Source organism: Rhinoderma darwinii, chromosome 7 (assembly GCF_050947455.1).
Source record: "Rhinoderma darwinii isolate aRhiDar2 chromosome 7, aRhiDar2.hap1, whole genome shotgun sequence".
NCBI classification, from domain to species: domain Eukaryota; kingdom Metazoa; phylum Chordata; class Amphibia; order Anura; family Rhinodermatidae; genus Rhinoderma; species Rhinoderma darwinii.
Genome location: NC_134693.1, coordinates 48,264,281 through 48,408,459, shown reverse-complemented (window position 1 = coordinate 48,408,459; position 144,179 = coordinate 48,264,281). Strand labels below are relative to the sequence as shown.

The 144,179-nt window shown below is 42.1% G+C and overlaps 3 protein-coding genes across 5 annotated transcripts in view; all 3 read right to left on the bottom strand.

The window, feature by feature from the left end:
* SLC71A1 (solute carrier family 71 member 1) overlaps nt 1-2,523 on the bottom strand; it is a 13,442-nt gene extending 10,919 nt beyond the window's left edge. Inside the window, exon 1 of the mRNA XM_075832481.1 lies at nt 2,427-2,523. The gene's annotated coding sequence lies outside the window, so the exon portion shown is untranslated. The remainder of the gene's footprint in view (nt 1-2,426) is intronic.
* A 29,727-nt stretch (nt 2,524-32,250) lies between these two features.
* Nucleotides 32,251-103,107, bottom strand: SLC35A3 (solute carrier family 35 member A3). 3 transcript variants are annotated; one of them, XM_075832219.1, is made up of 9 exons: nt 103,007-103,094; nt 101,355-101,415; nt 58,592-58,796; nt 55,596-55,750; nt 54,545-54,667; nt 47,064-47,235; nt 36,065-36,183; nt 35,585-35,718; nt 32,251-32,845 (listed from the first exon to the last, which is right to left on the bottom strand). In XM_075832219.1, the coding sequence occupies exons 2-9, from the start codon at nt 101,403-101,405 to the stop codon at nt 32,755-32,757; spliced, it is 1,050 nt and encodes a 349-aa protein (XP_075688334.1). In that variant the 5' UTR covers nt 101,406-101,415; nt 103,007-103,094; the 3' UTR covers nt 32,251-32,754. The 3 variants fall into 3 exon arrangements, with proteins under 3 accessions (XP_075688334.1, XP_075688336.1, XP_075688335.1); XM_075832221.1 differs by lacking the exon at nt 101,355-101,415 and having other exon boundaries at nt 103,007-103,107; XM_075832220.1 differs by lacking the exons at nt 101,355-101,415; nt 103,007-103,094 and adding an exon at nt 86,024-86,155.
* A 9,848-nt stretch (nt 103,108-112,955) lies between these two features.
* Nucleotides 112,956-140,372, bottom strand: LOC142657168 (putative ferric-chelate reductase 1). Its single transcript, XM_075832218.1, has 15 exons — nt 140,168-140,372; nt 137,556-137,692; nt 136,881-136,972; nt 133,255-133,315; nt 126,696-127,022; nt 126,102-126,203; nt 125,357-125,519; nt 121,573-121,689; nt 119,911-120,023; nt 118,835-118,921; nt 117,407-117,504; nt 117,276-117,334; nt 117,019-117,153; nt 116,255-116,295; nt 112,956-113,045 (listed from the first exon to the last, which is right to left on the bottom strand). The coding sequence occupies exons 1-15, from the start codon at nt 140,370-140,372 to the stop codon at nt 112,956-112,958; spliced, it is 1,827 nt and encodes a 608-aa protein (XP_075688333.1).
* Nucleotides 140,373-144,179: the final 3,807 nt, after the last annotated feature.

The following is a 144,179-nucleotide window of genomic DNA, read 5'->3' as shown; positions in this document are numbered from 1 at the left end:
TTACTTGAAATCTCATTTACTTTGCTGGTACTGTATTAAGCTGCGGATTTGCAGCAGGCACATTCGCATGTAAATCGCATCGTGTGCATGTGGCATTAAGAAAACAAGGGGGGGGGGGCCTGATAAGCAGAGAAAAAGGCATTTTCCGCTAGTAAGATTCATTACGTTTCTTATAGTCGATTTTACTTTTGATTTATCCAAAGCGGTTTTATAACTGGAGATACGCTTTAAAGGATCTGATCCAGTTCTTGGAACAAAATATAGGGAGGGCTCTGTGAAGGAGGCGTATGTCTTTACCAGTTAACCTCTGGATGAATGTGTTCATCCATTGACCAACAAACAGAAGTAAAAATTGTGTCTCCCGCTCTAACCTCCACTTTCCTAACATAGCACAGCAGAACATCCTTAAAAACTCGCCAGTAGACACTGCACCCCCAATTGCCCAGTGAACATGGCAGACCATCATCCATAGCTTCCGGAGCATTAGCAGCAGGTCCTCCCTCCATAACTTGCTCAGTAGTCACAGCAAGAGTCCTCCTCCTGTGCTTATCACGCTCACATGCTCCTGAGATGTATCCTCTGCTGGAAAGAAGTTACCTGCCGGCTGTTAAACGTAGGTCCCTAGAATCAGTCCAATGCAGGAGAACCACACAGCCCTGCATTATATATAATAGCAGCTGTGTGCTTCCTCTGCCTGATATGTGACCACTTCTGCAGGGCAAGATTGCCCTATATACGGTCAGTAACAGCGACCAGCTCCATGCATTCAGCACTGGGTGGAACTCATCATATCAACCAGCTTTTGTCGAGCTGATCAGCATTTTTCTAAGAAGCACCAAATCTCTGTGACCTGAACAGCCAAGATCTTTACCATTAATGTTTCCACTCAATGACAGCAAGCAGAGAATTTAAATGAGGAATTGATATAAAGAGTACAGAATTACTCATCACATATGATTAAGTTTCATTTACATAAAACTGGAAAATCTGTTTAATTAGAAGATCTAAGTCACAACCAGAAAAGTGGGATCCAGTGCACCAATAACAGACATGATAGGGCAATGGAGATAAAGGAACATGAACCTAGGCCAGAATGCAACTTTCAGAGAAAGCATCATAATCCTGAGATTCTGTACAATGAAAGAGGATTGTCAGGTTTCAGTAAATTAAAGGGGTTGTCCACTACCGGACAACTGATGTCAGTATATCATCGGTGCGGGTCCGACAAGCGGACCCCGCACCGATCAGCCGCTCCGGTGTCCTGCGGGCACTGGATGTTATTGCCCATTATGCGATGTACATAGCATAGCGGCTATGCTGCAGTACTGCAGCTCTGCTCCTATTAATTTGAATAGGAGCAGAGCTGCAGCTCGGCCGCTATTCTGTGGCCGGAACCAACTACTTCCGGAATGTACGTTCGGAGGGAGCCGGAGCGGCTTAACGGTGCGGGGTCCGGGTGTCAGACCCCCACAGATCATGCACTGATGACCTATCCGGTGGATAGGTCATCAGTTGTTCAGTAGTGGACAACCCCTTTAATGTTATTTTTGTATAATTAAAAGTTACATTTCTGTATTGGTTCCGCACAGTTTTCAAGATCTCTGCTTGTTATGTAGTAGGAACATTGTTTACTTCCAGTGGAAAATATTCTGTCCGTGGTCATGTGATGAACACACAGGTGCACAGCTCCTTAGAGGACACAGCTCTGATGCGCATACTGTAACAAGCCGTGCACCTGTGTGTCCATTACATGAACATGGACAATATTTTATCCACTGGAAGTAAACAATGAAGGTTCCTAATAAAAGGACAAGAAGCAGAGATCTTGAAAACCATTAGGAATTATTACAGAAAGTATATTGGATATTAGAGCTTTTAAATTATACAAAAAAATATATAATTACTTTGCTAAAACTGGACAACCCCATTAAGACCCCTATTACATTCCTTGTATAAATGAACAGTGTGTGTGTGTGTGTGTGTGTGTGTGTGTGATATACACACACACACCCACACTACTCCTTTATCAACAGTAGCATCTTAGCAGAATTGGAGCTGTTTTACGGCAGACTGTCTGCCCACAGATTGCAGAGTAACAGCTGGAAAATCTCTCACTAGATAGTTAGCTAGTACCATACCCACGTTGGCACGGGTATGCATGTAAACAGCATGGTGACTGGGAATCCTCCAGGGTGAGGCTGGCAGTGTTATTGTACCCGTCTGATACAGACACAAGCAGAAATACAATATAAGCGCACTACTGGTCTTCTCATAACAACCTGTCATTTCCTCGCGTCATCGTCCCATGTACCTACCTGTCACCCACTCCCCTGCTGCCCACCCTATCCCACATCCTCTCACAGCTCTCCCTCCTTATTTCCCACCAAGTCTACAGTTCCCCAACTCATCCTCTCCTCATAGCTTACCTGTCTTTCCCTTTCTCGCCGTATCTCTCACTCAGCCGCCATGTTGCGCACGCCCCACCTTCTCACGTCAAATCGCGCGACCCGCCCATTGGCTGACCCGACAACCACGTGTGCTTCGCGTCGGCATCCGGCCTCGAGTCGGCGCACGTGAGGGGGCGGGGCTGCGCAGGCAGTCATGTTATGGAAAGGGGCGGGGTGTACATGTCACTACCGTGATCCGACCGCGGGAAGAATGATGTACTGTATATCAGGAGCCTTCATTATTGTAAATAACGTAGATGCTGCAAATTGTTCTCATTATCCAGAGAGTCAAACAAATATTATATTTCTGCTTTTTGAGGGACAGGTCTATAACTTTGTATTATACCTTAAAGCGTAACTAAATAACGTGTCATAAGTTTTGATTGGTGGGGGTCCGAGCACTGAGAACCCCACCAATCGCTAAAACGAAGCAGCTGAATGAGCGCTCAGCCGCTTCGATACATTGATTTCCGGAAAAAGCCAAACAGACACGGAGTATGGGCTCATAAGCTTTCTACTGAGTCCGTACACCGATACATTCACTTCTGGAAAAATCCGAACAGACACGAAGCGGCTCAGCGCTTCAGCTGCTGCGTTTTAGCAATTGGTGGGGGTCTCAGTGCTCGGACCCCCACCAATCAAAACTTCTGACATGTTTTTGCGATGTTTTTTCCGTACACAATGCAGGCTTCTTTTTTATATTGTTTTTATACACATCCTTATTGCTATTTTAGAATTTGTATTCTTAAAATTTGAAAATAATAGTAAGAAAATAAGCTTTTTTACGTTTCAGCTATTTTTTTTTGGGTAATAACATAGTTTTACCCTAAAATAGACCTTTTATTTATGATCGTCATTGTCTACCGTAAATTTTAATATATTACATGTTTATATTAGGGTAATTGGGTCAGCGCTAGCGTTACAACAATGATTGGCGGGGCGTAACGTTTTTTTTTGGGGTGGGTATTTTATGTGTATTTATTATTAATTTTTTTTGCACTTTACTATTTTTTTATTATTATGGTCTGTCCCTCAAAGGTCAAAAAAGACCTTTGGGGAACTTTATATATTTTTTCTTTCTTTTACACCTTCTTTTCCACTGTAACTGGGGCTGCACAGCGGCCCCAGTTACAGGGGAAATCAGCCCTCTCATAGTGACAATTGTCACTAACTGGGCTGTGCTGGGTCTAGTAAGACCCAGCAGCAGTCTGTCAGTAACGGCACCCGGCGATCATGTGACCAGTCACATGAACACCGGTGGCAATAGAGACAGCGGCGCGGCCGCTGCCTCTATTCCTATACACAGCGGGCATTGAGCGCTGTGTAAAAAGACATCGGAGAAGACAGAAACAGCGAAAGCTGCTTCTATCCTCTCCTCAGGGTCACTGACAGCCGGAGACCCGACATTCAGCTGCCCGATTGCGCGGGCAGCAAGTTAAAACCTGAGCCGTAAAAAGTCTATGGCTCGGGTTTTAAGCACCCTGACCGCTGGCCGTAAAAACACAGCCAGCGTTCGGGAACCAGTTAAAACTAATCTGGGTGGAATGCAAGGGGACGATAGGGTAAAGGGCCAAACTATTAAAGGGGGCATCTCAAGTAGACAGACCCTTTTCCAAAAAAAAAAAAAATAATAGCTCTCCATAGAAAGGAGTCCCAAGAGGGAGACCTCCCTCTAAAAGGTCCATATGCCCTAATAGGACACCCAACTTAAGCCATAAAGGATTTGCAGCTGTTTGCAAGAAAATAAATTTTTTTAAACAGATTTTTCAGGATCTTATGGAGGAGCAGACTCTGAAACCTAGGGGTAAGTTTCCTTCTATAGTTTTACCTAAATCTTAAAAATTCCCTGCATTGTCTCCCTACCCTCTTATTAAACTGGTTAGTGAGGAATTTAAACGTATTCCAAGAGCAGTCAGACATGATAATTGCACCCATCAGCAAAATACTGCCATTAACCCCTACCCGCACGAGTAAGTAACTATACGTTGTTGCGGGAGGTTACTTCCCACACGAGGACATATAGTTACTGAGATGTTCTCGGTGTACACAGCCGGTGGCTGTGTGCGCCGGGAGAGAAGCTGTCCCTGACAGCTAACACTCCCGAGTCACCGGCAACGGACGTCAATTAGCAGTCCGATGCCGGTGATCAATGTGATCGGTGGATTTGTACAGATCCACCGATCACATTGTTTTTACTGTTAAAGTTTTAAAAACTGTTTACGAGACTTGTTAAGTCCGGTTACAAAGTTCCCCTCCCTGCCCCATGTGCACCATGTGACCGGCAATGGACCAATAGCGGCGGTCCATTGCCAGAGATTGCTGTGATTGTTGGGTCTGTTCAGACCCACCAATCGCAGTGCACTTTTAGCCAGGGGCGGGTAAAAGATGCCCCCCCTTGACAGCTTACACATCTCAGTCACCGGCAACGGACCCGTAAAAGTGGTCCAATGCCGGTGATCGGTGGATCTGTACAGATGCACCGATCCTCCCTAAAAGTTATGAAAAGCATCAGAAAATTTGTAAAAACTCTTCCTCTCTTCCCCCCACCCTCCCCCATGTGACCGGCAATGGACTGCTGCTATTGGTCAATTGCCGGAGAAAGCTGTTATTGGTGGGTCTGTTCAGACCCACAAATCACAGTGCGTTTTCTTGCAGGGCGGGTGAAAAATACAGGATACAGGCTCTGTTCTCTTAGTTGGTGTTTAGTAGTTGGAGAGATCAGAGCCTGTATCGTGTTGTCAGTGAAAATAGTGAATAGCCCCTAATTTTCACTTCCCCTGTTCCCCACCGCCTCCCAGTGTATAAAGGAGATATTTTCAAATGGTTCTCCTTCCTTTCTGAGCCCTGCCGTGGGTCCAAACAGCAGTTTATTACCACATGGGTTTTTGCCGTAATCAGGAGAAATTGCTTTACAAATGTTGGGGTGCTTTTTCTCCTTTGTTCCTTGTAAAAAGTTAAAATTTGTACGTTCTTTAAAATCACACATTCCACTGGATGCAACACAATTGGTGTATTATATTATGCAACGTGCCTGTGTGATAAAGGTTATGTCGGACTAACATTGCTTGAACTAAGATGTTGTGTAAGGGAACATGTTTTGGATATTGAAGCAGCAGAAAATGAAACGGATTTATCGAAGTTGAAGACTCTACCTAGGCATTTCAAGATACATCATAACTGCAACAGTAAATATTTACAGCTAAAGGGATTGATCGTGTGCTGATCAATGGTAGGGGAGGAGAATGGAAGAGAATTCTGTCCCAGAAAGAAGCTAGATGGATTTATATACTTGACACTGCTTCCCCTAAAGTACTAAATGAGAAAATTAGTTTGTCACCGTTATAGCTTTAGAATACCCCTTTTGGTTAAGATCTTTTAATATTGGAATTATCTGTTACTGATAGTGGTTTATTGCTCTACAGTTCCCTTTATCTCCTATACTCATAACCACCCTTTATGTCCCTGTTTAATTGATAAAACCTATGATATTGGTGCTTCATATCACCATTACCAAGGACTGTGGAAATGGCGTTTTAAGTTGGTTTTATATGTTTTAATTTTACTAATCTTTGTGTTTTGTATCTATTATTTATGTCCTACAGATTTATTGAAGACTAATATGGCTCCTCCTCCTCTGTGTTGCCCCATTTTACCTCTATACGTGTATGATGGATATGGTGCAGGATCTTTGATATCTGACATTTATGTTACCATTCTCTATTGGGCTCACTTTAATACCCGTTTAGCATTGGTATATTGGATCTTAATTTTATGCTGATACCTGGGTTTGGATGACTCTCACTAAGATTATTATAAATATATATTTTTATATAACATTGTACACTATATATTGACTGGACCTGATCTATAATATGACATTGTATTGCATGTACCTATTCACACACTAAGGCCTAATTCACACGAGCGTGTCCGTTTTTCCTGCGTTGCAGTTCTGTGTGGCATCCATGTATGGTGCACGTCTGCATTTTTTACACGCGTATGTCATCCGTATGTCACACGTTTTTTACGTCAGCAAAAAAAACTTAAGGAGGTGTTTTATTTTTTCCTAATTTCTTTAGCAACATGTCCATTTTTTTCACACACCTATTGACTTCAATTGGTGTGTGATGCGCAAAAAACGCACTAGAATAGGACATGCAGCGGACACGCTGCGTGAAAAACATGTACATTTTGTTTTCCTGCACCATGCCAGGTTTTCAGAGGCTCATAGGTCTCGGAATGATGGAAACCCCCACAAATGACCCCATTTAGGAAACTAGACCCCTTAAGGTATTTATCTAGGGGTATAGTAAGTATTTTTACCCCACAGTTTTTTGCTGAATTTAATAGAGAGAAGGTGAGAAAAAAAATGTATCAGTTTGAAGACCGATTTCTTTGTAAAGCCACCATGAGAATGAAGAAACACACCACAAAATCTATCACCCTGTTTCTCCTGTTTTCAAAAATACCCACATTGTGGCCTTAAGGCTTTGTTTGGACACACGGCAGGGCCCCAAAGGAATGGAGCACCCGGAGGCTTTTAGGACTCATATTTTGCTTGAAAATGTTTTAGGCCCCACTGTACATTTGGAGAGGCTTTGAGCTACCAGAACGATAGAAACTTCCCATAAACGACCCCATTTCGAAAACTAGACCCCTTAAGTTATTTATCTAGGGGTATAGTTAGCATTTTGACCACACAGGTTTTTTCACTAAATATATTGGAATTAGTCTGTAAAAATTAAAATCTACTTTTTTTCTGAAACGTAGACATTTTTAATATTTACAAGGAATAACAAAGAAAATGCACCCCAACATTTGTAAAGCAATGTCTCCCGATTACGACAATACCCCATATGTGGTAATAAACTGCTGTTTGGACCCACAGCAGAGCTCAGAAGGGAAAGAGCGCCATTTGGATTTCTGATTTTGCTGGAATGGTTTTTGGTGCAATGTCGCATTTGCAATGCACTGGAGGGACCAAAACAGTGCAAACCCACCAAAAGTGACCCCATTTTGGAAAAACCTTCAAGGAATTTTTCTAGGGGTATAGTGAGCATTTAGACCCCACGGGTCTTTTGCAGAGTTTATTAGAATTAGGGCGCGAAAATTAATATCAAAATTTTTTCCACTAAAATGTTGAATTTTCTCATTTTCACAAGGGATAAAGGAGGAAAATAACCAACCATTTTTTATAAAGCAATTTCTGCCGAGTACGGAAAGACCCTACATGGGGTCATATGGTTTTTTCAGTCTAAATTAATTAACCCCTTCAGGGCTGATCCATTTTTTGCTTTCTTATTTTAGATTTTCACTCCCCACATTCCAAGAGCCATAACTTTTTTATTTTTCCATCAATAGAGTGGTGTGAGGGCTTATTTCTTGCGGGAGGAGCTGCAGTTCTTATTGGTACCATTTTTTGGTACATAAAACGTGATTAAAAAGCTGTATTACAAAACAGCGATTTTGGCGGTTTCAACTATAAATTTTTTTTAAGGTGTTCACTGTACGAATTAAATAATGGTATATTGTAATAGTTCTGACTTTTACGGACGTAGCGATACCAATTTTGTTCATTTTTTTTACATTACTTTAGAAGAAAAATGGGAAAAGGTGTTTTTTTTTTAACTTTAAAAAAAATAATATTCTCACTACTAATAACTTTAATTCTTCTACACATTTTATTAATCCCCTTAGGGGACCTGATCCAGCGATCATTGGATCGCTGGTACAATACACTGCATTACTAATGTATTGCAGTGTATTGTTATTCTTACAGGCTTCTGTAACAGAGCGATCGCTGTACCTGTCCGTTAGTCTCGTGTGTCAGCTGTAATACACAGCTGACACCCGCAGCGTATGGAGCGGGCTCGGCACGTGAGCCGGCTCCATACATCAACCCCCGCACCAAAACGTGCAATTAAGTCATGGTGCGCAAAGGGGTTAGTGCACAGCGGATGGTTCAAAGTGAAAATTTCAATTTTCCACTGATATGCCATTTTAGTGCATAATATGTTGTGCCCAGTTTGTGCCACAGAAGACAAATACCTCATAAAACGTTAAGCGGGTTCTCTCGGGTATGGCGATGCCATATGTGTGGGCGCAAACTGCTGTTTGGGCACGCTGCAGGGCTCAGAAGGGAGGGAGCGCCATTTTGCTTTTGGAGCGCAGATTTTGCTTGGTAATAGTTCTGTTTGGGGTATTGCTGGTATTTCAGTTTATAATGAGGAGGCATATGTAATCTGTGCGGAGAACATCAGGGCATAATAAGAGGGTATAATAATGCGGTAAATAAATAATAATTCATAGATGTGTGGCCGGTGTCGCACTAATAAATGGCGTCCGATCTTATCCGCTTTTGGAACACTCTGCACATTTTACATCGCCATATTCTGAAAGCCAGAACTTTTTTATTTTTTCACCACCGGAGCTGTGTGAGGCCTTTTTTGTTGCGGGACAATCTTCAGTTTTCATTGGTACCATTTTGGGGTACATGCGATTTTTTTTTTTATCACTTTTTATTCTATTTTTTTGCCATCCTGACCAAAAAACAGGAATTCTGACACAGTTTTTTAGTTGTTGTTTTTGCGGCGTTCACCGTACACTATGAATGACATTTTTACTTTATTCTGCGAGTTGGTACGATTATGGCGATACCATATGCATATAAGTTTTTTTTCCCTTTTTTTAGCGTTTGCACAATAAAATCACTTATTTATAAAAAAAATCATTTTCTGTGTCCCCATATTCTGAGAGCCATAATTTTTTTATTTTTTAATCAAAAAAGCTGTGTAAGGGCTTGTTTTTTGCGGGACAGATTGAAGTTTTTATTGGTATTATTTTTGGGTACATGCGACTTTTTGATCACTTTTTATTCTTTATTTTGGGTGGAGTGGTGACCAAAAAAAATTGCGATTCTTTCGTAGTTTTTTGATTTTTTTTGGGATGTTCATCGTGCGGGAAAAATAACATTATTGTTTTATAATTGGGGTCGTTACGAACGCGGTGATACCAATTATGTGTACTTTAACGTGTTCATTTTTCTATAATAAAAGACTTATAGGAAAAAAAATGCATTTTGTTTTTATATAACTTATAACTTTTATTTTTACACTTTTTTGAAAACATTTTTATTCCTTTTTTTTTTACTTGTCCCACTAGGGGACATTGAGACTTGTAGCTTTGATCGCTGCTAGAGTACATTACACTACACACGTAGTGTAATGTACTCTAAGGGCATGGCCCCACGTGGCGTATTTCTTCCGCAATTGTCCGCATCAATGGCGCACAGAATCTGCGTTGCAGATTCTGTTGCGGATCTGCCCAAAATGTGCAGTAAATTGATGCGGACTGGCCGTTGCGTATTGAGGTGAAAGTACTTCCCTTCTCTCTATCAGTGCAGGATAGAGAGAAGGGACAGCACTTTCCCTAGTGAAAGTAAAAGAAATTCATACTTACAGGCCGTTGTCTTGGTGACGCGTCCCTCTTTCGGCATCCAGCCCGACCTCCCTGGATGACGCGGCAGTCCATGTGACCCCTGCAGCCTGTGATTGGCTGCAGCCGTCACTTAGACTGAAACGTCATCCTGAGAAGCCGGACTGGAGGAAGAAGCAGGGAGTTCTCGGTAAGTATGAACTTGTATTTTTTTTACAGGTTGCTGTATATTGTTATCGGTAGTCACTGTCCAGGGTGCTGAAACAGTTACTGCCGATCGCTTAACTCTTGCAGCACCATGGACAGTGACTATTTACTGACGTCGGTAAACAAATTAGTGCTGTATGCTATGCTATTTTGTCCAGAATACATTACGGAATTTGCAGAAACCTACTCCAGCCTTTCTTGCTGTGATATTTCTCTCGCTGAAGGAGGTAAAATCTACGGTAGTAAATAAAGATGCATTATCTGAGATCAACTCCTCAGGATTACCTCCTCTCCAAAAACTGTGGAAAGAAATGTTATCATAGTAGCAGAAGTGACTTGTGCAGTGAAAGCAGCCACTGGCCATTGAGGCTGAATTCACACACAGCGTTTACTTGCATTTATGGTAGAGTTATTCTCAGGGAATTTTTTTGCCCAAAAACACTGTGACCAGATGGTACTTTAAAGTCTATAGTGAAATATGAGAAAGCCTACATCCATAGCGTTTTGGTTTGCCACATTTTGTACTATTGTTGGGTGTCGGTGGCATTTTTATTTCAAAATGCAGCATGCTCTAGGTATAGCGTTTTTTCTGTCTACCTCTTCATAGGACTTCAAAAACACCAGTAAAATGCTCGCCTAGAATATAAATGCCATCAAAATGCATGTAACAAAAAACACCATTAAAAATGCATTAAAAAGGCCCTGTTCACATCACTTTTGCGATGTCCGTTTAGTGTGCAGATCGGGAGAGCTCGCGACATACATTCTGAACATATCAACCGGGCTCCATTAGTCTGATGGAGGCCAAAAGAGAGTCCTTTTGGCTGCTGCCGGGCTGGTATACGTCAGTATACCTTTTCTGACTGAAGGACAACGTAGTAGATTACACTTTTCATCCCGAAGATTCCTGTAAAAATTGCATACCGCGTGGTATATGTTATTTAAAGGGACAGTGTCAAGATAATTTTTTTTCAATTCATTTGTGTTTTTATTTAATAAAATATTATACTGACTTTATTTAATTTTTCACACAGTTTTTTTTTATTAACACTTTCTTACTTTACTGGGGGCTGCCATGTTTTATTTCATCTGTGTATGTGTCTCTTAACGGATGTTTTTTGGGCACGGATTCAGACACGGCTTCTACGTCAAAATCAGCATCAACAAACTGGGCCTGAAGGACATGGTCAATCTTCGTTTTTTTCCTCCCCACATTCCACAACTTTTTTATTTTTTCGTCGATATAGCCATATGAGGGATTTTTTTTGCGTGACAAGTTGTCGTTTTTCATGGCACCATTTATTGTACTGCATAATGTACTGGGAAGCTGAAAAAAATATATAAAATGTGTTGAGTGAAATGGCCAAAAAAACACGATTACCCATTTTTTGGGTGGGTTTGTTTTCACAACGTCCATTAGGTGGTAAAAAATATATGCTCACCTTAGGGTATGTGCACACGAAAATTGCGGGCCATGCACATGGCCGCGGCCATTATTTTCAATGAGCCTGGACCGCAGAAGACGGCCGTAATAAGACATGTCCGTTCTTTCTGCGGTGCGGGCTCCCGGGCCATGCACGGACTGTAAAAATTACGGTCGTGTGCATGGCCCCATAGAAATGAATGGGGCCGCAATTCTCCCATGGATTTTCAGGGGAATTGCGGCCGCAAAAGCAAGTTCGTGTGCATGGGGCCTAACTGTTTTACTTTTTTTTTTTTATTAGTCCCCCTAGGGGACTTGAACCAGCAATCATTGGATCGCTTGTATGTTAGGGTATGTTCACACGCAGTGTTTTCAGGTGTATTTCAGGGCGTTTACACATCGAAAAACACCTGAAAAAACGGACGATGAACGCCTTCAAACATCTTCCCATTTAAATCAATTGGAAAAACAGCATTTAGTTCATGCGGGGCTGTTTTAAAAAACGGAGTGCATGTCACTTCTTGAGGCTTTTTTTTGGAGCTGATTTTCTATTGAACACTATGAAAACCGCCTCAAAAGAAGCCTGAAAAGAATCTCCAAATTAAAAGAAGCTTCATTTTCAAAAACGCCTCCGTATTTTCAGACGATTTTTGTTAAGCGTGTGAACATATCCTTATACTGTATTGCAGTATATCACCATACTGACATTCTCCTTTGAAGCCCTTCAAAGGAATACAAAGATGGCAGTCCTGGGGGCCTTCTTTAGGCCCCCCCCAGGCTGCCATGACTACCATCGGCACACCTGATCACGTTGTTGGGGGGGTGGGGCGATGGCGCGTCGGAGGGAGCCGCCCCCCTCATTCTAACAATTTAACTGCTGCAGTCGCGATTGACGACGGCATTTAAGGTGTTAAACTGGCGGAATCAAAGTGATCTTTAAGGCTGGGTTCACATGAGCATGTTACGTCCGTAATGGACGGAACGTATTTCGGCCGCAAATCCCGGACCGAACACACTGCAGGGAGCCGGGCTCCTAGCATCATAGTTATGTACGATGCTAGGAGTCCCTGCCTCTCCGTGGAACTGCTGTCCCGTACTGAAAACATGATTACAGTACGGGACAGTTGTCCTGCAGCGAGGCAGGGACTCCTGACATAACTATGATGCTAGGAGCCTGGCTCCCTGCAGTGTGTTCGGTCCGGGACTTGCGGCCGAAATACGTTCCGTCCATTACGGACGTAACATGCTCGTGTAAACCCAGCTTAATTCCGCTCATTGCAGTGAGGGGTCGGCTGTATTACACAGCCGTCAACCGCTGAGTGCACTCCATACCACCCCTTAACGGCTACCACCTACATGTCCTTGTTATGTTGTTAAGGGATTAATAGCCCTTCATGACGTATACGTTAAACGGTTACCATTATACTCTATAGGTGACGGACACAGTACACAGATGCCTAATAGTGGCATCTGTAACTCAGACTATAATGGTATATCTGTTTAACGGATACGTCATAAACTCTCATAACATATCTGTTTAACGGATACCATTATAATAGGCCCTGAAAAATGGCTGAAAATATGGAGGCCGAACGCCTCCAAAGATCTGCCCATTGATTTCATTGGGAAAAACGGCGTTTGGTTCCGACGGGGCACCTTTTTCATGGTGCATGTCACTTCTTGAGCCGTTTTTGGAGCAGTTTTTCATTGTCTCAACAGAAAAAGAGCTCCAAAAACGGCCGTAAAAAACGCATCAGAAATGCCCGATGCATAAAAAACTACTGTAAATCAGAGGCGGTTTTCCCTTGAAAACAGCTCCGTATTTTACAGCCGTTTTTTGTTAAGCGTGTGAACATACCCTTACAGTCTGTTGATGGATGCCACTGTTTGGACATCAGTCAAATCCTACTATTAACGTATATGGCGGGGATTTTTCTAACGGTTTTAGATCAAATGTAGGTCATTTAAAATGATGTGCAATAGGCCTAACGCATTCAGTTACCTGGACAGTTTTTGCTTTAAAGAAGACCTCCAGTGGTAACACAACTTTCCATGTCTGCATTCCCCACCTGACTGTATAACACAGGAACTGTTGAAGCCTGTGATGGGTGACACATAGATCTCCATTGACTCAGGTAGGGAACTCGTGTCACAAGCCTGAATCACACTGCTGCTAAGCAAACATCCCAGTCTGATATATAGAGATAGAAGCCGCGAGAAAAATAACAGGTGAGAGACTGATACACGGAATACCAAAATGGTACAAAGGAAAAGTTTAGTTTTGGCCGGAGTGTCCTTTTAAGGACGCAAATAATTTTTTCTATTTTTACCTTCCCACATTTTGATGGCCAAAACGTTTTTATTTTTACACCGACATGGCAGTACGAAGCCCTGTTTTTTTGTGGTATACGTTGTGCTTTATTAGGGCACAATTTTGGGGTACACACATTTTAGCGGTCAATTTTTATGAATTTACAATATGGGGGAATTATATATATTTTTTTTTTTTTTTAAACCCTTTTCACCATCCATCTTAAACACTGTTATAGATTTATTGTACAGGTCAGTACAGTTCTGGGGGACACCAACTTTGTCTGTTATTTTGTGTCTTTGAATATTCGATAAAATTTATTTATTGTAAAAAGAAAAACAGTAGTGATTTGAGAGATATTTTTTTTTTTATCCCTTAATTGCTCTTTTTCCCCCCTTTTGTAATATGCAAGAGGTTAAAGGTATGTTCCAGTTTCAGAAAATAATCTGAGCCCAAGGCTGAACCATGCTATGGAGCTCACATGTGGAGAGCAAGCTAGGACTCTGTATAATCTACAGAGGTGGTTTATAGAGCAATCTGGGACTACCCACGGTCCCCATAAAATGTAGTGCTCATTGTAATCTGCCCCATGCTGACTGCTGTGAAGAACAAAACCTGACACCCAAGCCTCCAATCGGTTACTGTTACTTACCATATTTTAACGCATGCTCTAAGTACAGAGCGGTGAAAAAGTATTTGCTCCCTTCCCAAAATATTTTTTTTTTGCATATTTGCCACACTTGAATGTTTCAGATTAAACGGCTTTTAATATTAGACAAAGATAATTCAAGTAAACACAAAATGCTGTTTGAAAATATTATTTATTGAAGGAAAAATGCTGTTTAGCCTTACCTGACCCTATGTGAAGCAGATTAGAGGGTCCCAAAAAGCAGCACATGATGCCACGTTCTAAAGAGATTCAAATACAGATGCCAAACAAAATCAATGAACTGTAACTGGAAAGTGTTACAAGGGACTCCAGAGAAAACTTGTAACAGGAGAAAACTCGTAACAGGAGAAAACTCGTAACAGTGGTGAACCTTTCCAGGAGTGGCGGCGTACCAGAAGTGCATTTACGACTCATCCAGGGGGGTCACAGAACAACCAAGAAGTACATCTAAAGAACTGCAGGCCTCACTTGCTTCAGTTAAGGCCAATATACACGATTCCACAATAACAAACAAACTGGGCAAAAATGGCGTCCTTGGGAGAGTTGCAAGGCTACTGCTGACCTAAAGAACACAAAGGCTCGTCTCACATTTGCAAAAAAACATCTAGCTGACCCACAAAACTTTTGGGACAACAGGCTTGGGGGTCTGATGAGTCATAAGCGGAACTTTTTGGAAGACATGGGTTTTGTTATACCGGTCGTAAAGCTAATACCGCATTCTAACATAAGTCACATAACATATACTAAGGGTATGTGCACACGTAAACTGCATTTACTCAAATTATGGAGCTGTTTTCAGGAGAAAACAGCTCTGTCATTTCAGACGTAATTGCTCGTATTCGCATTTTGCGAGGCGTCTCTGACGGCCGTAATTGTGAGCTGTTCTTCATTGGAATCAATGAAAAACGGCTCAAATTACGTCCAAAGAAGTGTCCTACACTTCTTTGACGAGGCTGATATTTTATGCGTCGTCGTTTGACAGCTGTCGAACGACAAAGCTTAAATTACAGGTCGTCGGCACAGTACGTTGGCAAACCCATTCAAATGAATGGGCAGATGTTTGCCGACGTATTGGAGCCTTATTTTCAGGCGTAAATCGAGGCATAATACGCCTCGTTTACGCCTGAAAATAGGTCGTGTGAACCCAGCCTAACAGTCAAACGTGGTGGTTGTATGTTGGGGCTGGTTTGCCTCCGCAGGACCTGGACAATTTATCACAACAGATGGAACCTTGAATTCTGCTCTATTAAAAAATCCTGAACGAGAATATCCACCCATCAGTTCATGACCTAAAGCTTAAAGAGGCTCTGTCACCACATTATAAGTGGCCTATATTGTACATGATGTGATCGGCGCTGTAATGTAGATGACAGCAGTGTTTTTTATTTAGAAAAACGATCATTTTTGACGGAGTTATGACCTATTTTAGCTTTATGCTAATGAGTTTCTTAATGGACAACTGGGCGTGTTTTACTTTTTGACTAAGTGGGCATTGTGGAGAGAAGTGTATGGCGCTGACCAATCAGTGACCAAGTTTCCACAAGGACTAAAAGGGAAAATGAACCGCAAAATGTGTAAAGCAATTTCTCCCCACATGTGGCAATAAACGGCTGTTTGGACACACAGCAGGGCTTAGGAGGGAAAGAGTGCTATTTGGCTTTTGGAGATCACATGTAGCAGGAATGGTTTGCGGATGCCATGTCACATTTGCAAAGCCTCTGAGTGGACAAAACAATGAAAATGCCCAAAAAAATTTACTCTAGGAAACTACACCCGTTGAGGAATTCATCTAGGGGTGTAGTGAGCATTTTGATCCGACAAGTTTTTTATAGAATTAGAATTGGGCAGTAAAAATAAAAACAATCGCTTTTCTTCAATAAGATGTAGCTTTAGCTCAAAATTTTTAATTTTCTCATCAAATAAAGGAAAAAAATGAACATCAACATTTGTAAAGTTATTTCTCCCGAGTACAGCAATACCCCATATGTGGTCATAAACTGCTGTTTGGGCACACGGCAGGGTTCAGAAGGGATGGAGCGCCATTTGGCTTTTGGAGTGCAGATTTTGCTGGATTGGTTTCTGGTTGCTATGTCGCATTTGCAAAGCCCCTGTGGGACCAAAAAACAGTGGAAACCCCCCGGAAGTGACCACATTTTGTAAACTACACCCCTCAAGGTATTCACCTAGGGGTGTAGAGAGCATGTTAACCCTGCAGGTGTTTTGCAGTAGTTAGTGTGCACTCGATGTTGCAGAGTGAAAATGGGATTTTTTCCATAGATATGCCAAGATGTGGTGCCCAACTTGTGCCACCATAACAAGAGAGCTTATTATGCTGTGTTTTCCGGTTTTAGAAACACCCTACAAGTGGCCCTAATCTTTTGCCTGGACATTTGACAGGGCTCAGGAGTGAAGGCGTACCATGTAAAATTGAGGTCTAATTTGGTGATTTACAAAGTATTAATTCACAATTGCAGGGCTCTGAGAAAGAAACCCCTGAGAAGTGACCGCATTTTGGAAACTGCACCCCTCAAGGCATTTATTAAGGGGTGTAGTGAGCATTATCACCCTACAGGACTTTTCCATATATCATTACGCTGCGGATGCTATTTCAGTGGCAAATATGTCGTGCTCAGCTTGTGCCACACATCCCAAAAATTGTTAAAAGGGTTCTCTGGGTATGGCAATGCAATATATATGGAAGTAAACAGCTGTTTGGGCATGCTGTAGGGTTCAGAGGCGAGGGAGCACCATTTGGCTTTTGGAGCGTGGATTTTGCTTGGTAGTAGTTTTGTTTGAGTATTGCTGGTGTTTCCGTTTATAATGTGGGGCAATATGTAAGCTGGGCAAAGTACATCAGGGGCATAGTCAGGTCGTATAATAATTGGGTTAAATAAAACAAAACAGTAAAATAATCCATACATGTGTGCTACACGGAGAAGCAATTATTTCTGCACAGGACTGTGTCGCACCGATAAATGTCCTTCCTTATCCCCCTTTTGGTCCACACTCCGCACCTTTGCAGTTTGGAGAATTTTGCTGGGAAGTGTTGTCCTGGTATAATACGGGCGCCCTCGCTTCCAGAAGATATGTTTGGGCCCTCTCCTTCTTGGTTCCCTAATTTTAGGGCCTTGATAAATCGCCTCTTGAAACAGATTTAATGTTCCCCTCGGCCCTGCACAACTGCATATTTTTTATTTCCTGACTTATGGAAGCCTTAACTAATTTAATTTTTTCATAGATGTAGCGGTATGAGGGCTGTTTTTTGCAGGACTAGCTATAGTTTTTATTGGTACCATTTTGGAGTACATGTGACTTTTTGCTCACTTTTTATCCTATTTTTTGGGAGGCAAGGTGACCAAAAAAACTGCAATTCTGGCTAAGTTTTTTTTATACAGTGTTCACCATGCGTTATAAACTACATGTTGACTTTATTCTGCGGGTCAGTCCGATTCCGGCAATACCTAATTTATAGGACTTTTTGCACAATAAAATTACTTTTGTAAAAAGAATGTATTTTTTCTGTCTCCATGTTTGGAGAACCATAACATTTTAACTTTTTTGTCGACGGAGCTGTATGAGGGCTTGTTTTTTGTGAGACGAGCCACAGTTTATATAAGCACCTTTTTTGGATACATGCAACTTTTTGATCACTTTTTATTACAATATTTGTAGGGCAAAGTGACAAAAAAACAACTAAATTCTGGTATTGTTTTTTACGTTTTTTTTTTTTACACTTCACCGCATGGAATAAATAACATTATATTTTTATAGTTTAGGCCGTTATGGTCGCGGCGATACCAAATATGTATGGTTTATTATTTTTTTTCCAATAATCAAGGACTTGATACGGGAAAAGGGCGATTGTGTTTCATTTTATTACTTGAGACTTTTATTACATGTTTTAAAACTTTTTTTTTTACACTTTATTTCCCAAGTCCCACTCGGGGACTTGAAGGTCCAACTGTCAGATTTTTTTTTTCTAATACATTGCACTGCCTATGTAGTACAATGTATTAGATCTGTTAGTCATTCACTGACAGAGAGCCGATTAGGCTTCGCCTCCCGACAGGGCCTAATCGGCTTCCGTAATGGAAGAGCAGGAGGCCGTTTTTAGGCCTCCTGTTGCCATAGCAGCAGTTGGCAGCCCTGATTGCATGGGATCTGCTAGCAACCTCTAAGATTCTGTGATCGCTTTCGATCGCTGCATCTAAGGGGTTAATGGCAGGAATCGGAGCTAGCTCCAATTTCTGCCATTACAGGTGGATGTCTGCTGTAAAATACAGCGGACATCCACCACTAATGACGCCGGCACAGCTCCTGAGCAGGTGCCCTCGGCTACGGAAGCCTTTCAGGCTCCGCCTATGGGTGGGGCCTGAACGGCTTCCATGCTAGGCATACCGGGGGGCCAGTATTAGGTAATTTGATTGCTGGGGTGCCGATGAGCTGAAAACTTAAATGCAGCGATCGCTTTTGACCGCTGCATTTAAAGGGTTAATGGCAGGGATCGAAGCTAATTTCGGTCCCCGCCATTACAGCTGGATGTCAGCTGTAATACACCGCTGACATCCGGCGATGATGGCACCGACTCAGCTTCTGAGCCGGTGTCCACCATTTGTCGTATGGAGACAGTAAAATGCAGGAAGCACTGGCTTTCCATGACGTATCCATAAGGCAACTGTCGGAAGGGGTTAAGCAGACATGTTAAAAAGAAACATTAAAAATATTAACCAGCTCATGCTATTTTTCTTTTTATTATTTTAAATAATTTTACAGAATTTTGGTATGCTGAATTAACAGCAACTTTTGGGTCTTCATTTTACTGACAAATGGGTCTTTGGCGGTTCGTGTGTGTGTGTGTGTGTGTGTGTGTGTGTTCCATGATGCACCAAAATTATTAATAACTATTATTTGTGCTGCATCTCTAGTTCCCGTCTCAGGACATTGCCTCTACCTTCTTTTGCGGCGGGGGAAGAAAGAAGTCTACTGCGAGAAGTAACTTAATTTTTTTTTTGTGCAGGTTCCGGTGGACCTATTGGACTACATCGTAGATTCGGTGGACTACTGTGATGATCTACGATTTTTTTTATTTTTATTTGTTTTTTTTAAAAAAATAAAATGGTTAACGAAGGTCTTCTGGGGGAGATTTTATTTAAATAAAAATATATTTTCTTATGCCTTTGTTTTTTGTTAATACTTTATCAGCGCCTTAGTAATCACAGTTGTCTGTTTGACAATGTCCATTCCTAAGGCGGGGCTTAGTGTTAGCTTGTAAAAAGTCCAGTAGTTACCCCTCAAGGCGGTGGGTATTGGGGTAATAATGGGGGGGTATCGGGAAGAGCTGGGTACAATCCAGTACCCGACCATCTGTAGTGATGGTCGGGCACTGGGGCAGCCGCAGGCTGGTATTATGAGGCTAGGAAGGAACAGAAACAGTGGCCCTTCCCACCCTGGTAATGCTAGGCTTCGGCTGCTTTATTGTATCTGGCTGGTTATGAAAAATGAGGGGGAAGCCCACGTCATTTAAAAAAAAAATAAACCATTAATCGTTGACGAAAATGACGTGGTCTCCCCCTTATTTTCATAGCCAGCCAGATACAAAACAGCAGCAGGCTAGCATTACAAGGGTGGGAAGGGACACTGTTTTTGGCCCTTCCCAGCCTAATAATACCAGCCTACGGCCACCCCGGTAGCAGACCTTCGCTACAGATGGTCGGGTACCGGATTAAACCCAGCTCTTCCCGATACCCCTGGTGACGGTGGGTACCGGAGTAATAATGAGGAGGGGGGGGTTAGTGCTAGCCTTTTCACTGGTTAGCACTAAGCTCATTATTAAGGTGCTAATAAACTATTAAAAAACAGACATAACTCCCTGTTCACTTGACGCGGAAACCACATTGGAATCAGCGCAATAAAACCACCGAAATTGTTCCGCATTGATTTCAATGTGATGCAGAGGAGTCTTCTTCCCGGGCAGATTTGGCCGCTCACAGGAAAAAAAAAAAAAAAAAAAAAAAGCAGCATGTCCTTTCTTGGTGCAGCTTTCACCTCCGACCTCCTATTGAAATTAATGGGAGGCAGAAAAAACCTTTGGTGCTCGTTTCCTAGCGTTCTTTGCCCGCGGTCCTTGCATTAGATTTAATAGTTGCAGGCAAAAACCGCACCAAAAAAAGGGCAGGCAGTTCAAAATCTACCTCAAAATTCCTGAAGGAATTTTGAGGTCGATTTTTTTTTTTTTTGCCTGCAAAAAACTGTGTGAACACGGCCTAAGGCTGGATTCACAGGAGGCTGTAGGCACTTAACAGCTCCATGTGTCAGCCCCGTATGATGCGCGGCTGCGTGATTTTCGCTCAGCCGCCATCATTATGACACTCCATTTGGATGTTTGTAAACAGAAAAGCACGTGGTGCTTTTCTGTTTACATTCATAGTTCTACTGCTGTTGCGCGAATCACATGCGTCCCATGGAAGTGCTTCCGTGTGGTGCACGTGATTTTCACGCACCCATTGACTTCAATGGGGGCGTGATGCGCGAAATACGCACAAAGAACGGACATGTCGTGAGTTTTACACAGCGGACTCACGCTGCGCAAAAATCACTGACAGTCTGCACTGCCCCATAGACTAATATAGGTCCGTGCGAGGCGCGTGAAAATCACGCGCGTTGCACGGACGTATATCACGTTCGTCTGAATAAGCCCTAAGAGTGTATGCACACAGTGCGGTTTTGCCACGTTATTCCCACATGAATGAAAAGCACATTGAAAAATGCATGCTTTTATAGCCGAAAACCACGTCAAAACCGCACTGTGTGAATTGAAATAAAAACTCCCCCACACAACACTCGGTTATTAAGAAAAAAAAAACAAAAAACGTAGATCGACGTAGTCCAAACCGTCCAGCGGAACCTGCACAAAAAATAGGAATTAGACCTACCGGTAATTGTATTTCCAGGAATCCATCATGACAGCACTACAGGAGGTTGCCCTATTGACCTCTGTAGGGACAGGAAGACAGAGAGGTTAAAAGGCCCCTCCCACCACCCACTTGCCAGTGTTTTTCAATTACTACACCAGGATGGATGCAACCCTATTTTATTTCTAGGGATAATAACTGACATGTTCATTGCACAAATTAGAATTCAATAAGGGAGGGAATGTAAGGGTGCTGTCATGATGGATTCCTGGAAATACAATTACCGGTAGGTCTAATTCCTATTTTCCAGTACATCCCTCATGACAGCACTACAGGAGCAATACCAGATTAGAATGCTCAGGGCGGGACTACGGATTGAAGGACTTTCCGTCCAAAACTTAAATCCGTATCGGACAGAACATCGAGCCTATAATGTTTGCAAAACGTATGATGGTTTGACCAAGTGGCAGCTCTGCAGATTTGGTCCATAGAGGCTTCTCTTCTTTCTGCCCAGGATGCCGAAACTGCCCTCGTTGAATGGGCTCTGATGCCTTGTGGGGCACATAGTCCTTGGGACTTGTAGGCTTCTTGTATGGTAGTTTTTACCCATCTCGCTAGAGAGCCTTTTGAGGCTTTCTTTCCTCTATTCTTTCCCCCAAACAGGACAAATAGATTTTTATCTCGTCTCCAGGAGGAGGTTCTATCCAGATACTGAAGAATGGTTCGCCTGACATCCAGGCAATGGAATTTTTCTTCTTGTTGGTTTTTTGGATCTGGATAAAAGGAAGGTAGATTTATTTATTGTTCCCTATGGAAAGCAGTAGATACCTTTGGAATAAAGGAGGGATCCAGCTTTAGGATGATCTTATCCTCTTGTACTTTTAGGTACGGTTCTATGACTGACAGAGATTGGATTTCTCCAATCCTTCTGCCTGAAGTAATAGCGACTAAGAATGCAGCTTTTAGAGTTAAAAAGTGCATACTAATTGTGTCGAGCGGCTCAAAGGGGGGCTCACAAAGAGTCGTTAACACCACATTCAGATCCCAGGTAGGAACTGATTTCTTTAGGGCAGGTTTCAGTTTAGAGACCGCTTGAGTGAATCTTCTGATCCACCGATGTTCAGCCAGGGGAGTATTAAATTTTTTTTCCTAAGGCTGAAATCTGTACTTTTAAAAAGGTACTGGGGCTAAGCCCTTTTTTGAATCCCGATTGTAAAAAATCTAGGATTTTCGCGATGTCGGGAGAAAAGGGGTCTGGTCCTGGGTCTCCATACCAGGAACAGAATTTCTTCCAAATTTTTTGATAGATTTTTGAGGTAACTTCTTTATGACTTGATAAGATAGTTGAAATTACCTCATCTGACAGACCGTGGTTCCTCAAGATCTGCCTTTCATGATCCAGGCTGACAACTTCAGAGTTTCTATTCCCTGAAAGAATAAGGGACCCTGGGAGAGAAGATTCTCCCTGACTGGGAGCATGATAGGGTCTTCCAACGCTAGGTATTTTACAATTGGAAACCAACTTCTTTTTGGCCAATAGGGAAGAATAATGATGAGCTTTATCAAACCTTCCTGGATTTTTCTTAATACCATTGGTATTAGAGGAAACGGAGGAAAGGCATAGGCCAGATCCATGCCCCAGGGTTGGGACAATGCATCTACTCCCAATGGGTTGTCTCTGAGATTTAGGGAGAAGAATGTCTCTACTTGGGAGTTTTTCCTCGTGGCAAACAGGTCTATTTGTGGATAACCCCACCTTCGGGTTAAGGACAGAAAGACTTCCCTGTTTAGGGACCATTCTCCAGGGACTCCCTTGTCTATGTTGTTTGTGCAGAGCCACCACAGGAGGGATGATTTCACAGTCTCGGAGATTTGAATTCTTGAATTCAGGGAGCTCTGTTTTCGATCCCACTGGGACAAGATCAGATTCTGTAAGGGTCTGGAGTGAAATTGACTCCATGGAATAGATTGGATGCAAGACGTCATCATTCCCAACATCTGCATACATTCCATTATGGAACAGGCGTCTTTCCCCCAAAATTTCCTTACTTCTGCCAGTAGGAGTATTTGTTTCTCTCTTGGGAGGAAGGAATGTTGAAGGGAGGAGTCTAGCAGTACTCCTAAGAAGACCTTCTGTTTTTGGGGAGGAAGACTCGACTTCTGAAAGTTGATTATCCATCCCAATTCCTGTAGTAGGGAAAGAACCTGTGACCGATGACTGTCTAAGATAGACGGAGTATCTGCCGTCAACAAGAAGTCGTCTAGATATGGTATAATTACTATACCCTGACTTCTTATGAATGCCATGATCTCTGCCATAATTTTTGTAAAAATTCTGGGGGCGGAGGAAATGCCGAAGGGGAGGCAGACGAACTGGAAGTGGAGAATGGAAGGACCGTCCTGAATTGCGAATCTGAGGAATCTCTGGTACGCGGGGTGGATAGGAACGTGATAATCGTACACATTGATGCCTCTTCCCTTATTAGAGGAATAGTCGATCTGATAGACTCCATCTTGAATTTTCGATATTTCACCCATTTGTTTAGGACCTTCAGGTTGATTATTGTCCTGTAGGAACCGTTTGGTGTTTTGACTAAGAAGATTTTTGAATAGTGGCCTTTGCAGATTTCGTTGTGGGGAACTGGAGAAATGGCTCTCAATTTGAGTAGTTTCTGGACGTCCTGGATAAGGATCTGATGAAGGTCTTTTGTTTGGTACTGGGTTATTAGAAATTTCTCTGGAGGAATGGAGGAAAATTCTATTTTGTACCCTTCTTCTATGATCTTTAGAACCCAGGGGTTCTGGGTTATTCTCGACCATTTGGGATAAAATTGTAGGAGTCTTCCTCCTATGCTCTTGGCGTCATTGCTTTGAGGGCTGGAATGAATTATTTGGGTTAAGGAGATATCCTCGACCCCTTTTTCCTTTGGGGTAACTCCAGCGACCGGACTTCCCTTTCCCGCTGTAGTTCTGTAAGGTAGGATCCCTCTGTTGGCGAAACCTCCCAAACTGAGGGGGTTTTTTGGGTTTCTCTTCAGGAAACCCCTTTTTCCTATCTGCTGCATTCTCCAGCATGTTATCGAGGAGAGGACCGAACATCAGAGACCCTGTAAACGGGATAGAACACAATTTGTTCTTGGACTTCGTATCTCCTGACCACATTTTGAGCCATAATGCTCTTCTAGCAGCATTTGAGAGAGCCCCATTCCTGGCAGCAAATCTAATAGATTCCGCTGAAATGTCTACCAAGAATCCGGTTGCCATTTTTAGTAAGGGTAGAGATTCTAATAGATCTTGTCGTGATGCCTTCATCATCAAATGGGTCTCCAGCTGGTTTAACCATATAAACATTGCTCTTGCTACTGATGTGGCCGCGATATTAGTCGAGATCAAAGCAGAGGAAGATTCCCACGCTCTTTTCAGTAGTCCGTCTGCCTTTCGGTCCATGGCGTCCTTTAACTGCGAGGAATCTTCAAATGGGATTGCGTTTTTTTTTTTTTTTTAGCAACCCTGGCTACTGGGACATCTACTTTTGGGATCTCATCCCAAGGTTTAGTGTCTTCTGGATCAAAGAGAAGTCGGTTTTTAAAATCTCTTGAAATGAAGAGCCTTTTTTCTGAATCTTCCCATTCAGTTGTCACCATTCTTTTGAGATTTTCATTTACCGGAAAAACCTTTGTTTTCTTTTCCGTTAGACCTCCAAACATCTCATCCTGGATGGTATGTGGTTGGTCTTCTTCGGGAATATCCATGGTTTCCCGTATTGCCTGAATTAAGGTATCAGACATCTCGTAAGAGAAGAAATTTTTTTTCTCTTGAGTGGAAGAAGTTGAAGGCAAGAGTTCCTCTCCTTCTTCTAACTCACCCTCCGATAGGTAATAACACTCCTGCTCCGAGTCAGACCCCTGGGAGGGAGGACAATATTTTTGATCCACTTCCACCCGTGGTCTTTTTGCCCGGGAGTGGGAGGGAGTTTCTTGAGGAGGGGCGAGGGAGGCTACTGACTGACCCACTTCTTCACGAATCATAGCCCTAAGTTCAGACCTGAACGTTGGTTGTTCCTCCTTTAGTATTTTTGCAATACAATCCTGACACAATTGTTTCCTATGTGAGTCTGGCAATTTTTTTGCACAAGTCACACATTTTTTAACCTTCTTTTTATCAGTTTGTCTCTGAGAGGAATCTTTATCCTAGAGAAAACAGAAGGTAGGTAAAAGTATGGTGTACATACATAAGGAGTCATAACCCTTACCCCAAGGGTGAGACTCTGGGACATATCTGGAGTTCCTTCAGGACGAGGAAGTTCCATACCGCGACAGGCAATGCAATATGCAATCCACAGAAATAATCCAAGTTAGAGTTATCAGCTCTAACTACATAGCTGTGCGTGTCCCTTTAAATGCGGGCGTTTTGAATTTCCCGCCTTCCAAGATGGCCGCGGACCGGAAGTAGCCCGACGTCATTTCCGGTCGGCTATTCGTCCTTTCCTTGGAGTGCAGCCGCCATAGCCGGCGACTGAGGCTTGCTATGCGGCACAGCGAGGATCCCTGCCGGTGCGTCCACGTCTATGGAGCTGCCGGTCCACGCCTGGTCCGCGGCCAGGCCGAAGCCTGCTTGGGAATCCCCAGCCCACACACTACCCGAACCCTGCCTAGGATTCCTCCGGTAGGTGTCTCAGGGTGGGAGCTAAGGGACCCCTCGTTCGAGGGGTGTTAGCCTGGGCTTTAGGGGGAAGAGAAGGGGGAGTGCACGGACCACCCGATCTTGCCCCCTGCCCTAGTTTCTTTCCTGCATAATACAGGAGCGACGTCTCTCTGCTCCTGACCCTGTGGGGACAGGAAGAACACTGGCAAGTGGGTGGTGGGAGGGGCCTTTTAACCCCTCTGTCTTCCTGTCCCTACAGAGGTCAATAGGGCAACCTCCTGTAGTGCTGTCATGAGGGATGTACTGGAAAAGTTAGTAATATGAAAAATAAAAATTTACCTACAGCAGTCTTATGTCCTCTCCTTTTTAAAAATGCAGGCGTTTTTCGTGTGTTTTGTGCCCACTTTTTGCATGTTTTTTGGCACATAATTAGGACTCCCACTGACTATGGGAACATTTGGAGCGTTTTACGCACCAAAGAATTGACCCGACGCCTCTTTTTTATGCAATGCGCTTTTTAACAACGCCAGCGTAAAATAGCGTATTGTATGCACTAACAGCGCGCTTTAGCATTGAAGTAAATGGGATGCTTAATAGAGTGTTTTTCGGAGCATAAAATGCGCCAAAAACTGCATAAAATACGCGCCGTGTGAACCTGTCAACTGATAAGTCATTCACCACAGGGTCTTCCCTCTTAACTTTCATCATTCTCAGCCTTTTGGTATGTTCTATAGCTTCTGCCAGCTGCATTGTACAATCCCTTGAAAAATGGAGCTGGACAATGCTTAGTAATTTGATGACCCCTTTTCCTGGCTTGTAGACAAAATATAGGGAGGGTGGGTGAGTTTCCCTCCCACATTTACAGCAGCTGTGAGTCAGGTTGCTTCTGCCGGATTCACCTTGCTGTAATTCTTGGAAGTGCTCCCTTTGATGGCTAACATAGGAAAACATGTCAAATTATTATTTAATTTTTATTACAAACAATACACCAAAAAAAATTAAAAAATAAGTAACTTGTTTGAAGTTTTTTTTAATGCGCGACACATTCCCTTTAATCCCTTACATTCACATCAGTTTTTCAGATTTTCATTTTCAAATTTTCCTCCCCACCTTCCAAAAGCCATAACTTTTATTTTTCCTTCAAGGGCTTGTTTTTTTGCAGGACGTGTTGTAGTATTTATTGTACTATATTATGTGCTGGGAAACTAGAAAAAAAAATATTTGTGGGTGGAATTGGGAAAAAACAGTGATTCCTACATTTTTTTTGGGGTGGGGGGGGGGGGGGTCTGATTTTTTGGCATGTTAACTTTATTCTGCAGGCCAATAAGTTTATGGTGATATCAAATATACTGTATCGTTTTTTCTATGTTTTATTACCTTTACAAGGAAAAAACGAATTGTTAAAAATAAAATTAGTTTTGTGTCGTCGAGAGCCATAACTTTATTTTTCCCTCGATTGAGCGATGCGAAAGCTTATTTTTTTGCGGGGCGAGCTGTAGTTTTTGGCACCATTTTGTGGTACACGTGACTTTTTGATCAGTTTTTTTTTTCACGGCATTCACCGTGCGGGTTAAATAATGTTATATTGTAATAGGGATGCACGATGCATCGAAACTTCGATACCGTTTCGATACTCTGCATCCCCAAACGGTTCGATACCGCTATTTCCTGTATTTCGATACTTAGCCGCACAGCTGCACAGCTAAGTATAGTAATACATGAATGTATGAGAACGGGGCTGCGGCTATGTAATTCAGCCATTGCCCCGCTCCCGAGTCCTGATAAAAAGTGTGCGCTGTCAGGATGATGTGATGCGGCCGACGCTGCACTAATGAGCGGCGGCAGTGAAGACAGAACATGGCGGGCACACTGCAAAACACCCCCATGTTCTGTCTTCAGTGCCTGAACCGCCGCTCATTAGTACAGCGCCGTCAACATCGCCTCATGCTAACCGCGCACCCACTTCCTGTCAGGAGCGGGGAAATGGCTGTATTACACAGCTGCAGCCCCGCTCTATAACGGCGGAGATCAGAGAAACCTCTCATCTCTGCCGTTATTCCCCTGAATGCTGCGATCAAAGCAGACTGCAGCATTCAGGGGAAAATGAGAAGGGGGGATGCCCATGGATCGCATCACAGGGAATTCCTGTGATGCGATTGAGGGCCATACCATATATGGCCAGACAGTTCAGGGTCTATTGACGGACCCCAGGACTGTCTTACCATATTTCCTGTTGTTAGGGCATACTGAGGTATGTCCTAACAATTGCCTGTGTACTATCCGTACACAGGCTAATGTACTGGCACATATCTGCTATATGTCAGTACAATAAAGTTTAAAAATAAAGTAAAAACATAGTAATGTTAAATTTTTAAAAAAATACACATACACCTTTTTTACAATAAACATTAAAATAAGTCTCAATACATAAAATATTCACACATTCAGTATTGGCGTGGCCGTAATAACCTGCACAACAATTTTTTTGCATCATTTATGATGTGTACGCTGTAAAAAAAATAAAATAAACACTGCCTTCTTTCACTTATTAATGTGAGGCGCGAGGTGCGATGAATTTAACCTCCATGTTCTTCACATTAATAGTAATTAACCCCATCATGTACCTCACACAGTAACCCATTATGACTGAGAAACATGATGGGATTAATTACTATTAATGTGAGGCACATTCAAAATTCATCATCACACCTCGTGCCTCACATCAGAAAACGAAGAACTTTTTTTTTTTATTACTGTTGGCAAAGTATCGAAATCGCAATACTAAACGAAGTATCGGTATCGAAGTCCAAATTCTGGTATCGTGACGTCCCTATATTGTAATAGTTCAGACTTTTATGGACACGACGACACCAGTTAAGTTATTTCTTTTCTTTTCAACGCTTTTGGGTGAAAATTCTAAAAAGTTTTTTGTTTTAAACTTTTAATATATATATTTTTCTTTAATAATAAAATAACTTTATATAACAGTGTTTTGTTTTTATTAGTCCCCCTAAGGGGACTTGAACCAGTGATAGTTGGATGGCTTGCATGGTATACTGTATATATATATATATATATATATATATATATATATATATATATATATATATATCAGTGTGTTATCAAACTTAGGGATTTTGACATAATGGATAACAAATTACATATCTTTCCATTTCCCAATGAGTCATAGTCTGTTTTTAATCCTTTCATGACCAAGGGTCATTGATGCCCGTGTCCAGGTCAAATTTTCAATTTTTGAGATGCACTTCTTTAAAACGATAATATCTTTAGAACCGCATTGAATATCAAATATTTTTACAAGACTTGAGACTTTCATTTTCTAGATTGGTTTAAATTAATTCAGTGTTTTTAATTTTTATTATGAGCAGACAAAAAAAAAATCACAAAAAAAAATGTACAAAAAAAACCCACTTTTTGTATTTGTATATATATACACACAAAAAGTGTTTTTTTTTATACATTTTTGTGATTTTTTTAGTCTGCTCAGAATAACACACACACACACACACACACACACACACACACACACACACACACACCTCTTCTCTCTCCGTCACCCTGGATCGCCGTGAGGGGAGAGTGAAGAGGGCTATATACACACGACCGTGAAAAAAATGCCGGTCAACAACAAATCAACTGTCAGTTTATCAAGGCTGTTTTGCATCAATGCGTCTCAAAATTTGAATCCATGTCTGACCGTTTTTAACCACCATTTGCCATCCATTTTTCATGGACGTTAAAAAATAAATAAAATAAAAAAATGGATGTATTTTATTAGTTCGGGTTTTGTCCCAACCCCCTGAAAACACCAGTGCCCATGTAGATAGTGACGCAATGCCACTGTACATAGTGCCATATTGCCCAAATAGATAGTACCCACTGTAAATAGTGCCAAAGTGCCCACATAGTACCACAGTTCTCCCTGTAGATAATGGCCACATAGTTCCACATTGTCCGTGTAGATAGTGCCGCAGTCTCCACTGTAGATAGTGCCAATATAATACCACAGTACATGTAGATAGTGCCACACCCCCTGTATATAGCACCCTGTAGATAGCACCACCCCCCCTGTAGATAGCAACATCCCCCCTGTATTTAGCAATATTCCCGCTGGAGATAGCGCCACCCCCCCCCCCCCCCCCCCCCCCGTAAATGCCACCCCTTTCCTGTAAATAGCACCACTGTAGCTCCCTGTAGGAGTGGAATCCCTCTGGCCGAAGATTCTGCTCCTACAGGAAGCCCCTGATGTCTCTGTCCATATATGGACAGTGACATCAGGGGTTACCTCTAAAAGCAGAATCCCCTGCCAAAGCGGGGATTCTGCTCCAGGAGTAGCCCCTGACTTCACTGTCCATATATGGATAGTGGAAATATATAACCCCAGCACACACAGAGGTACGCAAAAGATCCAGATACAAACAAATTTAAGTTTTATTGCAACAAAAGATGAACAGGGAATATCCGGCGGACAACCCATACCAGTGATATCGTCTTACAGCGACCGTGACAAAGGCCGAAACGTCTTTACCAAGTCGCTTTCCACCTCAACTTTACCATCTTTTGTTGCAATAAAACTTAAATTTGTTTGCATCTGGATCTTTTGCGTACCTCTGTGTGTGCTGGGGTTATATATTTCCAATATTGTGGGATTCTCGTCCCTACCTTACTAGCACCACGCCAATTGATTGAGGAGTGCATCCCAATATCTATTTTTCATATATGGATAGTGACACCAGGGGCTTCTCCAGTAGCAGAATCCCCGACACAGAGCGATCTGACATCGGGGATTCCGCTCCTAGAGAGAGCCGCTGAAGTCATTGTCCATATATAGATAGTGACACCAGAGGCTTCTCCAGTAGCGGAATCCCCTGCCAGGGTGTCGGCCAGGGATTCCGCTCCTAGAGAGAGCCACTACCGTCACTGTCCAAATGGACCGTGACTTTGCGATCTGACACCGGGGATTCCGCTCCTAGACTCTAGGAGTCTAGGAGGGGACTCCTCGGCCAGAGCGCTGGCCGGGGATTCCGATGCTGGAGGGAGCTTAGGTGGCGCTATCTACAGAGGGTTTTGCGCTGCCTACAGGGGCTTGTGGGTGGCACTATCTATAGTGGGGCGTGAATTCCGGCTGACATGAGAGTGCAGCGCTGATTACACTGAAGTAGCACTGCACTCATTAAACCCGTTCCAGGCTGTCAACATTTATACACGTGCTAACTGCACGGGGCATTGGCACTTCGAACATATATAGCCGTATGGCAGTCGTGAAGGGGTTAAAGGCTATATACTCCTTTGAACCCCACATTTTTTTTCTTTTTATTAAAGTCAGTGATTTAAGAGGGACTTTAATTTACATTTTATCATTCTGTAACATCCGTGGCAGTCAGGTCAGCAGAGTCGTGAGCTCGCCTGAAAGCTGGTCCTGCGTGCCTGACACACAGGATCCAGCTAAAAACGGTCAAATCTAAGTTCATAAACTTAGATGTAATAGTTATTAGCTGGATCCTATGAATCAGAGACACGCAGGAACAACTTTGAGCAGAGCAGTCAGTTCAGCGGACCTGACGGAGTGATACAGCTGTTATGTATACACAAGCGGAGTCTTAAAAAAGGTAAAAACATTTTTTAATAAAAGTCAATTTAAAAGTTGTTTAAAATCACTTAAAACACGGATTTATCTATATGTATATAGCCTTTAAGGCTTCGTTCACATCTAGTCGACTGCGCTATTGATTCCGCCCAAAAAACTGAAACCTTACGGAACGGAGACAAACGGAAACCAATTTGCAATGGAAGCATTACCATTGAAATCAATGGTAAAGCAAATGGAAAGCTATGGTTTCCATTCGTGGGTTCTCCTGATGGAAAGGTCTGACGGAACCCATGAACGGAAGGTTGTGAACGAAGCCAATCTCGCACGGGTCAGTCAGTAACAGAACATTAGTCTAATATCACAGGATGATTGGCTGTAAGAGGATTTTAACTATCTTTGATGACTGCAGAGCTTAGCCTACATAAGACTTGCCCCTTTAGGGTGTATTTACCTATGGCGTTTTTGTGGCCTTTTTTATTCTGCGATTTGTTTCCTAAATGGAATTATTTCAGCCACATCTAGCCTTTCTTTCACTGTTACTTGAAGACTCAATTTGATACCTAAGCAACCAACTAAAACACATAGGTAAAAATGTATTTAATTTCTCTTGTATTAGTCTATACATTGTATGACATTCCCCCTCATTCAAATATATACAAAACATTCCCTATGGTATTCTTTTGTCCATTCAGTAAAAAAAAGTTGGACATGGAGCATAATCTAGCTCTTACTACAAGCTGCACCTATGCATTTATCTGAGGTCAGACACAGGTGGGTATCCCAGCCCAGAAACCACCAAATTAAATATCTCCAATAGAAGAAACACAGTATCATATACCTGATCAGGTGAGTTCTGTGCAGCATCCTGAAAACAAAAATCAATGCCTCCAAGTTCAAGTATTAACAAAATATATATATAGCACTTTTCTTTTCAAATAAAATAGGGTCCATCACAAGAAAGAGCAGCAGTGCCTTGACTTGCCATGTCTTTGCTTTCAGCAGCATATGTGGCTTAGTTCTCTTTGTACAGCCCTGCACATTTCTGAAGCAGCAAGGGGGCACTCTGTACAATACTTCACGGCATCCATCACAGACTTCATGCTTTAATTGGGTTTAAAGATGGTTTAGGGTCATAGCCGTAGAGGAAGGTAGCAGAAATCACAAATACTGCTCCCATGAAAAACACACTGAAAAGAAAAAAAAAAAACGGGAACCTTTAAAAGCTTTTTACTTAATTTATAATGAAAAATAAAACTGATGACGTGCATTCAATAAAACAAAGCCAATGACTAATCAAATTTAGCCCGCTGAAGCGATGACATGACCGCGGCAGCCAGTCTTTGCCACAGTCTTTGCCACAGTGGTGACATCAGGGAGATAGACAAGACATTGTAGTGCCCAGTAGGAGTTACTGGTAAAAACTAAAAAAACAAAAAACAAACAAGTTTGCCTGTGACAGAGTTGTCCAGAGATTCGACTGATCCGCAGTAATGAAAGTGAACGGGGTCGGCGTTGCGACCCCGAAGTTACCGTTATCACGACACTACTTACAAGAAATCCAAACTGTCCACGCAGCCACTTTCACTTCCATTACTGCGATGCAGGCAGCACAACACAGCGGTCTTTGGACGTGTGACCTGTGTTGCGGCCAGTCGCCATAAACATTTTTTATTTTTATTTTTTTAAATCGCAGGAACACAGCCCTAGAGTTTTTATGGGGGGGGGGGGGGGGTGGAATATTATATACCCATATAATCCACAATTGAATTTGCATGCAAAAATTGGTTAGAATGAGATGTTGGTGTTTCTATGACACTCACCTGGGACTGTAGACATGTATGAACGCCTCACAACTTTCAGTTCTTTGCATAGTACATTATATTATGTACTTGAGTACGCATTTTAGTCACAAAGTGTAATTCTCATTGTGGTTGTATGTATAAATTATTAAATTGCATTTTTATTCACAGTATGCTGTGCAAAAATTTAGATTTTAATAGAATAGTAGCTGTTTGACATGTGCAGACTTTTTTTTTTTTTTATAATACAATTATGGATAATGGCCAAACAGTGCATGGCCTCTGTCTCAGCGTTTTTGAAAGCAAAAGCGCTTGTTAACATAAATGTTTGTGGTGTATGTATATGTATATATATATATATATATATATATATATATATATATACCGTGGTCTATTTTTACATTGTTTTTGTGTAAACCACTTCTTGTATGGGAGGTTTAGGTGAAAATGTATGTTAAAATTTTTGTTTTTTTAAATAACTCCCGTTTGTCACATTTAATGTGAAGGTGGCCATGGTTGCCAACAGCACATCAAACAAATAGTCAGGTTGTCTACTTTCAGGACATATATAGCGTTTGAGGGAGCACTCACTATTTGAAGGTGTGTAATCCCTGTATTTTATACATTGTTAATATTTTTACATTTCCATCTTTAAATAAGATTTTGTGGTCTCTACCATTCTGGTGATTTTATGAAGATATGTGAATGTAGACATAAATAATATGTATGAACTCTTACACATATGGAACTTTTATTTTAAAGATGTGTGGTGCATCTAATTTTTTGTTGGATCAAACATTGGACTCACAAATATAAAAAAAATTGCAATTTGACCCAAAATTACATGACGGTGCTAAGAGGCATTTGACAATGTGCCAGGTGTCCATTTTCATAAAAATTCACAGGTATAGGGGTTTGGTATGATTTTTTTATGTGTACATGTCAAAAAGTGTGAAAATTCTCGTGGCTACAGGCGGTGTAAAATGTCCAAAAATCCCTTGCAGCGAAAGGGCTAAGCCCCCTGCACACGTAGCGGATTTTCTGTGGATTTTTAGGCTGCATTCACACGAGCTTATCAGATTCACGCGTGTGAATCTGGTCTGTGTGTGTTGCGTTATGCATCAGTGTGCTTTGTGAGTGGCATGCGTTTTTTACGCACTTGCAAAGCACATTTTTTTTCCAATGGAATTTCTGCGCAAATCACACACCGCACACGGATCCGTGTGCTGAGCGTAATTTACACGCACCCATATAGGACATGCAGTGAGTTTCACGCAACAGACACATGCTGGGTGAAATCTCCTGCATGTGTGAATGGCCCCATTGAAATCAATGGGACAGTGCGCTGTGCGTGATTTTCACGCACAGCACACTGACGAGTTTCGCAAGTCTGAATGAGCCCTTATTCACACTAACAGGTTATACATCCAAGTGACGGCTATCAAAACAACGGCCGTCACACGGACCTATATAATTCAATGTGGCCATTCACACGGCCATTGTTTCAACGGACCGTGTGAAGGGTCTGTGAGAAAATAGGACATGTCCTATTTTTTCACACTTCACGCATCCCTCCATAGACTCTAGTCTATGGGGGATGCGTGATATTGCATCCCGCAGCGCAGGGCACGGATGCACCTCGAACGTGAAAAACTGCAGTTTTTCACGTCCGAGATGCGCAACGTTCGTTTTAATCTAGCCTCAGTCTGTATTTGCTGGCAGAAAATCTGCAATGGAAGTCTGTTGCAGGCAAGTGGATGAGATTTAAAGAAAAAATCTGATTTAAAAGAAACATGCTGCTTTCCACACAAAAATAAGAGCTTGCTGGGGATTTTGAAAAACCGCAGCATTCGGATTTTGTTCTGTATATGTACTGCAGACGTCACTCTTTTCAATGTAGAAGGAGTGAAATCCGCATCAAAATCAGCACCGAACGGGTGGGAGTTTTACTGCAGAAATGCTGCAACAAATCCACTACTTGTGTGGGGACCGCTTAAGGGGTTTTGTACTATTTCCGCTACTGGCATTTCTGAATGAACGAGTCTTCACTGGGTCTTATGCAGGTAAAGAAGTGGAAAACTCTTTAAAGAAGATTTTTTTGCAGATATACAAAGGAAGTCACTATACCTGGTAGGGACAAAGTCTTGCAGCCAAAAGTAGGAAATTAGTGTTGATAGAATGATTGAAAGAGAGGTTGCAAATCCTTTCAATATATTGTCAGCATATTTGATCACAGCAGCAATCACTAATCCACCCAAAGCCTAAAAAATTGAGAGAACAAACAAAACATGGTCAAGTGTGTATTGACATAGTGGTGAAGTGATGCGTCCATTGCAAAGGACAAAGAGCGGCACGGTTACAGAAAAAAAACAAAAAACTTCTGAACTGAAGGAGTATTTTGTGACCCCCACCAATAATTTCCGTTGGGGTGTTTGTGGTTTTACCAAAAACAATAGTGTAGCCTGCTGCGCTATTGTATCCGATAATCTCGGCCGGATATGCGACGGAGGCCCCTAACGGAGCCTCCATCGCAGATGTGAACGAGGCCTTTCACAGCAACTTTCCACTAAAGCGAATGCAGTAAATATGAGATTTATATTTTCTTACCTGAAGAGCCACCACTGTCCAGGTCAAATTATTGTACCCTTGAAAGAATCCCTCTTTTGAGACACGATCTCCATCATAAATAAAAACTCCCATCAAACCAAATATACCACCAAAGAAACCTGCAAAGGAAGACACAGAGAGGCTCATTTCAATCTGGTCACGACACTGCAGTGATTTTTTTTTTTATTGTGGCCCGTTTGTAAAGTATACCCGGTAAAAGGTGGGGCAAGTCATCCACTGCACATGAACGTAAAAACACCCGTAATTACGAGCCGTAATTACGGGCCCATAGACTTCTACTGGCCACGGGTACCTTCCCGTATGCTTACGGGAAGGTGCCCGTGCCGTGGAAAAATATGGAACATGTCCTATTTCAGGCCGTAATAACAGCACGGACAGGCCCATAGAAGTCTATGGGGCTCCCGTAATTACGGGTGGCTACGTGTGTGCACCCGTAATTGCTAGGCGACGTCAGGGGATAGTCACTGTCTAGGGTGCTGAAAGAGTTAACTGATCGGCAGTAACTCTTTCAGCACCCGGGACAGTGACTACCGCTGGAGTTAATACTATTAAAAGTTAACTTACCTGCTTCTTCCGCCAGTCCGGCCTCCCGGGGTGACGTTTCATCCCATGTGACCGCTGCAGCCAATCACAGACTGCAGCGGCCACTTGGACTGCCGCGTCATCCAGGGAGGTCGGACTGGATGTCAAGAGGGACGCGTCACCAATACAATGAACTTTTTACTTTCAATAGCTGCGGAAACTCTGCCCGAAAGGGATGCCCCTTCTCGCTTTCCAGCACTGATAGAGAGAAGGGGCTGCCGATTAGTGTAGAGAAAACGGGTCCGTAAGTACGGGTGGAATACTGGTGACACCGGACTCGTATTTACAGGCACGGGTTCATAAATACTGGTGGAATACGGGTCGAATAATTGTGACAAAGGAACTGTATTTACGCCAGTATTTACGGGAGGAAAAAAATACGTTTGTGTGCATGATGCTGGCGCTTTGTTACCAAACTATCCCAGCTGCAATTATGTCACGTGAGCGCACTGTGACCGGCCGTTTCCTACAGTGTTTGCTGTGTGGACCGGAAGGCTCTTCCACTTTGCATTCCTATGAGAAGCTCAATGTGCAGCCTGGATAGTTTGGCAACAAAGGGCCCGGTAAGAGTATAACCTCTTACATGTAAGGGCCTGTTAACATCATGTTTGCCTCCGGTTTGGAAAGACCAAATGGAAGGCAAACGTGATATGAACAGGCCCGAATATGCTGTCTGACTAGGTGAGGTTCTGTGTTGACATAATTCCTCATACAATCAGTACTCAATAGGTTACACAATAACGGACATACCAGATATATAAATAAAAGATGTCTAAATGACTACTGTAATTATAGGAGAGCCCACGTGGCAATCAAAAGAGGGTAAAGAAAAAAAAGTACCAGTCAATACAGAAAACAGTGACTATGAATCCAACAGATTAGATGGATTGCTTACAAAATAGCAGGTTATACATACAAAGATCTAATCCGGCTAATGAAGTTTAATTAAAGGGGTTACTCAATTAATGAGCTGTCCTTCGGATATTCCATCAATGAACGATAGTTGGGGACCCGACCCTTGGGGCAACTGGCGATGATCAGAACGAAAGGGCAGCGGTACTAGCTGGAGTGCGACCGCCCCTTCATAGTGCCATTTATACAAGTGTGGCTGTGCCTGGTACAACAGCTTAATCTATTCAAGTGAATGGGACCAAGTAGAAGTTCAGGCACAACCACACTCGTATGCAAGTCACTGTGCCTGGACAATTAGTGGGGGTCCCTGGGGTTGGACCCTGGACCTCCACCATTCATGCATTAATGCCCTTTCTGAAGGATAGGCTATCAACTAAGAAGTCCAGATACCTCCTTTAAAATTAACTCGATAGCAAAGTGTTAATAGTGCATAACTAGTACCGTATCTATGTGCAGTTCTTCAATGCTAAACAGTGATAGTTCGTAACATACAGCCTTTAATGTTGCGAATTTAAGCCGGCAGCCAGTCTTTGTCTTAATGACGGAGCACCATTTTCCAAATCTGAAATGTGTCACTTTAGGAGTAGTGCTAGTACTTAACTAAGTGATTTTAAGATTGTATTTTCGTGACATTGTACGTTATGGCAGTATTCAATTTTTACAAGTAAACACAGATTTACAAAAATTTGGAAAAACTAGAATTTTTCAAAATAAGAGTTTCTCTGTTCATTAGATAGAGCCATACAACACAAATTAGTTAATATTTCACATTTAACAGGTCTACTTATTTGGCATCATTTTTCAAACCTCTTTTTATATTTTTTAGGACGTTCGTAGGCTTAAAAAGTAAAAAAAAAAAAAAGAGAAATATTTTAGCTTAACAAAATGTCCAATACAGAATGTTATAGGGAGCAATTTAGCTCTGAAGTGGCTTTGAAGAACTTGTGTATTAGAAACCTCCATAAAGAGGGGCGTGGCTTGGACATGGCGCTGACCAGACGTGCTGCTTGAGAGCTCCGTTCCTGCACTTCCCTAACCACATTAATAAGCAATATTTTATCACCCTGATGGTCAGGAAATCCAAGGCTTCCACGGGGATTCCCTACTGTACACGGCAGATGTCTTCAGCCGGCTCTATCCAGAGATTTCTGACCGACGCTGCATCGGGAACATCATCCAAGATGGCGCCGCTGGAAGGGAGGCGAGATGGCGCCGGGACTTCGCTTCCAGAGGGGCTATCATCTGCGGCCGGCGTAGCTGCATCAGGTACCGCTAGTACCTTCCCCTCGATATCGGGCTCTCAGGGGCAGTTTCCCTCCTTGCTGGATGGGATTGAGCCGTGCTCTTCTGGGGCTGAGATGGCGCTGCCTACGCGGGACTGTTCGCCACGTGGTGCCTGTAATGGCGGCCGGGTTTCTCCCTTATCCTCCCCTCATGTGCTGGGGCCTGCAATTCTGCCTTCTACCTCTCCCAGAGATATGGTTATCCATCACTCCTCTCATTTTGGTGTTACTGCTGTCCTAGGGGATGATTTACAGGGCCTGAGACGACAGCTATCAGCATTGCCCACTAAACAGGACATGGAGCGTTATGTAAACCGCCTGGAGACGACATATAAATCGGAAATACAATCTCTTACTACCAATTTATCTCAATTGTCCGATCAAGTACAGCGGATGGAAAGCGATGTATCCAATATTACACAGCAACAAGTTTCTCATGCCGACCGATTAGATCAGCACTCTCAGCAGATCCACACATTATTTAATCTTGCGGAGGATCATGAGAATCGGAATCGCCATAATAATATTCGGCTGAGGGGCATTCCTGAGGATATCTCTCCGGGTCAACTCATTCCTGCTTTACAGTCTCTGTTTAATTCTCTACTTGGGCGCCCTGCTGACGATCCCTTGGAGCTGGATAGAGCACACAGAACCTTAGGTCCGCGCAGCCCGGATCCTGATAGGCCTAGAGATGTGCTATGCCGTGTCCATTTTTTTTCTCTTAAGGAGCAGATCATGAGGAAGGCTCGAGATAAAGGCGAGGTCTTATTACAGGGAGTCAAGATCCAGCTGCTGTCTGATTTGTCCAGAATGACTCTGGACAAGCGCCGGGTGCTACGTCCTCTACTGGACGTCTTGAGAGAACATGAGATTTCCTATTCCTGGGGTCACCCCTTTCAGTTGCAGGTTCGCAGGAATGGGGCACTGCTGAGTGTTCGGGACCCGGGGGACGTTCCAGATTTCTGTGATGCTCTCCGCTTGTCTAGAGTCTCTCTCCCGGATTGGCCTTATGTTCCCATCCCGCCGCCGCGTCCACGGTCACGCAGGCGAGGTCGTTCTCCTGCTTCTCCTATGAGGCGTCATGATGGGCGTCCTGGGAGCCGATGTGATGCCCTTTTAATGTCTCTTAATTGCAGCCTGCTGTCGGAGTTTAATTACAATGTTTATTGCGTTTATCAGCTGAAACAATTATATTCGTAGTTACATATGGTCATTACTGAGTGGGTCTGCATTATGCTTCACAGGTGATTGCTGTTGGAGGCTTGGGGGTCACTAATAGCGGTCGATTGCCGTTAATATGCCACAATTGCGAATGTATTTTTTCTTATTATTTTTCTTTATTGCTAAACCTGTTTGTACATTTATGCTGATAATGAATGCATTCAGGGGTGTTCGCGGATGGGGTTTCTTTAAGGCCCTATTAACAATGTAACTCCTTAATTAATTATTTTTGGGTAACGCAATAAGTGCCTTGGTTTTCCTTTTGTGTTATATCGTTATTTGCTATATAAAATTTGCTGGGTTGGGGGGTGCGGGGCGCTGGCTAGACCTTGTCCTGACACTCCTCCTCTTAGGGTTTCACTGGTTATATCCGGTGTATATTGGATTGTTTCTCCTTGATTAGATTAAGGAGTGGGTGCTTGTTTCACCCGCTTGTTTGTCCTTGTTGTCGTGTCTCCCTTCCTTGTCTGTCCCGTCCTTTTCTTCATTGTTATAGCACATTTCTTGATTTGCTAGACATACGTGCGTTGGAAATGGCGCAGCTGAAAGTCTGTACCTTTAATGCTAGAGGGCTTAATGTCCCGGAAAAATGGTCGCAGATATTGTATAATATGCACAAAGAACGGGTAAATATCCTGTTTTTACAGGAGACTCATTTTCAGGTGGGCCACACTCCTCAGTTTACAAATCGCTATTATCCAGTGTGGTTCCACAGTACCAACCCGGAATCCAAGTCCAAGGGCGCTAGTATTTGTATACACAAGTCACTCTCTCATAAACTGGTAGACGTTCTGGTTGACCCGGGTGGTCGGTATGTGTTTCTCAAACTGTCCATTCGGAATAAGCTGTTCACCTTGGCTAATATGTACCTCTCCAATCAGGATCAGGCGCGAGTATGTTGTGGGTATTTGCGGAAATTGGAAGAGTTCACGGAGGGAGTTTTGATTGTGGGTGGTGATTTTAACCTGACGTTCGATTCTAGGCTTGACACCTCTTCGGGCAGGTCTGCGGTACCGAAATCCCATTTGGGAGCCTTGAAAACGGTGATGCATTCCATGCAATTGATTGGCGTGTGGAGGATTCTTCATCCTCAGGTAAGAGAATACACTTACTTCTCCCCGCTACACAATATGTATAGTAGACTGGATGCCTTTCTTATTAGCCACCATTTGCTTACCTGGCAACCTATTTCGGAGGTGGGCCCTATGGTTTGGTCGGATCATGCCCCTGTATTTTTAACACTTACGTTTCCTAGTTCAGTACCCAATTTCCAATCTTGGAAACTTAATGATAATTTACTGGGTGACTCAGTGTGTGTGTCAGCCCTTAAGGACTCACTTAACAGTTTTTTTTGAGGTACACACACGTGACACTACCCCATTACCATTGCAGTGGGAGGCGTTAAAGTGTGTAGTCAGGGGAGTTCTGATCCAACATGGGGCTCGGTTGAAGCGGGAAAAAGGGGTAGCCATTACGCGGCTCCTTGCTCAGATACGGGACCTGGAATCCCGCCATAAACGAGTGCTTTCCTCACAGTTATTTGCGGAACTCACTGCAGCGAGAGAATCCTTGCGTTCTCTGATAGACCAGTCACACGCTCGATTCAGGGACCGTATGCGAAAACACTCGTACGAATTTGCATATAAATGTGGCAAGTCTCTAGCACGGATACTACATCCTCGCACCCAGGCGTCGTATATCCCTAAAATTACTTCCCCCTCGGGTGGTGAGGTTCATGATCCGGTGGGGATCACCGACTGCTTCAGACAGTATTACTCGGCATTATACAATCTTAAAGGCCATTTTCAGGATATGCAGGTGGATGCGTTACGTGATAAAATAGACCGGTATGTACATGACACTGCGCTGCCGTACTTGGGGGGCGGGGAGGCTTTGGGACTCGAGGAGGATTTTTTGGAAACGGAGGTGGAGCGTGCTATTGGGGAATTCCCCTTGGGCAAAAGTCCAGGACCCGATGGGTTCAATAATAAATTCTATAAAACATTTAAGGATCAATTGGCTCCGTTCTTGACAAAAGTTTTTACTTCAGTGTCTTCCTCGTGTCCCTTTGCACCCCAGTCCCTTGAGGCTCATATTACCCTTTTACCAAAACCGGGCAAAGATCCGACGGTGTGCGCAAACTTCCGACCAATATCATTGATAAATGTAGATGTTAAGATTTTTGCGAAGTTACTGGCCTCTCGACTCTCGCCTCTCTTACCAGATTTGGTCACAGATGACCAGGTGGGGTTTGTGCGCAGCAGAGAAGCACGGGACAACACTAACAAGACCCTCCTTTTAACATCATACTGCCAATCCCATAAGATACCGATGTGTTTACTCTCGGTCGATGCGGAAAAAGCATTCGACAGGGTACATTGGGTGTTTCTCCGCAGTGTCCTGACACAGGTTGGCCTTGGCGCCGTTATGGTGGACAGGATTATGGCATTATATCAAGGGCCTACGGCCCGGGTTCGAGTTAATGGGTTGTTATCTGACTCTGTCTATTTCTAATGGCACGAGACAGGGGTGCCCACTCTCACCTTTACTCTATGTTTTGGTCATGGAACACCTGGCCGTGGCACTGCGGAACAACCCTAATGTTAATGGCGTCTGTGTTGGCGCAAAGCACCACAAACTAGCATTATATGCCGATGATCTCCTCGTGTACATTACAACTCCCATGGTTTCCTTGCCATCTTTGACTGGGGAATTCGAGCGTTTTGGCCATGTGAGCAATTTCAAAGTCAACTATTCCAAATCGGAGGCATTGAATAGATCTCTCGATTCTACCTTAGCCACCCATCTCGCTCGGGTTTTCCCGTTCAAATGGCAATCTACATCTCTAAAATACCTGGGGGTGCAAATTCCCACACACCAGTCAGATCTGTTCGCTTTGAGCTACACACCCATTCTGCAGCGCACCTTGAAGGATTTAATGGCGTATGGTGGGAATCGCATATCGTGGTTTGGGCGCATTAATGCGGTAAAAATGGACATTTTACCCAAATTCCTTTACATATTCCAAACTGTCCCTATCATGATTCCAACGAGCTTCTTCCAAGTTTTGCATAGGGCCATAACTAAATTTGTTTGGGGCTCCTCTAAGCCTCGTGTTCGTTTTGCTGTCCTTAGTCGGCCGAAAAAGGAGGGGGGAGCAGGTTTGCCAGATTTTAAACGCTACCACCAAGCTGCGTTACTGATGCGATTAGTAGACTGGTTCCGTTCAGGTGCGGGTAAGCAATGGGTGCGCATTGAGAAGGCCATGTCTCCCCTAGCATTGTTGTCTCTGCCTTGGTTGTCTGCTTCTCAGAGATCTTCATCTTCTCTGCCTTACCTCACACGTCAGTTTCTTGTAGTATGGGAGAGGATCATTGCTACGATGGACATTGTTCACCGTCCAGGCCCTCTAACCCCTCTTTTTGATGATCCTTCCTTTCCTCCGGCGGTGGGTGTTGACACATTCCTCTGTTGGGAGAGACAGGACGGTAGTTTCTTGGCTAAGACTCTTACACCTGAGGGTACAATTTTGTCACAGGCTGTGGTCTCTGGGGCCTGCCCGGGGGGACGTCCGGTTTGGTGGTCCTATTTTCAATTGCGCTCCTATCTTTTTTCAATGGGCGACCGTTTTGCTTTGCTGCAGGTTAAGACTCCTCTGGAACACTACTTGTTGTTGACTACTGCCCCTTCTCATGTGTTGTCTTTTTTACACGGGATCCTTCTCCCTAAATACGATTACTCTCAGTTGACATTCACAGCCGCATGGGATGAGGAATTGGGGATCCGACACTCTGCTGAGGAGTGGGGCACATCTTTCTTACTGGCGCATAAACTGCCGACTTCGTGCTTTGCCCAGGAAAAAAATTACAAGATTCTCACTAGATGGTATCGCTGTCCTTCTTTACTGCATAGGATATTCCCTGAAGTACCTGATGAATGCTGGAGGTGTGGGGAGGCTACCGGGAACCATGCTGCACATTTGGTGGGATTGTCCCAAACTTCGTCCCTTTTGGGAAAAGATTTTCGATCTCGGTAATAAACTCTTTCACACTGAGGTTCAGACTTCGGCCTCTATTGGTTTACTTTCCATGGTTCCGGGATCACTCTCACACCTCAAAAAGAGTGTCTTTCGGCATTATTTGAAAGCAGCAAGAACAGTGATTCCTCGACGTTGGAAGTCCAGCACTGTGCCTTCTCTGAAGGAATGGGTGACGGAGGTGAATGGAATTATGAGGATGGAGGAGTTGATGTCTGCTGATCAGGGTAAAGCGGAGCTCTTTGTACGCACCTGGGCAGTGTGGGCTGGATTCCGGGGTGGTGATGATTTACCTCTCTGGCTGGATGGCCTCTTTTGAATATCTACATAAAGTCTACTTTTTGCGTGCTATACCCGTATGTGTTTCCCTTTGTTGTCTTGTGTTAGTCTGTCGTATAAAGTGCACTTATAGGCGATAATTGTTACCCAGCTGTGGGGACTGGCTCCCCTAAATAATGCACTATCTTTGCTGCACTTATGGGACTGTTATTCTCATTACATTCTTATATAGTTTTCGCCTACTGATTAGGAGGCTACCTCCTACTGCTGCTCTGTGTCTTTGATACTTTATGTAATATTGAAGTGTTATAGTGCACTGTATGTGAATTTTGCAAATGTATGAAACTATGTATATGCTGTTTTGTTGTGTATATTTTTTCAAAATAAAATCTTTGATAAAGAAAAAAAAAAAAGAAACCTCCATAAATCACCCCATTTACAGGGGTTTTCCACTTTATGACAACTGATGATCTATCCACCGGAGAGGTCATTCGTATATATAATCGGTGCATGTCTGACACCCTGATCCCCGCACTGATCTGCCACTCCGGTTGTCTCCGTGCACCGGATGTTTGGAACGGTACGCAGTAGTTGGAGCCAGAAGCAGATGGCTCCGACCACTGCATCGCGGCCGTTCGGCAGAACTGCAGCTCTGCTCCTATACACTTGAATAGAAGCCGAGCTGCAGTACTGCAGCTCGGCTGCTATTCTTTGACTGGAGCCATCTGCTTCTGGTAATATCGTCCAGTGCCCGGAGGAAGCTGGAGTGGCGGAACAGTGCGGGGTCTGGGTGTCGGACACACACCGATCATATACGGATGACTTATCTGGTAGATAGGTCATCAGTTGTCAGAACATGGAAAACCCCTTTGAGGCGTTTCACAGGAATAATAGAGTGAAGGTGAATTTAAAAAATGTTCTTTTTGAAGGTTTTCAATTTTAATACATTTTCTCTATAACACAGCAAGTCTTAACAGAGAACAGCAACTTAATATTACCATGATTCTGCAGTTTTAATAAATATCCCATATGTGGCCCTAGTGTACTTATTGACTCAAGCAGTCCTCAGAAATGAAGGAGCACGTTCTGGATTCATTTTTATTAGAATGTTTTCCAGGCACAATTATAGGTTTGCAGAGGCCTTGAGGTGCCAAAACATAAGAAACACCCCCCATTTTGGAAACAACACCCCTCAATAAATCAATCTAGGAATCCAGTGAGCATTTTCACTCCACAGGTATTTCTCATAGCATTTATTAGAATTGGGCCGTGAAAATAAAAAATAACATTTCTGTAATAATACGTAGTTTTATCTCAATTTGTTATTTTCTCAAGGAATACGGTAGAAAAAGTACCTCACAACTTGTTACACAATTTCACCCGAGTCCGGCAAAACACAATATTTGGTTGTAAACTGTGGTTTGGACACAAGGTAGGGCTCAGTAGGGAAAGAGCGCAACTCATTTTTTGGAGCGTGGATTTTGCTGAAATAGCTTTTTAGTTGCCAAGTCGCATTTGCAGAGCCTCTGACGTACCGGTACAGTGGAAACACCTAAGTAGTGACTCGATTTTGGAACTTACATTCCTCAAGGCATTCATCTAGGGGTGTATTTGACCCCACAGGTGTTGTCCATAATGCGCAATTGATGGTGCAGAGTGAAAATTGCCATTTACTAAGATATGCTACTTCAGTGCCCAATATATTGTGGCCACTGGAGAGATCAACCCCAAAACTTGCTATGCTGTTTGAGACTCAGAGTTGCTTGATACGGACTAAGATGAAAGCAAAAACTGCATTTTACTTTCGCTTGCAGCGTCCGTATCGGAGCATACTATTGTGTATGCCTCCTCAGCTGTGAATATCCTTTGATTTTAACTGCGTACAGTTAATGAATTATACATTTTGTTTTGAGTTTATTTTTTTTCCTTCCATAATACAATGAAAAGTTTTTGTAATAAATGGTGCTGATATATTTTACATATACACACTTTTTTTTTTTACAAATGAAAAAAAAACAATTCTCCCAACGGGCCAGTATAGGGGCTGGTGACTCAAGATGACTATACACACTACGGACCTTGCTGTTATTATTGTTGATATCCTACACACAGGAAACTCTAGGTGGCAGGTGGCATTGATACCTAGCAGAAGACTCAGGTATTGTGCAATCTAGGGGCAAAAAAACAGCAGGGAGCGTCGGATGCAGGTTTCGTGGTGAAATAAAACTGGGCACTTGGTCAATATAGGGGGTCAAGCAGTCACTGTAGGTGCCAGAGGGCAGCAATTCGGGTGATTTGGGGGCAGTTTTTACAATTATGTATTTTTTTTTATATACTGATGTGGCGCTGTCTACTCCTTCTCACAGGGCTCTTCACGAAAGACACCGGTTCTGACAAACTCTGATAGGACGGAGCCTGCCAAAGCCAGTGATGATCATGAAACCAGCCCAAAACACTGAATGGCTAGTTGGTGCTGATTGGCTAAGCACAGAGATTGCCGACACGGGACCTTTCTAATTGGTCTCAAGCCGTCACAGCGCTGTCACTGTCATTTGACACAGTGACAGTTTAAAGTTAAAACGTGACTGTACGTGCACTCGCAATCTCAACGTACAGTTAAATTGTATTGAGGAAGAGGCTAATGTAAATATTACTATGTACTCACCAAGCTGTATATTTCTAATCCACACAGACTGCTTGGTTTCCTTAAGAATTTTTTCAAAGTAGACACCCGCAAAGCCACTAGAGAAACACGCAGTGAGGACAGCCATGAGGCCCGCAAAACGAGAACCGACTGATACTTCCTTTGAAGGAGCACTGGGAGAATCTGTAGGCCACTGCATAGGAGAAAATGACAATGTTTACATCAAAGTCAAGTAACACAAAGCAATTAATTCAGACATGAAATAGAGATATGATATATATATCATATATACGGTGTGCTTGTATGATCACCGGATTCCAGTGTTGTGTCATATTTCCAGTGATGGAAACCTCTGAGCAGGGATGAAGGGGCTTAGGCGCTCTGTAGGTTTAGATATCAATGGAGGTCAGTCTATTGACATGCCTTTACCATATGCCAGAAGGTCACTTTTGCATAAGATCAATGCAGTTCTATTTTTGCTCATTTGAAAATGCAAAAAAATTCTACAAATAATATTATATTGCGCTAAACTGCACTGTGTGAACCAGGCCTTACAAAGACCAGGACTATGTGTGTCCCCAGCTACAGTTGGGACCTTTTGGTATCACAGAGATGCAAATTTTATATTTATTTTTAGGTTTATGGCTTGGTTATTTGTGGGGATGTACTCATTAATGTGAGGACCCTAGATTAATTCTGCCCTTTAAAAATTGTGCATTAACCCCTTAGTAACCAGCTTATTTGGGCCTTAAAAGGGGTTTTCAGAATTCAGGAACAAAATGTGCTAAGGGCAAGAAATGTGAGAGCAGAGATTGGCTGCCTGCGTCATTGCTTCAGCCAAGGAAACAAAGACCAGTGGGGATTTTTAAGGTGACTATTGGTTATTTTAACCGCTTCCCGACCGCCGACGGTAAATTAACTTATGCTCCTCCAATGTCGGCGATCGGGTCTCCCAGAGTGCGTCAAGCACCCAGAACGGGCTGTTGCTATCTGCCTCTGGTCTGGGTGCTCTCTTGAGGGCCTGATTGGTTCAGGTCCCGATCACGTGATCGCAGGGAAAGTTTGTTGTAGCAACAAACTGGAAAGTTTGTTGCTACAACCTACAACACACTTTCCCGGGGACCGATTGCGGGTGCTGCTGGTTGTCATGGCAACACCGGAGGCCATACAACAGCCTCCGGGTCTGCCATGCACGGAGGCATACGAGGACCAGCCTGAGGCTTTCGGTCAGTGTGAATCTCAGCATCACAGTGACAGTTTATAATATATGTTATAGCTGCTATCAGTGCTGCAGGTCTTCAAGTAAAAAGTGTAAAAAAATAAAAAATAAAAAAGTTTTATTAAAAAGTGTCAAAATAAAAAGTTAAGTTACAAAAACAAAAAAACCATTTTTTTCCTAGCAGTCTTTTATTATAGGACAAAAATTTAAAACGTTAAAAAAAAGTACACATATTTGGTATCCCCGCGTTTGTAACGACTCAAACTATAAAATCTATAATATTTTTCCCGCACTGTGAACACCGCAAAAAAGTACAAAAAAAAACAACAAATGCCGGAATCACTATTTTTTTGGGCACCACCCCTCCCAAAATATAGAATAAAATAAATAAAAAACGTGCATGTACCCCAAAATAGTACCAAAAAACTACACCCTGTTCCGCAAAATTCAAGTCCTTAGGCCTTCTTTACACGAACGTGTTTCACGTCCGTGGTACACACGGACCTATGTAATTCAATGGGGCCATTCAGACATTCCATGTTTTTCAAGCAGCGAGTGTCCGCTGCGTAAAACTCACGACATGTCCTATACTTGAGCGTTTTTTGCACATCACGCACCGATTGAAGTCAATGGGTGCGTGAAAATCACGCGCAGCACACGGATGCACTTTCGTGTGCTGCGCGTGATTCGCGCAACAGTAGATCAAGAAATGAAGGGAAAAATGAAACCCCCTCCTTCATTTCTTTCTAAACCTCAAAACCACATGTCCTAAGAATGCCATATAAGCGAAAATCACGCAGCCACGCACCAAACACTTATGACACACGGAACGGCAATGCGCAAAAAATGCAGCATTTTTTTCACGCGCAAAATGCACACGTTCGTGTAAATAAGGCCTCATGCAGCTTTTCTGACTGAAAAATAAAAAGGTTATGGCTCTCAGAATATGGTGACAAAAAATTTATTATTTTAAAGAAAAGTGGTTTTATTGTGCAAACGCTGCAAAACATTAAAAAAAAACTATACGTATGGTATCGCCGTAATTGTATTGACCCGCAGAATAAAGTTAAATGTCATTTATAGCGCACGGTAAACACTAAAAAAAAATAAAAAAATATTAGGCCATGAAAATGAATATCAACATTTTTTCCACTAATTCTAATAAATTCTGCAAAAGACCAGTGGGGTCTAAATGCTCACTATACCCCATGAAAGATTCCTTAAGTGGTGTAGTTTCCCAGATAGGGTCAGTTTTGGGGTGTTTCCGCAGTTTTGGGGTTTTGGTACCTCAGGGGCTTTGCAAACGCGACCTGGCACCCGAAAACTATTCCAGCTAAATTTGAGCTCCAAAAGCCAAATAGCGCTCCTTCCCTTCCGAGCTCAGCAGTGGGTCCAAACCGCAGTTTATTACCACATATTGGGTTATGCCGTAATCGGAAGAAATAGCTTTACAAGTTTTGGGGTGCTTTTTATTCTTTATTCCTTGTAAAAATTAAAAATGTCTATGTTTTTCAGAAAAAAAAAGTAGATTTTACATTTTCACAAACTAACTCCAATAAATATAGCAAGAGACCTGTGGGGTCAAGATGCTAACTAAACCCCTAGATAAATTCCTTGAGGTGTGTAGTTTCCAAAACAGTGTCACTTTTGGGGAGTTTCCACTGTTTTGGCACCACAAGACCTCTTCAAACCGGACATGGTGCCTAAAATATAGTCTAAAAAAAAGGAGGCCCCAAAATCCTCTAGGTGCTCCTTAGGACTATGTTTTAGTCAGTTAGTGCATTAGGGCCACATGTCGGATATTAATAAAAACTGCAGAATCGGGGCAATAAATATTGAGTTGTGTTTTTTTGGTAAAACTTTCTATGTTACAGAAAAAAAATGTATTACACATTAATTTCGGCAAACAAAAATTAAATTTGTAAATTTCCCCTCTACTTTGCTGTGAAACGCCTAAAGGGTTAAGAAACTTTCTGAATGCTGTTTTTAATACTTTGAGGGGTACAGTTTTTAAAATTGGGTGATTTATTTGGTCTATCTAGTATAGAAGGCCCTCAAAGCCACTTCAGAACGGAACTGGTCCATGAAAAATAGCCTTTTGAAATTTTCTTGAAAATGTGAGAAGTTGCTGCTAAAAGTTCTAAGCCTTGTAACGTCCTATAAAAATAAAAGAATGTTCAAAAAACGATGCAAAGTAACTATTTTGTTTGGTATTACTATCTGTTTTACAAGCAGATACATTTAAAATTAGAAAAATCTGAATTTTTGTAACATTTTCTTTACATTTTGGTGTTTTTCACAAATAAGCAATGAATTTATTGACCAAATTTTTCCACTAACAAAGTACAATATGTCACGAGAAAACAATCTCAGAATCACTTGGATAGGTAAAAACATTCTAGAGTTATTACCACATAAAATGACACGTCAGATTTGAAAAAATGTGGCTGGTCCTGAAGGCCAAAATGAGCTCGGTCCTGAAAGGGTTAACACATTTCCTGCTCTTAGCCCATTTGTTCCTGAACTCAAGAAAATCTCTTTATATGACCAAGCAAATTTCATCGTTTTTTCGTCCTAGCATTCCAAGAACTGTAACATTTTTTATTTTTCCGTCTACATAGCTGTGACTTATGGCATATGATAGGCTTAGATATAGGGCCCAGCTCGCTGACATTGCAGCTCGAGCGCTGGACCCAGGAAAGTATAAAGAATATGTGTTACTAATTATTTTTGTGTGTTTGTGATTTTTTTACAAGTTTGGTTTTTGGAGCACTTTGGATTCGAGGACTACTTCGAGAACGTTATTTTTTTTTATTCTCAATAAAATGGATAACGAGGGTTGTGTGTGGGATTTTTATTTGAATAAAATATTTTTTCTTTGTCTTTGTATTTTTCTAAACTTTATTACTACCACCTTAGTAATGGTCGCTGGTTGGTTAACGACGTCCATTACTAAGGCGGGGCTTAATGTTAGACATAGAGAGGCTAACACTAATCCCCATTATTACACCGATACCCACTGCCACCAGGGGTCCTGGGAAGAGCCGGGTACGATCCAGTACCCAACCATCTGTAGTGATGGAGGGACACTGGCGCGGCCGCAGGCTGGTTTTATTAGGCTGGGAAAGCCCAAAAACAGTGGCCTTTCCCGCCCTGGTAATGCTAGCCTGCTACTGCTATGTTGTATTTGGCTGGTTATAAAAATGGGAGAACCCCACATCGTTCTTTTCAATTATTTATTTATTTTAAAAAATGACGTGGTGTCCTACACATTTTTCATAATCAGACAGATACAATACAGCAGCCGCAGCCTAGCATTACCAGGGTGGAAAGGGCCACTGTGTTTGGCCTTTCCCAAAATAGGCCGGTCCTTAAAGGGGTTGTCTCATCACAGACATTTATGTAAAATCCAAAAGGATATGCCATAAATGTCTGATGAACGGGAGTAACAGAAACAGCATAGCACAGAAGCTGCGCTGTTTCCCTTAATCCGTTTAACTTCTATTTCAGTTTCGGAAACAGCTGAGCTCAGCCGTTTTTGGAACCCATCTTGCTATGCACGGGGGTCCCTCTCCCTGGATACGGCGGACTGCTGCCAGCTCACTAAGCAGAATTGTGGTTTGGGAGACCCACATTGAGTAGATAGGTGTGGGTCCCAGAGCTATTACCTGCATCGATCAGACATTTATGGTATATCCTGTGTATATGCCATACACGTCTTATGACACAACCAATTTAAGTGGTTAATAGGTAGTGTATCAATATATTTATTTGCATTAGATGCTTCAAAAATGTATTCAGCTATTGGATTCAGGTCAGAGAGATAGGTACAAAAGAGTGTGCCTAGGAAATTGGGAGGAGAAGGTATGGATCCAACATTTAGCAATCAGGATTCTGGGAAACAATCCTTGTGGGAGCTGTAATGGTGGCCATACTGGTTACAACCCACCTTTCATGCTAACTCACTAGCAATATTTTAGCAGTGTCATTTGTTTCTTCCCAGCTCAGATGCATCCATACATTTTGAACGCTTTCATTATGAGCAGCTGTGTCACGTGATCTCAGTCTGACCCCCAAAATAGACCAAACTCATGTGTAGACTAGACGTAATTTCTCCTGTGTGTCTGACATCTTGTGAACTACAGGACTGCATCATCACCAATCAATTCCCTTCTGGCAGCTCTGAGACTCCTCCCAACTCAGATCCACCCTTCTTGTCTCTCTCCATGTTCCCCCATGCATAGTGCGGTGGATGAGATAATTTCTGCCCTATCTAAGGGACCAGAAGAGCAGCGATATAATAGAGGAATCCATAGAGTGATCAGCTGAAGAGTTATAAAACTCCCCTCACTCACACTATCTATACTTTCTGTGAATGGTGTGTGCAGAGTCCTGTGTATTTCAAGGAGATGCAGCATTACACTGCTCTTCCCTGCCTCCTGTGTAAAAACTGACAGAGAGAAATCTATCACAAGCAGCAGGCAAAGGAGACAGGCTGAAGCTGCATCACATAAGATACACGGAGACTCTGCAGTGTGAGTTATGGGATAGAAGTTCATGTCACTGATCTAACAATGGCTGCACTTAGTTAGGACTCGGCACAGAGAAAGTGCAGTGTGATGAGACTGTGCCCTCTCTGCAAGCCAGAAGCACGATAGGTAATGTAGGTTTCATGAGGAGAACCATATCAGAGGGGAAAAAGGAACCAAGATGGCTGACAACCCATAAAATGGCACATCAACTAAAAGAGGTATACACAAGGCATACACAAGATCCTCTACATTATTCTTTAATAATAGTCTATATGCTGCACTATATAGGCAAAAAAACGCTGGAGTGCTTCCTTATTAATAATGGTTTTGTCTATGTTCTAAAAACGACAGTTGCTGACAGATGGAAATCTGCCCCACAAGTTGAACAGCTTATAGTTCAGAATAAGAAAGTAGAGAACAGCACATGTATAGTAAATGGGCACACTCCTGTTGATCAATGTTTGGGGTTGAGGGGGGGCATTCACAATTCTGGAACACATGTAAGAAAGTGTCAGGGACAGGGCTTCATTTATGTTACTCTACCACAGCAGAAGTATCATGAGGAAGTTGCTTTAAAATATGAGTGGTTAAAGAATCATTCCCAGACATGTCCGAGAGTAATATGGCCCCTTAAAGAGACTCTGTCACCACATTATAAGTGCCCTATCTCCTACATAAGGAGATGGGCGCTGTAATGTAGGTGACAGTAATGCTTTTTATTTAAAAAAACGATCTTTTTTCACAAAGTTAAGAGCGATTTAAGTTTATGCTAATGAGCTTTCTTAATGCCCAAGTGGGCGTACTTTTACTTTCGACCAAGTGGGCGTTGTACAGAGGAGTGCATGACGCTGACCAATCAGCATCATGCACTCCTCTCCATTCATTTACACTGCACTAGCGATATAGATATATCGCTATGTGCAGCCTCATACACAAGCCCTAACATTACTAGTGTCCTGATAATGAATACACATGAAATCCAGCCTGGATGTCATGTGTACTCAGAATCCTGACACTTCTGACTCTTTTTTTTGTGAGATTCCGGCAAGTGGAACCAAATCTCGTTTAGCACCGAGATCTCGCGAGATTTCGTATCCGTTGCTGGAATCTCACAAAAAAGAGTCAGAAGTGTCAGGATTCTGAGTACACATGACGTCCAGGCTGGATTTCATGTGTATTCATTATCAGGACACTGTAGTAATGTTAGGGCTTGTGTATGAGGCTGCACATAGCGATATAACTATATCGATATAACTATATCGCTAGTGCAGTGTAAATGAATGGAGAGAAGTGCATGATGCCGATTGGTCAGCGTCATGCACTCCTCTGTACAACGCCCACTTGGTCAAAAGTAAAAGTACGCCCACTTGGGCATTAAGAAAGCTCATTAGCATAAACTTAAAATCGCTCCTAACTTTGTGAAAAAAGATCGTTTTTTTAAATAAAAAGCATTACTGTCACCTACATTACAGCGCCGGTCTCCTTATGTAGGAGACAGGGCACTTATAATGTGGTGACAGAGTCTCTTTAAATAAAAGATTCAGGAGAAGAGGGGGGCTCGTGGATTCCCAACTAATACCTTTTGACATGAAAATAATTTTGTACAGAATTTCCCTTTCTATTAAACAGAATTAAAACTTACCACAAATCCATACAAAAAAGTGAAATGCAAGAAAGTAATATGAGTAAATATTGCCAGACATAAAAAAAAATCATCATAATTAACCAGTCATATCATTTCTATATATTACCTGAACAAATGCTACACCGAGCATAAGAATTACCAGAGAAAGCCACTGATACTTCGTAAGCTTTTTTTGCAACATGGACACAGAAAATAAAGCAGTGGTGAGGATTTTGAGCTGATAGGTGACCTGAAAAAAAAAATATTTTTTTCGTAAGGACAACACATCATATTGATAGGTGGAAAAATGATGCCTTTAAATTTACTTTAAAGCGTACCTAACCTTTCAGGTAACTTTCCAGAATAAGCAGTCACATGGGTGTAATTGAGGAATAACACTATTTCTGGCCATTATATGACTTGTATTCTGCATTATTTAGCAGCTTTCCCCTCTGCAGGCTCTATCTCTAGTTCTAAGTTTTCTCTGAGTTAGGTGGGAGGTGCCTAACAGCTATCATGTCTTTTATACACTACACACATAGAGAAGAGGAGAATCCTGCTCTCCTAACCCTATCTATCACATGTATATATAGAAGCTGCAGGAGAATGGAGGACATTACCAAGCAGTAATGAGCAGTGAAGCTGTGAATCCAGCACTAGGGTGAGATATAACAATTACTAAAAGCTGCAGCAGTGTCTGTCTCTCTCTGCCTCTTACTCTGCTCCTGCTCCCTCCATAGACTTCTATGGGCAGCTGTAACACGATACAGCAGTTAATCCAGAGTGAGTGAACAGTTAGTAGGGGGGGGGGGGGCTGGTAAGTGGAAAAAGAGGCATTTTTCTCTAAAAAGATAGATCGATTTATGTAAAGTTTTTTGGGAAAATTAGTGACCATTTAATGCGGGGACTTTATAGGTGTCAGATAATCATACAGTCTATATTACTAGGGCCATCATAGAAAAGAATATAATTAATTTAGGAGTACAAACGTAGAGGAAGACAGCCTAAAATAAAATGTAAATATAAAATATGCAGAAGGCCTAGAGATGATATCATCCCGATCAATAGTGACACAATACGAAGGTGTTTTATGTACTTCACTTGACTCTCCATTTCTACTATTACGGTTAAAGGAACGCTGTTTCAAGAGATCTATATGAACAATCAGATACACTCACCTGGTAAGTGGCAGCATCAAGGTTGGACAGTGCAACATAGAGGAGGTTATTCTGCAGGGTGTAGATCCCTGAAGGTATGGCAAGCTTTAGAGTCTCCATTGGTTTATTGATTATCTCATCGTTTAGGACTCTATTGAGAGCTCGGAGACTGCAGCCTGTAAAATAAAATTCAAAGAACAGATTGCTATTGGTATTTAACAAGGTAACTATCATACCAGATGTGATCACAAGATATAATACCATAGGATATTTTTAAAACCGATATTAGAGGGGCATTCCTAACTTAGACATTTTATGGCATATCCTGTGGATATGCCATAACTGTTTGACAGATACGGGTCCTGTATAGAGAATGGTGCCTGGTGTGACGGCAACAGATTCCAGGCCTGGACAAGTGGAGAGAGGGTCGCGCATACGCAGGTCTCTCTTCATTCCGTTTGGGATTTAGTAAAAGCCAAACAGCGCTTGTTCAGCGGTTTCCATAACTCCCATCGAACAGAATGGAGGGAACTCCGCATAGGCACTCCTCTCGAGACCAGTCACCGCTTGAAATTTGTGCCCAGCCACACCAGGCAAATCGAGAGTCAGGTGACCCCATTCTCGATATAGGTACGGGTCCCAGAGCTGGGGACCCGCATATATCAGACATTTATATCTAATTTGGGAATACACCTTTATGTCTTGTCACAGGTGTTAATGTGGGTTCCATGAGTTTAAGCATTTATGCCTTGTTCACAGTGCAACTTTGTTCCTGGTTTTGGCTTAAAAAAACTATGCAGAGCCTAAATAGTAGAAATATCTAAAGAAAGGCCTTAAAGTGGCTCCCCTCCTGGATCTAATTTTGGTTTTGACTTAAAAAAAAAATACATGAAAATCTACATCAAATCTGCACTCTGTGAACAAGGCCTTAGTGTCAAATGCATCTTGAATTAAGATTTACAATGCTTTGTTTGTAGACCCTTAACACAAATTGATGTACATATATGTCACTGATTGTACTTACTTAAAAGACGATGGAAACCTTTGGTGCCTTTTTTACCCTATGAAGTGTATGTATTTTGGGATACTATTCACTTTGTAATATACTTTAATGAAATATTTTGCTCCGGTTCAGTGCTGCAGCTTCTATGTATCCTATGTACATAGAAGCTGCAGAACACCGCTGTCAGCCGAATCTCCTGTGTGCTACCGAGCCATCATCTAAGGCTGGATTTACATTGAGCATTTTTGCTGCTTTTTAACATGCATTTTTTTTTTTTGGGGTTGATTAACTCATATTGAGACACATGGAAATGTATCTACTAAAAAAAAAAAAAAATGCATGTTAAAAATGCAACACAATTGCAGTGTGACCAGCCTATTTTAGGCCTTAATGACCAAGCAATTTTTTACGTTTTTCCATCGTTGCATTCAAAGAGCTATAACTTTTTTATTTTTCCGTCGACATACAGTAGCTGTGTAAGGACTTGTTTTTTGGGGGACAAGATGTATTTTGTAATAGCACCAATTTTGGGGTACATATCATTTATTGATTAACATTTTGGGGGGGGGGGGGATAGAAGAAAACAGCAATTTCGCCATTCTTTTATGCGTCTTAAATTTATGCCATTTACCGTGTGGTATAAATAAAATTTTAGCACTATCAGCAGGTCGTTAGGATTGCAGTGATACCAAATTTATATAGTTTTTGTATGTTTTACTACTTTTACATGTAAAAACACTTTTTTTTCAAAACTATTTGTTTTTGTCTCCCCATATTTGAAGAGCCATAACTTTTTTTATTTTTCTAATAACATAGCTGTTTTTTTTTGCGGGACGACGTGTAGGTTTTTCTGGTACCATTTTGGAGTACATATGACTTTTTGATCACTTTTTATAAAAAAAATTTGAAGGTAGGGTGAACAGAAAACAGCAATTCTGGCATTGTTTTTATTTCATTTTTTACAGTGTTCACCCTGCAGGTTAAATAATGGAATAGCCTTATATTTGGGGTCGTTACGGACGTGGCGATACCAAATATGTGTAACCTTACTTTCTTTTCTTGTTTTTTCATAATATATCATTTTGTAACGGAAAAGTGGGGTTTGTCTTTTTTTTTACTTGGGATTTTTAGTTCTTTATTAAACTTTTATTTTTAGTCCCACAAGGGGACTTTACTATGCGCTCATTTGATCACTTTTATAATACACTGCAATACTTCTGTATTACAGTGTATTTTTGCTTCTGGCACGGTCTAACAGGCATTCACTAAGTAAAGGCAGACCTGGGGGCCTTTGTTAGGCCCTCGGCTGACATAAAAACCATTGGCCCCTCCCTTTTAAACCATTGAAATGCGGCGGTCACTATTGACACCCGCATCTGAGGGGTTAAACGGGAGGGATCGATACGGATTTCGATCCCGCCCGGTCGAGCAGGTCTGCTATAAGACTCAGCTACCGAACAGGTTAAGGAGTTTAAGGGGTTCTGCACTGATCAACAGAAGCCATCACTGGCAAGGAACCATATCGGATATATATGCTTGCTATCGCAGAATGGAAATATTCATTGCCCTGAAAATGTTCACCTTACACTAGTTCATGGCTTGTTAGGTGTATCAGAGCTCTCTTTTTTAATAAGCCTTGCACTTTTGCGAGCAGCACAATAATGAATATAAGAAATGGTTGTTTGTATTCATTGACAGAAAGCAAGAATACGGCCAGTTGAAAAAAAAATTACGTTTTAAAATATGTTAATAATTGCATGTTCGGACATCATATTAACAAATGGATTTGGGAGATTACCCTTTTAAAAAAAACAAACATTTTTGGGGCAGTATGATAACAGGTATTAACCAAACCACGAGATTTTTTGCTGCCCAGTACATCTGTTTATGATCAAGAGAGAAAATGTTTTTTGTTTTTTTTTACAGGTTTTAATGAGAAAGAAATGTATTATCATAGCTTCTACAGCTCATCATCATCGTTATGGACATTTGTGACAATTAGACATATACTTACTGTTGTCTTTATACACCAAAAAGATGCAGGCTATTATTTTTAACACCTCTGCAGCCACCACAGCAGTGGAAGACAAATACCTCGGTCCTTCTTCCTTGAGTGTTCGAGAGAAGCGCATAGTCAGGACTAAGCTGGTGGTTTGAAACACTAGGATCCCTAAGGAGATATACTTTAGGTGAGAGGCCATCGTGGATTCTGGACACCTCTGCAAGAAAGAACAAAAAGGTTCACATAAACATGGAGATTTGTTTGTGTGTTGGTCAAATGGATCATTCCGATTATAAATGGTAGTTTTCTAGTGCAGGTTAGAAAATAGCAATAGCCGGATTCATTCTTATGTGCAATTCCTCTACTTTTCTTTTGAACTCCACATTATTAGCCAATTACCAACCAAACTGGTTTTATAATTAGTCATTTTGGGTAGTGCAGCTATCATCGGACGCTATTGTATTTAAATACACGCTTTTTATACTGGGGCGGAGGCTTAAAGAGGCTCTGTCACCAGATTTTGCAACCCCTATCTGCTATTGCAGCAGATAGGCGCTGCAATGTAGATTACAGTAACGTTTTTATTTTTAAAAAACGAGCATTTTTGGCCAAGTTATGACCATTTTTGTATTTATGCAAATGAGGCTTGCTAAAGTCCAACTGGGCGTGTTTAAAGTAAAAGTCCAACTGGGCGTGTATTATGTGCGTACATCGGGGCGTGTTTACTACTTTTACTAGCTGGGCGTTCTGATGAGAAATATCATCCACTTCTCTTCACAACAACCAGCTTCTGGCAGTGCAGACACAGCGTGTACTCGAGAGATCACGCTGTGTCGTCACTCATGTCCTGCATCGTGTCGGACAATCGAGGACACATCGGCACCAGAGGCTACAGTTGATTCTGCAGCAGCTTCGGCGTTTGCAGGTAAGTCGATACAGCTACTTACCTGCAAACGCTGATGCTGCTGCAGAATCAACTGTAGCCTCTGGTGCCGATGTGGCCGACACGATGCAGGACCTGGGGCAGGAAGTGAGTGACGTCACAGCGTGATCTCTCGAGAACACGCTGTGTGTCTGCACTGCCAGGAGCTGGGTGTTAACGAACAGAAGTGGATGATGCTGATTCGTCAGCATCATACACTCCCATTCCTAACACCCAGCTAGTAAAAGAAGTAAAAACGCCCCGAGGTACACACATAATACACGCCCAGTTGGACTTTTACTGTAAACACGCCCAGTTGTACTTTTGCAAGCCTCATTTGCATAAATACAGAAATGGTCATAACTTGGCCAAAAATGCTTGTTTTTTAAAACTAAAAACTTTACTGTAATCTACATTGCAGCGCCTATCTGCTGCAATAGCAGATAGGGGTTGCAAAATCTGGTGACAGAGCCTCTTTAAGCAGATGATACCCAAGACAACTAGGAGAATTATCTAAATGATCTACTGTACTCCTCATTTTGAAGCGAAGGTGCATTTGCCCAAATTTTTCCTGAATTCATTTTTTTTCTTACACCACTACAAATAAAGATATACTTACATAAGGATAGTAAAAAATGCAAAAAAAAAAAAATCAGTAGCACATCACAAACCCCAGAACCATAGGGAAAAAAAGATTTCACCGTGTACAAACTTGGTGCAAGCGGTGTCGAACTATAGCCACTCTAAGTCCAATTTACCTACGATATTTGGAAAAAACGCTGCACGTTCTTGAAATAATAAAGCAAAAAAAGCCTTTTATTTCACCATAACATAGCGACATTTCGACCCATGGTCTTTCTCAAGGCATGGGTTGAACCATCGCCATGTTATGGTGAAATAAAAGGCTTTTTTTGCTTTTGTATTTCAAGAACATGTGCGGCGTTTTTTCCAGATATTGTCACATAATGATAGTGTCGTATATACAAGTTTGTATACTATAGAATTTCTATAGGTTCTGTTAGACAAACTTACGACAAGAGGGTCCCTATTGGCATTTGCTTGATAAGTTTAAACCTGGGTACGTTGTTTTTTTTTGGTTAAATATAAAAACATTTAATTTACATGTAGATACAAATGTGTGGCAGACATTTACACAGTATCTATGAGACTAATAAAAAAAAGTTAAATTTTTTTTTTTAATAAAAGTTAATGATAAATAAAAATTCTAAGTGAAAAAATAATTAAAAAACCCACTTTTTCCCCTTTATTATTAGAACGAAAAAAAAAAAAAAAAGAAAGTTACACATATTTGGTATCGCACGTCAGTAACGACCCCAACTATAAAGCAATATTTAACCCGCTCGGCGAACGCAGTAAAATTTGAAATAGAAATAATGCAAGGATTGCGGTTTTCTGTGCATCCTGCCTTAAAAAAAAAATTTTTTATAAAAAGGTGATCAAAAAGTCGCATTTACGCCAAAATGGTACGAATAAAAACCGAAGTCGTCCCGCAAAAAAAATCAAAAAAACCCTCATACAACTGCATCGGCAGAAAAAATAAATAAATTATGGCTCTTCAAATATGGAGACAAAAACAAAACAAAAAAAAGTGTTTTTACTGTGTAAAAGTAGTAAAAGATAAGAAAACTACAGTGAAGGAAATAAGTATTTGATCCCTTGCTGATTTTGTAAGTTTGCCCACTGTCAAAGTCATGAACAGTCTATAATTTTAAGGCTAGGTTAATTTTACCAGTGAGAGATAGATTATATAAAAAAAAAAAAAAAAAAACAATCACATAGTCAAAATTATATAGATTTACTTGCATTGTGCACAGAGAAATAAGTATTTGATCTCCTACCAACCATTAAGAGTTCAGCCTCCTCCAGACCAGTTACACGCTCCAAATCAACTTGGTGCCTGCATTAAAGACAGCTGTCTTAAATGGTCACCTGTATAAAAGACTCCAGTCCATAGACTCAATTAATCAGTCTGACTCTAACCTCTACAACATGGGCAAGACCAAAGAGCTTTCTAAGGATGTCAGGGACAAGATCATAGACCTGCACAAGGCTGGAATGGGCTACAAAACCATAAGTAAGAAGCTGGGTGAGAAGAAGACAACTGTTGGTGCAATAGTAAGAAAATGGAAGACATACAAAATGACTGTCAATCGACATCGATCTTGGGCTCCATGCAAAATCTCACCTCGTGGGGTATCCTTGATCCTGAGGAAGGTGAGAGCTCAGCCGAAAACTACACGGGGGGAACTTGTTAATGATCTCAAGGCAGCTGGGACCACAGTCACCAAGAAAACCATTGGTAACACATTACGCCGTAATGGATTAAAATCCTGCAGTGCCCGCAAGGTCCCCCTGCTCAAGAAGGCACATGTACAGGCCCATCTGAAGTTTGCAAATGAACATCTGGTTGATTCTGAGAGTGATTGGGAGAAGGTGCTGTGGTCAGATGAGACTAAAATTTAGCTCTTTGGCATTAACTCAACTCGCCGTGTTTGGAGGAAGAGAAATGCTGCCTATGACGCAAAGAACACCGTCCCCACTGTCAAGCATGGAGGTGGAAACATTATGTTTTGGGGGTGTTTCTCTGCTAAGGGCACAGGACTACTTCACCGCATCAATGGGAGAATGGATGGACCCATGTACCGTCAAATCCTGAGTGACAACCTCCTTCCCTCCACCAGGACATTAAAAATGGCTCGTGGCTGGGTCTTCCAGCACGACAATGACCCGAAACATACAGCCAAGGCAACAAAGGAGTGGCTCAAAAAGAAGCACATTAAGGTCATGGAGTGGCCTAGCCAGTCTACAGACCTTAATCCCATCGAAAACTTATGGAGGGAGCTGAAGATCCGAGTTGCCAAGCGACAGCCTTGAAATCTTAATGATTTACAGATGATCTGCAAAGAGGAGTGGGCCAAAATTCCATCTAACATGTGTGCAAACCTCATCATCAACTACAAAAAACGTCTGACTGCTGTGCTTGCCAACAAGGGTTTTGCAACCAAGTATTAAGTCTTGTTTGCCAAAGGGATCAAATACTTATTTCTCTGTGCACAATGCAAATAAATATATATAATTTTGACAATGTGATTTTCAGTAGTTTTTTTTTTAAATATAATCTATCTCTCACTGGTAAAATTAACCTAGACTAAAAATTCTAGACTGTTCATGTCTTTGACAGTGCGCAAACTTAAAAAATCAGCAAGGGATCAAATACTTATTTCCTTCACTGTATATAAATTTGGCATCATTTCAATCGTAACAACCCGCTGAATAAAGTTATTGTGTTTTGTTTTTTTTTAGAAAAGTTAATCAATAAATGATATGTACCCCAAAATGGTGCAATTAAAAAAATTAACCTTGTCCTGCAAAAAACAGGACCTTATACAGCTATGTCGACGCAAATAAAAAAGTTATAGCTCTTTGAAAGAGACGATGGAAAAACAAAAAATAGCTTGGTCAATAAGGCCTAAAATAGGCTGGTCACTAGGGGGTTAAATACAAAGGTTTCTGCAATTCCATGTATGCACTATACCCAGAATACAGGATCTGTTTATGGCAACCTGTATCCTGTGTATGGCGGACTGTGAGGATAGCAACAGTCCGAGAGAATACCATTTACTACTATTAATAGTGGCTATATTATGCGGACAGTGCCTGCAGAAAATCAACAGCTAATTTTAGTTCTGGCAACTTTCAATTTCTACGAGGCTGAAGGAAACAGCCGAGCACAGCGCTTGGCTATTTCCAGCACCTCCATGGACTTTATATGAAGTTGAACCACACTTGGCTGTCCTCCGCTCCATTCAAACTTCTCCTAGCCGCCGTCTTGCGGCTGTGGGTAACCTAGATCCCCTATTCTGTCGATCAGCGGGGGTTCCAGCGTTTGGATCTCCACCGATCTAGCAATTTTCACCTATCAAGTGAATAGGAGAAAAATCATGGAGGATGGAATACTAATCTAAAGCTAGTTTTATTTAAAATACATCCCTGCCATTAAGCAGTGTAACCATTATATAGAGTTCCAGATCCCTATTCCGAATATGTATTTATTTTTGTTTTTCTCACTTTTTGTAATCCTGTAATGCCTCTGTGCACTGAAGCCCTAAGGAGTCCTCTTCATTATATGCACAATCGGTGATCACGTGCAGTTTCATGGAGTTTGTTAGGTTATTACATGATCAACAGAGCACAGTCACAATGCATAAAGTGTCTCATCGTCCAGTCTCCATCAGGAGGCACCACCATCACTCAGCTAGGGTGCAGACGAGCAAATTAAGCAAATCCAATTATCTCCCCCCACTGTGTTCTCATCCTGGCTGTGGCAGACAATAGTTGGGCAATACACATAATAGTACAAAAGGCCACAACTCACATACAAAACAGTAGAAATACAAACTAAAGTCAATACTATAAAAAAAATAATGATTTACAATAAACCACAAAAAATGCCCCATCACACAGGGTCAGCTGTGGCAAAGAGGACGCCGCTGGTAAACATGAAGCTTGCGATGTGGTCGGTGATACTGGGATTACAATCACACAAATCCCATAGGAGTTGGATACAATAGTACAGCACATGGGTGGGATTTTATATGAAATCTCGTTCTGATGTAGCCGGCTGAGCGGTGTGCAGGACGGGTAAGGAGGACTAGCTAGTGATTATTCATAGAGAGGGGTGGAGTAGAGCGGTGGAGTGGGCATGTATTAGCAAATATTTGCTTATTTCCCATGGAGACATTACAAGCCAGTTGCAAGGAAATGCCGGGGAGTAAGAATATCAAAATTAGATTTTTATAAACCACGTCTTCAACCCTATCCATCCATTACAGCAGTATGTGGGGGCAAAAGATGGTGACAGATTCCCTTCCACACCAGCTAAAATAATGCAACTTTATACGCCAGGGTCTGTGTGGAATAGAGATGCAGCTTTTTTTTTTTTTTTTTTTTTTCATTTGCGACAAAAAGTTGCATTTTATAAAGGTTATTAAATTCTGACCAAACAGTAAGTCACACCAATTTTGAACTCCAGTTTTACAAAATAATGTATAAATGGCACTAAATCCTGCTGCGAATGGTTAATAAATGTGTTGTATAAGGGTATGTGCACACGTAGTGACCAAAAACGTCTGAAAATACAGAGCTGTTTTCAAAGGAAAACAGCCCCTGATTTTCAGAAGTTTTTTGAGCAACTCGCATTTTTCGCTGCGTTTTTTACGTGCGTTTTTGGAGCGGTTTTCATTTGAGTCTATGAGAAAACAGCTCCAAAAACGTCCAAAGAAGTGTCCTGCACTTCTTTTTACGAGGCGTAATTTTACGCGTCGTAATTGCCGTACGGCGCGTAAAATTACGCGTCGTGGGAACAATACAGCGTTATACCCATAGAAAGTAATGGGCAGATGTTTGACAACGTATTTGAGACGTATTTTCAGACGTAAAACGAGGCAAAAAACGCCTCGTATACGTCTGAAAATAGGTCGTGTGAACCCAGCCTAACAGATATGACAAAACTTTGGAGTAAAGTGCTCCAAAAAAGACACCAATACATTGTTTGCCGACAAAAAAAATAATGACGACTTTCTCTCCCATTTTATCAGCTCGCCAACACCCTGATTAAATTGTGTGACTTACAGTAAGTTTTCCCAGCAACTAAGTCAACTCTTTATCTATTTTCAGATTTAATTAATATTTATCCAGTAAATAACTCCGGTAATTAACTTCGGTTATAAAATAAAGTAGCAAACACAGCTCAGCGAAGACGTGGCGAATGCTGTTTACACACCAAACACCAAGGATATTTATTTTGCATGTCACAGAAAATACCAGACTCCACAGCTTAGTAAAACATAAAAAAAAAAGTCAGTATAACACGTCTTAAAGGCTATGTACATCTTCGGAAGTGATTTTATTTTATTTTTTTTCAATAAAAATGTCAGTGTATTTGGTGCAACTTTCAAATGAGGTTTTTGTTTTTACTTTTTGAGATACAGCTGCTCTGTATTCTGTATCCAGGATTCACCTGTAATCAATCACATCTAAATTATGTACTTAGATGTGATAGATAACTGGTAGATCCTGCGTTTCAAAGAAACACAGGACCCTCTGACACTAAGGGGGGATTCACACGAGCGTGTATTCGGTCCGTGCGGGCCACGTGGTTTTCACGCGGCACGCATGGACCAATACAAGTCTATGGGGCAGTACAGACAGTCCGTGCTTTTTGCGCAGCGTTTGTCTGCTGCGCAAAAAGCGCGACAGGTTCAATAACTCTGCGTATTTCGCGCATCACGCACCCATTGAAGTCAATGGGTGCGTGAAAACCACGCAGGTTGCACGGAAGCACTTCCGTGCGAACCGACTGAAACAGCGCACCAGCTGTCAAAAGGATGAATGTAAACAGAAAAGCACCACGTGCTTTTCTGTTTCCGACCATCCAAACGGAGTGTCTTTGCGATGAGCGAAGCCGGACAAGCGAACCGAACTTCACCGGGTTCGGCCAAACTCGTTTTGGCCGAACCCGGCAAAAAAATTATCGGTACGCGACGTCAGGAGATAGTCACTGTCCATGGTGCTGAAAGAGTTAAACTGTTTCAGCACCATGGACAGTGACTTCCGATCCCAATATACATGAACCTGTAGAAAAAAAAAACGAAGTTCTGACTTACCGCTAACTCCCGGCTTCTTCCTCCAGTCTGACCTCCCGGGATGACAATTCAGTCCAAGTGACAGCTCCAGCCAATCACAGGCCAAGCACAGGCTGCAGCGGTCACATGGACTGCCGCGTCATCCAGGGAGGTGGGGCCCGATGTCGAGAGGCGCGTCACCAAGGACACGTCACCAAGGCAACGGCCAGGAAGTTCTCGGTAAGTACAAACTTTTTCTTTTTTTTCAACAGGTTTTTCGATAGGATGTGTTCGGCATTCACTGTCGAGGGTGCTGAAAGAGAGTTAGCTCTTTCAGCACCTTGGACAGTGACGGCCGTCGACTAGCCTCATCTCTATGATGGCGGCTGCGCGAAAATCACGCAGCCGCGCATCAGACACAGATGACACACGCAGCTGTCAAATGTTTTTTGCGCGCGCAAAACGCAGGGTTGTTTGCGCGCGCAAAAATGCAACGTCCGTCTGTATCTGCCCTAAACCCGACAGTCCCGCGGACCTGACGGGTACAGGATTCAGCGAACGATACAACAAAGCAGCTGAATCTCAAAAAGTAAAATTAAATAATTAAAATTAAAAATATTTTTTAATAAAAACTAAAATGAAAGTCGCACCAAACACACTGAATGAAATTTTTAGTTAAAAAAAAACAAAAAAACAAAACAACAAAAAAAAACACTTTCGATAGGACATAGCCTTTAAGGTCCTTTCATACGAATGCTCATTCCTGATCATTGCCCTGTGTAAGGTCTTTTCCACGCGTAGCAGAATTGCTGGGTATTTTCTGTCCAGAATTGTGGACGGCAAATATGCAGCAGAATACAGTAGCAGCAAAATGGGTGAGATTTAACAAATCTCATACACACGCTGCGTAAAATTTCCGACCACAAATTTACCTGCGGTGCGTATTTTTCGTTCTGCAGCATGTCAATTCCTGCTACGGAAAGTGGACTGAATTACTGAGTTTTTCAGAGATGTCAGCATCTCCCAGCATTGAGAAAGGCGCATCAAAATACACACCATTTTCTACAGTATAAAATGCAGGAAATGGTGCGTTTTTTCCACAGTGGAATATCTGCTACTTTTGAACGGAATTGCTGCAGAAATTTTCTTCAGCAATTCCGTTACGTGTGGACAAGCCGTAAACAGAGCAATCAGCCGACGAATAAGCAAACGCTTGTTCAGCGACTGTTCACGTCTTTTATGAGGCTAAAAAAACCAAAACCGGTTGCTTGTCTCCAGCAGATTCCTGCGTAAATAAAGGATGCACTGCCAAAAAGACGCAAATGTATGGGGACGAACTATCGTATTGACGATTGTTCGTCCCCATACATTCTGAATATTGCACCATGTTAATGGAGCGCTGATCAGCGAGCTGTTTAGTCGATCGACACTCATTTACTGGCCAGGAAAGCTGGCAGTGCAAAAGCACCCTTTAGCTAGCTAGGTCAGTGGACAACTTTTAACCCTTTTGCGGTCAGGGCTTTTCAGACATTGTGCACATCTGGTAGCCAGGATAATTGTCACACTTTTGTCATGTACAAATAAAACCTAAAATTATAAAATGAAAAAATAAAAATAAAAAGTCATACTAAACCCCTATACTCATACTTAAGTAGACACCTGGCACAATGTTAAAAAGCATTTTAACACAGGCACCTTCTTGCAATTTGTGTCAAGGTGTAATTTTCCATAAAAAATACATAAATAAATATGCATAAAAACATATAAATTTGTGGCTAATTTGCGAAGCAAGCAAAAAAATGAGATGCATTACACATCCTAAAAATAAAAGTTCCATATGTGCAGAGTTCATACATGCCACTTAGGCACATGAGTACATGAACATATCTTCACAAAATCACACAAACTGGGCTGGAATCACACAAAATGAAAAATGCTACAGATTTTCGGTAGCCTATCCGTAGCATTGTTCCTTCAGCAAAGTCCACATAGGTTATATGTGGATTTTACCCCTTGTACTTTGAATTAGAATGAAATGCGCAGTGAACATAAGGATTTGAAAACCTGCTGAATGCTCCGATTTCTGTATTGAAAATGTTCAGCAGCACGTAGATGAGATTTGTTCAAATCTCATCCACATGGCTGGGGCTGTTCTCTGCTGTGGATTTTCCACACGGTAAATGTGCAGCATTTTCGTCCTACGTGAATCCAGCTTTGAACAGACCGAAAATCTTGTTTTAAGATGGGAAAAAAAGTGGAACCTAAGAAATATAGAGATTACACAATTAAAAAAAAAAAAAAAAAAAAAAAAAAAAAAAAAAGGGAGTGAAACCCCAAAGCCCCAAACCCCATATGTTTCCTGAAAGCAGACAACCTGACGATTGCAGTCTTGATTTGCTGTTGGTAGCCATGTCCACCTTCACGTAACTGACAAACCGGAATTCTTTTTTTACATGGCATTAAAAAAATAAATAAATTTGCGCCCAAAACTCACATACAAGCAGAGGTTTACACACAAAATCAATATAAAAACAGACCAAAGTGTGCAAATTTCATGTATAACCCATACGTCTATGTAAACAAGAGATTGTGCTCTCAAAAACGCTGAAACAGAGAAAATTGCGGCAAAAAACACAAAGTGACCACAACGTGTAGACACAGCCTAACCCTAGTCAATATTTGCAAATTCCTAAACCCAATCTAATGTGCTAATACTAAATATTTTTATTTTTTTTAGTGGAACTAGTTGGAAACATTCGTTTATGTTAATAAATTCAGCACATTTTACGCTAAAGGCCCTTCTACACAGGCCAATAAACACGGTGCAGCGAGCGCCGATCAACGAGACATTGTTGATCGGCGCTCGTTTGCTCCTGTCGTACGGAGCTATTGATTGGGATGAGCGGTCGTTACTCTAATCACTCGTCTCCATACATTATCATGTCGGCAGCGCGTCTCCCTGTTTACACAGGGAGATGTGCTGAAGAACGATAATATTTAACTTTTTTAAAACTATACGACCAGCAGATAATGGAGCGTTTGCTCGTTCATCTGCTGATCGTTCCCTTACACATGGCAATTATCGGCAACGAGCGTTAGATGAACGCTCGTCAACCCGATAATCGTCCAGTGTAAAACCCCTTTAGGCCTCATGCCCACTTCAGTTTTTTCATTCAGGGTACTAGCCGTTTTTTTGACGGCTAGCACCCAGACCCATTCATTTCAATGGGGCCATGCACACTTCAGTTTTTTTTGACGGTCCGATTGCTCAAAAAAACTGAAGGCACAGGCAAGGCATCCGTGTGCGACGGAGCCGTTGCCTAGCAACGGCCGGGCAGAAGAGATTTGCACTGCACTAATCGGCAGCCCCTTCTCTCTCTCAGTGCTGGATAGAGAAAAGGGGAAGCGATAGAAAAAAAAAAAAAAAGCAGTTCATACGTACCCCGGCTGTTGTCTTGGTAACGCGTCCCTCTCTTGAAATCCAGTCCGACCTCACTGGATGACGCGGCAGTCCATGTGGCCGCTGCAGCCTGTGATTGGCTGCAGAGGCTGTCACATGGGATGAAGAGTCATCCCAGGAGGCCTTCTGTTATGACTTTTATCCCATGTGACCGCCACTACAGCCTGTGATTGGCTGCAGCGGTGACATGGGATGAAACGTCATCCCAGGAGGCCAGACTGTTAGAAGCAGCAGGGGGTTCTGGGCGCATGGTAATCATTGTTCAGTGCCAGTCACTGTCCAGGGGGGCTGAAAGAGTTACCGCCGATCAGTGCAGCCCATTCTATCCAGCACTTAACTCTTTCAGCACCCTGTACAATGACTAGCCCTGAACAACCATGCTCTTTCAGCACCCTAGACAGTGCCATGCTCGGCGCTCGAAAATGGAAACACGGAAGTGTACACGGAGTACACACTGATCCAATCACGGACACACGGATCCGTGAAAAAGGTGATGGAAGTGTGCATGAGGCTCTGTCTCCAGATTATAAATCCCCTATCTCCTACATAATCTGATCGGCGCTGTAATGTAGAGAACAGTGGTTTTTATTTTGATAAACGATCATTTTTAAGTTATAAGCAATTTTAGATTTATGCTAATTAGTTTCTTAATAGTCAACTGGGCGTGTTTTTACTTTTTACCAACTGGGCGTTGTGAAGAAAAGTGTATGACGCTGACCAATCAGTCATACATCGCATTGTTCCAGCCCAGCTTCTTTCCTTGCACAGCGTGATTCACTGCACAATCACACTGTGCACAAAGAAGCTGGGCTGGAACAATGAGAAGTGTATGACGCTGATTGGTCACTGATTGGTCAGCGTCATACACTTCTCTTCATAACTCCCAGTTGGTAAAAAGTAAAAACACACCCAGTTGTCGATTAAGAAACTAAATTAGCATAAATCTAAACATTTTTATAACTTGGTCAAAAATTATCATTTTTCAAAATAAAAACCACTATTATGTACATTACAGCGCCTATCAGATTATGTAGAAGATAGGGCACTAATAATCTGGTGACAGAGCCTCTTTAACATCCATCAGATTAAGACTGGCGTATAAAAAACACCAGTATTAATAAATTCCCTCCAAAGTAATTAGATAAGGAATACAGGGGCAAATTTACTAATGTTGTCTAAGTTTTAGACATAAACTTAGATCAGGCAGTCAAAAGATGTGCCAAATTAAAAGTGGAGTACGCTGTATGATACATTTGGTGCATCTTGCTAAATAATGTTTGACACTTCCATGTAGTAGACTTAGTAGACTTAGTTTGCACCAGTTTTTTTGTGCCAAAACTATGTTGCATAGTATTACATTTTAAGCCACACACGGTTTTCGCTAGACCATGCCCCCCCCCCACTAAGCCATGCCCCCTTGTCGATCACGGCACAAAACATGTCTCTAACAGTTACTAAATGGGGCGCACCGCGCATACGCCAGAATTCTGACTGTTTGAATAGTAAATCTGCCCCACTGTCTCATGAAGATTACCCCACTTTAAATAGAAGCTGGCCTATTGATCAGCTGATCACCATGGGTTCACTTTAGAAACCCCTGGCAATCAGCTGGGGTGGCCGTGTCTGGTCATACATTTCCTCTGCAGCATTTTAAATGAATGACCAACCATGTAATACATATACAAGCTGGTTCCTCTTCTCTGGCTCGTATAAGGGGGTCATAAGTGAGGAAACCTAACAGGGCACATGGAAAATGGCTGTCTTCACGAGGCCACCCCTTTTACCAGTTGTGGACCACTAATAGACTATAAACTTTTGGGCAGTCCATAGCTATCTCTGCAGTGACGTCTTAGGGTATGTTCACACGCTTTTACGGCCGTTTTTGGAGCTGTTTTTCTATTGAGAATGAAATAAGGCTCCAAAAACGGCTGAAGAACTGACGTGCGCTTCTTTTTTATGGGGCGTTCTTTTTACGCACTGCCATTAGGGTCAGGTCCACGGGAGTGACTGATTTAGTGAATAGCTCTAGGTACTGCTTCTCTGTATAAAGAATACAGAACAGCTATATCTTAAAAAGTCAAAATAATTTTCAATAAAATATAGTTACAAAATTTATCAACACACACGAATACACGTTTTTGTTTTTTTTATAAAAAAAAACAAAAAAACACACTTTCAAACATTTACATAGCTTTTAACCGCAGTCCAGACTGTCAGTCAGTCAATGATGCCCCTGTACAAAGGGCCCCAAAAACGCAGAGAAAGCATCAGAGATCTGTTGGCAGCAGCGAGCAGTGCAAAGCTAGCACCAGCACAAACATACCACTACCAGCCAAGCAGAACAAGGTGATACCAGCGTCAGTAGCACAGATAGAGATGACAGAACTGGCCCCTGTACGCACTAGTGGGAGGTTGCCCAGAAAGCAGGAACATACACCCAGGACTCCTATGCCAAGTGCCCTATCTTAGATAACGTATCCAGTGTGGGCACGTTCGGACATTTACACACCTCCTATTCCTCCAGTCACCGCACAAGCTGGTGTAAAATGAGCCAACAGAATATTTAGCTCCCATTTACTTTTTTTTACCTTTTTATAACAGAGCAACTTCTAGAGAAAATAGCACTGCAAACTAACTTTGCCCAGGAGTTGCTGGCAAATAATCCTTCCTCCACGTTTTCCCCGATACTTGAAACCTACTACTGTGCCTGAAATAACTATTCCTAGCTCTGACATTTATCATGGGAATCAGAAAAAAAACAAAAAAACACAGATTTGAGATTATACTTGTTATCCAACCCAATCCATTATATGCCGGTATTTTGTGCTGTGATGGCTCGGTCAAGCTATAAAAGAGGAATTGTTCTCTAAAGCAGGTTTGCACACCATCCCATCTAGGCCCCACCTTGGTGCCAGGGTGTAAGTAATGCACACACACATTTAGTATCTTTGAAGATGGCAGAAGTTGCCAATATGTATTCAGAGGTGTTTACCCAGTAGCGTACCAGATGTCAAAAAACGTCACCTTAACTGCTTTATAGATTTTTTTTTTTATATATAAATATAGAAGAAATAAGGAGAGGAAAAAATTATTATTATTTTTTTTTTTTTTACACATTATGGAATCCTATATGTCCTGAGAAAACTAAGACCAAATACATGTAGGTAGGCAGAGTAAAAAAAACAACGTGCTATTAAATTGGCACATGGCTAAAACTTGAAAATGTGCCTGGTCATGAAGGGGGTAAAGTTTCTTGTTAGTAAGTGGTCAAATGGGCTATCCAGGCATGGGGCGGTTTTCATACTGATTACCTATTATTTAAAGAGGCTCTGTCACCAGATTTTGCAACCCCTATCTCCTATTGCAGCAGATCGGCGCTGCAATGTAGATTACAGTAACGTTTTTTGTTTTTTTTAAATGAGCATTTTTGGCCAAGTTATGACCATTTTTATATTTATGCAAATGAGGCTTTCTTAAGTACAACTGGGCGTGTTTAAAGTTATGTACAACTGGGCGTGTTTTGTGTGTGTACATCTGGGCGTTTTTACTTCTTTTACTAGCTGGGCGTTAGGAATGGGAGTGTATGATGCTGACGAATCAGCATCATCTACTTCTCTTCGTTAACACCCAGCTTCTGGCACGAGCGAGGACACATCGGCACCAGGCGACAGAGGCTACATCGACTTACCTGCAAACGCATAATAAATAATGGCCAGTTATTGAGGTAACAGCCCAAAGACTGGCTTAAAGAGGCTCTGTCACCAGATTTTGCAACCCTTATCTGCTATTGCAGCAGATAGGCGCTGCAATGTAGATTACAGTAACGTTTTTATTTTTAAAAAACGAGCATTTTTGGCCAAGTTATGACCATTTTCGTATTTATGCAAATGAGGCTTGCAAAAGTCCAACTGGGCGTGTTGAAAAGTAAAAGTACAACTGGGCGTGTATTATGTGCGTACATCGGGGCGTGTTTACTACTTTTACTAGCTGGGCGTTGTGTATAGAAGTATCATCCACTTCTCTTCAGAACGCCAAGCTTCTGGCAGTGCAGACACAGCCGTGTTCTCCAGAGATCACGCTGTGACGTCACTCACAGGTCCTGCATCGTGTCAGACGAGCGAGGACACATCGACACCAGAGGCTACAGATGATTCTGCAGCAGCATCGACGTTTGCAGGTAAGTCGATGTAGCTACTTACCTGCAAATGCTGATGCTGCTGCAGAATCAACTGTAGCCTCTGGTGCCGACACGATGCAGGACCTGTGAGTGACGTCACAGATCTGCACTGCCAGAAGCTGGGCGTTCTGAAGAGAAGTGGATGATACTTCTCATCAGAAAGCCCAGCTAGTAAAAGTAGTAAACACGCCCAGATGTACGCACATAATACACGCCCAGTTGTACTTTTGCAAGCCTCATTTGCATAAATACGAAAATGGTCATAACTTGGCCAAAAATGCTCGTTTTTTAAAAATAAAAACGTTACTGTAATCTACATTGCAGCGCCTATCTGCTGCAATAGCAGATAGGGGCTGCAAAATCTGGTGACAGAGCCTCTTTAAAGTGTAACAAAAGACGGCTTATATAAGTACATGAAACAATTCCAAACACGAGATCTCTTATTGTACAGATGACTGTCCGCACTATGACTTTACCTGCCAGAACAAACCACGGCTACATCAGCTGATGGACGAAAATTTTATGAAAGATTATATTGTTGTAATTTTTATATAAAGGGGGGTGCATAAGTAGGTATACAGTTTAAATAATAGGTAAATAATAATAATATTATAGTAAGTATAGTTTAACCCCTTAGTGACTAAGCCTGTTTTGGCCTTAAGGACCAGACCATTTTTTTTCAAATCTGACATGTATCACTTGAAGAGGTAATAACTTAGAAATGCTTTTATCTTTTCAAGCGATTCGGAGATTGTTTTCTCGTGACACATTAGACTTTGAAGAGGCTCTGTCACCAGATTATAAGTGCCCTATCTCCTACATAATCTGATCTGCGCTGTAATGTAGATAACAGTGGTTTTTATTTTGAAAAACAATAATTTGTGAGCAAGTTATAAACAATTTTAGATTTATGCTAATTAGTTTCTTAATGACTAACCGGGAGTGTTTTTACTTTTTACCAACTGGGCGTTGTGAAGAGAAGTGTCATACACTTCTCATTGTTCCAACCCAGCATGATCCACAGCACAGCATGATTGTTACAGTCTGATTGTGCAGTGAAAGAAGCTGGGCTGGAACAATGAGAAGTGTATGACGCTGATTGGTCAGCGTCATACACTCCTCTGTACAACGCCCACTTGGTAAAAAGTAAAAAACACGTTGGTCATTAAGAAACGAATTAGCATAAATCTAAAGTTGCTCATAACTTGCTCAAAAATGGTCATTTTTCAAAATAAAAACCACTGTTATCTATATGACAGCGCCGATCAGATTATGTAGGAGATAGGGCAATTATAATCTGGTGACAGAGCCTCTAAATTAGTGGTAAAATTTGGTTGACACATTCAGTGTTTATTTATGAAAACACCAAAATTGAGAAAAATTGCAAAAATTTGAATTTTTGGGGAATTTAAATGTATCTGCTGGTTAGGGCAGATTCAGACGAACGTTGCGTTTTTGCGCGCGCAAAAACCACTTGACAGCTGCGTGTGTCATCCGTGTATGATGCGCGGCTGCGTGATTTTCGCGCAGCCGCCATCATAGAGATGAGGCTAGTCAACGCCCGTCACTGTCCAAGGTGCTGAAAGAGCTAACTGATCGGCAGTAACTCTTTCGACAGTGAATGCCGAACACAATATCGAGAAACCTGTTAAAAAAAAAAAAGAAAAAGTTCGTACTTACCGAGAACTTCCCTCCCGGCCGTTGCCTTGGTGACGCGTCCTTGGTGACGCGCCTCTCTTGACATCGGGCCCCACCTCCCTGGATGACGCGGCAGTCCATGTGACCGCTGCAGCCTGTGCTTGGCCTGTGATTGGCTGGAGCTGTCACTTGGACTGAATTGTCATCCCGGGAGGTCAGACTGGAGGAGGGAGTTAGCGGCAAGTCAGAACCTCGTTTTTTTTTTTACAGGTTCATGTATATTGGGATTGGAAGTCACTGTCCATGGTGCTGAAACAGTTTAACTCTTTCAGCACACTGGACAGTGACTATCTCCTGACGTCGCGTACCGGAAATTTTTTTGCCGGGTTCGGCCAAAACGAGTTCGGCCGAACCCGGTGAAGTTCGGTTCGGTTGTCCGGGTTCGCTCATCTCAAAGACACTCCGTTTGGATGTTTGGAAACAGAAAAGCACGTGGTGCTTTTCTGTTTACATTCATCCTTTTGACAGCTGGTGCGCTGTTTCAGTCGGTTCGCACGGAAGTGCTTCCGTGCGACCTGCGTGGTTTTCACGCACCCATTGAAGTCAATGGGTGCGTGATGCGCGAAATACGCTGAGATATTGAGCATGTCGCGCTTTTTGCGCAGCTGACAAACGCTGCGCAAAAAGCACGGACTGTCTGTACTGCCCCATAGACTTGTATTGGTCTGTGTGTGGCGCGTGAAAACCACGCGGCCCGCACGGACCGAATACACGTTCGTGTGAATCCCCCCTTAGACAGATAGTTATACCACACAAAATAGTTACTAGTTAACATTTCCCATATATCTACTACATGTTGGCATCGTTTTTTGAACGTCCTTTTATTTTTCTAGGACGTTACAAGGCTTAGAACTTTAGCAGCAATTTCTCACATTTCCAAGAAAATTTCAAAAGCCTTATTTTAGGGACCGGTTCCATTCTGGACTGGTTTTGAGGGCCTTATATACTATAACCCCCCTATAAAAATCACCCCATTTTAAAAAACGAACCCTTCAAAGTATTCAAAACAGCATTTAGAAAGTTTCTTAACCCTTTAGGCGTTTCACAAGAATTAAAGTGAAATGTTAAATACTTTTGTGTCAAAAAAGACAAAAGTATAATAGGTATGATACCTTTATTGGCTAACCATAAAAGTTCTATATGCAAGCTTTCAGAGCACAGAGGCCCCTTCTTCAGGCAGTTTACAAATGAATGACTTAGAAAAAAGCACAACATTTAGATGTTACACAAAGACAATTAGTACATGAGGTGATACATCATTAAGATAAGCCGGGGCAATAAAACTGAGGTTATAGGGGTGATGACTTAGGAGTTAAGGCATCTGGAGTCAGTCTGATGGGGGACGTGACGTGTGTCCATGTAGTGGCTCATAAATCCTGGTGTTAGATTGAGGTATCATACCTATTATACTTTTGTCTTTTTTGACACAAAAGTATTTAACATTTCATATTGTCTCTGGCTAACACGGTACTACACAATTTTTTACTGTACTTCGTGAAAATGGAGGATACCCCAATGTACCGAACAAGAATTAAAGCAAATTAAAAGGTGAAATTTACAAATGTCATTTTTTTTGCACAAAATCAGTTTTGATCCATTTTTTTTCCTGTAACACAGAAGGTTTTACCAGAGAAACGCAAATCTCAATATATATATATTGCCCAGATTCTGCAGTTTTTGGAAATATCCCACATGTGGCCCTAGTGTGCTACTGGACAGAAACACGGGCCTCAGAAGCAAATGAGCACCTAGTGGATATTGTGGCCTTATTTTTATTGGAATATATTTTAGGCACCATGTCGGGTTTGAAGCGGTCTTGTGGGACCAAAACAAAGAAAACACCGCAAAAAAAGACACCATTTGGCAAACTACACCCCTCAAGGAATTTATTAAGGCCTTATTTACACGAGCGTAGTTCACGTCCGTGATACGCGCGTGATTTTCACGGACCTATGTGTCCGCTGCGTAAAACTCACGTCATATCCTACACTTGGGCATTTTTCGTGCATCACGCACCCATTGAAGTCAATGGGTGCGAGAAAATCGCGCACAGCACACGGAAGCACTTCCGTGTGTCTCGCGTGATTCGCGCCACAGTTGTAAATAAATGAAGGTAAAAATAAAAGCACATCGTTCATTGCAGTTTCTCAACCTCAAAACCGCGTGTCATAAGGATGGCATATGCGTGAAAATCACGCAGCCACGCACCAAAACACTTATGACACACGGAACTGCAACGCGCAAAAAACACACGTTCAGGTGAATTTCGCCTAAGGGGTATATTAAGCATTTTGACCCCACAGGTATTTTGCTGAATTTAGTGTAATTATGCTGTGAAGATGAAAATCTACGTTTTTTTTCTAATAAAATGTCGTTTTAGCTCAGATTTTTCCATTTTCACAATAAAGGAGAAAAAGAACCCCAACATTTGTAAGGCAAACGGATTACGGCAATACCCCATATGTGGTAATAAACTGTTGTTTGGACGGGAAGGAGCACCATTTGGAGCTCAAATTTTTTGCTTGATTGTTTTTTTAGGTGTCATGTTTAATTTGCAAAGCCCATGAGGCCAAAACAGTAGAAACCCCCCAAAAGGGACCCCATTTCGGAAACTACACCCCTCAAGGAATCTATTTGGGGTTATACAGGTCTTTTGCAGAATTTATTGGAATTGGTCGTGAAAATGAAAATCTACATTTTGTTCCACTAAATTATAGAATGTCTTCATTTTCACAAGGGATACTGGAGAAAAAGCAATTTTTCCCGATTACGGCAATACCCCACATGTGGTCATAAACTGCTGTTTGGACACACTGCAGGGCTCAGAATGGCAGGAGCACTATTTGGAATGCAGATTTTGCTATATTGGTTTTTGTCCACGACGTCGCATATGCAAAACCTCTCAGGTACCAAAGTACAGTGGAAGCCCCAAGAAGTGACCCCATTTTGGAAACTGCACCCCTCAAGGCATTTATCATTTGCCTGGACAAGACAGGGCTCAGAAGTGAAGAGCAACATGCACATTTCAGGTCTATTTTGGTGATTTTCACAGCATTGGCCCACGCCCTGAAGTCAAATAGTAAAATAAAACCCCAAGTAGTGACCCCCATATTGGAAAATACACCCCTTAGGGCATTTTATGGAGTGTAGTGAGCATTTTGACCCCCCCAGGTGATTCTACATTAGTGCCCAGTGGATGGTGCAAAGTGAAAATTGCACTTTTCCACTGATGTGCCCAGTTTGTGTCACTGAAGACAAATCTCATAAAACTGTTAAGCCAGTTCTCCCGGGTGTAGCAATGCCATATATATGGACGTAAACTGGTGTTTGGGCACGCTGTAGGGTTCAGAAGGGGACGGACGCCATTTTGCTTTTGGAGCGCAGATTTTGCTTGGCAGTTCTGTTTGGGGTTTTACTGGTATTTCAGTTTTTAATGTGGGGGCATACGTAGTCTGTGCGGGGTAAATTATGACATAATAAGAGGGTATAATAATGGGGCACATAAATAATTCATAGATGTGTGGCCAGTGTCGCACTAATAAATGGTGCCCAATCTTATGCACTTTTGGAACATTCTGCATATTTTTCGTCGCCATATTCGGAGAGCCAGAGCTTCTTTATTTTTTCTCCACCTGAGCTGTGCGAGGGCTTATTTGTTGCAGGACAATCTTTAGTTTTTATTGGTACCATTTTTGGGTACACGCAATTTTTTGATCACTTTTTATTTAATTTTTTTGGCAAGCAAAGTGACCAAAAACCAGCAATACGACAATGTTTATTTTTTTTACAGTGTTCACCGTGGGCTATAAATTACATTTTACTTTATTCTGCGGGTCGATTAGATCATGGCGGTACCATATGTATATAGTTTTTTTTTATGTTTTGCAGCGATTGCACAAAAAAATTATCTTTTTTTTTAAAATGTTTTTATTTTTTGTGTCCCCCATATTCTGAGAGCCATAACTTTTTATTTTTGCGTTGACAAGGCTGTTTAAGGACTTTTTTGCGGGATAGGTTGTAGTTTTTATTGGTACTATTTTGGGGTACATGCGACTTTTTGATCACTTTTTATTCTATACTTTAGAAGGGATGGTGACCAAAAAAAGAGATTCTGGCATTGTTTTTTATTTATTTTTTTGCGGTGTTCACCAAGCAGGAAAAATAACAACACTACAGTTTTATAATAATTTTTTAACATAGAACTTTAATTTTTACACTTTAGCTGAACTTTTTTTTAGAACTTTTTTCGTACCACTAGGGGACTTGAAGACCTGCACCTCTCATCTTTATTCTAATCCATTGCACTAGCCACGTAATGCAATGCATTAGAGCTGTCAGCTATTTACTGACAGCAAGCCTATTATGCTCCGCCTCCAAGCAGGGCCTAATAGGCTTCCGTACGTGGCAGACCAGGAAGCCACTGTTTGCCTCCGGTTCCCATAGCAACGATCGGCATCCGTGCAAACACATCGCAGCGATGCCAATCTCCTGGAATCCACTAAGATGTCGCGATCTCATTTGATCGCGGCATCTAAGGAGTTAATGGCAGGGAGCGGAGCTAGCTCCGTTCCCTGCCATTACAGCAGGATGTCAGCTGTAACATACAGCTAACACCCTTCGGCTGATGGCGCAGGCACAGCTTCTGAGCACGCCGCCATCTTTCATCTGCGGCTGGAAGCATTATATGCCCCGCCACAGGGCGGGGCAAAACAGGCCGTCGTACTTGGCAGATAGGGGGCCATTATTTCCTGTTGCCAACAGCTGATCGACTAGCATGGCTACCTGGCTCTTTTAGCCCAGTAACCATGCTGCAATACGGTGACAGCCTGTCTGTGACAGCCTATGTCACTGTTCTGTCACCATGTCTTTTGATATGGTGACAGAAAAGCACCATGATGTAACTGCTTCATGGTGCCATAATGCGGTGCAAACAAATGACGTACAGTTGCGTTAAGGGGTTAAATAGTATTTTATAGAACAACAAAACAATGAAGTACAATCTCTTATATGCTGAAAGTGGCAGCCTCATTATTTACACTTTGCTGTAATCTAGTTTTTACACTCACACTTTGGCACAAGGTTCTTTATTGGCATTCATTTCTTGGCATGCTTCTTTTATGAAATGAATCATGTTATCAACCGTGCGTGGTTTTCTTGAATATATCTAATCTTTGATCACTCCCCAAAAGAAAAAGTCCATCGGGGGGAAAGTCTGGTGATCGTGGTGGCCATTGGACCGGCTCTCCCCTATCTATCCACCTATTGGGTCAATTTTTCGTAAAGAACATGATGAACCGGTAAAGCATAGTGGGGAGGGGCGCCATCTTGCTGAAAATAGAAGTCGTCAGGTCTAAGGTAACCGTTGTATTGTTGAAGATAGGTCAAATTACCCCTTTACATGAAAGGGCCGCCAAAACTGTAACCCCAGGTTGATTCAACCGTTTTTCAATTGGGGGTTTTCGGTTGAGTAATAAACACAGTTGCGCCTATTAACAGCACCTAAAAGTTTGAAGTTGGCTTCATCGGACCATGTTATTTTTTCTAATAATGCTGTCTCTGCGTCTAAATTGCCTCACAAAATTGCTGTTCAAACAGCTTAACAATCTCCCCCTGTATACCTACTTATGCACCCCCCTGTATATATATTTCAACATATTACTTACTTTATAGGGAGGATATTTATCACAAATATCCAGTCATATACGATTATATTGTTCACCAATTATAATGGTTGGGTATATTATTTGGATATATATTTATAAACATCTTTGCTTATCATTGTTTTTTCTGTTTGTTTCTTAACCTGTTCGTGGCTGGCCATAGGTGATTTTACAACGGCCACTACGGGGCTTTATTCTTTTTATGGAGCTGCATCAAAATAAATTTTAGCCATATGGTAGAAAGCAAGTAAATCTCCCTGCTCTCCGCTACTGGAGGTAGCAGAGGGCTGGGAGCGGACCTGCTCGAGCGTGCGGGATCAATATCAGTATCGATCCCGCTCGTTTAACCCCTCAGATGCGACGCTCAATAGTGAGTGCCGCATCTGAGTGGTTTTAAAGGGAGAGCGCTCCCTCTCTCACCCCATGCCATTTTGACACTAACAGGCAAGTAATACACTGCAATACAGAAGTATTGCAGTGTATTATAAAAGCGATCAGATGATTGCATAGTCAAGTCCCCTTGTGGGACGAATAAAAAAAGTTAGACAGTTTAATAACGTTTATAATAAATAAAAATCCCAAGTAAAAAAATTAAAAACCCCACTTTTTCTCCTTACAAAATGGTTTACTATGAAATAAACAAAAAGTTACACATGTATACATTTGGTATCGCCGCGTCCGTAATGACCCCAACTATAAAGCCATTATGTTATTTAACCCGCACGGTGAACGCCGTAAAAAAAAAAAATCAAATAAAAAAACTATGCCAGAATTACTGTTTTCTGTTCATCCTGCCTTCAAAAAAATTTGATAAATAATGATGAAAAAGTCACATGTACTCCAAAAGTGTGCCAATAAAAACTGCAAGTTGTCCCGCAAAAAAAAAACAAAAAAAAAACAAAAACCCTCATACAGCTGCATTGGCAGAAAAAAAAAAAAATAGCTTTGAAAAAAAAAGGGTTTTTACTGTGTAAAAGTAGTAAAACATAGAAAAAAAAAATAGAGAAATTTGTGGTTATCGCCGCAATTGTAACAACCCGCTGAATAAAGTTACTAGGTTATTTATACCACACGGTAAACCATGTAAATTTAAGATGCAAAAAAGTTTGGCGAATTTGCTGTTTTTTTTTTTATTCCCCCCAAAAAAAAAGGTAATCAGTACATTTTATGTACCCCAAAATGGTGAGATTAAAAAAATACAACTTGTCCCGCAAAAAACAAGTCCTTATACAGGTATGTCGATGCAAAAATAAAAGAAGTTATAGCTCTTTGAATGCGACAATGGAAAAACTTAAAAAAAATAGCTTGGTTATTGAGGCCTAAAATAGGCTGGTCACTAAGGGCTTAAACATATACTTGTTACTTTTGACCCTTGTACACCTTATCATAACCTTTATACTGCGGCAGATCTAGTCTGATTATTTATGGATTTTGAGACCTTGTTGGTTTTGAAATGTTTAATTGTTTGTGGAATTACGGACTCAATAAAATGTACATTACTATCATGATATTGGGTGTGTGCATTTTTCTGTGTTCTTCTTGGTCATTATAATTAGTGGTAATCCCATTTTTTTCTGCACCCCAAGTTAGTATTACATTGTGCATTGCCCGTTTACTACGCATCTCTAACCCATTTACAACCATCATAAAGGTTACTCACATAAGGACGTACATGCGGAAGCCAACTGTTTCCTGCACGTACGTCCGGTGCTCGGAAGCAGCCGGATAAGCTTAATGGTGCGGGGTCCGGGTGTCGGACCCCCACAGATCATGTACTGGTGACCTATCCAGGTGGATAGGTCATCAGTTGTCCAGTAGTGGACAACCCCTTTAAAGGATGCTTTGGGTTAAAAGTAGCCCATGTATGCATTTGGCATATGTGTATGTAAAAGAAATTCCAAATAATTCCTTCATAATGTTTTTTCTGTGCGGATTCTGCACCGCAATTTAGAGTACAATACATGTGGATGAGGGTTTTTAAAACGTACCTGTCCATGTGGATATAAGCATGCTGCGGATTTAAAAAAAATCCACAGTAATAAAAAGCCTAGCATTGTCAGTCCTGAATAAGTGGAAAATGTATTTATTAATTCTTTTAAAACCATCCTCTAAAGTCACTATACTGGTCATTACGGAAACAAATTTGCAGTTGAACACTGTAAGGGTACGTTCGCACGGCTTATTTTCGGCCGTTTTTCGGCCCATAAACGGCTGAAAAATCGGAAGCAGAACGCCTCCAAACATCTGCCCATTGATTTCAATGGGAAAAACGGCCGCGAAAAAGAAATGCAGGTTACTTCTTGAGACCTTTTGCTATTCATGATGGAATAAAGACATTCTTTTTGATGCTTTGATACCTGCGTGTGCTGTGGTTTTTCTATGTGAGCTTATTGTGGAAAGTCACTAGAAAGGTTAGGTACATTTTAAGCGCACAGGCTTGTCCTGCCGCTGGGGCACTCATTGATCAGATGTCTTCTGTAGGAGAACCGTGCAGCACCATTGCAGCAGAGATTGACATCCATGCGCGGATAAGCAAGAGAAGTTGTTTTTTGGTCGTTCAGACAAATAAAAGAAGAAGGTCTTGAATGGTGGACCCCATTCCTCCTCTATTCATTCAGAATGGTCTAATTGGGCATTTAAAATGGATTTTCTAAACCAGAAAAACACCTTTTACTATAGTCACAGATGGAATTTCAGGTTTATCTGGAGGTATGCTTTAAGTCAAACATAAACAACAACCTTGTATACACTGTAGAATAGATTGAAGTTGTTTTACATGACTATATGTTCATTATATGGAACTAGTTCTGTTACTTTTCTTCAGCTGAATTTCCTTGTTTTGTATAAAGTTATAAGCAGTATAGCACAGAAGAAATTATTCTACCTATTCCCAAAAAATACAGCATAGCCTAACGCACTACTTCTCCCTATGTTATGCGAAAGCAAATATGAATCTAAGCTTTAGAAGAAAAAAAAAAAGTATTTCTAACAAATACAATAGGATTAAGTGAAAGATCATATAAAACAATTGAATGACATATAGGACAATGACACAAAATAGACAGGTGAATAACACTGGTATTGTTAAGGCAGTTGTCTCACGACAGACAGTTATGACATATCCACAGGATACTCCTTAAGGTCTGATAGATGCGGGTCTCACCTCCAGGACCCGCACCTATTTCAAGAATGGGGGTCCCCCCACTCTGTCCCTGCCTGGTGAGGTTGTTGCTAGCTGCTGCATTCCAGACAGTGAAGGTGGTTGAGATTCCAGAAACCGCAGTTTCCGTAACCCACAGCAGCAAATGGGAGTAACAAATTAAGCGAAACCCCCCCCCCCCTCCCCACACACACAACAGTGGTTGCGTAAAATTGAAGCGATTTTGTCACAAAATTATGCCAGTGTGAATACATCCTAGGGGCTCATACACCGGCACTGCCGTACAGGTGCCATTGGACTCCGAATGAACAGAGACATTCTTCCCTAGAAGCAATTCATGTACGGAGTATGACAATTATTTTTTTTTCGCTCAGATTCATACATAAGCCAGCAGAACAAAACTCTGTATGAAATCGAAAGCTTATAGAGCTAATGTAGAGGACCCCTGTATCAATATGGCTGCATGCATACAAATATATATATATATATATATATATATATATATCAGGAAATGGTGTTGTAAAATGCTATTCCAACAACATACACTTATGTATGGCCTATTCTTCGTATGTTCCATGTGTGATAGTTGGGGATCCCATCGCAACTTTTCGGGGGAAGAATAAAAGGACCCGTGAATCTTTATTGCAGTAGTAGCCAGGTGGTGGTTGTAAAGGGGATTCAGGGCTATGCATGGCAGACGATGCAGCTGCGCAGGTCCATCCATTATGGGTGCGACAGAACGAGCTGATCCAGTGCACTCCTAAGGACATGAAGTGTATCGTCAGGATATCTTTTAAAGAATCCCTCTGAACTTGAATGGGTTGTCTGAGAATTACGGTAGATGCAGGAAATGTTATAAAACAAACAATACTCACCTGTTAAATCCCTCACTGCTCCAGTGGTTCCTGCCGGTCTTTGCAGTGGTCACTTGGATGTACGTCTTCTTTTTTTTTTTTTTTTTTTTTAAACATTTCCTGTATCTACTGTAATTTTTTGAACTCTCAGATAACTACTTTGAGCCCTTTGTACGTGTTTTTTTTTTTTGCACCAAAACGACACTAAAAAACGGGAACACAGGTAGTTGCTGCTTTTGGTGCAGCTTTTTGTTAAAATTGAGGACTATGGTTGAAAAATTCCATAAAAAGGCGCCACACCTAGAGCATGCCACAAACAAAACGAAACTGGCGCAAAGATAAAAGTGGATTACTTGCCTAGGGCAAACAATCAGGTTGCTGCTTTCATTTTCCAAAGGTTTTATGGAGAATGAGGGGTGGAATCTGATTGCGTGTAAAGTAAAAGTGGTGTAGCTGCCCAAACAGAAGATATATCAAAACTGGAGCAGGGGCCATCATATTCTCCTAAGGACTACCAGCAAACATCTGGCCACAATGAAAAAAACCACCACAAAAACCTGACCAAACCGCTGTATGTGAATCCAGCCCAATACAATCATTTCATTGCTCAGTAACATAGACAGTCTTAGTTTTAGTAGCAACTAACCTATAAAATAAAGCTGCTTTAAAGAATATATTATGGAATAGCAAAAAAAAACAAAAAAAAAAACCTCCCCAATGTAAATTATTAGAAAAGTTTTTATCAGTGAAAGCGTTTCAACAATAACCAGAACTGACCAGATACTAGCAATGTAAATGTAAAAAGCGCTATACGACACACATGACACCGGCTTCATTTAAAAAAAAGTTGTAAGACACTTTATACATACGATTTGAGTGTTTTTAGGGTCTGCTGTTTCCTTTCCCCCAGGATCACCCATGGTATGTTCTCTCACTGCAAGTTCTTCCTCATATGAAAAGTTTCACACAATTATTATCTTCCTAATTTTGCAAGCCGTCTTATAATGGTGTACCATCATCCAGGCAGAGGATTTCAAGTTTTTTTCAGATTGTATAGCAACAAAAATTCTAATAGAAGGAGCAACTCTGTAGATCTGCTGCCAAGTCACCAAATCAGTGTGTAAGGGATCGATGTAAGTAACAGGATGACATCACAAGCCGACATGCAAGTCTGGATAGTGCTTTCTAATCTCCAGAGGATGGAGTAATAATCCAAGGATCTGTTCACAGAAGTACATACTGTTCCAGGATGCAGAATGCTTCATCCACCGGGCTACATGTTGGCAGGGGAAAACCAGTGCAAACAGCAGTTCTTTGTACACGGAGTCCGCACAGTCAACAGTACTAGTATATATCTCCCTCCTCTGGGCTGTTAAAAGGTCAGAATGAAAGCACTGCAAAAAACGAGCAGGTACTGAATACCTTACTAGCCTTACAGAATGTAGAACAAAAAAAAACATGAGACTGTTGAATGACAAGGTTAATATAGACAATACACCCAAACCTGTCTACAAGGTTTCCCAGCACCTTGAGGAATGTATGAAGATTTTCTGCTAAAACGCCAGTGTGTAGAGCTGTAGATGTGTGCAAGGTGTGGCACGGTTTCCATAAAGCCGAGGTTAAAGGAATATATATCGATATAAAGGTCAGCTGTATGACTAGATGAAAGTACATACAAGTTGTGATGCATTCGAACAATTTAGGATGCCTAAAGCATAGTAGGCAAAGGTTGGGGTAAAACATGAGTCAGCTGACCGGTTGACAAAGTCAAATTTTATTTCACAGAGGCTTAGGGCTTGTCCACAAAACGGAATTGCTGCAGAAATTTCCGCAGAAACTAGCAGGATTTCCGCTGCGGAAAAACCGCACCATTTCCTGCGTTTTTTTTTTACTGCAGAAAATGCTGCGGATTTTGGCTGCGTTTTTCAATGTTGGGAGATGGTGACATCTCCTAAGAAATACGCAGCAATTCAGTCCATTTTAGCAGCAGGAATGGACATGCTGCAGTACGAAAAATATGCACCGCAGATCAATTTTTGGACTGAATTATCTTTCCGTTAAATCTCTCCACTTTGCTGCTACTCTTTTCTGCTGCGTATTTTCCGTCCTCAATGCCGGACGGGAAATACGCAACAATTCCTCTACGTGTGGACTAGCCCGAACGGATTTGCGCAAGAAAATTTCTGCAGCATTTACGCATCAACTAGCAGACAATTGGCACAGTCTCATGTGTTTTTTTTACCGCGGAAAATAGTGTGGACTTTTGCTGCGATTTTTTTCAAGGGCTGTGTGACCGTGATATTTCTTCTTCCTGTGATGTCAGTTCCACCCCTGTAAGAAAGTCAGCAGCGTTCCCGCAGCAACTTACGCAGTACATCACCTGGAAATCAGTCCACTTTACGCAGCAGTAATTGACAGATTACGCACCGCAGGTGAATTTCTGGACTGAATTTTTTCTGCAGCGTGTGGATGAGAATTGTTAAATCACACCATCTTCGCTGCTACTGTATTCCACTGCGTATTTCCTGTCCGCAATTTCAGATGGAAAATACGCAGCAATTCCGTTACGTGTGGACAAGCCCTTAGGGTCTATTCACACTGTGTTTGCAATGTACATCAGAGGTATACGTTATATTTCCTGACATCTACCACGGTTTATATAACAAGATAGGAAGGCGGGTATCACAAAAATGTAATTCTTCAATCAAATCAAAATCTAAAGGGAAGCGTCCCCCCTTTTTTTTTTTGTAAATTCTTTATTTGCTTTTTCAAACAAGGAACATATCAATCAGGGATACAAAAAGAAAAAACGGGGGAGGGGACAAGGACACACAGCCCCAAGATATTGCATCAAACAACTTACAAAATCTTATAGACGACATTAGAGGGAGAAGGAAAAGAAAAAAAAAAAAAAGAGAGAGGGGGGGGGGGGGGGGGGAATGCATAGGTACATGATCTACAATACAATTTTTTTAAAAAACGTCTAAAATTCACTGTTCAGCTGGCCAGGATAGTCCGATATTCTGGAGAGTCCTGATAGATAATCCAATGGTACCAGGTCTTGGAGAAGCTGCCAGGTCTGTTAGTCAACTGAGATGTAAGGTCTTCCATACGCTTAGGTTCCTCTATTTTATGAAATCAGAGTCTGAGAGAAGGAGGCTCCTTACTCTTCCACAAAACAGGTATACAAGTTCGAGCACTGTTAACTAAGTGTCGAAGAATCGACTTTTTGTATATTGGAAAAGGAATGTCACTGAGATGAAGAAAAAAAAAGGGCAGAGTAAAAGGTATAGTGTGGTCAGAGAAAGAAGAGGTTATTCTCCAGACTCCCTGCCAGAAATGAGACAACACTGAACAATCCCAGAAGGTATGGAGAAGGGTCCCTTCAGTAGACCCGCAGCGCCAGCAAAGAGAGGAGACATTCAAGGCACGTTCCGCAGGACTAATCAGATCCACTTGTCTAGGAAGGTTCGGTAGTCTATCCCCATTTGAACGTTGTGGGGCCCGCAGAAAAAGACCAGGGATTGTCCAGTCCGGGATTGGAACGGGGTCCGCTCCCAAAAAGACTAAGGCCTCCTGTAGGTCTTCCGGAGATCTCACAGCAAATTCTGCACCGGTTTTACGTAGAATGATATGGAAAAGATGGCCCCAGCGATATGAGGCACCCGCCTCACGGGTGTTTATCCAGCAAGGGTTTCACCATGCGTTGCATATTAAGAGTGCGACATGACACATCTGGGAGCAAGGTAACAGTCATCCCTGCATGTTTAATGTGACCCATATCCCACACCTTTCGGAGAAGAGCTTCTTTTTGTTGGTAAAAGCGAACGAAGCAAAGAACATCACGCGGGCCACTCCTATTCCGGTCCTGCAATCTAGGGCTATAAATCCTATGGACTCTGTCGAGCTCCAGGTCATCTTCATCAGATAGATCCAACATTTTGCAAAATAGAGCAGAGACGGAGCGCCACAATTCATCATTACCCACCGACAAGCCGCGTATTTTGATATTGTTGCGGCGGCCCCCGATTTTCCAAGTCATCATTATGCAGGATGAGATCAGTCAGCAGAGTAGAATAAGACTGCAATGTAGTCGTGATGTTAGAAAGCGAGCCGTCCAAGTCTGTGGAACGTTGTTGTACCTGCGTCACTGTAGCAGAGAGCTGCTGAATGTCATTGTGAATGGCAGAAATGTCCCTGGAATGTCGCTCCTCAAGGCGGGAGAACTTGGCTTCTAGCTCTACACGTGTGGGGAGAGCTTGTAACATGTCCCTAAGCTCAGAAAGCATGGGAGCATCTGCCAATTCCCCACTCTCAGCGTGGGACTCCCGTGTCTGGGATAGAAACATAGCCGGCACAGGCTGACTAAGAGTACAAGCACTAGGACTGGGCGGCCCTCTTAGGGGAGGCGGTCTGCACGCATGCGCCGTTCCTACACAGACGGCGTACACTATAGTGAATGAAACGGCTCCCGTTCGCAATCTCTATGGGGATATATGTGCCGTATTCCATCTCTGTATGTGTCATAAATCGACACACACACAGAGATGAAAAAAAAATGGCAGCCCCCATAGTGAAGTAAAACACAAATAAATAAAATATATTTTAATAACACACTAAAAGCAAATTTATATATAAAAAATTTTTTTTTGCGACACCTGTCCTTTAATGGAGATGGAGGGGGTTTATGTGTAAGAGAATATATATATATATACATATATATATATATATATATATATATATATACATACATACACACACACACACACACACATACAGTAAAGGAAATAAGTATTTGATCCCTTGCTGATTTTGTAAGTTTGCCCACTGTCAAAGACATGAACAGTCTAGAATTTTTAGGCTAGGTTAATTTTACCAGTGAGAGATAGATTATATTAAAAAAATAAACTGTCAAAATTATATATATTTATTTGCATTGTGCACAGAGAAATAAGTATTTGATCCCCTACCAACCATTAAGAGTTCAGCCTCCTCCAGACCAGTTACACGCTCCAAATCAACTTGGTACCTGCATTAAAAGACAGCTGTCTTAAATGGTCACCTGTATAAAAGACTCCTGTCCACAGACTCAAAAAATCAGTCTGACTCTAACCTCTACAACATGGGTAAGACCAAAGAGCTTTCTAAGGATGTCAGGGACAAGATCATAGATCTGCACAAGGCTGGTATGGGCTACAAAACCATAAGTTAGACGCTGGGTGAGAAGGAGACAACTGTTGGTGCAATAGTAAGAAAATGTAAGACATACAAAATGACTGTCAATCGACATCGATCTGGGGCTCCATGCAAAATCTCACCTCGTGGGGTATCCTTGATCCTGAGGAAGGTGAGAGCTCAGCCGAAAACTACACGGGGGGAACTTGTTAATGATCTCAAGGCAGCTAGGACCACAGTCACCAAGAAAACCATTGGTAACACATTACGCCAGAATGGATTAAAATCCTGCAGTGCCTGCAAGGTCCCCCTGCTCAAGAAGGCACATGTACAGGCCCGTCTGGAGTTTGCAAATGAACATCTGGATGATTCTGAGAGTGATTGGGAGAAGGTGCTGTGGTCAGATGAGACTAAAATTGAGCTCTTTGGCATTAACTCAACTCGCCGTGTTTGGAGGAAGAGAAATGCTGCCTATCACCCAAAGAACACCGTCCCCACTGTCAAGCATGGAGGTGGAAACATTATGTTTTGGGTGTGTTTCTCTGCTAAGGGCACAGGACTACTTCACCGCATCAATGGGAGAATGGATGGAGCCATGTACCGTCAAATCCTGAGTGACAACCTCCTTCCCTCCACCAGGACATTAAAAATGGCTCGTGGCTGGGTCTTCCAGCACGACAATGACCCGAAACATACAGCCAAGGCAACAAAGGAGTGTCTCAAAAAGAAGCACATTAAGGTCATGGAGTGGCCGAGCTGAAGATCCGAGTTGCCAAGCGACAGCCTCGAAATCTTAATGATTTACAGATGATCTGCTAAGAGGAGTGGGCCAAAATTCCATCTAAAATGTGTGCAAACCTCATCAACTACAAAAATGTCTGACTGCTGTGCTTGCCAACAAAGGTTTTGCCACCAAGTATTAAGTCTTGTTTGCCAAAGGGATCAAATACATATTTCTCTGTGCACAATGCAAATAAATATATATAATTTTGACTATGTGATTTTCTGTTTTTGTTTTTTTTTAGATAATCTATCTCTCACTGGTAAAATTAACCTAGCCTAAAAATTCTAGACTGTTCATGTCTTTGACAGTGGGCAAACTTACAAAATCAGCAAGGGATCAAATACTTATTTCCTTCACTGTGATTAAGACATATATATATATATATATATATATATATATATATGTCTTAATGTTCCATGAGCCAGGTCCGTAGAAACACAGACCTGATCGTGGAAATCTTCTCATAACAGGACAATGACAATTAGTCATTGTCCTGACTTGATTATCAGAGAGTAGGGGGCGAGAGAGGTAATTGGGGATGTATACTGTGGTGCACTTGTGCACCACAGGACATCCCCCACTGATTAAACTTACCTCCCTCCCCCCACGCGCACATGAGTCGGCCGGTGACGTCATATCACCGCGCCGACACACGTGAGCCGGGCGCGAGCGGCACCATTGTGCCTGGCTCAGGAGCAAGCGTGACAGCGGGGTTTAAATAGCCCTGCGCCGGTACGTTCGCGCTCTTGTTTTCCTGCTTAACCAACGGACTTCTCCTGCTTGTTTCGCTACACCAATGTCCTCTGCTCACCGCTCTAGGGATGAATAAAATCCTCTACTAGCGGAACTGGTACTGGAACACCCTTCCCTATAAGAGCGTTTACCTCTAGCATCATAGCAGATAGACCCGGACTAGAAGACAGTTGTTTTTTTTATAATGAAACAAGCGGGAAGAGGAGAAGTGAAATCTAGTTTTACCCCCTGACTTATAATATCCAAGACTTCTGGTGTTGTTTTCCCAAGCTGGGAGGAATTGAGAGTCTGTCTCCTAATTTCTGCCTGTCGTCATTGGGGCCCCAGTTTGGCTCAATAAGAAACCTTTATTTTAAATTTAAGAATCTCCATCTTCTCCGGCTCTAAGCTGCTGATTAAAACATTTTCGTTCCTCCAACAATTTTACTCTGTTTAGGGCTATAATTTGTGGGAAAACCCTTCTGTCTCCCGCTTTAGTGAAGGTCATCTTGTACTTATCCAAAACAACTCCTCACACAGTAAGGCACACCACAGTTTTTAGATCCTACATCCCCTAACCAATTTTTAAGCCACAGGGCTCACCTTGCTGCATTGGCTAGGGCAGTGGGTCTTGATGGCAGCTTAAGAAAGTCTGCTGACGCGTCTGCCTTAAAACCTGCAGCATCTTTAGTGTTGGAAGCGAGGCCAACAAATTTTGGCTTGAAACCTGCTGCCAAAGACTTCCAAGTTTTTCTCAGGAAGCGGTCGGCTTTCTTATCTGTCAGCTCTCTAAAGAATCCCATATCCTCAAAGGAAGTATCCGCCAAGGAGGTACTCAGACGGTCAGAGTGTTTTATCATAGATCTCATGGATTTTAGCAGGGAAGGAGATTCCTCAGAAATTATTTTATCAATACAAGCCGAACATGTGGGCGCTCCATAAGAAGGGGCCAGTTTTTTTTACTACAAATTTTACATTCCTTATGGCAGCTATTACACAAATAGTGTATAACATAACTATGCATAATACAATTATTAGAGGTGTATAGGAAAAATCTAAATATAGACTCAATAGTGTGACTACCCACAAAAGCACCATGCTTGGGGTATGCAGGGGAGGATCAGAAGTATCGCGTTTGCTTCCCTCCCCAAAAGGCCTAGATGGTCTGGTGAGGTTACAGTATATGCAACTGCCTGGAGGGAATATCAGCTTGCCAGGACTTCAAATAGAATCAAGCCACCCAGAAATAGTCTCCCCGATGTAGAACTAGTGTACCAAACAAGTTTAACAGTCTCCGTGTCACTTCTGGGCACCTCCATTGCCTCACGTCTGGTCACATTGGAAACAGTAACTTCCCTTTTCCTTCTAGACTTGGACAGTGCTGGGCCTTGCGTTCGGCCGTAGGAGATACCACTCCACACACGTCCAGGAAATACAAGCCGCACTAGACGAATACTACCTGACGTTTGTAGGGAAAAGATGAAGGATGAATGAAGCGGAGCCATTCACACTCGGACCGCTTGCACCTGGAGTCACTGTGAACTCACAGTAACAGTTTTCCGAGGTAGGTGAGTAGTATTCGCTTCCCAGGCATAGGGATCCCCAGCTCGTATACAGCTGGACCTTAAGGCCCTGTTCCCGGTCTCTCATCAGGGATCGGAAACCACTAAGGCAATGTAGGAGGGTCTCTTTTTTTTTTTATCTCCAAGTTTCTTGTCTCTGAGGGTGAATGCCATCATATTGAGGGGTAAACTGTTTCTTAAAAGGGGTTGCCCATGGCCTTACAACTGATGACCTATCCACCGGATAGGTCATCAGTATATGATGGGTGGGGGTCAGACACCCGGACCCCACACTGACCAGCTGCCTCCGTGCACCGGACGTCCATGCCGGGGTCAGATAACTCCAGTCACGGAATAGCGGCCGAGCTGCAGTACTGCAGCTCTGCTCCTATTCAAGTGATTAGGAACCGAGCTGCATAACGGCCACTATGCAGCGGCCGGAGAGATCTGCTTCCGGCTCCAACAACTGTATGCTGTTCAAAACATCCGGCACCCGGAGGCAGCCCATCGGTGCGGGGTCCGGGTGTCAGACACCCACCGATCATATACTGATGACATATGTGGTGGATAGGTCATCAGTTGTCCCGGTCATGGACAACCCCTTATCATAATGTGCACAAATGCCCATGATCAAAAATTGCATATCGATTCAGTACAGTTATACTAAAGGTGGGGTTCTCTAACCCACATGAAGCCATGGATACACCAGATATGGTTCGCTATTAAGCAACTGGATATTTTGTTACTGCATGATTTGCTTGTAGTGCTATGTTTGCACAATACTATGCAATTTTTCAGTTGAGATTTTGTCAGTTTTTTCTTAAAAAAATATTCTGATTTGACTGAAGAGGTGCAGTTTCACATACATATTTTTCTCGGTGAACAAGGGATGACATTCACAGACATACAGAGGCATCTGTCGCCCATAGGCAAGCTTTCCCGGCGCATATGCCAAATGGTATGACTTTAGCCTTAACAGCAATTTTATTGGATTGCTCTCGCTCATAAAGACAGCAATTAAAGAAAACCAGACAGCAAACCTCTATCAACACTATATGGCTAAGTTCACACAGAGTTTTTTGACGAGTTTTCTGATGCGGAAACCGGCCCGAAAATGCCTCTCATTGATTTCAATGGGAGGCGGAGGCGTCTTTTTCCCGCGAGCGGTAAAACCGTCTCGTGGGAGAAAGAAGGGACATGCCTTATCTTCGGGCGTTTACGCCTCTGACCTCCCATTGACTTCAATGTGAAGCAGAGAAAGCGTATTTCGCTGCGTTTTATGCCCGCGACGCTCAATGGCTGCGGGCGAAAAACGCAGTGAAAGACGGCGTGTAGGGAGAGGAAAATCTGCCTCAAACTTCCAAACGGAATTTTGAGGCAGAAATTCCGCCTGCAAAAAACTCAGTGTGAACATAGCCTATAGGGGCTATAGGCCTCCCATTGATGTCAATAGGAGGCCAGAGGCGTAATCACGCAAAGATAGGGCATGTCCCTTCTTCGTCCCGCGAGCCGGTTTTACCGCTCGCGGGAGAAAACCGCCTCCGCCTCCCATTGAAATCAGTGACTCAAAAAACTCAGTGTGAACCCAGCCTTAAAGAGGCTCTGTCACCAGATTTTGCAACCCCTATCTGCTATTGCAGCAGATCGGCGCTGCAATGTAGATAACAGTAACGTTTTTATTTTTAAAAAACGAGCATTTTTGGCCAAGTTATGACCATTTTTGTATTTATGTAAATGAGGCTTGCAAAAGTCCAACTGAGCGTGTTTAAAGTAAAAGTCCAACTGGGCGTGTATTATGTGCGTACATCGGGGCGTGTTTACTTCTTTTACTAGCTGGGCGTTCTGACGAGAAGTATCATCCACTTCTCTTCACAACGCCCAGCTTCTGGCAGTGCAGACACAGCGTGTTCTCGAGAGATCACGCTGTGACGTCACTCACTTCCTGCCCCAGGTCCTGCATCATGTCGGACGAGCGAGGACACATCAGCACCAGAGGCTACAGATGATTCTGTATCAGCATCGGCGTTTGCAGGTAAGTCGATGTAGCTACTTACCTGCAAACGCTGATGCTGCTGCAGAATCAACTGTAGCCTCTGGTGCCGATGTGGCCGACACGATGAAGGTCCTGGGGCAGGAAGTGAGTAACGTCACAGCGTGATCTCTCGAGAACACGCTGTGTCTGCACTGCCAGGAGCTGGGTGTTAACGAACAGAAGTGGACGATGCTGATTCGTCAGCATCATACACTCCCATTCCTAACGCCCAGCTAGTAAAAGAAGTAAAAACGCCCCGATGTACACACATAATACACGCCCAGTTGTACTTTTACTTTAAACACGCCCAGTTGTACTTTTGCAAGCCTCATTTGCATAAATACAAAAATGGTCATAACTTGGCCAAAGATGCTCGTTTTTTAAAAATAAAAACGTTACTGTAATCTACATTGCAGCGCCGATCTGCTGCAATAGCAGATAGGGGTTGCAAAATCTGGTGACAGAGCCTCTTTAAGAGAAAACGCCATGAGCTTTTCATGACACATCTGTTAAATTCACAAATTTTCAGCCTATGGGAGAAGAAGGATTCGTTAAACAGATGCCCAACAGTGGAATCTGAAGCAGAAAATTACCACAGCACTGGACCACAAGTGGGTGCACGCCTCGATAGGACCGGATCCGCGGTGCCCAATATCAGATAGACAAAATAGACGAGGAGACAGCACTTCTAATATATGTCAGCTTTTTAATCACCCGTGCGACGTTTCAGTCCAACAGGACCTTGAAATGCTTGAGAAAGGTCCTATTGGACTGAAACGTCGCACGGGTGATTAAAAAGCTGTCTATTTTGTCCAACAGTGGAATAGGTCAGTCATAGGCTATAATGGTACCGGTTAAAGGGAACCAGTCACATAAAAAATGCAGTCTGATCTGCAGGCAGCATGTTATAGGGCAGGAGGAGCGGAGCAGCTTGATATATAGTTTTGTGGAAAAAAAACTAAGTATAATTTATATTTTTATGATCTAACCTTTGCTCAATCATTAAGTGAGACCGCCGTCTGCACTCCTAAGCCTAGAAAGAGGATTAGATTACTAAAATAGAAAGTTACACTGACTAACCACAAAACTATATATCAATCTGCTCAGCGCCTCCGATCAGACTGCATTTTCAACAATTAACGGATCACTCATAAACAGGATCATGTTGTATCAGTTGAACGGACCTATTATAGCCTGTACTGTTGGGCAGCGTCACAGCCTATGTTTAACGTATAAATCAAGAGCTTGTCAAACATAGGCCAAAAAAAAGTCATGTGAACATAGCCTTACATGCATATTTTAACGCAAGCAGACACTTTAGGCTGTGTTCACACGTGTTCGTTTTGACTTTCTTTTTTTGTGCCAGAAAAGTATAAAGGAAAGACTTATACACCCCCTCTCTTTTGTATCCACTTCTGGCGTCGGCTAAAATACACTGCATGTATGAATGCAGCCTAAGGGTATGTTCACATGGCAAACAAAAAACGGCTGTAAAATATGGAGCTGTTTTCAAGGGAAAACCGCCTCTGATTTTCAGCCGTTTTTTATGCATCAGGCGTTTTTGGACCGGTTTTTCTATTGAGACAATGAAAAACGGCTCCAAAAACGGCTCAAGAAGTTACATGCACTTCTTTTTTTATGATGTGTTTTTTATGCTCTGTTTTTACAAACGGCACGAAAAAAAAAAAAAAAAACGCCCTGTGGGAAAGAAACGCTGTTTTTCAATGGGCAGATGTTTGGAGGCGTTCAGCCCCCGTATATTCAGAGACTTTTCGAGGAGTTTACGGCCCGAAAAACGTCTGGAAATAAACCGTGTGAACATACCCTAAGGACTCATGCACACATCTTTATTATGGCTCAGTTTTGTATAGAGCCACCCACATAGGTGCATCGGTCATTACCATTAGGCATCATTTACACGAGCGTAATATACGCGCGTGCTTTTCACGCGTGTCGTACGCACCTATGTTAGTCTATGGGCTGTGCAGACAGTCCGTGAGTTTTGCGCAGCGCGAGTCTGCTGCGTAAAACTCACGACACGTTCTATATTTGCCTGTTTTTCGCGCATCACGCACCCATTGAAGTCAATGGGTGCGTGAAAACCACGCAGGTCGCACGGAAGCACTTCCGTGTGAACTGCGTGATTCGCGGAACAGCTGTCAAACGCTGAATGTAAACAGAAAAGCACCATGTGCTTTTCTGTTTACAAACATCCAAACGGAGTGTCATAATGATTGCGGCTGCGCAAAAATCACGCAGCCATGCATCATATGCTGATGACACACGCAGCTGTTTAGTGCTTTTTGCGCATGCAAAACGCCGCGTTTATTGCGTGCGCAAAACGCACAGGCTCGTGTAAATGATGCCTAAACCTGTAGGTCTCCAATTTCATTCCATACGAATCCGACAGAAAAAAAACAAAATAAAAAACAATTGTGGCATGCTCCATCGCATACCGTGCTGCAACGTTTTTTGTCCTAGAAGTGCTTCTAGGCGAGAATAACTCTGATATACACAACTCAAGAGAGAATTATATGACGGCACGCAATGTCCCTGTGGACTCCCTTTTGAATTTTTTTTAAATGGGTGTAAATAGTCTGATTTGCAAACCAATACCAAATACTTTGGGTATTTCTAGGTCCTGTGAAGGATATTAAGGAGTTAATGCACCAATCACACCAACAGCCTTGTAAGGGCTTATTGAGACGAACGTGATATACGTCCGTGCAACGCGCGTGATTTTCACGAGCCTCGCACGGACCTATGTTAGTCTATGGGGCCGTGCAGACTGTCCGTGAGTTTCACGCAGCGTGTGTCCGCTGCGTAAAACTCACGACATGTCCGTTATGTGCGCGCAATGGGTGCATGAAAATTCCGTGTGATGCGCGTGCTTTTCTGTTTACAAACAGTGTCATAATGATGGCGGCTGCGCGAAAATCACGCAGCCACGCATCATACGAGGGTGACACATGGAGCGGTTAAGTACCTTTTGCGGGCGCAAAACGCTGCGTTTTTTTGCGCGCGCAAAACGCTCGTGTAAATCCGGCCTTAGGCCTCATTTACACGAGCGTAATATACGCTTTTCACGCGTGTCGTACGCACCTATATTACTCTATGGGGCAGTGCAGACGATGCGTGAATTTTCCGCAGCGTGAGTTCTATAATCGTGCGTTTTTCGCGCATCACGCACCCATTGAAGTCAATGGGTGCGTGAAAACCACGAAGGTCGCACGGAAGCACTTCCGTGCGAACTGCGTGATTCGCGCAAGAGCTGTCAAACTGAATGTAAACAGAAAAGCACCACGTGCTTTTCTGTTTACAAACATCCAAACGGAGTGTCTTAGACATGAGCGAACCGAACTTTACCGGGTTCGGCCGAACTCGTTTTGACCGAACCCGGCAGGAGACAGTCACTGTCCAGGGTGCTGAAAGAGTTAAACTGATTCAGCACCATGGACAGTGACTTCCGATTCCAATATACGTGAACGTGTAAAAAAAAAAAAGTTCTGACTTACCGATAACTCCCGGCTTCTTCCTCCAGTCTGACCTCCCGGGATGACAATTCAGTCCAAGTGACAGCTGCAGCCAATCACAGGCTGCAGCGGTCACATGGACTGCCGCGTCATCCAGGGAGGTGGGGCCAGATGTCAAGAGAGGCGTGTCACCAAGGCAACGGCCAGGAAGTTCTCGGTAAGTACGAACCTCTTTTTTTTTTTAAACAGGTTACTTGATATGGTGATCGGAATTCACTGTCGAGGGTGCTGAAAGAGTTACTGACGATCAGTTAACTCTTTCAGCACCATGGACAGTGACTTGCGTCGACTAGCCTCATCTCTATGATGGCGGCTGCGCGAAAATCACGCAGCCGCGCATCATACACTGATGACACACGGAGCTGTCAAGTGCCTTTTGCGCACGCAAAACTCTGCGTTTTTTGCACGCGCAAAACGCACACGCTCGTGTAAATGAGGCTAAGTCTGAGTTTCAATGTGGCAGATTTGTTGCAGAAATTTCTGTGACTGTTTATCTGAATAGGGCTTGCAGTAATCCATGCACCTACTGCAGCAACAACCCAGTCACATGTATGGGACAGTTATTCAGTCGCAGAAATTTCTGAAATAAATCTGCTGTGTGTGAATTCAAACTAAGCGCAAGTTCAATAAAAAAAACACGCAGAAAAGAAGAGCGGAAATTGACCTGCGGTGTGGATTCTCAACCTGCTGAATGTCAGTTTCTCTTGCGAACACATCACCCCAGAATGTCGGCAGCACTGATACCAGACGGCGGAGTAGTAAGGCATCCCTATGGAAACGCCAGGGGAGGAGAGTATGGGCTTTTGTTAAATCTTATCCACTTTGCTGCAACTTTGATCCGGACAGCTGAAAATCTGGATAGAAAATCTGCAGTAAATAAATACAACGTGTGAGAAAAGCCAGATTTTCCTCCTGCAAAAAACTCAGTGTGAACCAAGCCCTGGGTTCACATGGAGTTTTTTGCAGGAGGAAAATCTGCCTCAAAATTCCAAATGGAATGCCATGGCCATTTTCGGGCCGGTTTTGAGCGCCGCGGGCATAAAACGCCGCAAAATACGCTTTCTCTGCCTCCCATTGTCAATGAGAGGTCAGAAGCATAAATGCCCGAATATAGGGCATGTCCCTTTTTTTTCCCGTGAGCCGGTTTTTCCGCTCGCGGGAAAAAGACGCCTCTGCCTCCCATTGAAATCAATGGGAGGCATTTTCGGCTGTTTTCTGGCACATTTTGCGGGGCGGTTTCCGCGCCAAAAACCCCCGTGTGAACTCCCCCTAAAAGAGAAACTGCTAGTTGGCCATTTTCTTACTACGCCACATAGATAATTCACTGAGTCATACTACGAACGCCTCATGAACCTGACCGCGTTCGGTCCGTGATATATGGACCGAATATCGGCCACATTTCCCGGACCGAACACAGTTCAGGGAGCCGGGCTCCTAGTTATGTATGACGCTGCGAGTCACTGCCTCCCCGCGGGAATACGGTCCCGTACTAAAAACATGTTTTCAGTACGGAACAGTATTCCCGCGGGGAGGCAGGGACACCTAGGCTGGGTTCCCACGGGTCGGATACGCTGCGTAAAAACTGCGCAGCGTATATTCGACCTGGAACCCGCAGTATATTTAGTCCGGAAAACCGCATCACAATGTGTTTTTCTGCCAGGATTTCCGCTCTGGAATGCAACGCTGGTGGAAAAAACCGACCATACTTACCCCCTCCTTCTCTTCGAGTCTGGCCTCCCACAGACGTTGCAGCCTGTGATTGGCTACAGTGGTCACATGGGATGCAAAGTCATCCCAAAAGGCCAGACTGCAGGAAGTAGGAGAGAGTTTTGGGTAAGTATGACTTATTTATTTAATTTTTTTCCCTGAGTTGCGATTTTTGCGGCAGAATCGATGCGATTCTGCCGCAAAGGTCGCAATACTGGCTGTTGCAGGTTTTACATCCCCATTGAATTCAAAGGGGAAAACCCGCAAAAGATAAGCAACGAAAACATAGCATAAATTGTCACGCTGTGGATTTAAATTCCGCACAGCAGGTAAATTTATTAACGTTTACGCTGCGTGGGCATGAGATTTCTTAAATTTCATCCACTTTGCTGCTACAGTAAATGCTGCGGCATTTCTGCACAGAATTCAGTTTAGAAAATTCTGCAGCGTTTACGCTCCGTGGGAACCCGGCCTTAGATGGACTAAATCAGACTTCAAAGAACACCGACTGACAGACAACGGGAGAGGATTGAGCTGTGCTGCTGGAGGACGGAAGATACCACTTTCATATGGACAAATAACATAATGGCTGGAACGCAACTGGACAAATCGTGCTAAACCTAGAGAGAGATAAAAGGACAATTATAAAATCCTATTAGTGTTGGAATCACTCACCAAATTTTCACTGATCACTAGATTTTTAGGGGTTTGAGTCTTTGATGCCATGTTCTTTATCCTAATGAGACAAACAACCAGGGGAAGCCAGAGGCATAAACCACAGAGATCACATAGACTGGCACGGACATCATACAGTGTACCCATCCGCAGCACCAGGGCGAGTGGGGGTGCACTCTGGGACGCATCCTACTAGTAAACCACACGAATGAGACACATATGTGAGTTATAGGCACATCTATACATATTGGGACACGTATGTCAAACATGGGTCAGTAAACAGCACTTGTAATGTGCACAGCTGAACACCCGACATACATAAAAATAAAGCCATCTAGACCTGCAGCCGGCCACTCAAACTAGTTTTGGGGATAGCAGAAATATTGCGATAATGAAATCTTGCTATAATCTTGACGCAGCCATGGCATCCCACATTACAGGACGCTGCAGCGCAACTATGTAACGCAACGGGAAATACAGGCCAGGCTGACAATGACTGCTAGTTTTAAAAAGGTTCCGTCACCACTTATAATAATTGTATTGCCCATGTAATAACAAAGCTTTTCTTAGAACTCTGCATGGTGCCTGTCCTCTGTTATTCCTCCTAGAAATGTATGAATAAATTGACAACTGGGTGTTTCCCCGGGGGGGGGGGGGGGGGGTGTAACTACACAATCTAACACTGTCCAATCCGTGCTGGCAAGAAGAATGGTAACACCCAGTTGTCAATGTATTCATACATTTCTAGGAGGAATAATAGAGAAACGGCATAATGCAGAGTTGTAAAAAAAAAAAAGATGCTCCAGCATCGTTAGTTGATATGGAATACAATTATTTACCAAAAAAACACATGTCAGGAGAGATGAAAGGTCCTCTTTTGTCATACAAATGACAGTGTGGATGACCCACATTTTATATACAGAAATGGCGGAGCCGAGACTGTCATCATTTATATCACAATAAGTTGTATTCCATAGAAATGCATTATTAATAATGCTCAAACGGAGGTCAACACCAAATTCAGCTCTGCTATATATATATATATATATATATATATATATGACACAATCAATATCAGAATAGTAAGAGAACGACGCAGTAATCCTACGTATCCGTTCATCACTAGACATGAAAGAGCACAAATACATCCGGTAACACTAGACGTCCTCCGCGGCTGCACTGCGCTACTGGCGACTTTTGTTAGGGGAGTCACTTCCCATTGCAGATATAATGTACATGTGACCGTAATACAGTATTTCTTAATTCCGATAGACAGGAAATTTCCAAGTTTCATAACTTTTTTCCCCCTTAAAATTCATATGAAAATCACTTTTTTCCTCAAAGTGAAATATCACATAATGGGAAATAATGAAGGAATTACATTGTGTGTGTGATATGAGAACAGTCCATAAACCACACAGGCAAGAACATATAGAGGGGCAATGATCAGTGTGTACCAGCAGCTGACAGTCATAGGAGACTATACTGCACTCTCATTACTGCTACTCCAATTGTCAGTAAAGACAATCACAGGAAACCTGCTTTATTGTTAAAAACTAACAAAAAAAACCACAAAGGTTGCAGAAAAAAAAGACAGATATGAGAGCAGCACAGCAGAGGTGTGTGTAACCTGCGGACATGACCATACTCACTCAGCTCAGCTACTCCACTCAGCCCACTGTCCTGACTTAGCCTGACACATACACACAGCACTTCCGGGATCCGTCCCCGCCCCCAACTGGCTACAGCCACAACGGCGCGTCACTGTGACCACGCCCAATGCTACCTCACGGAAGTAGCCGCGTCTGTCTTCAGGATGCTGCCCGCCTTTTATTATTGTACATGGACGGGGAAGGGTGTGGAGGAAGTATCGTCGTGATATTACTTCTATAGTGACACTTTGACGCATGATGTCACCACTGGGCGTGCGGTTTAAACTTGGGCAAGAGCTAGACGACACAATCTGTGACAGAGTTTAGATTTCTCATCGATGTCATCACATATTTGAGGGGTCACACATACCAGACATACTGCTTGTTACATGGTAGTGAATGAGATTTAAAGGGTCTTGCAGATCTTAGGCCTAGTTCACACAGAGTTTTTTTTGCAGGTGGTTTTTTTAAATCTAAAATGGTGCATTCATGGTTTTCCATCATCGCATTCTGAGCTATAACTTTTTCATGAGGGTTTGTTTTTTTGCTGGACGAGCATTTTTTAATGGTATCGTTTATTGTACCATGTAGTCTAAATTATTATGTGGGGGGAATTAGAAAAAAAAACACCCCCACAATTCCACTATAGTATTTGGGGTTTTGTTTTTACAGTGTGGTAAAATGACGTGAACGTTATTCTGCGGGTCAATCCCATGACGGTGATACCAAATCTATAGAATTTTATTAATCTTTCACTACTAAAGTAAAAACACTTTAATAAAAAAAAAATGTTTTGTGTTGCCACCTGTAACTGATTTTCCATTGATGGACCGGTGTGAGGGCTTTTCGGGGTGAGCTGTAGTTTTACTGGTACCATTTTGGAGTACAAAGGGCTTTTTGATCACTTTTCATTAAATTTTTTCGGAGAAGGTGAGTTGATTAAAAAAACACCAATTCTGGCATTGTGAATATTTTTTTTCCTATGGCGTTTATCTGGCAGGTTAAATAACGTGATATTTTAATAGTTCAGATGTCTATGGACACAGTAATACCAATAATGCTAATTTTATTGCTGACGATATTTCCGAAAAATTGTTTTTTTTATTTTTTTATTCCCCAGGGGATTTTACCATGCAGTTGTTAGACTTCTGTATTGCAGTATATACTGCTTTTATCTGTTCTGGCCCAGCCTATGTCAGCACCGATGGCAGACTTAGAGGCGTTTAAATGACTAAAAAGAGGGGGTGAACCCTGTAACGTTCCAACACCCCGCCCCCCCCACGGCACAATCAGGGGGTGCCATTGGTTGGCCTGGAGACTGTTGGTATCAGGATATATTGCAATACATTAGTATTGCAGTATATTGTGCAAGTGACCCAGCTTGTTCAAATCCCCTAGGGGGATAAGTAAAAAAAAAAACAAAACTGTAAAATAATGTTTTTTTTAATAAATAAAAAATTCAAAAAACACCACTTTTCCCATTTTCCATCAAGCACAATGTAAAAAAAATTAACATAACTGGTATGGACGCGTCCGTAAAAGTGTTAACCATTACAATATATCATTATTTAGTCCGCACGGTGAACGCCGTAAGAAATTAAAAATGTCAGGATTGCTGTTTTGTGGTCTCTTCATCCCCCACTAAAAAATTAAATAAAAAGTGATCAAAAAGTGTCATGTACCCCAAAATGATACCAAAACAAACTACAGCTCGACCCGCAAAAAATAAGTTCTCATACCGCTAAAGCAACGAAAAAATAAAAAAGTTATGGCTCTCAGAATATGGTGACAAAATTCAAATTTATTTTTAACAATCAGTTTTTCCCTTGTAAAAGTAGTAAAACAAAAAAATTTAAAAAAACTATAAATTTGGTATCGCTGTAATCGTATTGACCCGCAGAATAAAGTTAACATGTCGTTTTTACCACACGGTGAACGCCCTAAAAACAAAACCACCCAAAAGATTGAGGAATAATATTTTTTCTACAGTTTCCCACTAAATTATATGGTACAATAAACGGTGCTGTGAAAATCTACAACTCGCCCCGCAAAAAAAAAAGCCCTCATAAAAAGTTACAGCTTTTGAAAAGTGGGGAGGATAAAAGGAAAGTGAAAATCTGAAAAATGGTTGCGGTGGGAAGGGTTTAACCCGTTAGTGACCGGCCCATAGTGTTTCTACGTCGGTCACTAACGGGCTTTATTCCGATGCCATAGACTTTTTTTATGTCATTGTCTCCCTGCTCTCAGCTGCCAGAGGTAGCTGAGGGCTGGGGACATCCCTGCTCATCCCCACTTTTAATAAAAGTAAAAAAATTACACATATTTGGTATCGCCGCGTCTGTAACGACCCCAACTATAAACTTATTATATCATTTAACCCGCACGGTGAACGTCGTAAAAAATAAAACAAAAAAACATGCAAAAATGGCTGTTTTCTTTGAATCCAGCCTTAAAAAAAAAATGTGATAAAAAGTGATCAAAAAGTCGCATCTACTCCAAAATGGTACCGATAAAAACTACAAGTCGTCCCGCCAAAAAAAGCCCAACTACAATGGCATCGGCGAAAAAATTAAAAAGTTACGGCTCTTCAAATATGGAGACACAAAAACAAATAAATTTGAAAAAAAAGTGTTTTCACTGTGTAAAAGTAGTAAAACAGACAAAAACTATACAAATTTGGTATCGTTGCAATCGCAACAACCCACTGAATCAAGTTATTGTGTTATTTATACCACACGGTAAACAGCGCAAATTTTTTTTCTATTGCCCCCCCACAAAAAAAAGTTAATAAAAGTTAATCCATAAATTATATGTACCCCAATATCGTGCTATTAAAAATTACAACTTGTCCTGCAAAAAACAAGATCTTATACAGCTATGTCGACGCAAAAATAAAAAGGTTATAGCTCTTAGAATAAGACTATGAAAAAACGTAAAAAAATGGCTTGGTCTATATAAGCGTGTGCTGTCATTTTTTTTTAAATTTATGTATTTGTGGATGAAAAATATTTTTCTAATACATCTTTATTAAAAATGTTGCTTAACTTTTGAGATGCAGCTTCTATGCATCCACTATGCACAGAAGTTGCATCTCAGCGCTGTAACCCAAATCCGTCCGTCCAGCTGACTGACGTTTGTGCTCAGAGCGGCTCGTTTGTGAATCTGACACACAAGATTATATAATGTCCGCGACCCCAGACCCCTATCATCCTGCAGATGTCTTCCTCCCAGAGATGCCAACACATGCGTCCGTCCTGTCCTGCAGTGACCACTAGGGTGCGCTCTCGAGCTCATTCCCGGCCTTAAAGTGTAGCTATAACATATCAGAAGTTTGGATTGGTGGGGGTCTGAGCACTAAGGCTATGTTCACACGGAGTATTTTGGGGGAGGAATATCTGCCTCAAAATTCCGTTTGGAACTTTGAGGCAGATTTTCCTCTCCCTCCACGGCGATTTTCGTGCCGTTTTTCGCCCGTGGCCATTGAGCGCCGCGGGCATAAAACAGCGCGAAATACGCTTTCTCTGCCTCCCAGTTTTACTGCTCGCGGGAAAAAGACGCCGACGCCTGCCATTGAAATCAATGGGAGGCGTTCTCGGGCCGTTTTTGCCGAGTTTTGCGACGCGGTTTCCGCGTCAAAAAACTCGGCAAAATACTCTGTGTGAACATCCCCTTAGACCCCTACCAATCGCTAGAACCAAGCAGCTGAAGCCGCTTTGTGTCTGTTCGACTTTTTCCGGAAAGCCGATGTATCGGAGTACAGGTTCATAGACTTTGTATTGAGTCCGTACACCGATACATTGATTTCCGGAAAAAGCGGAACAGACACGAAGCGGCTGAGCGCTCACACGAGCAGCTGCTTCGTTCTAGCGATTGATGGGGGTCTCAGTGCTCAGACCCCCACCAATCCAAACTTATGACATGTCAGAAGTTTGTCAAACGTTTAGCTACACTTTAATGGTTCAGAGCACACACATGTTTTAGATTGACTGATTGCTCCCATGATCACCCTGGACTATAAGAAGGGTCCTGCCCCTTCCTTCATTGCCTGAGCGTTGTTGTATTTACCCGTGTATGTCTTTGCAAATGGTCCCTTAGTGGTTTCCAGTTCCCAGGTGTTCTCGTTCCTGCTACCTTGTTCATGTGCCGTACAGAGTTGAAGTTGTGTTGTGTCGTATACTACACCTGCTGTATTTCACTGCGCCTGGTGTCTGCCTGCTGCCAATGTCCCATCCGAGCCTGCCATCGCTACTGTCTATATTGCCACAGGTACCCTTATTCAAACTATTGACTTTGCCTTGGTATCCTGTCTGGCCAGCTGCTATCCTGCTACAGCGGAATGGCCCAGTGGGTCCACACACCCACTGTAACAGATCACCCTACTAATGATCAAATCTAAGTTGATCAACTTAGATTCGATCATTAGTAGGGTGATCCTGTGAGTTATCTCCAATCCCAGCTGTTGCAGGCGGGTGTCAGCTGTTTGAAACAGCAAGCATCCACTGTATATGGCGCTGGCTCGCTTACTGCAGGTTGGATGTTGCTAAGGGATTATGTAATGGCCGTGGACTGCTGGCATCACTTACCGGCGAGCGACCAGAGACTGATGAGCTCCAGCCAACGTCTTCCTCCTCCAGCACACGCGGCCGTACTGCTCCACTATATTGCTTAGGGTGTGTCCTGCTTTTACATCTGTAAAAAGCTCCCTATGCCCCCTCATTAAAGAAAGACTCTGCCCTCTTCCTCCTTGCATGAGCTTTGTTGTGTCTGCCCATGTTTGTTATTGCAAATGGTCCCTTAGTTGTATCCTGTATCCAGTAATTGTGTTTGTTCCAGTGGGAAGTCTAGTGTCAGAGTCGAGTTTATCATCTGTGCCAAGTGTCTGCCAAGTCTTCTATCCAGGAATCTTGTCCTAAAGACTATCATTGATTGTTGTTTGGCAAGCTGCTACTCCACAACGGCGGAGCGGCCCAGTGGGTCCATATACCTCATAGCCGTGACAGATTAATGTATGTAGAACTAATATTATTTAAGTTCATTGCATACAACACCACCAAACAGTGAGGTGCTGGGCCCTGAAACAGATTTGACACCATTTCCCAAGAGCGTTCCTTATTAAATCGTCGGCCATTAATTTGAATGGTTCATGTGTGGCCACCCACTGCTTCCTCTGGCAATAACAGTTAATTCGTGGTGGCTTCATTAGCCGGCCACACGATCACAACGGTTTCTTAATTTTGAGTTATATTTAAAGCCTGAGGCCTCATGCACACGGCCTTTCCTGGAATCATGGTGAGTGCGCAATTACAGGCACGGCCAGCCGATGGCCGAAGACAGCCACCCGCATTTTAGGCCCGCGCTCCCATACAAAGTGTGGGAGCACGGTTCGTAAAAAGCAAAAGATAGGACGTCATCTCTTCTGCAGAGGCTTTCTACAGCCCGTACACCATCCCGCAACTATACGGGAAGGTGTCCATGGTCAATAGAAGTGAATTGGTCTGTAATTACGGAACGTAATTACGGGTGAATTCTACGGTCGTGTGCATGGGGCCTAATTCCCCTACAAAAACTTCCCTCTACTAATAGAAACCCTTTGCTCTATGCACATTCCCACTATTTTATTTACTTATCTACATTCCATCCTACTAGTTCGTTCGGCTTATTAGACCATGTTCAGATGTGGCAGAATTATCATAGCTTTCCGGTGCGAATTCTGCACCGAAAATCCGCTGCAATTTACTGTACAATCCATGTTGAAATCGGAGCATGCTGCAGATTTTCAAATCCGCTGCAAAATCCACGTTAGGCTCTGTTCACATCTGCGTTGGGGTCCCGTTCTGACGTTCCGTCTGAGGTTTCCGTCAGAACGGGACCCTGAGCAGATACCAGATGTCTTTTGTGCACCGGATCCGTCGTTTTGACGGAAGCAATAGCGTAGTCTACGCTATTGCTTCCTGCAAAATTATGGATCCGGTGCGCAAAAGAGACAAACGGAAACCACGGGCACCGGCTCCGTCACTATTGAAATCAATGGTGATGGAAACGGAAACCTCTGGTTTCCGTCAGTGTCAGTTGGTATCTGCTCAGTGTCCCGTTCTGACGGAAACCTCCGACGGAACCCCAACGTAGATGTGAACAGGGCTAATATATGCAGAATTTGCTGCAGATTTGGGGCGACATGAGTGGGGAAAATGTCTGCCACGGCTAAGTGCATATACCCGAGACCAAGGTTACGCACTTAGTCATTATGATTTGGGCGGCATTGGCTAAGCTTGAGCCCTTGCAGTCACATCTACACGTATATCTATTCAGCAGTGCACCGTAATTTCAGTTGTAGTTTTTTATCTGCACTTTTTTAGTCTGGATTTTCATTGAGTAGTGCAATCTGGTGTATTTACTACTATTATAGCTGCTATTTTTATTGTCCCTGGTTTTTAGTGTTTTCCGGACTGTCTGCAGATTAGGGACTCCATTAAGGACAGTGAGGGTTAGTGGTGTCAGAGCCAGAGAGAAGGAATTGATCGAGGCATAGTTATAGGGCAAGTTAGTTAGGGTTAGCGTGTCATCCTTTACCATCATCCTTTTGGTTTCCATCACCAGACTGTCATCATCCGTTTGTTCCCATCATCCATCTGACATCTTCATCTTGTTCGGCAAGTCCCTGTTTCTTGTAATGTTGTTGACTGACATTATTGTAATTCATGCTCGATAAATCCCTTTAACTGTCCACTTGGTTCACAATTCGGCTCTACTATAGTACTGCCATCTTGTGGCCAGCCAAATTCCTTACAACACGCATGCAAACACAATTCTTTCACAGTAATTAATGTTTATTGGATATACGTACCAAAATACCAAATAGTATAGACTTACTTGCTATTTTGTATTTGTAAAAACATGTACAATTAAGTTTAACATCCTTTATGATAACAGATGTATGGCTTAAAATAAAAGAAATACAATCTGTGGTGGAATATTTGTTCTGCATTTTTCCCACAATAAACATGGTACCATAGAATAACACCTATAACTTGTTCTGCCAAAACACAATGCCTTATACAAGCATACCTGTCAAACGTCCCATTTTTTTCAGGATTGTTCTATGAAACAGATCTGAAAGAGGCAGGACTTGTGAAAATATGCTCAAAGTCGGCATTTGTAGGCTTCTTTGTAGGATATCGTGATGAAGCCTAAAACTGGTGAATGGGGATTTAAAGAATACTTAACTTTTCAGGAGATTTTCAGGATAAGCTGTTATATGTGTTTACATGAGGAATAACATATTTCTGTCAATTATATGACTTGTATTTTGCATTATTTAGCAGTTTTCTCCTCTGCAGGCTCTATCTCTAATTCTCAATAGTCTCAAAGCTAGTGGGCGGAGCTTAACTGCTATCCTGTCTCCCATACACAGCACACATAGAAAGAAGAGAATCCTGCTCTCCTATCACTATCACATAAAAGCTGCAGCAGCATGAAGAAGATTATAGAGCAATAATGAGCAGTGTAGCTGAGAATCCAGCACTGGGCTGACAGATGTTTTGGTAAGATTTCTGTGTCTCTCTCTCTGCTCCTACTTCCTCCCCTGTTCAACCCTCCTTAGACTTACATGCAGCCTGTCTCTCTCTCCCTTTCTCTCTCTCTCTCCCTTTCTCTCTCTCCCTTTCTCTCTCTCCCTTTCTCTCTCTCTCCCTTTCTCTCTCTCTCCCTTTCTCTCTCTCTCCCTTTCTATCTCTCTCTCCCTTTCTCTCTCTCCCTTTCTCTCTCTCCCTTTCTCTCTCTCCCTTTCTCTCTCTCCCTTTCTCTCTCTCCCTTTCTCTCTCGCTCCCTTTCTCTCTCTCTCGCTCCCTTTCTCTCTCTCTCTCGCTCTCTTTCTCTCTCTCCCTCTCTCTCTCCCTCACCCTCTCTCTCTCCCTCTCTCTCTCCCTCTCTCTCTCCCTCCCTCTCTCTCTCCCTTTCTTCTCCATAGACTTGTATACGTAAGTAGGGAAGAGACCACCACCTTCTGCAGCCATCAATTCTTCTTTGTAACCGGGGATGGGCAGTGCTTGACAATAGGGGGTAGACAACTGATTACTGGAAGAGAGACACCTAGTGGCAGTAACTTCACACAGTATTTGCATAGATAAATTACAAAGTTGATCTATATCAGTTATACTATTAGATTAGCAGAAGCTGTTTGAAACCAGCTGTGCATTCTCGCTCCATTCTCTTAGACTAAGCTGATGTCTAATCACAGGCGTCAGGACAAACTCAGACTACTACTTCCCCCATATTGCCACTAGAGGAAAAGGGTAGTCAGAAAGTTACGGCGATATCCATCACCATGACTAGGAGCTGCTGGTGTGATCCTATTAGGGAAAAAGTGTCAAGACAAAAAAACACGCACAAAAGTTGTGTGGAAAGTGTTCTGCAGTGCGTTTTTAAATTCCGCAGCATGTCAATTTATGCTGCATGTTTGGCTCATAGCCTTCAATGGGGAGCAGAAATTCCGCAACAGATTTATGTTGCGGTTTTTACAGAGTTTATGTCGTTAAAAAAAAACGCTGGAAATCCGCAGTTGCACATATACTTTGCAATAACCAATGTTTAACACTAAATACTCAGGTAAAACTGATGCTGTAAATGTATACAACTAACAACTGCGCTTTACAAAACCGCTTCTTCGGCTCTGCTACTTTCACTTATCGTAATCAAGGAGCATGAATTCTGACGTTTTGGCTTGCAGTCTATTTGGTAACAGACTGGGTTTTATGTATCACTGCTTCCATTTTCCAGTAGGGTTAAAGAGGCTCTGTCACCACATTATAAGTGTTTTTGAAAAACGATAATTTTTGACCAAGTTATGTTAAAATTTTAGATTTCTGCTAATTACTTTCTTAATGCCCAACTGGGCGTTTTTAACTTTTGACCAAGTGGGTGTTGTAAAGAGGAGTGTATGACGCTGACCAATCCGCATCATACACCTCTCCATTCATGTCCAATTGTACTCAGCACAGCGTGCTCTCGCGAGATCATGCTGTGATGTCACATACACCCAGATTAACTTTACTGAAGTGTCCTAGGAGGACACGATGTCTATTCACACTCCCGACACTTCGGTAAAGTTTACTGTCAGCATGCTGTCATTCACACCGTGATCTCGCGAGATCACGCTGTGCAGCGATTAAGTCCCACACAAACTTTACTGAATTGCCGGGAGTGTGAATATACATCGCGTCCTGGCTGGAGGCAATGTCTATTCACTCCTAAGACACTTCAGTCAAGTTAATGTGGGTGTATGTGACAGCACAGCATGATCTCGCGAGATCACCCTGTGCTGAGTACAAATGGACATGAATGGAGAGACGTGTATGACGCTGATTGGTCAGCATCATACACTTCTCATTACAATGCCCACTTGGTCAAAAGTTAAAAAACGCCCAGTTGGGTATCAAGAAAGTCATTAGCATAAATCTAAAATTGCTGATAACTTGGTCAAAAATGATAATTTAAAAAAAATAAAAAACACTGTTGTTATCTACATTACAGCACCGATCACATTATGTAGGAGATAGGGCACTTATAATGTGACAGAGCCTCTTTAACATCATTATTTCCATGCACACTGCCTTGCACTAATCGCTTTATATGGTTGTCACTAGGCTTCCAATTGGCTGTTGGGATTTTTGAACCAATGAATATAACACCAACACCATGGTAAGTAGCTTTCTGCTTCTCTATTTGGTCAAACAATTATCTTAATAGTAGTTTGAGTTTTTGCTGAATTTGAAGTCAGGAAAATACAGTATATTGAATTAGTGAATGATAAAAAAAAATGAAATAAAACTGAAAGGTGGCGCCTCCCTGGGAGTTATCACCATATTAACTCCTCTTCATGCCACTCAAGACAAAAGTATAATTGTTATGAAATATTTACTGGTCCAACATGTGCTGTATCCCATTATCTCTACTATGAAACTCCAATTCCCACAAGCAGTGCAATAAGGAATGTCAGATTGCCACATAGATAGACAAGTAGCAAGTAAACCTCAGACTTTACCTGAAATAAGGAAAATAAAAAGAAATTAATGGGAATAAAAATATTAAATGAAAACTTTTTTATATATATATATATATATATATATATATATATATATATATTGTATAAGATTAAAAAAGGCACAATTCACACACAACTATTTCAACACAACTCATCCGCTGCTACAGAAGTTAGGCCGTAAAAACTGCGCAGCGTATCCGACCTGGAACCTGCAGTATCCGACCTGGAACCTGCAGTATCCGACCTGGAACCCAGAGTGTGATTTTTCGGACAGAATTTCCGCTGCGGAAAGCAGTGCTTGAAAACCCCCCCCCCCCCCCCCCCCCAAAAAACCTGCGATACTTCCCCTTCATCTACTCTGAGCATAGTCCGGCCTTCTGCGATGACGTTGCAGGCCATTTGACGCTGCAGCCTGTGATTGGCTGCAGCTGTCACATGGGATCAAAGGACATCCCAGGAGGCCGGACTGCAGGAAGAAGGAGGGCGTTCTGGGTAAGTATGATTTTTTTTTATTTCCATAATTGCGAATACGCCGCAAAAGTTACAACACTTGGCTTTCTGTTGTGGGCTTTGCATCCCCATTGAATTAAATGTTTTCTCTGCTGTTTTTTTCCGCAGCGTGGGCATGAAATTTTTCAAAATCTCATCCACTTTGCTTCTACTGTAAATGCTGCGGAATTTCCACACACAATTCTGTTGGGGAAACTCCACAGCGTTTACGCTACGTGGGAACCCGGTCTTAGTCTGAATCTACATATTATTTTAGGATAATTTTTCACGTGTTTTTGTGGAGTTTGTTAGGCATTTTTTGTTTAGGAATGTTGTGGCCAGTTGTTTGCTTTTAGTCAGTAGGAAAATATAAATTTCCCTACATACGTAGCATTTTTATTTGTGGTGTTTCTTTGGCATTTTTAATTCCAAGGGCCTTTTTTTTCCCAAATGCAGCATGCTATATGAATTGAATTTTTGAGGACATTTTCTCTCTATTAACATCGATTGCATCAAAAACTAGACCAAAAAACACTACTGCCTGTGTTCCCTATAGTAAATTTTGGCATCGTTGTTAAGGTTTTTTTGTGGTGCATTTAAAAAAATAAATGTAATAAAGGGGACCCTACCCTCTCAAAGTCATGTCTCCTTTTGCTTGGCACTCAGAGGGTCTGTTTATATACTTCAAATAAAACTCTTTTGGCAATGTGCTGTAACATAGATTTTAAAGGGTTGTCCCAACTTGACAGCCCCTTCTAAAATAAAATCCATTAGAAATGCAGTGTTGCACGGCACCCATTGAATGAGTGACCATATAATACATAGTACTACCAAGTAGGGATGCACGATGCATTGAAACTTTGATACTGTGCATCCCCAAACGGTTCGATACCGTTATTTCATGTATTTCGATACTTAGCTGTGCAGCCGCATAGCCAAGTATAGTAACACATGAATGAATGAGAGCGGGGCTGCGGCTGTGTAATACAGTCATTGCCCCGCTCCTGACAAGTGTGTGCTGTCAGGATGATGTAATGCGGCCAGCGCTGCACCAATGATTGCCGGCAATGAAAACAGAACATGGCGGGGTCACTGCAAACTCCCCCATGTTCTGTCCTCAGTGCCTGCACGGCCGCTCATTAGTGCAGCGCCGGCGCATCACCTCATGCTGACCGCGTGCGCACTTATTGTCAGGAGCGGGGCAATGGCTGTATTACACAGCCGCAGCCCTGCTCTATAACGGCGGAGATGAGAGAAACCTCTCATCTCCGCCGTTATTCTCCTGAATGCTGCGATCAAAGCTGACTGCATCATTCAAGAGGAAAGTGAGAAGGGGGAATGCCCCTTGGATCGCGTCACAGGAATTCCTGTGACGCGATTGAGGGACATACCATATATGGGCAGACAGCCCAGGGTCCATTGAAGGATCGCAGGGCTGTCTTACCATATTTCCTGTTAGGGTATACTTAGGTATGTCCTAACAACTGCCTGTGTACTATCAGTATATAGATATAAAGTAATATTAAATTTAAAAAAATACACACACATTTTTTACAATAAACATTAAAATAAGTCTCTCTACATAAAATACACATATTCGGTATTGGCGTGGCCGTAATAACCTGCATGACAATTTTTTTTGCGTCATTTATGTTGTGTGCGCTGTAAAAAAATAAAATAAAAACTGCTTTCTTTCACTTACTGTGAGGCACGAGGTGCGATGAATTTAACCTCCATGTGCCTCATATTAAGGCCTTATTTACACGAGCGTGTGCGTTTTGCGCTCGCAAAAAATGCAGTGTTTTGTGGGCATTGCAATTCCGTGTGTCATCAGTGAATGGTGCGCGGCTGCGTGATTTTCACGCATATGCCATCCTTATGACACGCGGTTTTGATGTTTAGAAAAATAAATTAAGGAAGTGCTTTAATTTTTTCCTTCATTTCTTTATCTACTGTTGCGCGAATCACGCGCGACACACGGAAGTGCTTCCGTGTTTTGCGCGTGATTTTCACGCACTCATTGACTTCAATGAGCGCGTGATGCGCGAAAAACGGCCAAGTATAGGACATGTCGTGAGTTTTACACAGCGGACACACGCCTGTCTGAACGGCCCCATTGACTAACATAGGTCCGTGCGACTCGCGTGATTTTCACGTGCGTATCACGGACGTAAAACACGTTAGTGTAAATAAGGCCTAATAGTAATTAACCCCATCATGTACCTTACACATTAACCCATTATGATGGGGTTAATTACTATTAATGTGAGGCACATTCAAAATTCATCACACCTCACATCACAAAATGGAAGAATTGTTTTTTATTACTGTTGGCAAAGTATAGTTTTGGTATCGAAATCGCAATACTACACAAAGTATTGGTATCGAAGTCCAAATTCTGGTATCGTAACATCCCTAGTACCAAGTCCACCAGAGTGGGAGCCGCTCTTGCCATTCTAATAGCAAGCATTAGATTAGCCATGGAGCATGGAGACAGGTGGAACATAGGTTGTTTAAAGGAGTATTCCACTTTCAGCAAATAAATGTCATGAAGGTTCCTACTAAATGACAGCAAGCAGAGATCTGGAAAACCAAGGAATTGATACTTAAGGTATATTGGAAGATTGTATAACTTTTTCTTATACAAATAAAAGCATTTTTTTCTGCCTTTTTTCTTATTCAATAATAAATTAAAATAAACATTATTTCAAAATTATTACCGAAGCTTCTGCATTTTTTGTGTCTGCTAATTTCTTCATTTCTAAAGACAAAGAAAAAAAAAGACAAAAAAATATTTGACATTTTACTTTATAGTTTGCAGGTAGTTTTACATTGGGAAAAGTTCACGACGTATACATTAAACGTAGGCTGTGATTCACTAGCGGGTTTTTTTCTATCGCTACATGCAAGTTTGTCAGGAGCATTTTGAAGATATTGTCAAGCTACTCAATGCATTCCTATGGACAGCGATATATCGCAGCGATTTATTGTACTAAGATAAATTGTCTGTAGCCCTAGCCTAAGGCCTCTCACACAAGAACATGTTCGGTCCGTGATATATGGTCCGTACGTCGGCCGCATTTACGAACACACTGCAGGGAGCCGGGCTCCTAGCATTATAGTTATCTATGACAACTGCTCCGTACTGTAATCATGTATTCAGTACAGGACAGTAGTTCCGCGGAGAGGCAGTGACACCTAGTGTCATAGATAACTATGATGCTAGGAGCCCGGCTCCCTGCAGTATGTTCGGTCCGGGAAATGCGGCCGACGTACGGACCGTATATCACGGACCAAACACGCTCGTGTGTGAGGCTCCTAAGGCATTCCTATAAACAGCGATATATGTTACTAGAAAAAAAAGTCTAGGTCTATCGCAGCCTAATAGATGGATTTTCAAGCACAAAATGAAATTCGAATTGTTACATGATTTTCACTAGATAAGTGTAAAAATGAATAGTTAATTTGAAAGCAAGTTTGTTACCTTTCTGTGCCATGTCTGCATTGATCTCTAAGGAAATTATGGTTAAAGCCTCCCAGCCAACAAAGCCGCCCATGACGTTGTCCATCCATCCGAGTCTATAATCTATGAACTGTAAGCCCAAGAAAAGATTTGCCACTGTAAGAGATGAGTAAAATTAACAGCATTGCCGGGCTACTTTAGAGTCCTTCTTACCAAGCCAAATATCATAGTACAATTCTCATGCCTATATCTTTGCTGTAGGAAAAGATTTTACACACCTGCCAAGACTTTCATCACCAGGGCATTTATACCATGAAACCAATTAAAAATGTATCTCCTATTGAAAGAAAAAAATATTGTAAGTGTTCACCCAGAAGGAACGTTGAACTTGCTCTGTTAAATAACTTACTGGCTGCTCTGTGGCGAAGGTCGAAAAAAGGAGATTATGGGTTGGATAAAGGCTAGAATCATCACAATGCACCCAAGGATAGCATGAGTGCTGGCATCCTGGGACACACAGGAAATGAAATTAGGCATTAGACATTATTAAAATGTAAAATCTACTGATATATTAAGGCCCAGTTCACTCAGACTTTTTGGGCGTTGATTTTGACACGAAAACCGTGACGAAATCAGCGCCAAAAACTTCCGAAACAGCCACCCATTGATTTTAATGGGAGGCAGATGCATTTTTTTTTACCTGGGCAGCTTTTAGCCACTCGCGGGAAAAAACAGCGGCATGTCCTTTCGGGCCGCGGGTCCGCCTCTGACCTTCAGTTGAGATCAATACGAATAAGAAAAAGCATTTTTCGCTGTGATTTTTGCCCGCTGTGCTCAAAAACGCCTATTTGTTTTAAAAAAAACGAAAGCCGCCCTCCCCAAATTACCTTCTTAATTGGAACCTTTCATCTGCCCATACATGTGCAGTATGTAATGGGCAGGGCTGTACAAACCCTGGGGCACTTTAAAAAATTTTCCTATCTTCCTTCGTTATTTAGATATTGATGCCGTTATATTTGGCACCCAATATTTAAATAACCCCCTGAACTGTCAATGGGGCGTGTAATGGCAAGGGGGAGTGTAACATCGCTGTGACACTGTCCAATCAGCTATGGACAGTGTCACATCAGGAGCTGTAGAGCGGAATTTTAAGGAAGATTTTGTAGTGCCAGTAGTTTTTACACGTTTTTTTTTCCTTCAATTTTTTATGCCTCAAAAAATGCTCAAAACGAGCGTTGCAGGTTTTTTTCTGCCTCCCATTGATTTCAATGGGGGGTCAGAGACGGAAACCGATCAAAGAAAAAGCATGCCACTTTTTTCTATTTTTCACGAAAGACTCTTGCGAAAAAAAAGCCCCTGCCTCCTATTGAAATCAATGGGGTGCGATTTGAACTGTTTCTTGGCGCTGATTCTGACACATTTTCCATGTCAAAATCAGCGCCAAAAAACACTTTGTGAACTACCTTTTAAAGTCAATGGGTTCCGTCAACCGCCGGTGGTGTCCGTCGTACAACAGTAGCGGCGCCTCTAGTTTTTTTCGTTGTTCTGATCCTCTGACGGAGGACACCAATGCAGGTATGAACCCAGCCTAAGTTTGAAGGGCGCTTGTTCATTACGTAAATTCAGTCTTTAAACCTGTGTTCTGTTGTTACTCAGTTTCCCTTTCATTAACAATACATTATTTTTAAGACAAATCTGTAAGAGAAGTTGAGTTCTGGAACTACTTCTGGCAAATACTTTTTTTAATGGCACTGTAATAGGTTGTCCCAGCTGGCTTTGTAACATAGCTATGCTGAATTTATTCTGTTAGTAATACCAAAATAACGCTGCTACTTACGTATGTCCATCCTTTACCCTCTACAAATGACAATACAAATGACACTATTGTTGCAGCCACTGTCAAAACCATGAAAACCAGGTGAGCCTGCAATTTAACAATAAGAATATTAAACAAATCGGAAACCGTAACCAAGAGTCATTGTCCGTAAGATCAAGCTAGAGCCAAATATCAGATTCTTTTGTATTGTCTGCTATCAATATTATTAAGTAATGAACAAGTCTAAGAACAAGTTACTATATTTTTGAATGGACATAGTCGTTGATGTAGGCAAGATTTTATAGATGAACACCTATAGAGACATGATTGCTAGACCCAAGAAATGCAATAAAAAAAGTATCAAGATTATTGATATACATTAAAAACATACATAGAGTAAAGGTACAGACCACATAAAACAGAAATGGGTATCATGGACAAAATATCTGGTCACATAAGTAACACCCAATGTATGTTTAGCTTAGAAAAGCTTCGGCCACCCCAGACAAAACTTTTCTAAGCGAAACGTGCGTCGGGTGTTTCTGGGTGTGCATGGCTACTGGTCTCAGGCACTTTCCTCATATACTTTTGTATCTTTTAAAGCACTTGCCTTACTAACTATTGAATTTATTTGATATGCCTGCAGGTTTTTATGTACCGATTCATAATGTTTCCTTTTTTACTCTTTGCACTGGCAGCATGAGCATCCTGCTCCTTCTATTATAACTTGAATTAGAGGTCTGGTGGATTGCTCATCTTCCTTACTTATGTGACCACATATTTTGTGCATTATATCCATTTCTGTTTTATGTGGTCTGTACCTTTCTCTTTTCACAATATGTATGTTTTTAATTTATACCAATAAACTTTATACTTCTTTATCGCATTTCTTGGGTCTAGTACTAATGTCTCTATGGTTCATTTGGATTTAGGAGTGTTTGTTTAGATCCAGACTTGTTCAAACACTTTGTTATTGGCCCCAATGCTATGTTTGTGTATATCGTTTTTGAATTACTCTAATGTAATATATAAGTAATAAACAATTCTGGAGCGCATTTAAAAAATTAAATTTTGGTAAATTTGTGGCATTTCATTACCTGGAGCCAAAGTGCTTTGCCCAATATAGGAGTCTTTGCTGCAGTTTTGAAATATCGAGCGAGAATCATCCCTAAACTTTCTGTAGTCATCCAAGCAATAAGCATGAGGGCCCCTGCAGAAGTGAAAGGATAGAATTTCCCAGACATAAGTCTCCTTCTCTCTTATACAATACAATATAGATACAATTCTCTCACACCAAAGTTTAGCTATCTGTAAATTAAAAAACTTTATGTATATATAGACCAGGGATGCTGAAATGGCAGCCTAATTTTCCCGATTTGTGGCCCCCAGGGAAAACTAAATTCATATGGCGCAGCTCCTTCAACAGGATAATGATCTAGCATGAGCCTTTATGTATGGGTGCTCTGCCCACCCATAAAGAGCAGAAGAGCAACTACTTTTTTCTACTCTGTTATAAAGGCACTGTATTAACTGTATGTTTATGTATATCTATGACTTTTTCATTTGCCTGTGATCCCTCCATATGTATTTTGCCAAAGCCTAGAACAGTTCTTGGAAGAGTGGATTTTGCTTTTTTTCTCTACTTTTAGATAAATAAAATATAAGAAAAAGAATGTTGGTCACAAATACAGCTGTTCAAAAAAGTCATATGTGTGTGCGCTAACCCTTGTACATTATTGCATGCAAATATAAGTTTAATATGAACTAAATGTGTTGTTTAGTCTAGAAAAATTATTTTAAATTTGCCTCTAGGACATTTTGAGTTAATAGAGGGGGTCCCTCATTTGAGACCTCCATCCATTAATCGAAGCAGAGAGCAACTACAAAGCTTTCCGCTTCTATAGAGTAGCCAGCGCAGCAGTACATTAAATGGACATTTCATTGATTTCAATGTGCAGCATGTAATGCTTCATTTCTCCTGAGATGGCGCCGGAGGGGAATAGAACATTTGCTTGCAGGATCCACTACAGCTGATCACTGGGGTCCCAGCAGCAGCTGAGATTATTATCGGGTGACCCTAATGTGAATATGTGAATGCAAAAAAGCAGATAACTCCTTTAACTGACATGTCAGAGAAGTCGAGTTAAAGAGTAACTACACTTTCATTAAATTTCAAAAGTGTAAATCGTTGGGGGTCTGGGTGCTGAGACCCCCACCGTTGCTGAAACAAAATTGCTCAAGCACACCCTCCCCCCCCCCCTCTGAGCGATTTGCACCTTCAGCTGTGATCAGCGCTCCCTGTCAGGCTGAAGGCGGCTTACATACGTCTATGAGCCGTCTTCAGGCTGATGCTGGGCGCTAATCACCGCTAAATGTGCAAATCGCCTAGCTGAGCTCTTCTGCACCTTCATTTCAGCAACGGTGGGGGTCTCAGCACCCGGACCCCCACCGATCCAAACTTTTGATATGTCTCTATGACATAAGTTTGAAAGTGTAATTATCGCTCTTCCCTATAATATTTCACAGAGGAAGTTCAGGTCTATGCTGCTGTTTGCAGGATCTTTGCACTCAAATTTATTCATAAAATAGTTAATCTGCAGGGCTAGGTAGTTATTATGTATTTTGCCTTCTTATTTAACAGATATTCAGACATCAGAGCCTGAGTGTATCTGCAACCTCTGCACCCCTTTACAGCTACGCCACTGATCCAAATAGTATTACTTGGATGCTTTGTCTATGGAGGCAGAGTTCATACTAACCATGTGTCTTTACCATTATGTGCATGTTGTGCTTTCTGTGAGTCACATTGGAAGTGACAGAGAGATCAACTTTGTTGTCACTGGAGAATACTCCCGGTCCATGAAATCGGATCCTACCTGAAGAAAAAAAGCAGATTTAAAATGTATTTTATAAAGCAGGGAGCTGTCAAAAAAATGACACTCAGTATAGGCGTGCAACCTGCGGGTAGTTAAATAATGTTATTTTGTAAGAATAGGAAAAGGGAATTATTTTGAACTGTACATATTTTCACTTTTTTTTGTCCAATATTGAAAACGTTATTTAACTTGTCTTTACATTTGTTTAGTCCCCCTAGGGGACTTGTAGAAGCGATAGTTTCCTCTCTGGTACTGTACACTGCAATACCCATGAATTGCAGTGTGTTGTAAGTTTTACTGGCTCCTATTAACCCCTTAGTGACCAGCCCATTTTAGGCCTTAATGACCAAGCTATTTTATTCGTTTTTCTATAGTCGCATTCAAAGAGCTATAACGTTTTTATTTTTTCGTCTACATAGCTGTATGAGGACTTGTTTTTTGCGGGATTAGTTGTGCTTTTTAATGGCACCATTTTTGGGTACATATAATTTTTATATTAACTTTTATTAACCTTTTTGGGGGGGATTATAAAAAAAAACTGAAATTCCGCCATTGTTCTATGCGTTTTTAAATTGACGCCGTTCACTGTGCGACGTAATTAACATGTTACCTTTATTCTATGGGTCGGTACGATCACGGCGATACCACATATGTGGAGTTTTTTTTATGTTTTACGACTGTTGCACAATAAAAACACTTTTGAACTAAAATTATTTGTTTTTGCATCGTCGCTTTCCAAGAGCCGTAATTTTTTTATTTTTCCATCAATGTAGTGATTTTTTGGGCTTGTTTTCTGCGGGACAAGACGTAGTTTTGAATGGTACTGTTTTGGGGTACATGGGACTTATTGATTCATTTTTATTATGACTTTTTTGGGGGGCAATGGAAAAAAATTGCAATTTCGCCATAGTTTTTGGCGTTTTTTTTTTACGGTGTTCACTTTGCGGTTTAAATTACATATTAACTTTATTAATGGAGTCATTACGGTCGCGGCGATACCACATGTGTACTTTTTTTTTTTTTTTTACACTTTTACTAAATAAAACCACTTTTTATGGAAAAAAATGATTTTATTTATTTTTTTACTGTACTTTTTATTAATAATCTTTATTTCACTTTGATGACTGATTTTATTAGTCCCACTAGGGGACTTTACTGTGCGATATTCCGATCGCTGCTATAATGCTCTGGTATACTTCGTATACCAGAGCATTATTGCCTGTCAGTGTAAATCTGACAGGCAATCTGTTAGGACGTGCCTCCGGCGCGTCCTAACAGGCATATGTCCAGGGCAGACCTGGGGGCTTTTATCAGTCCCCCGGCTGCCATGACACCCCATCGGAGACCCGCGATTGCATTCGCGGGCCGCCGATGGGTGAGAGAGGGAGCGCACTCCCTCTGTAAACAAAGTTAAATGCCGCGGTCGCTATTGACGGCGGCATTTAACGGGTTAAACGGCCGCGATCGAAGTAAACTTCGATCGCGGGCGTTGGAGCAGGAGCTCAGCTGTCATCAGACAGCAGAGCCCCGGCACCAGCCTGCACGGGAGACCCGTGCAGGACTTAGACTAGGCTGACGTGAAAAGGCGTCAGCCTAGCCTAAAGCCCAGTAGTGAATGACGTTAAAAGGCGTATTAGTGGTCACTAAGGGGTTAAGGTTTGCCTCAGGCAGGACTTGATAGGTTCACAATGATGACAGACCTGGGGGCCTTCATTAAGACACCAGGCTGCCATGACAAGCAGAAGCACCCCAGCGAACGTGGTGCAGGGGACGTGATGAGGTGACGGATGGGCCCACTTGTTCTAATGGCTTAGATGCCACAGGCGCTATTGACCATAGCATTATAGTAGTTACACGGCCGGATCGGAGTAATCTCTGATCGCAGCCATTACAGTGACGTGTCGGCTGTAACATACAGAGACACCCACCAAATATGGAGCTGCTCAGCCTGTAAGGCCGCTCAATACTCCTCCTTCCCGGCCGTGACATACTGTTACATCAAATATCGGGAAGGGGTGAAAGGGGATGTCTCTTAATTTATCAGATGTGGACATCATAAAGAGGGCCCCCGCTTAGGACCACCTTTATGAGACATAATTGTCTTAGTAAGGTAACTTCTTTAATTAGCTTTCTATGAAATTGGTGTTATTTTTATGTAATACACTGCGAACAGGGACTGGTATGTGTGAATTCTCTGTTCAGTGCTGCTAAATATGTTGGTGCTATATAAATAACAGAATATTCTCCTTGTCTGTAAGTATAATATGATACAGTATACATAAAAGATCACAATTTCATGGTACCTCTCACTGAATAAATACATAAAACAAAAAACAACTGATCCACCCAAAAATAAACATGCTATATTAATTTGCAACTATACATGACTATCCCTCTTCTTCTTGGTCAGGCAACCAAGTGTACTTAAAGGTAATATTGTCAGAATGTCACATTTATGTTTTTAATGTGTACCCTACACCTCTAGTATTTGGTAAAGGGGATTAACAGTAATGCCTTGTCCTGTATCTGGAAAAAATTGTAGGGGCTCCATGCACTTTACTGAGCACAACGGCTTCTTTATTCTAGAGATGAGACATTAATGGGTTCTAATCAATGTGCCCTCAGTGTAGGAGCTCAAATATGTCAAATTATGAGACTAAGGCCTCGTTTACACGAGCGTGATACACGTGCGTACGACGCGCGTGCTTTTCACGTGTCGTACGCACCTATATTAATCTATGGGGGCATGCAGACAGTCCGTGAGTTTTGCTCAGCGTGAGTCCGCTGAAAAAAACTCACGACATGTCCTATCTTTGTGCGCTGTTCGTGCATCACACACCCATTGAAGTCAATGGGTGTGTGAAAACCACGCATGCCGCACGGAAGCACTTCCGTGAGAACTGCGTGATTCGCGCAACAGCTGTCAAACACTGAAGGTAAACAGAAAAGCACCACGTGCTTTTCTGTTTACAAACATCCAAACGGAGTGTCATAATGATGGCGGCTGCGAGAAAATCTCGCAGCCGCGCATCATACGCTGATGACACACGGAGCTGTTAAGTGCCTTTTGCGCACGCAAAACGCAGCGTTTTTTGCGTGCGCAAAACGCACACGCTCGTGTAAATCAGGCCTAAAGGTCCTTTTAGATGGCCTGATATTGGCTGTGAAAACGAGCACGTCAAACAGCACTCGTTTTCTCTAGTCACAAGGAGCAATGATCGGTAATATATGGGGATGGATGTTTATTACTTGATCGTTTGTCGCCATGCATATGCATAATGTCGGCAGAACATCTACCTGTTTACCTGTTTAGAGAGATGTGCCGCCGACTAGCGACCATTAGATTGGCCACATAAAAGAGCCAATGAACACTTATTTGCCTGATCACTGGCCCGTGTTAAAAGGCTTTTACTAATGGAATATATATTTAAATTAATAAAAGAATAGTACATAAAGTCTATCTGTCTTAATATTACTCACTGTATACCCAGCAAAAAAATCATTTATGTATTACCATTGTAGCCTCTTCTGAAGTCGCACTAATTACAAATCTATCTCTTAGTTTTTACACTTCAAGCACATTTTTTAATTTAATTGTAGTGCGCTTTTATAGGAGATGCTGTACATTGGAAACTAGAATATGTAGCTCAAACTAAACATTACTCACCATTATCAACAGGTCCATATGCCACAAACATGTAGTACGAATCAGAATTGTTACTGGATCGGGCTTGGTAGGTGGGAAGTTGTGTTGATATTTGATTTCTTGAAGTAAAAGAACATTGTATCACACCGCTGGTGAAAGATGTCATTCTGACATCTACATTACTCTGTCAGATAGGAAAAAGACATTAGTAAAAAAAAGATGTGGAACATTAGAATGCATAGAACTGTCTTGTGTCACTGTCACAATAATTGTTTATGGAACATTAAAATCCCTAATTTCTCCCAATTCAGAAACCTACTGCCTGAGAAGTTTGTCAAATTCACATTTCAAAAACATACATTATTTTATAGTATAAGATGATATTTGAACATCAATGAGGTAATGAGGCCTTCATCTTCATTTTAACATTTAAATACAGGGTTATATACTAAGAATCAGTATGGTTGAGTAGAAAGAAATATTCTAAATATGGACAAGGGATGAGATGGAGTAAAGAAAATTCACTGGTGTGGTGATAGAGATAGGTAATATTGTGAGATCATACAGGTGGCAATGACATGACAAAGAGCCAAAACATAATGTGGTACTAGGAATAAATGTAATAATGTCATCTGTATATGCTGGTCGCCTGATACATTTTATAAACACATGGAAGGATGTCTTAAAGGAAATATGCCATGTCTTCATGGCAACCTCACTAAAGCTTGCAGGAGACCTTCTATCTTTCTTCGCAGTGAGAACTTACCAAAGGTAAAACGCGAGGTGAAGTTTTTCTTTCAGCATAAGCATGTTGGATTTCTACTTGTCCATTTGAATTTATCACACAGATATATATGTCATCTTCTCCCTGGGACACAGAAGCAGGGTTCACATAATTCTGTACACTGACACATTACACGTGTTTTAAGTAAGGCTTCGTTCACATCTGCGTCAGGGTTCCGTTCTGACGTTCCGTTGGAGCTTCTCGTCAGAACGGAAACCATAGGTTTCCATTTGCATCACCGTTGATTTCAATGGTGATGGATCCGGTTTAAATGGTTTCCGTTTGTCTCAGTTGTGCAAGGATTCCATCGTTTTTACAGAATGAACAGCGCAGTCAACTACGGTATTCATAACATCAAAACGACGGAACCCTTGCACGGCTGAGACAAACGAAAACTATTTGCACCGGATCAGTCACCATTGAAATCAATGGTGATGTAGACGGAAACCTATGTTTTCCGTTTGTGTCAGTCAGGGTTCCGTTCTGACGGGAAGCTCCGAAGGAACGTCAGAACGGAACCCTGACGCAGATGTGAACAAAGCCTTAGTAGAATGTAGGCAGTTTTCTTTTGCTCACCATGAGCTGGTCATCTGAAAAGCCAATTGATAAATATCCTCCAGAAGGGCCACTCATCTCGAAATGATATACACCATCATCAGTCAAAGCAGAGGACATGAAGAAACAGTTAGTACTTTTGGAAGGGTTACAATCAGAAGGTTTGCTCAGGCAAATTTTCTGTGAACCACAAGTCTCACTGGAAATATAAGTTGAAGTAGGGTGGCTGGAGGAAACAGAGGTAGAAGGTGTCAACCTACTACTACTTGTACTGGGTGGACTGGAAGCGTTTGAGGCAGCAGTAGAAGACACAATTGGGCTGCTTGTTGTGTTGGAGTTCAAGAAAACCTATAGAAAGGAAAAAAAAAGTGTTTAACATACTATTCTGAAAAAATCAATATTTTAGCTATGCTTGAAAATTAAACAACAATTAAACTACACAAGAAATAGAAAAATTCTACGTAAGAAGCCATGTTCAGTCCTATTTAAAGGACAATTCCCCCTCAAAACAAATATAAGAAAGTGTCTTAGTATATACAAAATAACTAGAAGATGTATAGGATCACAGATTTTTTTTTTATGTTCACTTAACCTTATAATGCAATATAAGCATGGGCTTATGAGGGATCGCTATTGTGAAACTAATCTGATTCTATGAGGAGGTACAGTAAGTTCTAGACTGGACCTTGGTAAGTCAGTGGAGGATTTGTATCTTGACTTTTCAGGTGTTTGATACTGTGCTGCAGAAAACTTTGGTACATTAAATGAAAATGCTGGGACTTGGGGGAAAATATATGTAATTGGGTTAACAATGCGGGGGTTATAAATAGTTAATCCTCATAATAGGTCCTATGTTATCAGTGGGGTACCATAGGGGTCATTATTGGGCCCTCTTTTTAAAATGTATTAATTACCTTGTAGAGGGCTTAGAGTATAATTTCAACATTTGCAGATGATACTAAGCTCTAAAGTCATAAACACAGAGGAGGATAATGTAATACTACAGAGGGATTTAAACAAGCTGGCGTAGTGGGCAGAGAAATGGCAAATACAGTTTATGGAAGGCTATGCACTTGGGCTGATGAAACAAGTTCTACAATTATGAATTAAATAGTAAAACTTGGGGATAATGGACAGTAAATTTAACTTTAACAACCAGTTCCAAGCAGCTGCTGCCAAGGCAAATATAATCATGGGATGCCTCATGAGAATAACATAGTTTTGCCTCTATACAGGTCACTAGTCAGATCACACATGGAATTTTCCAAAACCACAAAAAAGGCCATACTTACTAAGTGGGTGGGTGAAAACCCGTTCCCAGCAGGACGCAGACAGGTCAAAAAATGCTGCAGAAGGAGGGTGCATTAAAGAGTGATAGCCACTCCCACTAGTATTGAGGGGAGTGGCGAACTAAGTGCTCACAAGTGTGCGATAAATGAGTGTCAGTGTTTGTGTAGTGCTAGGGTGTGAATGTATGGTAAAAAATAAATGTGTATGTATGGAAGTGTGAGAACTGTGTGATAATGTAATAAAAAATAAATGTGTGATGAATAGGGATCAGTGCTGTGAATAGTACATGGGGTGTCAGTACTATGTGTAATACGTGGAGGGATAATGTGCTGGTCGTCAGGCATAGCATATCTTGCCAAATCACAGCCTATTTGTAACGCCGCTACTGTTAGCTAAGGCGGGCTGCTCTGCATGCCTAACCAAACGCCAGCACATCATGCCCTCCCAGCATAGAAGACCTGGCCGCGACCTGAAAAAAAGTATACATAGTAAAAATATCCATGAAACATGGGGTATTAGTTGTTATTTTGGCCAAAATACGCAAAGCTCGCAACCCAACGTGAACTTGCCTTGCAAGTCCCTAACTAGAACGTTTAGTTCCTAATTTAAAAACACCAGCAGAAAAAAATGGGACATAGATAACTTCAAAACCACGAAAAAATGCCATACTTACTAAGTGGGTGGGTCCCAGCAGGACGCAGACAGGTCAAAAAATGCTGCAGAAGGAGGGTGCATTAAATAGTGATAGCCACTCCCGCTAGTCTTGAGGGGAGTGGCGAACTAAGTGCTCACAAGTGTGCGATAAATGAGTGTCAGTGTTAGTGTAGTGCTAGGGTGTGAATGTATGGTAAAAAGGAAATGTGTATGTATGGAAGTGTCAGAACTGTGTGATAATGTAATAAAAAATAAATGTGTGATGAATAGGGGTCAGTGCTGTAAATGGAATATTGTGTACAATTTTGGGCATCTGTGTATAAGAAGGAAATACCTGAACTTGAGCGGTTGCAGAGGAGGGCAACCAAGGTAATTATAGGGGTTATTCCATCAATTAAAAAAAAAGATCTGAAATGCTCTTAATAGCTGTTTTAAAGTAATTTGCCGTTTTTCTAGCACAAAAAATACCTCTTTCATCATCATTAGCTTCCCTGTGTCCCCCTTGGTGCTGCAGTGAGACTATGGTACTCTCTGCCACAGGATGTTGTGATGGTTGGTTAACTAAACAAGTTCAAGGAGGGCAGGGATGCCTTTCTTAAAAATATAATGTTACAAGTTATAGGTACTGAATTTCTGGGGATGGGACGTTAATCCAGTAATTTTTAAAATTACAAAGAAATTGAAAATTTTTGGAAAAGGCACAAAGTACTACACCGCGTTCCAAATTATTATGCAAATGTTATTTTTCGCTGATTTTCCTAAATAGTCGATGCAAATGACAGTCAGTATAATCCTCAAGCCATCAACCGTTGGAGTACAATGCGAATTTTATTGAACAAATCTCCTCATGATAACAGATTTTTTTTTAGAAGTGAAAAACTCAAAATGCACTGTTTCAAATTATTATGCACAACAGAGATCAAAACATTTTAAAGGTTGTAAAGAGAACTAAAATGGTAATTTGTTGAATTTGCAGCATCAGGAGGTCATATTTACAGAAATCAAAAGCTCTTTCAATCAAAAAAAACTTAACAGGCCAAGTTACATGTTAACATAGGACCCCTTCTTTGATATCACCTTCACAATTCTTGCATCCATTGAATTTGTGAGTATTTGGACAGTTTCTGCTTGAATATCTTTGCAAGATGTCAGAATAGCCTCCCAGAGCTTCTGTTTTGATGTGAACTGCCTCCCACCCTCATAATATTTTGCTTGAGGATGCTCCAAAAGTTCTCAATAGGGTTGAGGTCAGGGGAACATGGGGGCCACACCATGAGTTTCTCTCCTTTTATGCCCATAGCAGCCAATGACACAGAGGTATTCTTTGCAGCATGAGATGGTGCATTGTCATGCATGGAGATAATTTTGCTACGGACGGCACAGTTCTTCTTTTTGTACCACGGAAGAAAGTGGTCAGTCATAAACTCTACGTACTTTTCAGAGGTCATTTTCACACCGTCAGGGACCCTAAAGGGGCCTACCAGCTCTCTCCCCATGATTCCAGCCCAAAACATGACTCCGCCACCTCCTTGCTTATGTCGCAGCCTTGTTGGGACATGGTGGCCATTCACCAACCATCCACTACTCCATTCATCCAGAGTTGCACGGCGCTCATCAGTAAACAACACGGTTTGAAAATTAGTCATGTATTTCTGAGCCCACTGCAACCGTTTCTGCTTGTGAGCATTGTTTAGGGGTGGCCGAATAATAGCTTTATGCACACTTGCAAACCTCTGGAGGATCCTACACCTTGAGGTTCGCGGGACTCCAGAGGCACCAGCGGCTTCAAATACCTGTTTGCTGCTTTGCAATGGCATTTTAGCAGCTGCTCTCCTAATCTTATTAATTTGTCTGGCAGAAACCTTCCTCATTATGCCTTTATCTGAACGAACCCGTCTGTGCTCTGAATCATCCACAAATCTTTTCACAGTACGATGATCACGCCTAAGTTTTCTTGAAATATCCAATGCTTTCATACCTTGTCCAAGGTATTGCACTATTTCACGCTTTTCGGCAGCAGAGAGATCCTTTTTCTTTCCCATATTGCTTGAAACCTGTGGCCTGCTTAATAATGTGGAGCGTCCTTCTTAAGTAGTTTTCCTTTGATTGGGCACACCTGGCAAACTAATTATCACAGGTGTCTGAGATTGATTACAATGATCCAAAGAGCCCTAAGACACAATACCATCCATGAGTTTAATTTAAAAACTAATAATTAAATGTTTATGACACTTAAATCCAATGTGCATAATAATTTGGAACACGGTGTATATTTGTGGAACTATTATGGTCCTGGTGGGCCCCTTAAATAGCGGGGCTAGTGCAAAGGATCACTAATAGTTTCGCTGTCTGTCATTGCTAAGGTGTTCAGGTAGTTTGGTTTCACTGGCTGAGAACCTCACTTCATGAGTACACAGTCTATTTTTTCCAGTTGTTTTTGTGGTCCACACTTGAACACATTTCTTTCTGTTTTTCATCTAAATAGATCCAAAATTCTGTGGTGATTATTTTCTTAATATATCTTTATTGTGGTAAGAGTTCTGTTAAGTACTCAGAGCTCTGGTTTAAATGATACAATTTTGACTGTCTGCAGCTGCCACTAGGGGGAGCTTAAGCTCTTTCTGCACACTACATTAAACACAATAATATAACAGTATTAAAGGAACAGTGTCACCAACATTTTTTTTTTATATCAGTTTTATGTTAGGGTTTTATTAAAAACGTTTATATTTATTTGTGTGTTTGTGTGTTACTTTTTTCTATTTTTACACTTTTTCTTCCCTATGGGGGCTGCCATTTTTTTTCCATTTCTGTATGTGTCGATTAACGACACATACAGACATGGAATACGGCAGCTCCAGTCCCACACAGTCCCACACAGTCCGATTTGAAATGCGCGCCGTCCGGCGCCATTTTCCTGTGGGCCGGAAGTCGCGGCCGGGCAGTAAGATTACTACTTCCGGTCGCGGCTTCCGGACTTGTGCACATGGAGCAGCGGCAGCAGACGGAGCGGACGGACCGGAGGGAGCGGCGGCGACTGGAGCAGGTAAGTGATTTCTATGTATGTTCGTGTTTCAGTGTGTGTTTACTAGTGTATGTAAACCTTCTACACTGTGTGTAGGCTCAAAAAATGGCGACACACAGTGTAGGAGGTTAGACCGTTCAATCCCCTCGTTTCTCCCGGCACTAGCCAGGATAAAGGAGGGGGGGATTCTGAGAGCTCACTAGAGCGAGGGATTTTTTCTCAATTTTGCAGCATAAAGCAATGTGGTTGCTTTACCACATGCAATGCTGCAATTTTGGGAATTGCTCCATCTAGTGACCAGTGCTGGGAAATATTATAAATTGAATCCAATTTATAATATTTTCTGACTCGTGAAAAAAATAAAAAAAATTAGAACAATGTTTAATCACCTACACACTAATTGTTTAACTAAAAAAAAAAAACATGTTTTGCTGGCAACACATTCCCTTTAAGTAAGCCCCCTCTTGTGGCAACTGCAAGAAGTGGGGAACTGGGGTGCTGAAGACCCACCAGTGGAATTCATTCTGGCAACCTAAAGCTACATGGGAACATCTGAAAATAACATTGTGGAGAATGTAACAACATTTCTACGCCAGTTTAAAAGGGATGGAGCTTAACAAAAGGGGCGTGGTCATCAATGTCCCAATGCATTTAATCTAAATTATTTAATCAACTGTCATAAGATATAGCGCAAATCTACGCCAGCTCCTTGTTTCATGGGAATTTTCTACGATTCAAGTACCTGTTATTAACTACTTAAGGACAAGAACTATTTTGGGCCTTCAGATACAAGAGATATATATTTTTTTTCATTGCTGCATTCCGAGGGGCATAACTTCTTTATTTTTCTATGAACTTAGCAGTATGAGGGCTTGTTTTTTGTGTGACAAGTGTATTTTTTAATTCCACCATTTGGGGGTACATATCAATTATTAATTACATTTTATTACATTTTTATGGGGGTGTAAAAAATTCAAAACAATTCTGCGATTAATTTTTTTCTGTAACAGTTTACTGCGCGATATAAATAGCATGATATATTCTACGAAGTTTTACTACTTTTCGACAATAAGTGCACTTTTATGGGATAAAAAGCTATTTTAATGGTGAATTTTTTTTCCCCCACTATGGGACTTCAGCATTACATTTTTTGATCCCTACTACATTGCAGTTGTCCTGTATTGCAATGTAGTATGCCTGTCAGGGTTACACTGACGGGCAGCCTATTAAGCCCTCCTTTAGGCAGGGCCTAATAGGCATATCGACTACCATGGCAACCCGCTGGCCACCGCATCCAGGCAGAGAATGAATAGAGATGGGTGCAGCTCTCCCTACTGATTTCTACGGGAGTTACAGAAACAGCCGAACAATATGCGGCCACCTCACCATTTATACTCTTTGAATGCAGTGGGACGGGGGTAGATGCTGGCAATCATATCTATCAGAAATTTATGGCATATCTCGTGAAGAACAGTCTTCACTTGTAGATTCTTAGCTAACCAATAAGTTTTCAAGTGGAAGATATAGACAAAAGAGACAAGCTTGAATGAAAAGACCTGCCAGTCATTGCCAATTACATTTACCCTATAAAATGCTGCTTGAAACACTTACAGTGAGCTTAGGACTTTCAACTCCCACCCAGAATGTACGCTTTGATTGAAGAATTGTTGCTCTACATCAATGAAAAATATGTTAGCCATTGGAAAAATATATATAGAGTTGTGGCAGCCATTTTTGCAAAATTGACAACAGAAAGTTCAGCCATATTAATTTTCACTTTTGGATTAGCTGTAGATGTCATTTTGTCACCATGTTCTATTGTTAACAAGTGACAGTTTTACCATCAGTTGTGGAAAAGCAAATTTATTTTTCCAGAGAATTGTCTTTATTAGATCTATTGTTTGCAGAAAATGTTAACATGTATGGCTGCTTCACTGATCCATATAGGTGGAGTTGTATTTTACTTATTCTATTTTTATATGCTTAGGTATTTTGTTACAAAACTGATACTTTTTCTTACGACCTATATGTAAGTGAACCATTTAAAATTACCTGGTTTTCTGCAATGCTTACTAATAAAATATGGTTTGATTTTTATCTAAGTCACAATTATAGGCAATCTGACTAAACTAATAACACACAAACATTTGTACTGTTCGTGTCTTTCATTGAGCATATTGAGTAAACATCAACAGTGCAGGGGGAAAAGTCCAAGAGCTAATTGGCAAAAGGTGTTTCAATTAAAGAGATGAAATTGGAAGTGTGGGTTTCACAAGTGCTTTGCATTAAATAAAGGCACACAGAGCCTGGTTACTGACAAATCTTTCTTCTCAAGAAAGATTGGCAATCAAGAAAACAACTTTTAGCAGTCCTCCGAAGACGTATTATAGTGACACATGAAGCTGGAAAAGGCGACAAAAGCATTGCTAAAGACATTGGTGTACATCAATCCACGGTTAGACAAATTTTCTACAAATGGAGCAGGACTATTGCTAATCTTCCTACGACTGGGCGTCCGATTAAAATCATTCCAAGAGTATAATGGGCAATCCTTAAAAAGCTGAGAATGAACCCTAGAGTAAAAGCAAAAGACCTATTGAAGACTCTACAAACTGCAAAGTTCTCTTTTCATGTGTCCATTTTTATAAAAACACTGAACAAGCATGATGTTCATGTAAGCACACCCTGAAGAAAGCCACTGTGGTAAAAACAAAACCCCATTGTGACCGGTCTCAAGTTTGCTCAGACCTCCTGGATGTTCCATAATGCTTCTGAGAAAATGTTTTATGGACAAATGGGACCAAAGTGGAACTTTCTATGTTTGGTGGAAAAAGAACACAGAACACCAACATCAAAATCTTATCCCAACTGTAAAGCATGGTGGAGGGAGCATCATGGTTTGTGACTGCTTTGCTGCCTCACAGCCTGGACATCTAGTGATCATTAACGGTATGTTCACATAGGTCAGATACGCTGTGTTAAAGTGCATACCGTATCTGACCTAGAACCCACAAGGAACTCCAGCCACAAAAAAACGCCCAAAATAGTGGTGCCGATTTTCAGGCAGTACTTAACTTTACTCGCGTTGCCTTAGCGACACGTCACTCTGGTCTCCGTGTAGTCTGGCCTACTGTGATAACACTGCAGCCCATGTGACCGCTCCAGCCTGTGATTGGCTGTACCAGTCACGTGGAAAAAAAAGCCATCCCAGGAGAACAGGCTGCACGGAAAACAGCTGGGGAAACAAGGAGCCGGTGCTATGACAAAGCCAGGGAGATGAGTGTAGACTTTTTTATTCAATTTAAACTTCAAAAAGAGTGTTTTTTTATTTTTCAGATATGCGATTTTTGCGGTGGAATCGCAGCTTCTTCTCTGAAAATATCGCAACATTTGAATTCAATAGGGAAAAAACACAACAAAATTCAGCAATTCTGCAGCATAAATTGACATGCTACAGATTTTAAAGAGTGCACTACTTTTTTTTGCAACTGTATGCTTCCTATGTAAGGCCGCATGCACACGAACGTGCTTTTGCGGCCGCAATTCCCCCGAAAATCCACGGGAGAATTGCGGCCCCATTCATTCCTATGGGGCCATGCACACGACCGTGGTTTCCACGGTCCGTACATGGCCCGGGAGCCCGTACTGCAGAAAGAACGGGCATTTCTTATTACGGCCTTATTCTAGGCTTATAGCAAATAACGGTCGCGGCCATGTGCACGGCCCGCGATTTGCGGGCGGCTCGCGGGTGAAACTCCGCCCCCGGCCGACCCGAAAATCACGACCGTGCACATGGCTACAGTCGTGTGCATGAGGCCTTGGCTTGCACTGACTGCAGTCTGCTATGAAAAGAGACTATAGCTATTAGAAGCATTGGAGTTTAGTATTAGTAAATTGAATTATTACATTGTTGGATGTTACTTTGATTTTATTTCTGTTATAAACTTTTGATCTTGTCACTCTTTTGGAGATAATGAATGATCTTAAATAAAAAAAACAATTGCACCGTCTGCAATGGAAACGCTTGACTGATTATTTAAAGGGGTTGTCCAGGTTTGGGGCTGTTTTCTATATTGCTGACCTATCCACAGGATAGGTCATCAGTATATGATCGGTGGGGGTCCAATATCCGGACCCCACACTGATCAGCTGTTCCAGCTGCCTCTGAGCACCGGAAGCTATGCAGTGGTTGGTGCCGTAAGCAGATGGCTCCGTACACTGTTTAGCGGCCTTGCTTCAGCTCAGTTACTATTCAAGTTGTCAGTTATCATGAGTCAAAAAGATGCCCATACAGGATTGAATTAGTAGGCGCTTTCAGAACCAGAGTTTGAGGGTGGGTTACTGTGCCTGGCATTCAGCTGAAAAGGACATTTGGTAGGAGCATAGTGATAAGCTGTCTGTCAATCACCTGGTCTCAGCCAATCCGCATCATCAGTGTAATTACCACTGCTGACTGGCTCTCCTCACAGGGCTCCTCCCAAATGTCTTTTTCATCTGTATACCAGGCATAGTTTTCAGCCTCCCTCCCAAAACCCTGGTTCATATTTTGTGCAATATGACGCCGAATCGTGGTGCATGGAGGTAACATCCTATTGCATGACAAAAAAATCTTCTGTAGGCTCCATCTCTAATTATTAGTTTTCCGTGAACTCAACTCGAGAAAGGATAATACTAGCTGCTCTGATGTCTCCCTTACGCAGCACACACAGGGAAGAGGAGATCCTGCTCTCCTATCTCTCTTCCAAACTCAGAACCATCGCCAGCATGGAGTGCATTATACAGGTGTGTTTCTGTGGATCCAGCACTGGGGTAAGGAAGCAGAGCACTTGCTGGAAGCAGCGGCAACATTTTTGTCTCTGTCTCCATCTCTCTCCAGCTCTCTCCTCCTACTCTCTCCTCTACAGACATCTATGGGCAGCAGCGATAATCCATCTTCTTCACTGAAGACAGATTCTATCAGTGAATTGAGAGTGAGTGATCAGTGCATAGGGGAAGGGGGAGAAAAGTCAGTAGATAAGTGGAGAAAACTGCATTTTTCTGTAATAAGATATTTTACAACCGTTTGTTTTTTAGCCTTGTACTATTTATTTATGGAAAAAAGTTTAAAAGATGGTTACTCTAAGTACAGTTTGTAGTTTTTTGCTATGGAGACAGTTGTGTACGGCAAATATCAGCAGGATTCAATTTGCCCTTTATAGTGTCCTATTGCTCCCAGCTGAAAAATGTTTGGTACTCACTTAAATAGTATATTGCTGACTGATGTTGGAGCCACCCATAGTGCTGAGATATTGGATCTTTTGCTTGAATCTTTGTGGGTAACTGTGGAATTCTGGAAAAGACACAACAGATAAATAAAAAAACAGACTCAGCACATTTGTTTCTAATGCTGGCTCCGCTAACTAGCTCACTAGAGGTACAAACTAGCTACAGTAGATAGGATGATGGTTCACAAATAAGTTTAAAGTGAATGTATAATTTCTTCCGTAAATGTTGAAATCTGCTCTGCAACTGTCTGTCTAATGGTGCCCTTACATTCTACTGTAATTTTAGAACTGTGGTCATCAGAACATACTGATTATCTAATAGATTACTGCATAAATAGCAATTCCAATTCCTAATATATACTTGTTATCAGAATCACTCCCTGTAAAAGCAGTAGTATTCTCATAAATTATGTTTATATCCTGAATTCTGTAATTGGCAGTGCAATGACAAAAAAATTTACATTTCCCACAAAACCACAAACCTACTGAGAAAAACTTTTATGTAACTCCCTAATATATTAGTTTAGAATGATCAACGATGAATGTACACTATATAAAATAACTTGATTCAACTGATCAATGAGAGGGACCTTCACAACATCATCCTTGTTGCTAAACTTATAGTAAGAGGTGTACCCCACTACGCACCACATTCTCGCCACAAGTGAGACTTTGTGATTTAGGGTCCATCACAATGAAATGGCCGACAATTTCATTTCCTGGTACTGTACGAGCTTGCAGGAGAAACCCTTCAAAATATGTTTCAGGATTTGCCTGCAGAGTGACTTAAAGAAAGGAGAACAGTTATTATTTTAGTTATACTGTATATGTCTTGTTTAATAATTGAGGACATATGTTACCATGCCCATACATAAATCTCCAATCTCCATACAAGGAGGTGCTACCACAACCAATGTGCTTTTGACTTTTCCAAAGAGGAATAAGGATGATGTATATTAGTATAAGTTTGCTTCAAATAACCATAACCCGGTTATTTGGAGCACCGTTTCATGTAGAAAACTACAGAAACCGTTAGTCTTGTTTTGAGAAAGAGCATATAGTAATTGTTGGGAGATTCCTTGGGAAATGGATTTATAGAATCCTTCATCTTCTACTCTCTGGATTTCCTTACCTAAAGGGCCTTCTCTTCCTTCTTAAAGAGGATCTGTGACTAGTTTATTAATTCCCTATCTCCTAACTAATCTAATAGGCGCTATGATGCTGATAACTACAGTGTAATTTTTTCCCCAAAACTTTTATTATTTGCAAAGTTATGAGCATTTTTCTAAATATGCTAATTTGGCTATACTTGCCAAATGGGAGGTTATTCTCTCTTGGGTGTAATGGGTGTAATGTTTTCTGTATGATGCTGTCCAATCAGCATCATACAGTTCTCTTCTTCTCAACCCAGCAACACAGCATGGTCATATAGCACACAGCTTCCATTCTTGACTGTGTTTTCAACTGGTGATATCTCCGGTTGTTTCACAGCTAGAAGATTAGAATCTCATCTTTCATATTCCACTACTGCTCTAGGTGGTCCACAGCTATTTGAAGTGATCCCCCTTCCCTCCAGCCTCAGTCTCTCACACTGTGTGAAGCAGCTTCTTGCTGATAAGACAGATCAGAGGCTGTGAGGTAGCTCCACCTCAGGAGAATCGCTGCTGTTGACACCCACTTGTCTAGTACAGCCACATTTGCATATTTAGAAAAAAGCTCATAACTTTTAAAATAATAAACTTTTTGGGACACAATTTTCACTAGCATTATCAGTGTGACAGCGCCTATCAGATTTGCTAGGAGATAGGGCATTACTAAACTAGTGACAGATCCACTTTAAGTGAATATTATTATTTTTTGTTTAAAGTTACATTTTATTCACATATAATACAGTCAGCAGGCACAGCAGCTATTACAGAAGTGCCAAATTACAAGAGGTCTGGCAATAATGAAAATAGCAGGATATATTTATGCATAATTCGATACGCTGTCTCGAACAAACAACAACTAAAAAAACAAAACAAACAGCTTTTCAACACATAAAAAGGAAAAATAGAAAGTCATATGCAGAGTTCATGATAGACGTAGTCCCTAATAGTAACCCAGTGGAGGACAGAGAGAGGCAGGAAACACTATGACAGCACGTACCAAATAGGGTCATCAGAAAAAAGGGTTATGATTAATGACTGGTGTGTGGGTTAACTACCCATGGTTGTCATATCTTTATAAAATTATCCAGGGGCCCTCGTGCTTCATATGTAAGCTTGCAAAATGGAAGATTACAATTTACCATTGCAATCAACACTTGTAGCGTAGGAACCTTGGGTGCTTCCAATGTGTGAGAATAGTTTTTTTGCATAAAACAAGAGAAGCATCATGACGGATCTACAAGGTCCTTTGGTCCTGTACATCCACAGGATGTACAAGGTCCTTTAGCTGCTTTAGTGAATTTTATTGCAAAGGCTTATGACTATAATGATGATAAATCCCCATATTTTGATTTGTTTGATTGACTTGTATAATAATATTTTTTGCAGGAAACAGTGAAATTATGTACAAAGTTCAGGCAACAATCTGGTTCAACACCATCCAGTCTTATCCACTAGATGTATATAGCCTACTGACTCAAAGCAGCTTATTCACTCTGTATAGAAGTGTCATGTATAGTGTATTCCACAGTGTTATTGCCACAGTAAAAGCTCAGAGGTTAAAGTTCTTCTGTGGAATGCATATAGATAAGCCCTTGATATTCAATAATGACATACATTTTGTCTTCTAATTAATTAATTAATTATAATGAAGGGGTAAAGTAGTTGTAATTGTAAATTGAAATCTCAATATTATTTTAGTTTATTATAAGATATTTAATTGGTGGGTACAGAGTATTGAAGGAAAAGAGAAGAAAGCATAAATGTTCTCAAGAGAACCATCCATTACTGATTTAGAAACCCCATTTGATTTCGTTTTAGGGGGAATTAAGCCCACTGTTGTAAGATGCGTTAAATGTATTGAGAGGCGCACGACTCTTAATGTATCTTGGGCAGTCCATGTGACACAAACTGAAATTTACAGCAGCTATGTATATTTGTCAGGCAACAGTGACCCTGTATCCCCCTCTGCTAGGCACCGAGCACTTTTTACATTTTATTTCAAAGCATTCAGGCACCAAAGTTTTTGAATTGTTTTCTGCCAGAAAACTGGCGCTAATCACTTAATAAATCTCACCCTTTTTCTGAAAAAACATATATATTAGCACTTACCTGTGATTTCAACTCCAGGTCTGTATGAGTAACTGGAAGCAGATAAACTGTATGGTGGCTCTGTTGTCTGTGGCACAGTGCGATGTTCCGGCATCATTGTGTCACATGATTTATAGACCAGTCCATTGCTAAATGTGGATACGTGTGGGACGAGGAATGCATGAATCAAGACACCTAATCCACATCCAAACACACAAACCTTCATCTGAGAAAAAATATACACCTTAAAATATTTGGTACCACATGCATTTTCTGTAAAGCAGTGTTCATACAATACAATGATTCTGATTATATTATTAGTAATGTTTAGCTATTAAATAATGAATAATAGTTTATTCAACCAATTGTTCACATTTTCAATGAATAGCCTTATATGCCTATATGCATTGCAGTTCGCTGATTCTGGCAGGGACAACTGCAATATGGAACGGGTTTGTCCAAAACAAACAGTCCCTTAAAGGGGTTATATGGGGACCGAAAAGTATTAGCAGTGTACTCACTGCAGCATGTGAGTACACTCGCTAATACACATTCCGGTCGCCCGTAGTGCTGATTATGAGATTTTAATAGATTTCTATAGCGTTGGTGGGGGACCGAAAGTCTAGTTTCACAGTCTTCCTTGATAACGACACGACTCCGTTGCACAAGCAGTAGTACAGCGATTACATAGAGTACATAGTGAGTGGCGGTCACATGATGAAGAGTTGTGTCGTCGTGAAGGAAGTGTAATGTCCGTGGCTGCGGGCTGTCAGCTCCGTTCCTCCCCTGACAGCCGCAGCCACGAGTCGGCAAGCGCTGGTCCCAGCCTCCTCAGGAGACGCCCGCGTCCACTCACCTCAGCCGGATTCCGTAGGGGCAGCGCGCGCACCAGACCTTGTTGATGAACTTTGACCCGTGAGTACCCTGGACTATAAGAGGGGTCCAGCCCCCTAGTTCTATGCCTGAGCGTTGTTGTGTTCCCTAGTTTGTCTATGTGATGGCCTCCTAGTGTGTTTCCAGTTCCTGTTTCTTGCATGTCCATACCATCCTGGTCTAACACTGTGCTGTGCCAAAGTTGTGTCGTGCGGTATCCACGTCTGACCTGCTTCACCTCGCCTGACGTCCACCTGCTGCCTAGTCCAAGCCGAGCCTGCCCTGCTGCTGTCTGAGCTGCCACAGGTACCTATACGAACTATAGACTTTCACCTGCTCCCTGTTGTCCAGCTACCTTACCGCCAAGGCGGTATGGCCCAGTGGGTCCACAGACCCTTCGTGACAGTACGCTCAGGCCATGGACCCCGCTGGTCGATTCAAGACTATGACGAAGTCTCAAGAGACGCGAGCGGATATGCTAGACCTCCGGTCTCGACAGGACCAACTCCTCCAGGCATTGAACATTTTTGCACGTCGGCAGGAGGCACAAGCTGCTTTTTCTCCTACTACACCTCCTGGCAATGTTGATCCTCAGACTACACCTCTTGGCAGTATTGACCCACGTGTTTCTTTGCCACTTCCTGACCGGAGAAGCAAGTACCTGTCCTGGATTTCTTAATCAATGCCAGATCCACTTCTGCCTGTATGCTAGGACATTTTCGTCTGATGGCGCCAGGGTCGCTTTCATCATTTTTCTCCTCACCGGCAAGGCTCTTGCATGGGTGAACCCTATCTGTGAGAGACAAGGACCAGAGACCCGTGACTTCCAAGCCTTCCTCCGGACTTTTCGCATGGTGTTTGAGGAGCCTGGACGGGTCTCATCTGCAGCGGCCTCTTTGATTAACTTGCGCCAAGGACACACCTCCGTGAGTGAGTGTGCCATACTCTTCCGCACCCTTGCGGGAGTGCTGTTATTGAACAATGAGGCTCTGGTGGCTGCATTCTGGCATGGACTATCTTCTAGAATTAAGGACGAACTTGCCGCCCGGGATCTGCCGTCTACCCTGGATGACCTCATCCTTCTGTCTGCCCGGATTGATATACAGATCCGAGAACGCCTCCAAGAGGTTTGACGGGAGGGAGCCCTTCCTAGTCTGGTCCCTACTTTGCAGCAACCCCTGCTGTCCTCAGATCTTGATTCTCCTAAGGAGTCGGTAATAACGGACCAGTATAAGTTATCTACCCAGGAGAGACAACGCAGACACACATCTGGACTCTGTCTTTATTGCGGTCTCGATGGCCATCTTGTGCGCATGTGTCCCCAAAGATCCCAAAACCTAGGGTTGCTAGGAGTGACAACCTTGGGTAAAGATGGACTTCCGTCTAAATTGTCCATACCTGTGACCATAGTGTCCGGCGAGAAAACGCATCAGGTCTCTGCATATCTGGACTCTGTATCCGCTGCTAATTTTATCTTCAGAGATCTGGTGGACCTCCTGCAATTGCCCACCATCCCTCTGGAGAGCCCGTTGACAGTTGCCTCAGTGAATGGACTACCTCTGCCAGACCATGTTATAGCTGTGACCAAGCCGCTGAGGCTCCAAGTGGGAGCCCTTCACTCCGAACTTCTGTCTTTCTATGTCCTGTCCAAAGCTGTTAACCCTGTGTTGCTGGGTCTGCCTTGGCTCCGACTGCATGCCCCAGTCCTGGACTGGAATTCTGGAGAGGTTCTCCAGTGGGGCCCTGAGTGTCAAGGTCGCTGCCAGGTGCAAATTCGTTCAGCTCAGCCTTCGCTGCCTCGGTCATTGGCAGGATTGCAGAGTCATTATGCTGCATTTTCGGACGTCTTCAGCAAGAGGGAGGCGGAGACATTGCCTCCACATCGGGCGTAGGACTGCCCTATTGAACTGATTCCTGGTGCATCCCTTCCCCGTGGTAGGGTATATCCTCTCTCCTTGCCAGAGACTATGTCCATGTCCGCCTATGTGAAGGAGAACTTGGAGAGGGGCTTCATATGGAAGTCTTCCTCCCCGGCAGGAGCCGGGTTCTTCTATGTCAAAAAGAAAGATGGCTCTCTTCATCCTTGTATTGACTACAGAGGTCTCAACCAGATCATGGTGAAGAATAAATATTATACGTATACGTGGTACCAGGATTTTTTCTAAACTAGACCTGCGTGGGGCTTACAACCTAGTCCGGATTCGCCAGGGTGATGAATGGAAGACTGCATTTAACACCCGTGATGGACACTATGAGTATCTAGTAATGCCCTTCGGCCTGTGTAATGCTCCCGCGGTCTTCCAGGAGTTTGTGAATGACATTTTCCGTGGCCTCCTCTATGTTTGTGTAGTAGTCTACCTTGATGACATCTTGATTTTTTCTCCAGATCCTATAACACACCAGAGACATGTCTGTCAAGTTCTGCTACGATTAAGGGAGAATCGTCTGTACGCCAAGCTGGAGAAGTGCGTGTTTGACAGAGATGCTCTACCCTTCCTGGGCTACATCATCTAGAATCGAGGTCTCGAGATGGATCCTGAGAAGGTAAAGTCTGTTCTGGAATGGCCACGTCCTCAGGGCTTAAGGGCCATACAGCGCTTTTTGGGATTCGCTAATTTTTACAGGCAGTTTATTCCAAACTTCTCCTCACTGACTTCTCCCATCTCTAACTTTACTAAGAAGGGTATGAACGCCAAGGTGTGGACTCCTGAGGCAGAGTCCACATTCAACAGCCTGAAGAGTGCCTTCACGTCAGCCTCTATTCTCCATCATCCGGATGTCTCTCTGCAGTTTTCGTTGGAGGTGGACGCATCCTCTGTCAGTGCTGGTGCACTCTTGTTCCGAAGAGGTTCCAAGGGCAAGTCAAGGGTATGTGGATATTTTTCTACGCTCTTCTCTTCCGCAGAACGCAACTACTCGATTGGGGATTGGGAGTTACTGGCCATCAAATTGGCCCTGGAAGAATGGGGACATCTATTAGAGGGCGCAGCTTATCCGATCCTGATTTTTACAGACCACAAGAATCTGACCTACCTCCAGACGGCTCAATGGCTGAACCCTCATCAGGCCAGGTGGTCACTGTTCTTTACAAGGTTCCAGTTTGAGCTCCATTATCGCCCGGCCGACAATAATGTGAGGGCCGATGCCTTGTCCAGGTCTT

Bases quoted from the DNA above. Each gene is read 5' to 3' on its own strand.
- SLC35A3 (XM_075832219.1), bottom strand. From the start codon at position 101,405: ATGGCATCAAAGACTCAAACCCCTAAAAATCTAGTGATCAGTGAAAAT. The intron at 55,751-58,591 runs GTAAGTATATGT...TTTATTTTACAG, and splicing joins TTTGGTGTATAAAGACAACA to GCTGCAGTCTCCGAGCTCTC. The intron at 54,668-55,595 runs GTGAGTGTATCT...TTTTTTTTTCAG, and splicing joins TTGATGCTGCCACTTACCAG to GTCACCTATCAGCTCAAAAT.
- LOC142657168 (XM_075832218.1), bottom strand. From the start codon at position 140,372: ATGAAGGTTTGTGTGTTTGGATGTGGATTAGGTGTCTTGATTCATGCA. The intron at 125,520-126,101 runs GTAAGTTCTCAC...CCTATCTGACAG, and splicing joins CACCTCGCGTTTTACCTTTG to AGTAATGTAGATGTCAGAAT. The intron at 117,335-117,406 runs GTAAGTTATTTA...TTCTTTCAATAG, and splicing joins CCTTCGCCACAGAGCAGCCA to GAGATACATTTTTAATTGGT.